The sequence below is a fragment of the Bos indicus genome, chromosome 13 (genome assembly GCF_029378745.1).
Source record: "Bos indicus isolate NIAB-ARS_2022 breed Sahiwal x Tharparkar chromosome 13, NIAB-ARS_B.indTharparkar_mat_pri_1.0, whole genome shotgun sequence".
Lineage (NCBI taxonomy): Eukaryota > Metazoa > Chordata > Mammalia > Artiodactyla > Bovidae > Bos > Bos indicus.
Window position 1 is genome coordinate 58,725,432 of NC_091772.1, and position 142,597 is coordinate 58,868,028.

The 142,597-nt window shown below is 48.9% G+C and overlaps 3 protein-coding genes and 1 long non-coding RNA gene across 16 annotated transcripts; 1 reads left to right on the plus strand and 3 right to left on the minus strand.

Moving 5' to 3' along the window:
* Positions 1–1,050: 1,050 nt before the first annotated feature.
* Positions 1,051–80,085, minus strand: RBM38 (RNA binding motif protein 38). 10 transcript variants are annotated; one of them, XR_011570155.1, is made up of 5 exons: positions 79,659–80,085; positions 78,776–78,905; positions 78,239–78,293; positions 1,725–2,798; positions 1,051–1,418 (listed from the first exon to the last, which is right to left on the minus strand). XR_011570155.1 is itself a non-coding variant. In XM_070801408.1 (4 exons), exons 1-4 carry the CDS (start codon positions 79,893–79,895, stop codon positions 44,750–44,752), a joined length of 486 nt encoding a protein of 161 aa, XP_070657509.1. In that variant the 5' UTR covers positions 79,896–80,085; the 3' UTR covers positions 44,085–44,749. The 10 variants fall into 10 exon arrangements, 7 of the variants coding, with proteins under 7 accessions (XP_070657509.1, XP_070657510.1, XP_070657511.1 ...); XR_011570156.1 differs by having other exon boundaries at positions 78,782–78,905; positions 79,659–80,084; XR_011570157.1 differs by lacking the exons at positions 1,051–1,418; positions 1,725–2,798 and adding exons at positions 44,085–44,813; positions 47,890–48,814 and having other exon boundaries at positions 79,659–80,084.
* A 14,625-nt stretch (positions 80,086–94,710) lies between these two features.
* Positions 94,711–112,417, minus strand: RAE1 (ribonucleic acid export 1). 4 transcript variants are annotated; one of them, XM_070801412.1, is made up of 13 exons: positions 112,207–112,416; positions 111,713–111,789; positions 109,340–109,436; positions 108,655–108,759; positions 107,627–107,719; positions 103,557–103,643; positions 102,527–102,613; positions 102,338–102,409; positions 101,267–101,374; positions 99,065–99,171; positions 98,905–98,980; positions 98,131–98,325; positions 94,711–95,157 (listed from the first exon to the last, which is right to left on the minus strand). In XM_070801412.1, the coding sequence occupies exons 3-13, from the start codon at positions 109,427–109,429 to the stop codon at positions 95,071–95,073; spliced, it is 1,107 nt and encodes a 368-aa protein (XP_070657513.1). In that variant the 5' UTR covers positions 109,430–109,436; positions 111,713–111,789; positions 112,207–112,416; the 3' UTR covers positions 94,711–95,070. The 4 variants fall into 4 exon arrangements, with proteins under 4 accessions (XP_070657513.1, XP_019827706.1, XP_070657514.1 ...); XM_019972147.2 differs by lacking the exon at positions 111,713–111,789; XM_070801413.1 differs by lacking the exons at positions 111,713–111,789; positions 112,207–112,416 and adding an exon at positions 111,864–112,092.
* On the plus strand, positions 99,626–101,273 carry LOC139186542 (uncharacterized). The gene is made up of 3 exons (XR_011570158.1): positions 99,626–99,874; positions 100,240–100,339; positions 100,921–101,273. It is a non-coding gene; the product is annotated as an uncharacterized lncRNA (long non-coding RNA).
* Positions 112,418–120,112: 7,695 nt separating the features above from the next.
* SPO11 (SPO11 initiator of meiotic double strand breaks) lies at positions 120,113–134,767 on the minus strand. The gene is made up of 13 exons (XM_019972819.2): positions 134,515–134,767; positions 132,535–132,648; positions 131,173–131,261; positions 130,692–130,758; positions 130,343–130,451; positions 129,914–129,997; positions 128,722–128,758; positions 128,178–128,287; positions 124,674–124,773; positions 124,350–124,387; positions 123,231–123,307; positions 120,972–121,083; positions 120,113–120,376 (listed from the first exon to the last, which is right to left on the minus strand). Exons 1-13 carry the CDS (start codon positions 134,643–134,645, stop codon positions 120,257–120,259), a joined length of 1,188 nt encoding a protein of 395 aa, XP_019828378.2. The 5' UTR covers positions 134,646–134,767; the 3' UTR covers positions 120,113–120,256.
* Positions 134,768–142,597: the final 7,830 nt, after the last annotated feature.

Here is a 142,597-nt window from a genome sequence, read left to right on the forward strand (position 1 = left end):
TCTCAGTCCTCCAAGGGTCAGAGATGACTGGATAAGAAGGGCTGATGCCAGGGTGGGGCACAGAGTCTGTCCTCAGGATCCTACCCCAGCACCAGGTGACTTTGGACCCCGACTGCCTCTAGTCAATCCATCCTCATAAACTGGCTGTCCGCACTAGATGCTGGTGAAACCAAAGTGTGAATCTTGCTCCAAGGATGACTACAACCCCTCCTTCCTGGTACTCAGGGTCCCCGAAGAGCAGATGGGGCCCCACATGTGTTATCAGGCCTCCTTTCAGCACTATGCTGCAAAAGTTCAACCACAGTTTGGGGTGGGGTAGCCCTATTTGCAGCACTTGCCAATGTCCATGGTGTGAATACTCCCAACCATGATGGGTTTCAAGCTACCAGCCTGACTCCCTATGTGTGGAGCAGGGAGACGCAGAGGCCCGCACAGTCCAAAGCACTGACACTGCACAGAGACAACAGAGATAAATAGCCCCAAGGGCGTGGATTGGTAAAATGTACTGAGGGGCTTTCCTCCTGGCCAGCTGCTAAGACTTCACTTTCCACTGCAGGGCTACAGAGGATGTGGGTTCAGTCCCCACTCGGGGAGACAAGATCCCACATGCCACAGGGCCAAAAAAGCAAAACATAAAACAGAATCAATATTGTAACAAATTCAATAAAGACTTTAAAAATGGTCCAGGGCTTTCCCTGGTGGCTCAGTGGTAAAGAAACCGCCTGCCAATGCAGGACACACAAGTTCCATTCCTGGGCTGGGAAGATCCCACATGCCACACAAAGCAACTAAGCCCACGCACCACAACTATTGAGCCTGTGCTCTAGAGTCTGGGAACCAAGACGGCTGAAGCCCATGCACCCTACAGCCCATGATCCACAGCAAGAGAAGCCACTACAATGAGAAGCCTGTGTACCGCGACTAGAGAGTACCCTCTGCTCGCCACAGCTAGAGAAAAGCCCATGCAGCAATGAGGGCCAAGCACAGCCAATAAATAAATACATTTTTTATAATGGTCCACATCAAAAAACAGAATTCTTAAAAAGATAGTAAAATAGATTACCTTTGTTTTTAATATAACCCATTTAATGATAAGTTCATACAATTCAATTTTAATGTTGCCCATGTTTCACAAACAATACGCAAAATTCCTGCCAATTCAGCAATCATTTTGTGTAGATTCACTGGAGTGCTGACCCAACTGCCACTCAGACAAGCCTCAGACAAGCTCAGCCGACAGAAATGAATTGGTTCATGTGAGAGGTTCCGTAGCAGCTCTTAAGCAGAGTGTCTTGGGTTCTCCAAGCTTAACACATCTGAGAGGCACATCTAAGAGGCATCAGGAGATGGAGAGTGGAGGTCCAGTTGTCCGAAAGAGTGAGGGTCCATCGCACAAAACCATAGAAGCCCTTTGCTAACTGTAAAATCCCATATAAACATTCAGGTTGAGATTTTTCAATCTTGGGATATATTCAAACTTTTTGGTGTTCAAGGTTCTCAAATTTCGGAAGTAATCCATACTTGTTTTAAACAATAAATACAAAGCTTTGCATAAGGACAGAGTTACTCACCTCCCAGGCTCTAACCTCAGCCCCTAACCCACCCTCCCCCTGGCTCCCCAATTCCTTTAGTTAGCAGCCTGCCCCGTGCCCCGCCCAGGCTGAGCAGTCCCAGACACACATACACAGGGGGGTTTTGTTTTGCAGAAGTAGACCCAGACACACCTGTGGCTCTGCAGCTTGCTGTTTCTCACCGTGAGATAAATCTCGGGCGTCTCAGCAGTCGGTAGACAGAGCCTGGCATAGGGTTTGCTGTAGCTGGACTGGCAGGGGCTGGGAATGGGGGCCTTTTCATCCATTCCTCCTACCGAGGGCATGGAAGTGCAAAGACCTCTTGTGATTTCTAAATTTGGTCAGAGTGCAGGAGACAGTGCAGGGTGCCTGTGTGCTAAAAATACCAGCCGGGGTCTGGGGTGGAGGCCACTCATTCAGAGCAGACAGGGAAGCCCAGGGTGGCAGAGCATCGGGGTCCTTGGCAAAGCATCTTCAGGTTTTTCCAAAGAGCCTCAGCCTCTACACTGACACCCACGCCCACGGCCACATGTCCGCGTGACCAAGGTGCATTTGCATGCTAAGTCTTTTCAGTTGCGTCCAACTCCGTGCGACCCTATGAACTATAGCCCACCAGGCTCCTCTGCCCATGGGATTCTCCAGGCAAGAATACTGGAGTAGGTTGCTGTGCCCTCCTCCAGGGGATCTTCCCAGCCCAGGGATCGAACCCAGGTCTCTTATGTCTCCTGCATTAACAGGTAGGTTCTTTACCACTAGCGCCACCTGGGAGACCCAAATGACCAGGGTACAGATTCTAAAATCTGCTTCCAACTGAGTCACCATCACCCTGTGGGTCATGTTAACCTGTTGTTTGATACCACCTCAGGATTTGGACCCTATCTGGCTACCACTGCACAGAAACTTATTTTCAACTTACTTTTTAAATGTATAATTTCATTTATTTATTTTATTTTGGGCTGTGCTGCGTCTTCATTTTCACACGGGCTTTCTCTGGTTGCGGAGAGCAGGGGCTGCTCTTCGCTGCAGTGCTCAGGTTTCTCATTGCGGTGGCTTCTCTTGGTGTGGAGCAAGGGCTCTAGGGCGCACGGGTTTCAGTAGCTGCAGCACGTGGGCTCAGTAGTTGTGGCTCCCTGGCTCTAGAGCACAGCTTCAATAGTTGTGATGCACAGGCCTAGTTGCTCCACCGCATGTGGGATCTTCCCAAACCAGTGATCAAATCCGTGTCTCCTGCATTGGAAGGCGGATTCTTTATCACTGAGCCACCAGGGAAGCCCTCAACTCACTTTAAAAAAATCAAATTCATTTATTTCTAAATAGAACTTCACAACACTACAGTAAATAGAAAACCAGTATCGCTTTCCATAAATAATTATGATACATAGATAAGTAGATCATATACACAGTGATTACACATAATGTTGTTATTAACAGTTCTGAGCACCTGCTCTGTGCCAGTCTGTGTTCTAATCTAAAATATGAACTCGATCCTTATAACAGCCCCCATTCTACTGTCGCCCCATTGTGTAGACAAGAAAATGAGGCTCAGGGTAGCTCCACCTTAAAGTAGACAGGTCACAACCAAAACAAAGTCAGGAACTGTCTTGATCACCAAGGTGCCCATGGGTGGGGAACCTCAGCTGTGCTGGACTTTGAGTTCACTTCCGGCTTTTGATTTGCTCATTCACTCATCTCTTTAACAAGTGTTTGCTGAGCACTTACTGTGGGCCAGGGCTGAGGAGTGGAGGGGGCAGTGGGGGGATTCTGTGTCTGCCCTTGACGAGCTCTGTCTGGTGGTAGGGAAGGCGCATGTGGTGGGTGCTTCAGAGCCGCAGTGCTGGGGATAAGAGAAGGCATTCACCAGCCTAGGCTTAGGCGTGGGGGTGGGGGGTGATGCTGGGCCACGTTTCTAACCTTTTCAGGAAGAACAGGAGCTGAGTGGAATAAAGGAAGCGCAGAGGGGAACGTGGCAATTCAGGTGCATTAAAAAGGTGAATTCAAGTAATTTTCATGTCCTCACTGGAGACCCCTATTATGAGCGGATTGAAAGAAGAAGTTAACCTCAGTTTCTTCATCTGGAAAATGGGAATAATGGTACCAGCATCACAGAGTAATATCCGTGACGAGGATGGATGTGTCACAGTTTATGAAGCATTCTGGCAGTTCTCGCCACAGAATAAATGCTCAAAATGTCACTAATAATAATGATGATAATTATTCTTATTTCTGGCAAGTGATTGTGTTTTCTATGCACCAAAGCAGTACTGTAAAGTTCTTTTTAGGTATTTTTTATTTTTAAAAAATGAATTTAAAAGTGGCATGCTTCACCTAAAACTATCACAAATTTGTAAATCAACCATAATTTTTAAAAAATAAGGAAAGTGGCCCTCTTGCAGGGAGTTTAAGCTAATATTCATATTACCATGTTTGTCTTCATTTGCATATGTCCGACAAGTTTACAAGCACATACGGAAAACTTAACCTGTAACTTCCACCTGTCCTTTTTGTCTTCCCTGGGCTTTATTTTGAAAGAAGTGGAAATCCAAGACTATCCTTTCAAACTAATAGCAATACATTTACTTGACAGGGGATTTAATTCCTTACCAAATGACATGAGCAACCTCATAATGAACAGTATTTCTAAGTAGCACAGCTCACAGCACGGGGCTCCCTAAATCTGACTTAGACAGTGGGTCAGCCATCTTTCATGACAAAGTTTCTCATAGAAAAGGCATGGTTTTGCAAGGACACCTATCAGAGTAGCCAGTAGGAGCTGAATTTTTCCTCATGTCTCCCACCTACAAACATGCTCAGCCACTGTCTGTGAGGAAGGTAGTATTTGGGGGAAAATTAAAAATCTGGAAGTCATTATCAGGAGCCCATGGGCCATGGGCTACTCCTGGTCCAAGGGGTTTACATTCATGATCTCACATCTTCACAGCCATCCCTTGGGAGAAATGCCATCATTATTTACTTTTTACAAAGCAGAAAGCAAGGCACAGTGAAGTTAAGAAGCACGACCCAAGCCAAACAGCTCATAGACAGAGCCAGGATTCAAATCTGGGCAGTGAGATGCCCAAGGCTCAAGGAGAGAATCCGTTTATACTTGCCTTTTCCAGCACCTGGAGCCTGCCAAAATCCCGTGGCTCATGGCCTCTTCCACCTTCAAAGCCAGGAAAGGCTGGCTTATTTTTCTCCCTCTGACACGGACTCTCCTGCCTCCATTTAAAGGATTTTGTGATGGCATTGCCAGGGGGATGGGGGGCTTCCCTGGTGGCTCAGACTGTAAAGAATCTGCCTGACAATGCAGGAGACCCAGGTTCGATCCATAGGTCTGGAAGATCCCCTGGAGAAGCGAACAGCAACCCACTCCAGAATTCTTGCCTGGAGAATCCCATGGACAGAGGAGCCTGATGGGCTGCAGTTCATAGGGTCACACAGAGTCAGACACGACTGAAGCCACTTAGCACGCACACACACTTGCACATGCATAGTGATGACATGGGTCCACCTGGATAGTCCAGGACAATCTCCCTGTTTTAAAGTCAGCTGATTGGCAACATCACTTCCCTCTGCAACTTTAACTTCCCTGCCACGTAAGGGAGTGTCACCAATTATAAGGATTAGAATGGGGACATCTTTGGTCACATCCTGCATTTCTCCACCTGGATGCACCCTTTGGAAGGGATAGCCTGGACTGTCAGGTCTCCATCAGAAGGGGTTAGGGTGAGAAAAAGGGTGGGGAGGGCTGGGAGGGAGAAAGAGAAGGAGAAAGAGACAAAGAGAAGAGACAGGAAAAGAGACAGAGCAGGAGGGAAAGCCACAGCATCTCTCCCCACCACCGAGGGGACTCTGGCTCCTCTCCTGCCCCTGACAGGGAGTCCCTAACTCGGCCCCTTGGAAGGACCCAGGGGCCCCAGTCTCCGCGTCCAAAGCAGGTGGCCGGAATCATGCTGCCCAAAGCCTGGAGAGGCTGAAGGCTCCTTTGCATATGCAAAGAGCCTCCATGTCCAAAGCAGAGGCCAGGCCAGGATCTGGCAGATGTTGGGAGGCTGGTTCAGGGATCTTCAGCCCCCACACCCCCTCCAGAGCTCGCTGTCCCTGAGCTGTTTGTCCTCACACTCAGCCTGGTCCTGAGGAGGCTCTTGACCTTGTAGCCAGGCCTGCCCCGAACAGTCACACTATGTCTCTCCCAAGAACTTCACGGAAGGAGAGAAGGAGGAAAGAAGGCAAGAGTAGGGGAAAGAAGGAATGGAAAGGGGAGGAAGGTTGTGGATGCAGGACCCCACTACAATGTCAGGACAGCAAGGCAACATCACAACAGTCTGAGCAGTGAGTGGGAGGGATGCTGGGCTAAGGGGTCCACCTGAGTGGGGTGGGGCTCCCTGTGTTCAACCCTCTGTGTTCAACCCTCCACGGCAGCATGTCCCTGGTCCATGCAACCACCTGTGAGGTAGCTCTCCATGCCCATTTCACAGATGGGAAAACTGAGGGTTACACTGGGAGAAAGAAGATAGAGAACCCACGACTCAGATACCAATGCTGAGAACCCCTTGGAAAGCAGCCACCACTCATGTGTGCATCTCAGGACAGTGACAGCAGCCGATCAACTGTGTTGACAGGACTAACTATTCGTCCTGGTGTTTTGAGGCCACTTGGCAGCAGCAGGTTGAACTCTGTTAGCACCGCAGGAAAGGGAATACACCACATCAGAGGCAGCTGGGGTGGGGGAGGAGGAGTTACAGCAGCCCCTCTTCATAAAAATGTTCTCAAATTTGCTTTTACTATTTTTTTAACAGAAAAAGAGAGACTTTGAGAGAGTGAGTTAATTTGAAGGGAGAGTTGTTTAAACAGAAGAGAGAACTTTTCTGCTGGGATGCGATGGGATTTCCAAAAGGACCTCACACCTGAGCTGTGAACTTCTACGCAGCCAGAGCCCTCGTGTGTAAAATGGGTGGGATGCAGGGTGGGAGGGAGGGAGGTCCACAAGGGATGGGGTATATGTATGCTTATGACTGGTCCACTTCGTTGTCCAGCAGAAAGTAGCACAATATTATAAACGAACTATATCTGTGTGCTCAGTCACTTCAGTTGTGTCTGACTCTTTGTGACCCCATGGATTATAGCCCACCAGGCTCCACTGTCTGAGGGATTCTCCAGACAAGAATAATGGAGTGGGTTGCCATGCCCTCCTCCAGGGGATTTTTCCTATCCAGGGATTGAACATTTGTCTGTTAAGTCTCCTGCATTGGCAGGCGAGTTCTTTACTACTAGCGCCACCTGGGAAGTCCCATAAAGGAATTATATACGCCACTGAAAATAATTTAAAAAATGTTGAACGAGATGAAACAAATAAATGAGAGGTTTGCCTGAAATCACCCCTGCCCTCAAGCCCAACAGGACCAAGTCAACCCAGGGCCACAATTCAAATGCCCCTTGGGGTGGGCAGGTGAAAAATGGGCAGGTAAGGAGAGTCAGAAACTGCATTTTCACATGAATATTCCTCTTACATCAGTTCAGTTCAGTCGCTCAGTCGTGTCCGACTCTTTGCAACCCCATGAATCACAGCACGCTAGGCCTCCCTGTCCATCACCAACTCCTAGACTCCATCCAAACCCACATCCATTGAGTCGGTGATGCCATCCAACCATCTTATCCTCTGTCATCCCCTTCTCCTCCTGCCCTCAATGTTTCCCAGCATCAGGGTCTTTTCAAATGAGTCATCTCTTCGCATCAGGTGGCCAAAGTATTGGAGTTTCAGCTTCAAAATCAGTCCTTCCAATGAACACCCAGGACTGATCTCCTTTAGAATGGACTGGTTGGATCTCCTTGCAGTCCAACAGACTCTCAAGAGTCTTCTCCAACACCACAGTTCAAAAGCATCAATTCTTCAGCGCTCAGCTTACTTTATAGTCCAACTCTCACATCCATACATGACTACTGAAAAACCATAGCCTTGACTAGATGGACCTTTGTTGACAAAATAATGTCTCTGCTTTTTAATATGCTGTCTGGGTTGGTCATAACTTTCCTTCCAAGGAGCAAGCATCTTTTAATTTCATGGCTGTAATCACCATCTGCAGTGATTTTGGAGCCCCCCAAAATAAAGTCAGCTACTGTTTCCACTGTTTCCCCATCTATTTCCCATGAAGTGATGGGACCGGATGCCATGATCTTAGTTTTCTGAATGTTGAGCTTTAAACCAACTTTTTCACTCTCCTCTTTCACTTTCATCAAGACGTTCTTTAGTTCCTCTTCACTTTCTGCCATAAGGGTGGTGTCATCTGTATATCTGAGGTTATTGATATTTTTCCCCGCAGTCTTGATTCTGGCTTGTGCTTCCTCCAGCCCAGCATATCTCATGATGTACTCTGCATAGAAGTTAAATAAGCAGGGTGACAATATACAGCCTTGACGTACTCCTTTTCCTATTTGGAACCAGTCTGTTGTTCCATGTCCAGTTCTAACTGTTGCTTCCTGACCTGCATGTAGGTTTCTCAAGAGGCAGGTCAGGTGGTCTGGTATTCCCATCTCTTTCAGGATTTTCCACAGTTTATTGTGATCCACATAGTCAAAGGCTTTGGCATAAGGGTGCTAATTTGCAATTTTCAGAAACATTCCCATTTGTTGGAAAAAACCATCTGCGGCTGGATTTCCCTTTTCATCGCCCCTCTCAGCTGCTCTGGGTTCCCTCTTGGTTCTCCTCAGAACTCTGTGTCTCTCTGAGGCTTTCTGGGGCCCAAAATAGCTAGAAGCAGGCATTTTTATGGGACTCTGACAGCACAGGTCGGAGGAGCTGGGGGGCCAGGCCGGTGCTGGGCTTGGAGTCTTTTATCAGCCTTTATCACCCAGCTCTGAGCTGTTGGACTCAGAGTGCCTGGAGGCATTGGAGAAGCCCAGGAATGTTCCCACTGGCGATGTCTGGGGAGAGTCAGGCAGCCTGGGGTAGTTATAAATAGGACATCCGTGCAGGTGGAGCCCAGCCGGCAGGCTGCGGGAAGCTGGTTCCTGCTCCTTGAACCCTTCCATCTCTTCCTCTGCCAGAGCCTCGGGCGCCCATTTCCCTAACATTTGCATGACGGTTGCCTGGGTCTCCAGTCAAAGTGCATGCAAATCCAAGCTCTGTGCCCAAAACTTATCTCTTGAGGAACACTGTTCCCAGTAGAGCCTGGACCCGAGATGCCCAGGGAGAGAGGGAGCAGGTATTCTTCCATCCCTCAAATACATACTAAGCACCTACTGTGTGCTTAGCCTGTGCACCTAGCACAGGCAACATGCTAGGAGCTGGGTACCAGAGTGAGCAGCCAGCCCACACCCATGGGGCTTCCAGTCAATGGGCAGACAGCCAGACAGATCCTTCAAATGCCTAAGGTGATAGCTGGGTGTGTGTGGTGGGGGGATGCGTACATGCTCAGTCACTCAGTCATGTCCGACTCTTTGCAACCCCATGGGCTGTAACCCACCAGGCTCCTCAGTCCATGGAATTTTTCAGGCAAGAATACTGGAGCAGGATGCCATTTCCAACTCCAGAGGATCTTCCCTAACTGGGGATGGGTAATACTTAAAACAGGATTGTGCAAGAATGATCTTAGCAATTTTATTTATAAGAGCCCCAAACTAGGAATAATTCAAATGCCCATCGATGGGATAGAGAAAAAAAAGGGCCATGTATACAGCTGTGGAATATTCCTGATCACTGAGGAAAGATGAGATACCAGACGCAGGGATGCATCTTGATATGAGAAGGAAGCCAGGCCAGGAGAAGACTCTGTGTGCTTCAATGCACAGATCATTCAAAGGCAGGAACTGTCTATGTGTGGAGCTGAAAATAAGGACAGTGGTAACCCTGGGGTGGAACAGGGGGCCCAGAGAGGCACATGGAGAACTTCGAGGGTCAGGTTCTCTTTCTGGATCTGGATGCTAGATACCCATGTGTGCTCCCTTTGTGAAGATTTGTGCATCTGGTCAGTTAACATCTGTGCCCTTTTCTGTTTATATATTTTATGTCTTGATAAAAGTTTACATAAAATAATAAAGGAGGGAAGGGGAGATGTGGGGCCATCCAGGAAGTAGGGCTGCAGAGAAAACACAGGACACTCAGGTAAATTTGAATTTCAGTTAAACAAGGAATCACCTTTTTTAGCGAAAGTATGTCCAGAATATCGCTGGACCTGCCCAGCGTGCTACTGGGAACCACAGTCCCAGGACCTCGGCTCTCTCTACCACCTCTCATGGTCTCCAGGTAGTCTCCCTGGTCTCCAGCTCATCTGCTCCCCAGATGGGTTGCTTTGGGGTGCTGCCAGGCCATGAACCCAGGGCTCTGGGCACCCCCCAGGGCAGCTCAGCTCTGTACCAAGACTTGGAATCAGGAAGTTGAAGACACCAGCAAGTCCCCCTCAAGGCCTTCCCTCTGTCCAGATGAAAATACTAAGTGGGAACATTGGAGCTGGATCCTCTGGAGTCTAATGCGTAATGGCCACGATATAGTTCCTGAGTGCTCAGCAAATGCTATGAGCCTCTGTGATCAGTGGCAGCACTGACTGAATGCTGACTGTGTGTGCACACAGGCGTGTGCAATTCCCGCCTTGAACGGAGAGATGCTTTGTAGAAAGTTGGTTGATCGAATGAATGAGCTCTCCCACTGCTATCACAGCCCCCACCTACCACCTGTGTGGTGACTTTGGAATCCTTCCCTCCTTAAGCCTCAGTTTCCTTCTCTGCAAAACAAAGATGATGACAGTCACTGGCTCACTTGGAAAGGTTTCTCAGCCTCGGCACCACGACCATTCGGCCTGGACCATTCTGTGCAGGGCTATGTCCTGCACTTCCAGGGGCTCAGCAACATCAGGGTCTCTACTCACAAGATGCAGATAGCAGCCGCTCCTGACTGTGATGACCGAAACGTCTCCAGAGGCCGCCAAGTGTCCTCTGGGAGACAGGATCACTGGCTGAGAGCCCCTGGGTTGTTATGAAGATTGATGAGATTATGTCTGCAGAGGACCTAGCAGAAACCCCAGCACGGGATGATCGCTGTCAAGTTGAGGAGCCTAAAAGTGCCAGGATGAGGACTTGAACTCAATGTGTCTGACCGTAAGGCCTGACTGTGCCCACGGATGCCCCAGGGATCTTGTTGGGTGCTGATCTGATGGGACAGGTCTAGGGTGGGCCCAAGATGCAGCCTTTGTATGAAGTACATGAACCCTTGCCCTTGACACTGCCGATGGCCTTGAGGTGCTTATGGTCCAGTGTTAGTCGCTCAGTCGTATCCGACTCTTTGTGACCCCATGGACTGTAGTCTGCCAGGCTCCTCTGTCCATAGAATTCTCCAGGCAAGAATACTGAAGTGGGTTGCCATTCCTTTCTCCAGGGGATCTTCCCAACCCAGGGATTGAACTGAGGTCTCCTGCACTGCAGGCAGACTCTTTACCATCTGAGTCACCAGGGAAGCCCAGTCCAGAGGGGAAGAAAAAAGGACACACACCACAGGACCTGCCATATGACAGGAAGGTGGGGGTTTACATAATAAAAATTAGGTGGCAGTGGGGAAGCAGTACAGTTTGCAAAATTCAGATCAGTAAACTATAGCCACTATAGGCTGCTGTCTGTCTGTGTAAATAATGTTCATTGGCATCAGGGCTGGGTCTAGGGCGAGGCAAGTGAGGCAGGATGGTGCCAGCACAGGGCTGCCACTTGTCTGTGCTAAACTTTTTCTGTATTTTGTACCTCATGGCTTTTTTCAGCAATTGATTTTTTAAAATTATTTATTTATTGGTTTCACTGAGTCTTCATTGCTATCTGCGGGCTTCCTCTAGTTGCAGCGAGCAGGGGCTTCTCTCTAGTTGTGGTGCTCGGGCTTCTCATTGCGGTGGCTTCTCTTGTTGCAGAGCACAGGCTCTAGGCACTCAGACTTCAGTAGCTGCAGCACATGGGCTTAGGTGCTCTGTGGCATGTGGGATCTTCTTGGACCAGGGATCGAACCCGTGTCTCCTGCACTGGCAGGCACATTCTTAACTACTAGACCACCAGGGAAGCCCTGAGCATTGATTTTGATCTTTGAAAAATTTGCTTTGCAGTCATCTCTGTGCATTTTCTGTACACAGGGCCATGCCTCACTTGCCTCATCCTAGTCTCAGCCCTACTGGAAGGGTTCCAGAAGGGCTCTGTGCCTCCAGATGGGACCAGCAGGGGCTCAGATGTGACATTTTCCTGTGTCTGCACCCTGCTCTGCCCCCAGCTGGCTGTGTGGCCTTGGGCAGCAACCTGAGCTCTGGGGCCTCCATTTCCCTCCTGTGAAATGGGGCCAGAAGTGCCCAACTCTCCTACCTGGCAAGGATGTAGAAAGAATTAAATGAGATAATATATGCAGAAGCTTTTGGGAGGCCTGAAGTATACTCACTGTCAGCTAGAACGCAAAGTCAAGTCAAACCTACCTCACGGAAGCCGAAAAGAAGCAGGGAAGCCTTTGAGGGGCTGAGCTGGGTCATCACAGGTGACTCTTGAAATGGGTCTGGAGGAATAAGGAAGGGCTCAGACAATCCAGAAAGACATCGAGGTGAAGGAATCTGCAGAGGGCAAGACTTAGAGGAAGGGGTTCTCCTGGATGGCGGGACCCAGATGGACACGTGCAGAGGGAAAGTCAGAGCTCAGCATGTCCACTCATTGGCAGCGGAGGTACTTCTCTCTGTGGCCAGGAGGAAGGGGAAGTCCCAGCCGGGCATGGATCACCATGGAAGGTAATCACCATACCAGCAGCAACCATCCACATGCCAGGGCCCCAGCAAGCAGCCAAGGACTTCCCCGAACAACCTCCTTTGCCACAGACACCATGTGGGGTTACAGAAGTGAGAATGCGGGCTTCTGATGGTCCAGACCTGGAGGGAGGGAGAGTCAGACCAGGGTGGCCTGGATGCAGGAAACGAAACTGAAAATACAAAGCAGAAGATTTGGCATTGGGCACCAGGGAGACTTGGCTTTCCTGGTGGCTCAGACAGTAAAGAGTCCACCTGCCAATGCAGGAAACCCGGTTCGATCCCCGGGTCAGGAAGATCCACTGGAGAAGGAAATGGCAACCCACTTCAGTATTCTTGCCTGGAGAATTCCATGGACAGAGAAGGCTGGTGGGCTACAGCCCATGATATCGCAAACAGTCAGAGACAAGTGAGCAACTAACACTTTCACTTTTTTTGACTGAGGAGACAAAGAGCCAATGGCGCTCAACCTCGGACATATCAGCTTCAGATGCACTGAGTTTCAAGATACCATGTGGCAGGGAGACAGGCTCTGATAAATTGCTCTCTGGGTTAGAAAGCAGCAGATTCCAGCTGGGGGCCTGGTCTGGGTGATTTCCCCCTAAACTTACCCAGAGATGGCCCCAGGAGGCCTCCCTGAGTCACCCAGAGCTGGCGAGTCTCAAGAGGCACCATCTTGGGATGCCTTTGCTCTGTGTACACGGGGCGAGGTTGCACAACCCCAGGGGCACCGCCACAGGGTGACCTGTAGAACATCAGCTTTATCTCCTTGATCTGTGCTGTCAGGACCATTATTATCCCCTTCTGCTGCTGAACAGAGTAAGGCTCAGAGAGGTGATGTAACTTGCACTTTGGCCAACAGCTAACGCAGGTGGAGAGGGATTCACGGGCAGCTCCTGTCCCTTTCCAGAACAAATGACTTCTACCCCACTGGCTTCTCCCCTGAGGACTCACTTTCCTCCAAACCCACTCAAATGATGCTAAGCATTCTCCCACACCCTCTGGTTTCTTTGCCTAGGAGAGCTGGAGGCCAGCCTTAAGCAAGTTCCCTGGGACTTAGGGTTTATTGGAATCGGAAGAAACCACTTCCTCCCAGGACAACACACCTGAGCCTGCTCTCTGTCCATCCACCTGGGCCTGTGGGGGAGGGGCAGCCTCCCGGAAGTCAGGCTGTTGGGGGGTTCAGTGCTGTGCCAAGGTCTGATTTCATCAAGGAAATTGGCCAAGTCAGATTGCAGGATGTACGAGAAGGTTCCTAAAAATCATGTAGCAAGAGAGGTAGAGAGGCAGGCGTCACACCCTCCGGGGGAAGGCACGGGGGAGGGGACACCATAAGCATAAGATGTTCATCCTTGCACATCTGCAGCAGCGGGAATCAACACACTTGTGGGGATGTAAGCTTTGCTTGAATGACAAGGTGGAAGATTAATTATAATCACAGCCATTTATGACGTCTGTATTCATTTCTCCGTGTCTGATGCAACGATGGACTACAAACCAGGTGGCTTAAGACAACAGAAATTGATTCTGTCCCAGTTCTAGAGGTCAGAGTCCAAAGTCAAATTGTTGGCTGTGCCTCTCTTCCTCTGCAGGCTGTGGGGGACAACCCTTTCCTGGGCTCTTCTGGTGACCCCAGGTGTCCTGGGCTTGTGGCCACATCACTCCAGTCTCTGCCTCCATCATCACATGGCTCCGCCCTGTGCGTCTCCTTCTCTTCTCTTCTAAGGACACTTGTCACTGGACTTGGGGCCCACCCGGATCCAGGATGGCTTCGTTTTGAGATCCTTAACTTGATTGCATCTGTAAAGACTCTTTTCCCAATAAGGTCCACATTAGCAGGCTCCAGGGGGACATAATTTTTGCGGGGGGAGGGGCCACCCTCAACCCACGACTGCGCCATTCCCACATCCCACAGGCTGAGTGGGCAAGGGAGGGTTTTCCAAGCACAATCTCATTTGCACACACTGTTTTGTACATAAAAATATGAGCTCCTTGTGGAACAGTGTGTTGGCTGTGAAGCTGCACCCCTGTCGGCCAAAGTCATTGCCTGGTATTTCCTTCCCCTGCCACCCCCTCGCGGGTACAAGGGAGAAAGAGGGAGGGAGCTTGCAAACAGCACATCCACTACTTGTTAGGGATGTCCTATAGGGGAAGTTAATGGTTGCACAGTCACACACATGCACACACACCTACACACATACAATTCCAAAAGCCAAGCATCTGGTCATTTTACGGATAGGGAATCCGAGGCTGGGATGACTGGAGGGAGGATGATCGGAAGTCAGAGGATCAGAGTGACGGCTTCCATGCCCAGGTGGAGTCGGTTGACCCTCGAGAGTGCATTTCAACCCATCTTGAGACTGGCCTCAAAAGGACATCCGCAAACACCTCCCAGAGCTTTGGTTGAGAGGCTTCTAAGAGAAAATCCGCGCCTGCAGCCTTTTCACTCGCACACCTAGCCATCTGAACAGATCCAGGCCTGCTTCTCAGAGCAGAGCTGGGACAGGTGCTCCGCAGGCAGCATCGGTTTGGAATAAGCTTACCTTGCAGAGATTAAATCCGCTCTCAGGGCTGAATTAAAGTTCAATGAAAGATAGTTCTTAATGCCTTGCTGGCCTCATGGAGCTCTCTGGGAGACAAGTCCTTCAAAATTCCTTCCTATGAGCCCATACCCTCCCCAAATCAAGCAGCAGTGTCATCCGAGGCAGGGCACACCAGAAGCAGGCCGGAGGAAAACATGAGTTTTCTTCTGGTAGGAAGTTTGGCATCTCCGCTGCCAGGATTAAAATTCTGGCCCTGTTTCAGACTAACTGAGAAGCAAAGGCTGTTTTCATCCATTCATTCATTCATTCATTCATCCATCCATTCATCCAGCAAGTATTTTTTGAGGGCCTGCTTAGCCCTGGGGCTTGCATGACCTCACCCTTTAGAGGGAAGGTGGACATGAAACCAATAACACAACAACCACATAATCAAGCCATGGGGGTTTAGAGTCGGAGGTGGGGTGCTACAGGGTGGGTCAGGTAGAGCTGAAGGATCCTGTTGGAAGGAAGACCCTCCCTAGGAGAAATGATGCTTGAAATGAAACTTTAAGGACAACCAGGACAGACCTGGAGGAGGTGGACCTAGGGAAGGGGAGTCATCCCAGCAGAGGAACAGCAGGTGGAAAGGCCCTGTGGTGGGAAGACACCAAGGTGGGAGGGCCTGAAAGCAGGCCAGGGGAGGCGGAGGTGGGAACCCCAGGTAAGAACTCAGGTGTGCCCTGGGGTGGGCGTGGCCAAAGCACAGAAGGGCTTGGATTTAATTCTGTGGGCAATCAGAAGAAGCCTGTGGAGCATTTATTTTCAACTAAGCTTGTAATTTGTAGGTAATTGTAGATTTCCATGCAGGAGGAAGAAATAATGCAAAGAGATCCTATGTAACATCACCTCGCTTCCCCCAGTGGTTTGTTTTGTTGTTTAGTCGCTAAATCGTGTCCGATTCTTTTGTGACCCCATGGACTGTATAGCCCACCAGGCTCCTCTGTCCATGGGATTTCCCAGGCAAGAATACTGGAGTGGGTTGCCATTTCCCTTCTCCAGGGGATCTTCCCAACCTAGGGATTGAACTTGAGTCTCCGGCATTGGCAGGCGGATTCTTTACTGCTGAGTCACCAGGGAAGCTCCTCTCTCCATGATTATATCTTGCAAAACTATACTGTAGGGTCACAACCAGGACACTGACATGGACACAAGCCACCCATTTTATTCAGTCTCCCCCAGTTTGCTCACTCGTGTGTGTATGTGTGTGTACCTGTGAATGTGTATATGTGTGTATTTGTGTCCCTGTGAGTGTTTGTATACATGTGCATACATGTGTATTTAAGTGTATATACACGTGTTTAGTTCAGTGCAGTAAGTAGGCTTGTGGGGCTACTCACATTTATCTACCATTTCACAGTAAAAGAAAAGAGCTTGTAAACATGAAATACGACAGATGGGGTTCAAGTTGCCACTGACCACTCCCATTATGGTCCCTGTTGCCTCTCCCAGAGTGACCCTTAAGAGATCTCTTTGGTGTGGAGACCTCCACAGCTCCGCACTGTAGGTGGGAAGATGTGGCATCATTAATTTTCTAGGATGGCTAGAAAGTAAAAACAATACCACGTGGACTGTATGTGCCTGTGGTAGGATGTGACAAGAAGGGAATTTCACCTCTGTGGTCTTCTTTCCCCAAACCCCAAGCCTGGTCTAACTTTGAGGAAAACATCAGGCAGACCCAGATTGGAAGGTGTGTCACAAAACACTTGAGCTGTACTCCCCCAAACAGCCGAGACCACCAAAAACGAGGCATGATGGAGAAACAGTCACTGAGCAGAGGACCAAGGTAACAGGAGCACTAAATGTCACGCGCACCCTGGCTGTGGGCTGGCGCAGGCACCTGTGGACTCTAAATAAAATCTGGAATCGAGTGAATAATGATACCAGGATTGGTGCAGGACCCAGTCACGCAGAATGACATGATGGGAAATTCAAACCGAGTGAGAGCCATGGGCAAACACTCTGTACTATCTTTGCAACTTTTAGTACTTTTAGGTGCAAAGGTAGCACACAGTGTTCCCATATGTCCCACATGCAGAGTTCAAGGGCACCCCCTTGAAGTTCACAAGGGACTCCAGGGAGCTGATACATTCAAAAGTATGCAAAGTACAAAATTCAAATTTCCCCTCCAGCATCTTCTACCCCGAATTTACTACCCAGTAGCTAGGACACGACATGGATTTTCTGCCACCTTTGGGGGTTCTTTTATAAAAGAAACGTCCAGTACCTGATGACAAGCTCATCTTTGCAGACGAGTCCTAAGTCAGAGGAAAGTCTCTGAAAAGACCCTCACTTGGTCATATTTCAAATAACGTAAAACCCACATAGTCTGAACTTCTTCCGGGCACCAGGCCCTCTGCCTCCTCACCCCAGCCCACCAAAAAGAAACTGTCTTTAGCTCCATTTCCAAGAGGAGGAAACTGAGGCCTGAGTCACAGCCACTTGCAATGGGAGTGGAATTCGGTTCTAGCCTCTGATGGCAACACACAGCGTCAGCCCCACTCCCTGGGGCTTCTCTCCCACAGTTCTTCCTCCCCTGCTTCTTTCCTCCCTTCCTTCCTTCCTCTGTCCCTCCCTCCCTCTTCACCTCTCTCTCTTTCTTTCCCTTCCTACTTTCTTTCCTTCTCTCTCTCTCCAGACCAGCAGCATCAGCACCACCAGAACACACATTGTCAGAAGCCCACAGGGCAGTGGTGGGCACGTACCATCCTAAGGGGTCCTCTTAGAGCATCTCCCCTCATAAGGGATGCTAGTGAAAAGCCTCCAGGCCCATCTGACTCCAGACGCCGTGCTGGGCTGGGATGGAAACTTCAGGAGGCTCCGTGACTAGATTCAAGTATGCTTGGGTCTCACGCTTCAGCCAGGCACTTAACTGGCATATTCCTCTTTCTAGCCTAGGAAATGGCTTTAAAAAGCTCTGCAGAATCTAGTCCTGGGAACCCTGGCTCTGCCGATCCGTCATGTCCCCAGGGAGGCCACTCTGCCAGCCCAGGAGAGGCCTGGGCTGGATCTTGGCACTAACCACAAGGGGCCTACTCTGGTGGGTCCCATGGGTGGCTCACCCCCACCCTAATGATACAGCCACAGACCCCGAGCACCTCAAAGTCTTACACCATCTCCTGCACAGAGCAAGCCCTGGGGAAGGGATACTGTGAAGGGGGAGAACTTGTGGACACAGGACTCTGTCTTGTCTCCTCCGATTCCTGAGGCAGAGACTCTGTCCTTTGAGGCAGGAAGCATCTGTCCAAGTTCCCTGCTCTGCACCCTGGATTCAGCACCGTCTCGGCCTGTTGCTCCTGACTCCCAACCTCGACTTCCCCATCTGTAGAATAGACTGACCATCGTTTCCATCCCATGAGGGTGTCGTGAGGACTAAGCGAGATGCTGCAGCAAGGGAGGCCAGGCTGGCACTGGCTCAGTGAATCTATAACAGGAGAAAGGTCAGAAATTAAAGGAAAAACTGTGTGTGGGCTAAGTCACTTTAGTCGTGTCCAACTCTTTGTGATCCTATGGACTGTAGCCCCCCAGGCTCCTCTGTCCGTGGGATTTCCCAGGCAAGAATGTTGGAGTGGGTTGCCATGCCTCCTCCAGGGGATCTTCCTGACGCAGGATGTGTCTCTTACATCTCCTGCGTTGACAGGTGGGTTCTTTACCACTAGCACCGCCTGGGAGACCCAAATAGAAAGGTGGAGGATCAAAAATGGGGCATGGCAGGGCAGCTCTGATGGGGCCCCTGAACCAGGGATGAATGAACCGTTCCCAGTGGGTACACCTCTCAGGAGGAAGTAGACATTCCAAAATGCTTGTGGAAAACAGGAGCTCTTCCCATGTTGGGGGGAGGCAACCTCAGGGTCCCATCCAGACCCATAATCCTACGCCAGGGCCCAGTGAGAAAGAAAACTTGGGGCCTTTATTCAAAAAGTATCGAGACTTTCTAAACAGTGGCGGCAGAGCATTAAAGTCGGTGTGAGGTGCTTCAGAGAGGGCCTGTGTGACCACCCGAGTCGCACACCCAGAAAGCCAGCCTTGCTCAGGGGTCTCTCTGCCTTCAGAGAGTGAAATCTGGAGACCACTCTTAGCAGATACCTTTACCCAAGCAGTCTAGCCACACACTCCCTCTGCTCCAATAGTTCCCCAAAGTGCAAATCGATCTAAGGGTCAGAGTGGCCCACACCATTAACAAGAGGGGAAGTGGGAGAGGGGGAGGTGACCCTGGGAAAAGTCAAAGTGTCACCACGCAGCTCCAGGAGATAAGCTGATGATAGCCAGCAGCCACCAGGCATTTGCCATGATGCCAGAAATGGCACTTGTCTGCTTCCTGTGATCTAGGAAGGAAGTCAGCTCACACACAAGGGACCCCTGCCCCAGTCCAGGCAGTGGGTAGGCGCTTAAAGCCTTCAAGTGCCCGCAGAGCACGCTGCAGGATGGAGCCAGCCGTCGACGGGACCATGGAGCACAGGGACGAACAACCTTCCCAGAGCATCCAGGTGCCTCTGGCCACTGGGAGCCTGCAGATTCAGGGGCAGGGGGATGCACCTGCCTGAGAACCTCAGTTTCTCTGGAGGTCTTCTGATGGGTGCGCACAGCAGAGGGGAAGGAGTTGGGCCCCTCAAAACAAAACAAAAGGACTCTGGCACTGGGGACACTGCAGAGCAGCCAGGGCCCTGTGGGCCGTGGGGAGTTGGGGGAGGCCATGCGGCAGGAGAAACAGGGGAGTACAGGGTGGGGGGTCAGCTCCTCACCTCATGCCTGAGGCAGTGCCAGCAGAGGTGGCCGCAGACAGAGACCAGGCCCCGTTCTCAGGGAGTCAAGGCTCTAGGGCAATTACAGACAGACAGCACTCCCCGCCCCACCCCCCAACAAATATGCCCCGCACCGTGCAAAAGTTTTCCCAATAGACAAGAAGAAACTAGAGGACCCAGCCGTGCAGTCTCCCCCAATGCTGCTCTGTGTGGCCTCGACTAATCTGCCACCATCAGAACCTCCATCCTACAGAGGAGGAGCCTGAGGGTCAGGGAGGAACTGCATCTCTGGGGTCACACCACTGATCAACGGCAAAAGCAGTATTTAACCCAGATCTGAGTCACCTTCGGGGTTTTCTAGGGCATCCCAGGTGGCACTAGTAGTAAAGAACTCGACTGCCAATGCAGGAGACGTAAGAGGTGCAGATTCGATGCATGGGTCAGAAAGATCCCATGGAGGAGGTCACACCAACCCACTCCAGTATTCTTGTCTGGAGACTCTCATGGCTATAGTCCATGGGGTCACAAAGAATCAGACATTACTGAGGCAACTTAGCACACATGCACGCTTCTTTCCAATCTTAGGAAGTCCTCCTCTCCTCCAGGGATGGCTATATCCCCTTTGCCCACCCAGCCCTGAACTCTGTCCTCCAACCACCCACCTTGGGGAGGGCCCACTGACTCATACACACACACACATACAGATACACACACAGAGACACACAATGGCTTTAGAATTTCCCCACAAGGGATTTTGTTGGTGGTCCAATGGTTAAGAATCTGCCTTCCAATGCAGGAGACATGGGTTCAATCCCTGATCAGGGAACTAAGATCCCACGTGCCTTGGAGTAACTAACCTTGTGTGCTACAATACTGAGCCTGCAAATCACAGTGAAAGATCCCGCATGCCTCAACTAAGACCTGACACAGCCAAGTAAATAAATATTAAAAATAAAAATACTTTATTAAAACAAGAATTTCCCCTCAGTTGGCTTCTTGCCCTGGGTGGTGTGATGGGAGATATTCACACATACACACACACACACACACACACATTTTTGTCTCATGGAATGCAGAGATGACTACATTCCCACTCCCATATCTTTTGGAAATAGCACTTAGAATTTTCTTACAGGACTCTCTACCTCAAGTCAATTCCCTATTGTTTGGGTAGTGAAAAAGTTGGCTTAAAGCTCAACATTCATAAAACTAAGATCATGGCATCCAGTCCCATCACTTCATGGCAAATAGATGGGGAAACAGTGGAAACAGTGGCTGACTTTATTTTTCTGGGCTCCAAAATCACTGCAGATGGTGACTGCAGCCATGAAATTAAAAGATGCTTACTCCTTGGAAGGAAAGTTATGACCAACTCAGACAGCATATTAAAAAGCAGAGACATTACTTTGTCAACAAAGGTCTGTCTAGTCAAGGCTATGGTTTTTTCCAGTGGTCATATATGGATGTGAGAGTTGGACTATGAAGAAAGCTGAGTGCCGAAGAATTGATGCTTTTGAACTGCGTTGTTGGAGAAGACTCTCGAGAGCCCTTTGCAAGGATATCCAACCAGTCCATCCTAAATGAGATCAGTCCTGGATGTTCCTTGGAAGGACTGATTTTGAAGCTGAAACTCCAATACTTTGGCCATCTGATGCGAAGAGCTGACTCATTTGAAAAGATCCTGATGATGGGAAAGATTGGGGGCAGGAGGAGAAGGGGATGACAGAGGATAAGATGGTGGGATGGCATTACCGACTCAATGGACATGAGTTTGGGTAAACTCCAGGAGCTGGTGATGGACAGGGAGGCCTGGCGTGCTGCGGTTCATGGGGTCGCAAAGAGTCGGACACAACTGAGCGACTGAACTGAACTGAACTGAGGGGAATCCCATTTCGAGGGTCCAAGGGTGGACATGTGACTCAGTCCTGGCCCATCAGCTTATTCCATCCTCCAGGCCTCAGAGATTGATTCACAGGCAGGAAGATGACCCAAATCAGTCCAGTCTGTTAATTCTGTGAAACTGTTGGAAAGAAATAACCTGAGTTTCTATTGGAAGAGGAGGTGGGAGGATGTAAATTTTGACCTGCCAGGAGTTCACTCGAAAGGAAGACAGAGCCAGTGATGGAGAGAAATCAAGTCCTGGTGACAGGATTTGATCTCCTGGAGCCAGAACCAGACCATTTCAGTTACATAAAAATTGTTTTTCGTAAGTCTATTCTGTCAGAGTTGGTGTCACTCATGACAGAGCCCTGCGCAGTTTTCTGTCTCTTTCTTTTGTGAAGGATACAGTCACACAGGAGCAGATTCCACACTTGGCTCTCAAACACAGTGCCCAGAACTTGGAGAAATTCCCAAAGCTGGCCCAAGGAGGCTCTGGAATGGAGCCTGTGCCTCTCACTGACTTTTCTTTCTAAGGCAATTTGACCAGGAGTTCTTCCCAAGAGTGCTCTTGTCCCCCTCATGTAGCACAGAGAGCCTCCAATCCTCGTGGGAGGCAGAACCCTGTCTTCTGGTGCAGACACCTGGCATAATATCTTTCCCTTGAATTTGGGCAGGACTGTGAAGAAGATGGAATATCAGTCCTAAGAAGAAGTCACTAATCAGTTGACTTGGAGTTTCTCCAAGGGGAGATTACGTGGGATGGGCCTGGTTTAATCAGGTGAGGTATTAAAAGAGACAAGGCCCTCCTGAAATCAGAGTTTGAAACCGTGAGGACTGAGAGAGAGGGTCACATGGTAAGGGTCTTCAAGTAGCCTGAAGAAGCTGAGAGTAGTTTCCAGCCAACAGCTACAGGACAAAGGCATCTTAGTTCTGAGTCTTTGACAACTTGAGGTAGCTTATTGCTCAGTCGCTCAGCCGTGTCTGACTCTCTGCAATCCCATGGACTGCAGGATGCCAGGCTTCTCTGTCCTTCACTATCTCCTGGAGTTTACTCTGACTCATGTCCATTGAGTCGGTGATGCCATCCAACCATCTCATCCTCTGTCACCCCCTTCTCCTCCTTCCCTCTTTCTCAGTACCAGGGTCTTTTCCAATGTGTCGGCTCTTCGTATCACATGGCCAAAGTACTGGTGCTTCAGCTTTAGCATCAGTCCTTCCAATGAATATTCAGTGTTGATTTTCTTTAGGATTGACTGGTTTGATCTCCTTGCAGTCCAAGAGACTCTTGAGAGTCTTCTCCAGCACCACAATTCAAAAGCACCAATTCTGAAGATAGACTTTCGGTGGGTAAGCCTCCCAATGAGAACCCAGCTCAGCCCACTCCACGGCTGCAGCCTTGTCAGACTCTGAGCAGAGAGCTAGCTACCAACTTCTGACCCATAGGCACCCTGAGTGCTTATTCAGCCACTAAGTTTATGGCTCTTTTTTACACAGTTTTGAAGATGAACAGACCTCTCCTCCGCCTGGCTCACCTTCTCTTTGTTCAGGCCTCAAAGGTCCCCACCTCATAGGTCCTCCTGACCCCTGCTGTAGGCAGAACCCCCACCCCCACCCCATCCCATCAGCCTCCAGTCTCTTACCCACTTTAATGGCCTTCTAGCCCTTCTACCTGCCACAGCATGGACACCACAAGCCTGCTGATTCTTTACCCATCTCCCTGTGGATATGGAACTCCGGGGGAGGCGGTGGGTGGGGGGGGGAGGCGGGGCATGGCCTGACTGTGACTGGCTGCCGTTGCTGCCCTGGGCTAAAAACTTTGCAAATGAGAAGGCTTCTATCAACACTGGTTGAATGAACCAGTGAGTGAATGAATGAACAAGCAATTGAATGAAGAACCAGCCAATTTCAGCTGCTCAGAAGCCCTGACCAGTTGTAGCTCTTGTGGGGAGCAGATAAGCATGTGGTTTCCAAAGTTCCGGTTCCTCTAGAGCAGCTGAAGTGCTCCCCATGATCTCTGCGGCTGGCTGGGCCGAGAATATCTTCCCAAGGCGCGTGCATACTCAGGGTCAGCAAACTTCTTCCCAGAGCCTGGGTGCTCAGGCTGCATCCCCACACTGGCCCTGCTCCTCAGGAGCCTGTGGCCCTGTCAACTGAGCTCTCCATGCCTTGGTCTTCTTATCTACAAAATGGGTACAAGAGGAACTTCCCTGGTGCTCCAGTGGCTAAGACTTCACCTTCAAATGCAGGGGGTACAGGTCTGATCCCTGGTTGGGGAGCTAGGATACCACATGCTTCGTGGCCAAAAAACCAAAACATGAGACAGAAACAATGTTGTAGCAGATTTAATAAAGACTTTGAAAATGGCCCATTAAAAAAAAATCTTTTAAAAAAATGGGTACAAGAGTTTAACTGGCTCCCAAGACTTTTTGAGGATTAGATGAACTCATTTGTACCCAGTTGTACCCAACTCATTTGTCCCTAAAAGGGGCCCAGTTCACTTTAACAAGTATTATAATGGAAATGTATTTGCAGCACTACCAAGAAGGGTGGTTTCCATCAAGAATCACCCCCCCAACTTTCTTGGTGCAAGCTGCAGTGTCTGACTGGCTCCATCTGGGCCATGAGACCAGAGGAGGAGATACAGCAGACCCTTAGCATAGTGACACCCCAGGGCTGTGGGTGGAGGGGCTGTGTGAGCAGTTGAGGATGTCAGTTCAGCACTTGATGTCTTAGCTTGGGGGTTTCCCAGAGAGAAGCCATGGTCCTCCCTCTTCGTGCCCTGAGCAGATCCCGAGTCTCCCCACCCCCACTGCCAACTTCACTGAGCAGGAAACAGAAATGCCTGGGCCCGCAACCAACAGGAGAAAGAAACGCAAGCCTTTGGGGAGGGCAAAGAGGTGCATGCCAAGGGCAGAGGGCCACCGGGCCCAGGGCTGTGAAGCTGTGGGTGACCCTGGAGAAAGCAAAGAACTGCCAAACCCACCTCTGGGCTGGGGTCCCAGCAGGGACCACACCTCCAGTGGTAGGGCACGGCCAAGAGGTCCCAGATTCACAATGGGACCAAGAGGGGGCGTGAGCACTCCTAGCACATGGTGAGATGTGCCAGCCACAATCCCATCTCTTACTGACTCCCACCCTGGGCTTCCCCAGGCTGCCCTTTCCTTCCTCCCTCCCACTGAGTGCCAAGGTTCCCAGTAGAGCAGAAGTGTTCTGGAAACAGGGTGTTGACAGAGTGTTACCCGAACAGCCCTCGATGCCCCATCTCACCCCGTCAGCCAGTGCATTTTGTCACGTGCCCCTAGAAGTGAGCCACCCAGACTCACAAGCTGTGCTCAGTGCCCCCGACTAGCATGCCAGCATGCTAACTGACTGGATACCCCTGCTGGCTCAGATGGTAAAGAATCTGCCCACAGTGAGGGAGACCCAGGTTCGATCCCCGCATTGGGAAACTCCTCTGGTGAAGGGAATGGCTACCCACTCCAGTATTCTTGCCTGGAGAAATTCATGGACAGAGGAGCTGGTGGGCTACAGTCCATGGAGTTGCAGAGTCGGGCACACTGAGACACAAACACTTTCACTTTCAACATGCCAGCAAATTGACAGCTGCTAAGTGAAGTGAAACTTGTTGTCACTGTTCAGTCACTAAGTCGTGTCCAATTCTTTGTGACCCCATGGACTGCAGTATGTCAGGCTCCCCCATCCTCCACTATCTCTTGGAGTTTGCTCAGATTCATGTCCATTGAGTCAGTGATACTGTCTAACCATTTCATCCTCTGTCGTCCCCTTCTCCTCCTGCCTTCAGTCTTTCCCAGCATCAGGGTAGTCTTCAATGAGTCAGCTCTTCGCATTAGGTGGCCAAAGTATTGGAGCTTCAGCTTCAGCATCAGTCCTTCTAATGAATATTCAGGGTCGATAAGTGAAACTTAACATACAGTAACTTTCACATGACACCCAAGCAAGAGACACCCTCACAGGCTCCTTGAGGAAACTACTCTCCCTCCACCCAACCCTTGAGCCTCCTGCCCCTCTCTGCAGCCCGCTGGTCACCCAAGAGACACTTCACCACCCTTGGTGGAGCAGGGCTGATAGACAAGAGCAGCCCATGTCCACCGACAGCCAGATGTTGGCAGATTCGAAATCAGCCTGAGTCCATGAGGGCATCTGTCCTGTGCAGGCCTGCTAATTGGCCGCAAGAGACACAAGAGCCAGGCCACAGCCGCACAGAGTGAGGAAATGGGGCCATGGGAGGGGAAGGCAGCTGCTGAGCCTCACTTATGTGAAGTTAGCTAAGTGGGCATCCCTCCCTCTGTGTTACATAACTCTCTCTCTGACCTGCCAGAAGGAGGCCGTCTCAGCCTGATTTCAGAGTTACCTGGAAAATGCAGATGCCAGAGTCCACTGCAGAGATTTCAAAGCAATTGGTCTGGGGCATGGCCTGAACACCAGGATTTTAAAAGCCCTTTGGATGACTCCAAAGGCAGACAGGGTTGAGAACACAGCTCCAGGTTCAGGAGCAGAGCCATGGCCCATGGAAAAAAAGGCTGGACCCTACCCAACTGCAAGGATCACAGAGTCTTAGATGTAAGCTGAGCCTTAGAGTTGTGCAGTCCACAACCTGTGCAACTGGACACAGAACCCTTTTGGAGGCGGGGGAGAAACTGAGCATTGAACACTCTTTGTTGATATATAACAACATGGTTCAAACCCTGGCCCTGCTGTTTGTTCAGGGAATTTGTACTCCAGATTCCCTCCAACCCTCTAGTGGCCTGGAGAGGGAGACAGAAAACAAAGAATCTCACAAATGAATATATAATGACGGATTTGATAAACACGTGTGATAGAAAAGACGAGTCAGGTAATGCAGGAGGCAAAATAACGGTCCCGCAAAGATGTCCAAACCTCAGTCTCCAGACTCTATGAATATGTTAGGTTATATGACAAAGAGGAGTAAAGGCTGCAGAGAGAACTGAGGTTACTAAACAGCTGTCATTTTTATGCTTAACATGCGACACTAGATTTTTTTTTCTTAATTTTAAACGTTAGGTACAGTTGAAATATGTGACAATTTCATACGCATAGATTGGAAGGTCTTAAAGTTGTGGAATCACTTAGGCAGGAAACAGGATTAAGAAATACATGAGAAATCAGAAGATGAATGAAAACATCTAGACAAATTAGAACAACCCACTTTTAAGTGAACAAGGTAAAGTTTTTTTTTTTTTAATTTCTACTCATTTTATTTAAATTTCAGGTTATATTGAGAAAATCTGTTACATTTTTATTAATTATTTTTATTGAGGTACAATAGACATACAACATTATATTTGTTTCAGGTGTACAACATAAGGATTCAATAATTGTGTACACTGAGAAATGATCACCACAATAGCTACATCCATCCCCATACATGGTTACAAAATATTTTTCTTTTTTTCTGCTGGTGAGAACTTCAAGTTAATCTACTCTCAGGAACTTATGTTTATTTATTTGGCTTCGCTGGGTCTTAGTTGTGGCACAGGGGCTTTGCTGCTCCAGGGCACATGGGATCTTCCCAGCTCAGGGATCGAACCAGGGATCTCTAGTTGTGGCCTGTGAACTTAGTTGCTGTGTGTGGGATCTAGCTCCATGACCAGGGATTGAATCTGGGCACACTGCATTGGGAGCGTGGACTTTTAGCCACTGGACCTCTGGGGAAGTCCCTCTTAGCAACTTTTAAATATGCAATCTGGTATTATGAACTATTGTCCCCATGCTATACGTTACATCCCCATTATTTATGTATCTAAACAGCTGACCTTGAGATGAAGCAATTATCCGGGATGATCCAGGTCCAATGTAATCACAAAGATCCTTCAGAACCGAAGATAGCATATATATAATGTTACATGGCAATGACATCTCAAAAAAAAAAAAAAGTGGAAGAGAACTGGAGAGAGTCAGAGAGATGGCAGACTGAGAAAGACTTGGCCTTGAGCTTGCTGGAGGCAGGGGCCACCAGCCAAGGCTCTGAATTCCGCCAACAAACCAAATAAGCAGGAAACAGGTGCTTCCCAGATCTCTAGGAAGGAGTGTAGCCAACCACCACCTTGGGAGACCCCAAAACCACAAGCAAGTAGAGCCCCCTGCACTTATGACCCATGCACACTCAGCTCATAAAGGCTGTTGTTTACATCCACTCCATTTGTGAGGATTGGGTACAGCAGCAAGTAGAAAAGCTAGTGGGTCAGTGCCCAAAAGGAGGGCGGAGTCTAGTCTGGGGCGGAGTCTAGTCTGGGGGCGGAGTCTAGCCTGAGGGTGGGAGAAGGCTTCCTGAAGAAGCAGCTCTTGAGGGGAAAGGGGAGACATAGGGAACAGAAGGTATGAGGGCCCCTAGGCAGGAGGAAACCTTGTGCAAGTGACTAGAGGGCAGACCCCTGGGGATGTCACCACACTCACTGAGCCTCAGTTTCCTCCTCTGTGAAATGGGACTGTAAGAGCATTTCTTTGTTTGAGGGTGAAGAGGGCCTAGGAGCCCTGCGGTGACAGAGCAGACAGCCTGGGCCCTACAGTCAGACCAGAGCTGGATTCAGTCCGGTCTTCTGGTCACCCCTGGGTGACCCGAGCAGCCCGCAGCCCCTCTCTGAGCCTTGCTTCTCGATCTGTTGGATGAGAGCATGCTGGGAGTGCTTGACAAGTCCTGGTTATTTATCCCCATCATCATCGATGGGAGACTGGGGCTCAGAGATGGGAAGTGACATGCTCAGGGTCACACGGAGACCCCGAGGCTGACCTTCCTCTTCCCAGTGTCCAGGTAGGGACAGAGCTTAGGCCTCAGCCTCACACACCCCCCAAGCCTCCACTCTGATCAGCACCATCCTCGCTCATCTGCAAAGTTCGTTCTATGTTGGCACAACGAACCCAAGGTTTCTACACACACATATCAGCAGCCTCGATGAAAACCAGCTGTGAGGTTTAAAATAACCTCCCCAGGCTTCCAGAGATGCCAGGTCTTGGCTGAGGGAGGAAAATTCAGGCCCAAGGTTGGGACACCATTTTCAGAGAAGAATAACAGCTGCCATGCGTCCAGGCCCAGAGATCACCTGAGAGATGGGTGAGCTGAACTTCCCAGAGAGGCACGGGTGCAGAGGAAACCGGGGGTGGGGGGGGGTTGGTCCAGAAAGTCCCCCAAAGTGGGGCATCATCTTACCCTTGTCAAGTCTTTCTCTCTCCTCTCCTCCCCCCATCTCTCTTCTTTCATCAACTAATAATTCAAAGATCGGGCTGTGGACAGACATTACCTAGCCTCCACCCCCACAGGCTGTGCGATCATAAGCAAGTGACTTCACTCCCTGAGTCTCAGTTTCTTCATCTGTCAGATGGGGTCCCCGTTTCACCAGGTGGCCCTGAAGGTCCACAGGACAGTTCAGTGAAGAGCTGACAGATGAGCCCATCAGCAGGTGCCTGACAGCTGGCTGCTACCCCAGAGGACTGTGACAACGGTGACAACCCCTCTTCCCCAGTCCTTCTCCCCTCCCCCCACCCCCAGTCCTCTCCCTGCTCCCCCTGGGGCTCCTGGCCTGGCCCCTGGCAGGCTGAAGACAGATGATGGAATCTCGGAGCTGGGGGCCTGTTGGGCCAAATTCCACCCTCAGGGCAGCCTGTTGCCCAGATGTGCCCCACCTCTGGCTTGAAGAGGGAACCAGGGCCAGACATGAGGCCCACATTCCCCGTCAACTGTCACAGTAACTCACAGGGGCCGCTTGGTTCACGGTTGCCTCCACACCTAGATTGGTGAGTGGCACATAGTAGGTGCTCAATAAATATCTGCTGCTTGGCTGATGTGGTACTGTTATTGCCCTGTCTTACAGGTGAGAAACAGGCTCCCAAAGGTCAGCCAGCATGTAGCAGAGTGCAGCCCTCAGAGTTTGAGGGAACCCAGGCTTAGAGGGGAAAGGTACAGTCCAAGGTCCCCAGAAGCAGAACGTGAATCCACTCCACTGGCACCAAAGCGTGAGTTTTAATCACCAAATGATACCATTTACCACGGCCTCTAGCCAACTTCTGCACTCAGCTTCCTTGCAGGCCTTCCATGCACATGCTGTGTTGTCTTAGGTAACTCACACAACCTCTCTGAGCCTGTTTCTGCATTTATAAAACAGAAAACCCACCTCCTGCACTCGGGCAGAACCTCCCTCAGCTCAATTTTTCCTCTGGCTTCTCAGCCTCTAGTGGCTGGCTCAGACATGCAGTCCATGCCAAATAAATCTTTGTTGATTAATTGAAGAGACAAGTTTACTTTAGAGCATCGAAGCCTGCCCAGAAGGTCTCTGGGTTGGTTGTCTCCGAGAACATATGCCTTCTCTCTTCACTTTAAAGAAGGAAAAACTGCAAAAAGCAGACGATGGTTTAGGTGTGTGGTTTTTGCAAGAAAGACGTAAGCCGTTGGCAGACCCCTCAGGCCTTTGGAGAAAAGACCTCCTACATCAGAAAATAAGCCAATGAACGTGAATCATCAGGCTTTCCATTAAAATAAAATGTCAAAGGACTAGCTATCATACTGGTGGTGAGGCGGAACCCCAACCTCAGAGGAGGGTTCTGACCAACACCCACTCCTGGTGCTGATGGCATGGGCTGCAAAGGAGCCTCTCTCCTCCCCTCACACTGGAAGGTTGTGCCAGGCTCCAGGACACCCCAGTGAACAAGCCCAACCCAGTCCCCAGCCCAAGGGACCTCAGAGCTCAGCAGGAGGAGACCTGGAAGGTTCTGGGCAGAATCCTGAGGTTCCCAGTGGGCACGTTCAAGCACCATCTGGTGGTTTCTGGAGATCACAAAGAACTTTCCAGAGAGGAGAGGAAACACGCTGTGCCAGCAGAGTGTCACCTTAGGGCCAGTGTCCAGCGGCAGCTGTCAGGGAAGCCCCAAGCCCCTTGCAGGAGCCCCCAGATGGCAGCCTTTGGTTTTCATGCTGAGGGGCTCTGGGGGTCTCAGGGGGCTCTCCCACCTCCATCCCCACATCCTGGCCTTCACCTCCAGAGCTCACCTTCTCTACCCCAGGGGCCCATGCAGCAGAGCCCATCCCAGCCACCTGAGGGGTGTCCCTGTCACAGACAGCCTCACCCGCAGCATCCTGCCAGGCTGACTACAGCAGTAGCTGCAGAAACTTGCTGGCCTCTGGTTCAGGGGAACAAAGCTCCCTTGGCCTTCAGTAGAAGAGTTGGGAGACCGTGTTTATCATGGGCTCCACGTCTTGACCTGGGCTCCTGGCTGTTTCCATGACTGGGAGCCCCGGGAGTGGGGGTCACTTTTACAGACTTTAAAGACCCTTCCAGCTGATCCCATCACCACCACTGCTGCTGGGCTGGAGAGACCACAGTCCAGCTGGGGTCAAACATGCTCATACTTCCAGGGAGAGTGAGGGGACAGGACCAGGGCATTCACATACATGGGGATCAGTGTTCAGAAAGGCCCCACACTTGGTTTAATGCTATGCTGTTGCCATCTTGAAAGTCTTGATACTTTTCAAACAAGGAGTTGCACATTTTTTTTTTTTTTTTTTGCACTGGGTCCCTAATTCCATAGCCCATCCTGGGAGAGGGGCTTTGAGGGTCCAGCCGGGGATCTCCGTCACCTGGAGATTCCCAGATCTCATGAAAGGCTTCAGAAATGGAAATCAGCACAAACCACATCCCCGTGCCCACACCAGGGCTCCAAGTGCCCGCTTGCCTGCATACATTCACAATCACACAGCTGTGTTCATGGGAGTCCAATGGGGCCCCCCACATTCACACACACTCATACATGTTCACACATGAACATCCGTGTCACCCCCAGCCACATGTTTTCTGCTCTGGAAGGGGCTCAGGAGACCTCAAAATGCCACTCCAACTCCCCTAGGCCACTGAGAAAGCAGTGAAAAACTCGGGGAGGGGGGCCATCGGGAGCAGGCCCATGTCTGCCCCTACCCCCAGGAAAGGCAAGATCTCCTCCCTCACCCAGGATCCCACTAAATCCCCAGACAACTCTATGCAGAGCCCTCCACACACCTGAATTCCCACAGTCACTCATGTGGTAGCATTTGCATTATACCCATTTTAAGGATGGCAAAACTGAGACTACAAGAAGTGAAGCTGCTGACTGGAACAACGGCAGGCAGACTAGGGGACTCCATGCCGGACAGTGACTCCTGAGACACAACAAGCCCCCAACCCCAGCTCACAGCAGACTTGCCCCTCCCACCCCCACCTTCAGGTTGCTCCCCCCAAGGCTGCTCAGCCTAGTTCATGGAGGGGGGTTCTCCCAGTTTAGCCAGTGCTCACCCCTCTTGTCACCACAGGCACAGGTGGGGACAGGTCAGTGCCCAGGGGCCCTCAGTTTTCTCTGAAGCCCCTGTCCCCCTCCCCTAGCCCCTTGGCCAGCCTTACCCTTTGACACCACAGACCAGGCAGTGGGAAGGAGCTGCTGGAGTGACTACAGCTGCTGATTACCTACAGATAACACGCAACACCAGGACACCCTGAGGGTGTAGGAGCAGATGTGGGCGTGTGCACTGGAGGTGGGGCAGGCAGGGTCATCCCTTTGGCCGAGTTCAGGGCTCCCTGGGGCCACAGCAGGAGTTCCAGGGACCTTTCTACATCTTGACGCACCTCAGATTCTAAATGGAACTTTCTGAATGTTCCAAGGCGAACATTCCTATGGCCCTAAATAGAGGCTTCTCTCCCAGGGATGCTGAACAGTCCTCCAGGGCTTCTTGGTGGTGGGGGGCACTCCTGAACCTTGGGGACAAGGCTCTGTGGGGCCAGTTGGCTCCACATGCAGGAGGAAGAGGTGACCCGGCAGGCCTGCGGCCGCCCGCCACTCTGCCGGAGCTTGAGCCTGTCCAGGCCCCACGGCCCAGGCCTTATTTGGTAAGAAGAGCCTGTGCTGCCAGCCACTCGGGCTGCGAGCTGATGGGACACAGGAGTCTCTGAGCTGGCCCCATGCCCGCTGGCCTGGCAGCCCAGGTCCGCCCACCTGGCCTCCTCACCCGGCCCCTGGGCCAGAGGCTGGCAGAGTTGGAGGTGCGAGATCCCGGGGGTCACGCCAAGGCTGGGGCCGCCTCCCTCGGATCCCCGTCCAGCCATGGGACAGGGATTCCCCAGCTTTTGCCTTTATATGGCCGAGGAGAGGCGGCGCGCTTGGGATGGGCCCCTGGGCCCCGGAGGTATTGTCTTAAGAGGGTGTTTGGCATCGGGCAGTGATGCTTCGGATTCTTATGAAAACCTGGCAGGGACATTGTTTGACAGCTCTGACAGTATGCTGGAGTCTCCACGGGGAGCCCGCCCCTGGGGGCCAAGGGCATGTGACGCGTCAGCTGCCTGCCCGGTCCTGGCAGGAGGGAGGCCAGGCCAGGCAACCATGTTCATGTTCAGGAGGAGGTGGCTGGCTCAGAGCTGTCCAGCTCAGGGGAACCAAACAGGAGCGACCCCTTCTGGGTCTCGTTTTCCAAACCCATGTGTAGTGTGTGCAGAGGTGCCGCCGTGGACACAGGGAGAAAGGTGCAGTGGAGGAGCAGATGGGGCCCCCGTGGGCAGGGCTGCCCATCTCCGAGTCCCACGACGTGCAGCCTCAGTGGACAGACTGGTGCATCTTTGTCACCCCATCCATGCCTCGCAAACCCAAGGAGCTGGCCGCCCCTATACCCCTGCTGACAGATGAAGAAACCAAGGCTCAAAGACAGTTAAGACCCTGGGCTCTTTCTCCAACCCGCTGGGGACCTTCGCAGGCCAATGTTCATTCATCCATCCTCTTGACGAACACATCCTGAGCTCTGCTGTGGGCCAGGCGTCATTGTAGGGCCTGAGGCGGCAGTGGTGACCCATCTAAGAAACATTCTGTTCCCAAGGAGATAAACATCCCTTCAAATTAGGTAGAAAGGGAAGGTCTGTCTGTGTATATGACTTTTAAATCAAGGGCCAAAGATGAGAAGAAGCCAGTCCCGGGGGAAGAGGGGGGCTGGTTTCTTCAGGCAAAGGAAGCAGCGCATGGAAAAGCCCTGAGGCCGGTAGAGGCGGGTCAGGTCTAGGCCAGCAGGAGACCAGGCTGACAGAGCCGAACGAGCGGACAAGAGCAGAAGATGCAGCCAGACGGCTCAGGGCAGATCAAGGACCCTGGGGTTGGGTTGTATTCTAAGAATGATGGGAAGCTGGCTGTTAAGCAGACATCTGACAACATAATCAGACGTGCTCTGCTGTATCAGATGTTTCATTGTTGCTCGGTCACTAAGTCGTGTGTGACTCTTTGCGACTCCATGGACTGCAGCATGCCAGGCTTCCCTTTTCTTCACTATCTCTCTGAGTTTGCACAAGTTCATGTCCATTAAGTCAGTGATGCTATCTAACCATCTCAGCCTCTGCTGCCCCCTACTCCTTCTGCCTTCAGTCTTTCCCAGCATCAGGGTCTCTTCCAATGAGTCAGCTATTCACGTTAGGTGGCTAAAGTATTGGAGCTTCAGCTTCAGCATCAGTGCTTCCAATGAGTATTCAGGGTTGATTTCCTTTAGGATGGACTGGTTTGATCTCCTTGCTGTCTAAGGGACTCTCAAGAGTCTTCTCCAGCACCACAGTTCAAAAGCATCAATTCTTTGGCACTCAGCTTTCTTTATGCTCCAACTCTCACATCCATACATGACTATTGGAAAAAATATAGCTTTGACTGTATGGACCTTTGTCGGCAAAGTGATGTCTTTGCTTTTTAATACACTGTCTAGGTTTGTCATAGCTTTCCTTCCAAGAAGCAAGCATCTTGTAATTTCACGGCTGCAGTCACCGTCCACAGTGATTTTAGAATGCAAGCCCCTTCGCCACGACAAGGCAGTGATCCATAATGAAAGTGAAAGTGAAAGTGTTAGGTGCTCAGTTGTGTCTGACTCTTTGTGACCCCATGTCCTGTAGCTCACCAGGCTCCTCTGTCCACGTAATTCTCCAGGAAAGAATACTGGAGTGGGTTACCATTTCCTTCTCCAGGGGATCTTCCCAACCCAGGGACTGAACCTGGGTTTCCCGCATTGCAGGCAGATTCTTTACTGTCTGAGCCACCAGGGAAGCTACGATCCATGAAGGGAATCATATATTTGGGCTCTGCTAAATGCTATATGTCTGTTTTCTCATTTGATTCCTGTGCATGCCCGTGAGGAGACCAAAATCTTATTACCGTTTTAGAAACGAGGCAATTGAGGAGCCAAGAGTTGAAATGACAGGCTCATATCAAGTAATCATTACGGGATAGACAGGGATTCTTCAATGAACTCTGCCTGATGTCAAAGCCAGGCCCAGTACAGACCCCCTCAGGCAGCAGGGCTTGAGGGGGACAGAGCAGTGTGCTTGGGGGTGGGGGGACTGACCTGGTTTGGTTCCCCTCTGCTATCCAGCCCACCACCCCACCACACAGGGTAAGTCACCAGGACTTTCCCAGTTTTAACACTGAAAGTCCAGCTTCCCAGAAACCCCTCTGTCCTGGGCATGCACGCATGACCAGTTGCTCAGTCATGTCCAGCTCTTTGGAACCCCATAGACTATATAGCCCACCAGGCTCCTCTGTCCATGGGATTCTCCAGGCAAGAATACTGGAGTGGATTGCCATTTCCTTCTCCAGGGGATCTTCCTGACCCAGGGATAAACCTACGTCTCCTGCATTGGCAGGCAGATTCTTTACCACTGAGCCCCCTGGGAAGCCCATCTGTTCTGGGCAGACCTGTACACTCGGTCATTCACCCTGCAGGTGGCTCAGCCCTGGCCTTTAGGCACCACCAGGAGCTCAGAGAGAGAGGAGTGATCCAAAAATCCTCCCCACCCGCACACCTGGCCCCACGCCCACCTCTGTCCAGGCCAGGAAGCTCTGTGGAGAGGAAAGCAAATAGCAACCTGTGTATGGCTGCCTTAGCCTCCTCCCAGCACCAGGGCAATGCGGCCAACTGGCTCCCAGCCAGCCAGCCAGCCACAGCAGAACAAAGTGAGGGTGGGGCTGCCCACCAGGAGAGTGGATCAGGAGCAGGCCTGGCCGAGTGGGAAGGGCTTATCCCCGAGGCAAAGACTCAGGGTCACACAAGGCCTGCCTTTGACCCTAGAGACTCTGTGACCTCAAGAATTTTGTGGGCCTCAGTTGCCTCTCCTGTAAAATGGGAGAGTGACAATAGCCAGAGGTCTGCTGGATGCCAGGCCCTGTGTTAAGAGCTGTGCCAATTATCACCTCCTGGAAGGCTTAGAGCAGCCTTGGAAGGAAGTGTGCTAACTCTGTGTAGACAAGGAACAAAACCCAGAGAGGATGAAACAGCCACCCCAGGTCACAGAGCTAGTAACAGTAAAGCACAGATGTGAACTGTCTGTTTCAGACCCTCACCTGATGCAGGTAGGCAGCACACCAAAGGGGTGGAGTGCAAGGGGTCTGGGGAGCCCCTTCCTGTTGATCCTGTGACCCTGGGCAAGTGGTTGCATCTCTCTGGGCCCGTTTTCCACCTACAAAGTAGGGATAACAAGGGTCCCCACCTCCTAGGGCTGGTCACTGATACCAGGAAATTTGTATTAGGCCTCTACCCTGGGCCAGGCCCTATCCTAGATGTTGACGATACAACAGAGAACAAAACAAACAAAAACCCCTGCCTAGAGTTTATATTCTGGGTGTGGGGACACAGAATTGTGGACATATAAATACATCTATGTCAGGGATGGGAATAGAGTGAAGGTGGGGCTCCCTTTGATGAGGGGGCTAGGTGGGCTGTTCAGGGCCGTGGCACTTGAGCAGAACCTAAATGAAGGGAAGGAGCAGGCGGTGCAGATATTGGGCAGATCCTGGGGGAAAGGCATCTGGGGCTGAAGGAGCAGCCAGTGCAAAGGCCCTGAGGCAGGCTCGGGGCTGGAGTGGCTGCAGCTGAGCGAGGCCGGAGAAGAGATGCTGAAGGTGAGGTAGCAGAACTCTGGTTGTGCAGGGATGAGGAACCGCTGGAGTGGTTCAAGCAGAGTGAGGACAGAATCACACAATTTTCTTTAAGGATCTGTGGACAATCAGGAGGAGGCAATAATCCAGACAAAATGTGATGGCGCTTGGCCCAGCACAGGAACAGGCCGAGGTGGGGAGATGGTCACATTCTGGAGATACTCTCAAGAGTCAGCTTTTGAAAAACAAATATTGTATATTAATGTATCTATGTGGAATCTAGAAAAGTGGTATAAATGATCTTACTTGCAAAGCAGGAATAGAGACACAGACACAGAGAACAAATCTATGGACGCCAAGGGGGGAGAGGAGAGTGAACTGGGAGATTGAGATGGACATACATACACTATTAATGTGTGTTCTAGTCGCTCAGTCAGGTCCGACTCTTTGCGACCCCGTGGACTATAGCCCACCAGGCTCCTCTGTCCATGGAATTCTCCAGGCAAGAATGCTGGAGTGGGTTGCCATTCCCTTCTCCAGGGGATCTTCCCAACCCAGGAATTGAACCTGGGTCTCCTGCATTGCAGTCAGAGTCTTTACTGTCTGAGCCACCAGGGAAGCCCCACTGATACTATGTATAAAATAGATGACTAATGAGAACCTAATATATAGCTCAGGGAACCTTACCTAGCACTCTGTGGTGACATAAATGTGAAGTAAATCCAAAAAAAGAGGGGATATATGAATATGCATATTCATATACATACTGATTCACTTTGCTGTGCAGAAGAAGCTAACAATATTATAAAGCAACCATACTCCAATAAAAATTAATTAAAAAAAAGAGTCAACAGGGTACAAGGGATGGGGAGTAAGAGGGTGTGGGAATCAAAGGTGACCTCAGGATTAAGGGGAGGAGTGAATGAGTTAATGCCACAGGAGCTCTTAGCACAAAACCCAGTCTGCAGCAACCACTCAGTGACCATGCATTTTTGTCATTATTAAATGTGACGCTTTCTCTCCTAAGCTGCACTTCATCCTGGAAAACCTCTCTAATGAACCGGCCAGCTAAGAACTGATGCATTGGCCTAATGAAGTAGGAGAGGAAGAGTTGGGAAAACAAGAGCCCACAGCCAGGGCAACCCAGCCACCTTCCCCATAAGGAAACCCTCAAACCAACATGGCAACAGCAGGCATCTGCACTGGACCTAAAGATGCTTCCTGACCTTGTCTTGGCAGGAGGGAGAGGAGGTAAGAAGAGAGAGGAGGGAAGACTTAGAGAATGAATTTTTGGTTCCCAGCGGGGAAGAATGGCGGGAGGAATAGTTAGGGAGTTTGAGACAGACATGAACACACAGCTATATTTAAAATGGATAAGCAACAAGAATCTATTGTACAGCACAGAGAACTCTTCTCAATGTTATGGGGCAGCCTGGATGGGAGGGGAGTTTGAGGGAGAATGGATACACATATATGTATGGCTGAGTCCCTTTTCTGTCCACCTGAGACTATCCCAGCACTGTTCATTGGCTATACTCCAATACAAAATAAAAAGTTTGGGAAAAATGAAAAAGAAGAAAGAGAGAGGAGGAAGGGACGAGGAGGCCAAAGTTCCCAGAGACTCAAGAACTGGTCACCTAGACCCAAGGGGAGGGGCGGGCAAGACCCACACAATCCAGGATGATCTCACTGGGGACCAATGAGGGCCCCTAGCTCAGGGGCCACCTCTCTGTCTGACCATCTCCACCTCATCTATCACTGGCTTCATATTTTTATTTAGAATGACTAGCCTGTTTTGCTTTTTTTTTTCACTTAAGTAAGCTTATGGCAACCCACTCCAGTAATCTTGCCTGGAAAATCTCATGGACAGAGGAACCTGGCGCACTACAGTCCATGGAGTCAGAGAGAGTCAGATATGGCTGAGCCACTAAACAACAGCATCTTTTTTTTTAAGTAAGTTTATTTTAAAAGGAAAATCTCTATCATCAAAAGTAAATGGAAAACCAGCATGAAAACTTGCCACTAATAGAGGATAACTCTGAAAGTGAGCATGGTGAAAGCAAATCATGTTGCCTATCCATGGCTTTCAGCCTGGGGCTTGGTCTCTCTTAGCTCAGAAGAGGGACAAGCAGAGAATGACCAGCCATCAAGATACGCGAGCACCAGGCTGAACCAAGGAACAGAAAAATCATTGAAAAGGGATGGCCTTTGCCCCTGTGCCCCACGCCTACCACACACCAAGCACCCCTCAGCCATGGCAGCCTAGGCCCCACATTTTCAACAAATTCATGTGGGCCAACTCTGCTCTCTAGAGATGGAGATGGGGGACCTCAAGAACAGGAGCCACTGCTCCCTGAGAGTCCCCAGTATGTCAGCACTCACACTAGTCTCGGACAGGCCATGGGGATGTGTCCCCTCCTGGGAGGCAGAGAATCCAAGCTCTGCCTTGTGCCAAGAGCAACTTCAAACAGTCACATCCTCCTTGAAGCCACAGGCGCCTAGAGCTGTCACTGTCCTTCCCGCCACGAGGCCACCAGCATTTCCGCTTCCGAGGGAAATACAAGGGTTCTGGGCATCGGTTCAACCGCTCAGCTCCCATCGAGGCAGTATGAAGAGTGTTGGCTTGATTCCTTGGACAAAAACAGAGCGTGTGTACCAGCCAGGTCTGTGGGCTGGGCCTGGCCCACCAACACCGGCCACCAACGGCAGGTCTCTGGGGTGGCAGCTCACCTACATTCCAGAACCACAGGCCAGGGCACGCCTGCTGGGTAGCAGGCGCACATTTACCATCAAGAGGAAGCAGAAAGAAGCTCCTTTGTCTTTTGGTAGCATCCTGGTGACAGTGCGTGCGGGCACACACACAGAGCAGCAGCTGCATCAGGTCACTGCCTCTTTGGCGGACAATTCTGCCTTCATGATACAGAGCAATAATGTGCAGTAGGAACCCCCAGGTTTCCTGTGTGGCAGCTTGGGTTCAAACCTCAGCTCTGCTGCTCACCATCTGATTGACCATGGAGGGAGGGCCGGACTCCAGGGCCCTCTAGGTCCTCATCTCTGAAAAGAAGCCTCAGAAATAACTGCTCTGCCCCTCGCAGAGCGGCTATAAGGTTAAAGAGGTAATACATGTTCAGCATTTCAAGTAGTTGAGTACTCTCCCGAAACTAGCACAGGGCATCTGGGGGTTTTGGCTTTTGTTTTTTTCTATTTTCCACTTTTAAATAAGGCCACATTTTGCCAAAAGCCAAAATGCTGGGTCAGAGGGTATATGCAGTTTCTCCGTGCTTATTTCAGGAAGACAGACTGATCTTAAAACTCTGAATCTGTTTATAGCAAAGCTGATGTGTCACTTTCCCCACATCCCTGCCAGCACTGGGCTTTATCATTTCGTAATTGTTTCCTAATTGAATCAGCATGTAGCAAGGCTTTTGTTTGCATTTCTTTCTTTGCCTACAAGGCTGTGCATTCTTCCAGGTAGCCGCTGTCTACACTTTCGCAAGGATAAATGACTTGTTTACTCCTTTTCAGTGTTTCTTGAGTGGCCTCTGTGACATCCTTTGATGGGTCCACATGGAAAGCACCTTCTGAGCAGGAAGGGAGATGGGAAAGGGTTGTAGCATGGAAACGTGGTGAGAGCCTCTGCCCCGACCCACCCCCATCTCCTGCCTTCACTTCACGGGAGTTTTCCCAGCTGAGGAAATACTTCTCTGGGATGGGGTTGCAGGCACCCTGGCTGGGAGGAAGCAAGGAGGGGCCAGAGGAACTAATTGCATTCTCGGAGCAACAAGCCAGAAACCTAACAGGCTCCATTCCTGCCCCATTGACCACCCGCTTCTCACCCCTAACTCTCCTAGAGCCCCTGAATATCAGGAAACTTTCCTTCCAAACTAATGACATCAGAATGAATTCAGCCAAGTTATGATACTGCAATGATTTTCTCTCTTTGTTCCTTAATCACTCAAACTCCCAGGTGCTGTGTAAGCAAGATACCCGGAATCTCCTTTTTGGGTCCTCCCACACCTTGAATGGTCCAAGGATCCCTAGGTCATCTTCAACCCACAGGTAGGGGTGGGGCCTGTTTCCCCTAAACTTCACTGCTGCCATGGCCTCTTACTACCACATGGGGTCGCTGTTAAAGAGGGCTCTCCAACAGTCCTGTGGACACTTGTCCACTTTGCAATGATGCCTGAGCTGGTTGGACCTTTGCCTGGGTCTTGGAGGTCACCCACACTTGGGACTCGAGTTTATAGCTCTTGTGGGTCACTCTTAAACACTCAGAACAGAATGTTAAGTCACCTCCCCACCTGAGTCCTGATCCCAGCCCCTCACTACACAGGAGGCCCCTGGGAGGACTGGATCGTAGCACTGTCCCTAGGGTGACAGAGAGGGAACTGGAGCCCCAAAGAGTAATTTTTCCAAAATCACTTGGTCAGGGGGCACCCAATTCAAGCTGAAACTCCAATTCAAGCTGAACTCCCCTTCCAGTTCCTCTCAGCACTTTTGTTTTTAGAGGCTGCCAGTGAAACTCCTGGGTTTCCCAGGTGTCTCAGTGGTAAAGAATCTACCTACCAAGCAGGAGACAGGCTCAATCCCAGGTCAGGAAGCTCCCTGGAGAGAAGAATGGCAACCCACTCTAGTATTCTTGCCTGGGAAATTTTATGGACAGAGGAGCCTGGCAGGCTACAGTTAGTGGGATCACAGAAGAGTTGGACACGACTTAACGACTAAACAACAAAAAGTGAAACTCCTGTTTCTCAGCCCGTGAGACTCTGCAGGAAGTGACCACTGCCTTCCTCCCAGGCTTCATCTCACTTCCTCACGCACATTAAAAATCCTTTCCCACCTGCCTTTGCACCTGTCTCCCTCTCCCTAAAGATCCCCCCCCAGATCTCCCCATCACTCAAGTCTCTGCTCAGTGGGCCCCTATCAAGCTCCTCCTCAACAAGGCCCTTGTCATTATCTGTCCTGTCCACTCTGCAGGACACCCCTCTGATCCTGGCCACCTCTTCTCCTCCGCTGTCCCCCCGTCCACTCACTACTATGTTGTCCCCCAGACTCAGCCCCATATACATTCTCTGTTGTGAGACCAGCCTAGGCACTGAGGGCTGTGTGGCAGCCCCCTGGCCTCTTCTGAGATTCCAGGAGCACCCCCTCCCCAGCGATGACAACCAAAGACACCTCCAGACATTGCCTGATATCCCCCGGGGTGGGGGTGCTGCAGGGGGTCCGTCGGGGGAGAAGGGGAGAGCCCATCCAGAAGCCAGAGGAATCCCCATCCTGGGCCTCAGAGCCTGAGCCTCCCCCATACACAACCCCTGCCCTGCAGGCTCCTGGGGTTCTTGAGAAGCAGCGTGGAAACCCCTCTGCAGGGCCAGAAGGGAAGCAGCCGCAGGCCCAGCCACACCCAGCCAGGGAGGGTAGGCCAGGGGCTAATTATAGCAGGCAGGTTGTGAGAGGTCTTCTTCGGGAAGAGGAAGTGGCGCTCTGATTAACCCTGGGGTTGGTTCACCCCAAGTTGAGACAGTCTCCGTGGGGAGAGGAAGTGTGGTGAAATGAATTCAGCCTCGGGGGCCCAGGCATCACCAACAAGCCAGGCGGCTCTGGTGGGGAAGGCCAGAACGCGGCTCTGCAGCGCATGGGCCAAGTCTGTTGCAGAAGCCTTCAACTCTCCAGACCTTGGTTTTAAAAGAAAAGGGGCTGGCCAGATTTGATTTTTGAGGTGGGCCTCTCGTTTCAGGGCAAGGGCTCCTGAGTCAGGAGCTCACTGAGCTTCAGTGTCCTCATCTGCAGAATGGGTCAATGGGAACCATGTCTCTCACAGTCTTTGGAGGATGCATGGAGCTGGTCCGTGCTGCTGGCAGGCCTGAGCCAGAGCCCAGCATGGGATGGGGGCTCAGGTGTTCCATGTCGTCAGAACAGCGACACGATCGGTAGGGCCCAGTCAAAATGAAAATGTGGGCCCCTCGTTCAAAAGTTGCTAAGAACTTCAAGACAGAGAAAGCAGAGCGTTAAGCCTGGTGTGGGGCCCCTCTGAGCCCTGTATGGCTGCCTGGGCCACAGGCCTGTGAACTGGGGCAGCTGTGGGGATGGGAGTGAGGTGAGGGTGGTGAAAGGCTCCTGACCAGGATGGACCCCTCTCCAAGACTGTCATCAGAGGACCTCACCTGGAACACATAAAATCAGAGGGCTGCCTTCTGTATGAGACTCTTCACATACAAGCTATGTAAATGGTGCACACAAAGCAATACTGCAGATTAACTGTCACCATAAATATGGGGGCTTCCCAGGTGGCGCAAGCAGGGAAGAATCCACTGGCCAGTGTGGTAGACAGAAGAGATGTGGCTTCAATCCCTGGGTCAGGAAGATCCCCTGGAGGAGGGCACGGCAGTCCATTCCAGTATCTTGCCTGGAGAATCCGCATGGACAGAGGAGCCTGGCAGGCCACAGTCCATGGGGTCACGTGGAGTCGCACATGACTGAAGCGACTTAGCACGCATGCATAAATATGTAGGTAAAAGCCTAGGCAGGAGTTTCAGCCCCCACTCCCACTGAGGTTGGCTGTGGGTGGAACATGGGAGTCACAGCAGAACTGAGCTGTAACCTGTAACATTTTATTTCTTCAAAATAAAAAGGATTAGTGACAAATGTGATAAAATCTTCACATCTCACTGTGTGTCCTGTTTAATCCTGGGGAGTCCTAGTAGGAGCTTATTCTCTGTATATTTTCATTTTTAAAAAGCAGGCGTCACTGCTTTAAAAACCTTGAAAGCATTCAATGAGGAAAGAACTAGCCTTTGACTAAGGCTCCTGAGAGCAAGGTGCCTGGGAGACACACGAGTGTTAATTGAGAACCTACTACATGCCTGGCCCAAGGCTGGGGTCTCAGGCTGGAGGTCGGGGGATGTCCCTCCAGGAGCCCAGAGACCAGCACAGAAGCAGAAAGCAGGCCTGCATGCCCATCCTTTGCGGGGACTGACATGAAGTGACCCCAGCCTCAGCATGGGGCTGCCACTTGGCTATTTTCACAGGAAAGCTGAATCTTGGGTATTTTTCCCCTCTTGCTGAAGGATGCTCAGAGCCTAGAGGGGGAGAGGGGGTCAGCTGGCAGGCACCGAGGGCTGCCTGTTGGGGTGATAGGGGGCACGCCAAGGTGAGAATGTGGGACAGAGTCATCAACAGGCACGGTCACAGGTGCAAGGGAGCCCCCGGGGCTGCTGCAACCACTGCTGAGACACTTAGATGAATGCCAGGGGATGTCGCCCTGAATTGTCAGCCTCCTCTGCTGGCAGAACTTGGGGTCTGCAAGCTCGGGCATGGAAGTACCTCACTTGGCTGGAACTAGAGCCCTCCCCCCGGGCATTAGCAGCCTCTTTGCCAGTCATGGGCAGAGGACTAGACATCTAGACACCGGGCTCACCCAGCCTAGGGCTTTCTCCCGAAGGGGTCTTGGCCGATGGTCCCTACGAGGCCAGGAACGCAGGCAACTCCTCTGTCCCAGGGCTGCTCTCTGGTCATTTTTGTCTCCTTGGTTTATCTGTTCTAGCTTTTTAATTTTGAAATAATTTTAGACAGAGAAAAGGTGCAAAGACAGTTCCCACATCCCCTTCCCCCAGCTTCCTCTATTACTCTCTTTCGTAACAGTGCAACAATCCAAACTGAGAAATTCACTTTGATCCAACACCATTAACTAACTACAGAATTTATTCAGATTTTCCCCCAGTGTCCTTTCTCTGTTCCGGACCCCACGTGAAATTTGCTCATCTCGTCTCCTTCTCCTGCAGCCTCGGGTATGGTCCTCATTCTTTCCTTGTCCTTCCTGATCTCGCCGGACTTGCAGAGCATGTCAGATGTTTTGTAGACTGTCCTTCAATTTGGGTTTCTCTCATGTCATCTCATGTTTTCAAATGAGATATAATTCCATGTTCCAGAAAATGCAACCTTGTAAAAGCGTACAGTCCTGCAGCTTTTCATATACACAGTTGTGCAACCATCAAAAGGATCTAATTCCAGAATCTTCCCATCACCCCGAAAGGAGGCCCTGGGCCCCCACTTGCTTTTTGTCCACCGTGCGTGGCACTTTCTATTGTCCCCTCCCTCTTGCTTCGTCTCCATTTCTCTGCAGGACCCTAGTCCTGTTTTCTTTCAGTTTCTGTTTGTGGCTCTGCCTCTGAGTTGCTTTGTCTCTCAGATTTGCTTCTATTTCTGCATCTCTCTCTCTCTCTCTCTGCCAGTCTCTCCCTGTCCCTCTATTTTATCCTTTTTCATTCTATTTTGCTCTATGTAGTGTGTGCAGCTCTCTCTCTTTCATTCCAAAGGTCGTTGGTGTTCAGTCGCTCAGTCGTGTCTGACTATTTGTGACCCCATGGACTGCAGCACACCAGACTTCCTTGTCCTTCACCATCTCCTGGAGTTCTAAAGGAGACATAGGCAAAACCCAAGAAAACAAAAAGGAATGATGAGGCATCTGCAGAGCTCTGGAGACAGACAGGGTGAGGGATATGTGAGGGCTCCAGCTAGGCGGGGACCTCTCTGAGGAAGTGACGATGCAGCAGCCCTGGAGGAGCTGCAGGGAGACAGCCAGGCAGAGGGCAGCACAAGCAAAGGCCCTGGGGCAGGAGCGAACTCCAGACTGAGCCAAGGAGAGGCGGGGAAGGCAGTCAGGGGCCTCCCTGTGCCCAGGCTTGCTTAGAATCCCTCCCCAGGTCAGGCCCTCAGCACTGGGCCCCCTGCCTGGGAACCCCAGCCAGCCCAGGGTGAGGCCTGTGGAGAATAAGTCACGGCTGAACCTCTGAGAACTTGCTAGGACCCCCACTGGGGGCCAGGCCATGTGCTCCTTCCTGGGGAACCTGAGCTGGACACAACCCCCGCCTTCCATGGAAGGAATCTGCAGCAGAAGGGCACAACCCAGGCTCAAAGAGAGTCTGTGTGTTGATTTATTCCATTATTTACTCCCAAAACACTGATTAAGCACCTGCTGTATACCAGATCCATAAATGGGCGTGGGCAGTGCCCCGACCTCACGGACTCAGATTCTAGCCCACCTACTCCCATGCTGGGGAGAAAGGGTGAAGCTCAGATGGTAACTTATTCATCCAGTGCCTATGGGCTCTCAATGTGTAGTGAACAAACACAGACGACCCTCAAGGGGTGGCCCATGTTCACAGTACAGTTTCTGAAGCGCAATGAATGGGTTCAAGTCCCAGCTCTGCCAGCTGTCAGCTAAGTGGCCTTGGGCAGGTAACTAACCTACTAACTTTCAGTCTCTGAGCCTCGCTTTCCTCCTCTGTAGAGTGGGCTGCTGTGAGAGCTACAGGGTAGAATGTCATATGCTGAGCCCCCCACTCCGGACATTCAGAGAGCCTTCCTGGATCCAAATTGAGTTTATCAGTCATAATCGTTGTCCTTCTGAGCTGGTGGGGTGGGCTAGTGGGTCAGGATCCCAGGCCTGCTGGGGATGGGGACCTGGGCATCCTTCGCCAGGGATGCAGTCTAGGCAGTCGGGTGGGGTGGGAGGGTAGAGGGGGGGCAGCGTGTGCAGCAGCTGGATGATGGCTTGTGTCCTTAAGTCACCGAGGGCAGCACCAGGCAGGCTAGCCAGGGCCAACAGCCTAACCCAGCCTCATTTGTGATGCAAATGGTTGGCCGTGGCTATGGGCCAGGGCCCCGGAGCCTTTATTTGGAGCAGAGGAGCCTGGGGGGAAGTTGGGGGGTGGGGAGTGGCCAGCCCCAGACAGCCTCGAGGGACCTCTCTGGGTGGGTTAGGGGTGAGTTGGGACTCCTCAACACCAGAAGATGCATTCCTGGAGGCTTACAAGGGCAGAGTTGAGGGGTGGGGGTGGGGTAGGGGGAAGAGCTCTGGCTTGGCCAGTGGAGGGAGCAGAAAAGCCTTGCTGGCAGGGCTCCATCCTGCAGAACCCAGAGATCCTCTCTGGGCTTTCTCCCGGGATCCCGTAGAAATCAAGGCCTCGCATGTTACACCCTATCACTTCCTAGCTGGCTGCCCCCACTGGATCTCCAGCCCCCTCCAGGGTCCCCTGCAAAGCTGCGGCCACACAGACCTTCTCACCTTCTTCCCTGGCTCCTAGCCAGCCTGGGCTTTTTCACAACCATTCCTTCTGCCTGGAATGCCTTTTCCTTTGGCTATGCCAATCTTTGTTAGTTCTCTTGTCCTTACTCAGTACATGTAACCATATATTCTTTTACTTAAAGTCGGTACCCCCAAATTGTATAAACTTCAGGCCCCATGAAAACTGGGTATGTTCCCAGTGGCAGGAAAATGTTCCCTGACACCATCCTTCCTGGTCCCTGAAGAAATGATTAGGTCACATCCCCCTTTAGGTCATTCATTCATTCAACAAACATTTAATGAGAAACATTAAACATTTAGGGCTTCCCAGGTGGCGCTAGTGGTAAAGAACCTGCCTGCCAATGCAGGAGACATAAGAGATGGGGGTTTGATCCCTGAGTTGGGAAGATCCCCTAGAGGAGGGCACGGCAACCCACTCCAATATTCTTGCCTGGAGAATCCCATGGACAGAGGAGCCTGGCGGGCTACAGTCCATAGGGTCACAAAGAGTTGGACACAACTGAAGCAACTTAGCACATACGATTAAACATTTAATGTATCAGGCACTCATATAGGCACAGGGATAGAGCAGTGAACAAGGCAGATAAGAACGCCTGCCTTTATGCACTGACAGTCCACCAGGGGGATAAGCAACAGACAAATGAATAAGTAACAATAAGAGGTACATAAGGTGGTTGTAGGTTTGAGGTGTAATAAGTTCTACAAAGAAAAATGGACAGGAAAGATAGAGGAAGCATGGTCGGGGTCGGGGCTGTGACTTTGAATGCAGCAAGGTAAAATGTGAGTGTGTTGATACCTGGAAGATGAGTGGTCCAGGTAAAGGGAAGAGCATGTGCAAAGGCCCCGTGGCAGAGAAATGCCTAAGAGGGCTTGGCATTTCCCAGTACTGTTTATCAGACTGAAATTCAATAATTCATGCCAGTGATGACTTATGAATTTTCTGTCTTCCCCACTCGGATCTTGTATTTGGTAACTGTTCAATAAGTAAATGGAGAAAGAATGTATTTATTTCTTTGGGAGAAGGGGTTGGTGCTGGTGGAGTTCTAACAGAGCTCCCACCTTAGGGCACTAGGTCAGCGCACAGACCAGAGCTCTGCAGGCAGAGTGCTGGGCCTGGCAATGCTGCCCATTGGACAAGGGCAGTGCCTGGGGACGGGGGCACCAGGCAGCCTTTTCCTGGGATGTGGAGGGGCGGGGGGCGGCAGGCAGCAGGCATGGCAAGAACAAAGCAGGAAAAGAAGAATGAGAAGACCCTGAGATGATCTCCAAGCTCAGTTTGGGGCACATGGAGTCCTCTGGAGATGTCCCAGAAATAACAGTCACACCATTTCAGGGGCCAAGTTCCAACTGGGCCACTGAATTTGGGAAGTGAACTTTAAAATCATGGCCCCATATAGTTACCTCCTCTTATGTGACCTCTGGGCAGGGCTGTGCGAGTGCTGAGAAAGAATCTGCAGGTGAAATCCTGGCGCACAGCCGGTGAGCACGGATTGGATAGGGCAGGTGTGGCAGCAACTCTGTTCAAAGCAATTCTTCTGCCTTTGCTTGAATTAGCAGATGGCTGGACATGACATTTGTCCCCATTCCAGGGGAATGGAGCAATAGAGCACACCCACCCCCACTCCTTGGAGTATTACACAGCTGACAATCAGGTGAGAACAAGCTCCATGTGAAATCAGTGGGGAATCTTCAAGATGTTTTGGAGGGAAAGGAGCCTGACAGAGCGAATGGCATGTGCTGATTTGAAGGGAACAGATAGAAGCTCATGATGTGGTGTTCTGAAGCTGAAGGCCCTGGATGCCTGGAGGGAAGAGAACCAGGTGGGAGATGGGCTGGGAGGGACTTTCCCATCCCACAACCCTCCCCTAATGCCCAGTCAATACATTAGTGAAAAACTGTTGTTGTTGTTCAGCTGCCAAGTTGTGTACGACTCTTTCCGACCCCCTGGACTGCAGCATGCCAGCGTGCCAGAGACAGAGGCCTCCCTGTCTCTTACCATGTCTCACAGTTTGCCCAAGTTCATGTCCATTGAACTGGTGATGCCACTTAGCCATCTCATTCTCTGTCATCCCCTTCTCCTTCTGCCTTCAATCTTTCCCAGCATCAGAGTCTTTTCCAATGAGTTGGATCTTCGTATCAGGTAGCCAAAGTATTGGAGCTTCAGCATCAGTCCTTCCAGTGAATATTCTGGGTTGATTTCCTTTAGGATTGACTGGTTTGATCTCCTTGTTGTCCAAGGGAATCTCAAGAGTCTTCCCCAGCCTCACAGTTCAAAAGCATCAATCCTTCAGTGCTCTGCCTTCTTTACTGAAGATGGGCAATTATCCTGCATAGAAATGCCACCGCTGTTAGGAGCAGTAAGGTGACTGCTGACAGCTGGAGGCGGGAGAAACTACCAGATGGGGGCAGAGAGGGTGGGGTGATGGGCACACCCCTCAGGGACCTGTCTGTTCCCCTTTCTCACAAAGCCAACCACCCGAGGAACAATAGGGCTTCCCCTCCTCTTCGGAGAGAAAGGGCAGGGGAAGACAGCCTGCAGGGCTAGAGGTGGCAGGTGGAAACCTCAATGAGGTGCCAAATGCTATTCTGAGAGGCCAGGCGGAAGCAGGGGCGGAAGTCGTGCCGGGGATGGTCTCCGGCTCGGTTACTGCAAGTGTGTTTGTGCTGGGGGAGGGGTACCCCGGGGAGGGGAGGGAGATGCCAGAGGGTGCTCCCAGTCAGGCCTCATGCTCCCAACCCTCCAAGAAGCTGCTAGTCCAAAGCCAAGCCAGTTTCTGTTTTGCAGGAAGTAGGGGTAGGCTAATGCATTCATCCCCCTCCATTTTCCTATCTACTCTGCCAACCTCAACCGCCTCCCGATCACACTCTCACCCTCCTGACCTGCCGCAGTGCTTCACCCTGGCTGGGTGCATCCAACCTCAGGTTGTTCTCACAGGCTGTGAGTCGCTTGCCTCCTTCCATGACCTTTCTCCAGCGGCTTTTGCTCCACCCTCCTCTCACCTGGGTCCTCCTGGTTCTTCTCCAGTATCTCACCTTGCTTCCTTCATAAAATTGTACCCCATGATTTTTTTTTTAATTATGCTCCTGTCTGGGCAGTAGCCACACCCACCTGTTTTTACTGCTGCAGAGAGAAGGTTGGGCATTTGCAGAAGGAACAAAAGGAGACTCTTTGGGGCCTGTCACTTGGGAGAAAATGAGGCTCATCAAAGAGAGAGCCTGAATCTAACCAAGGTGGGGAATTTCAGAGCAAACAATTAGACTCCCCTTCAAGATAAAGGAGGTTGACTTTGTGATAGGCTGGGCTAAGGTTAGGGCCCAGCAGGAAGGAGACACATTTTCTTTCCTTTGCAGTAACCCAGAGGTTAGGAGCCAAGGGCATTGGATTCTGAGCATGAAACCAACATAGGCTGAGAAATAGAGAAAGTTGGATCCCTATAATAATACTTAAACTGCTGGATCCAGCCATTCCTGAATCCAGAAATTCAGCTGCATGAGTCAATCATGTCCAACTGGTGGCTCAGACGGTAAAGCGTCTGCCTACAATGTGGGATACCCGGGTTCAAGCCCTGGGTCGGGAAGATCTCCCGGAGAAGGGAATGGCAACCCACTCCAGTATTCTTGGACTTCCCTGGTGGCTCAGATGGTAAAGTGTCTGTGTACAATGCGGGAGACCTGGGTTCAATCCCTGGGTCGGGAAGATTCCCTGGAGAAGGAAATAGCAACCCACTACAGTACTCTTGCTTAGAAAATCCCATGGACGGAGGAGCTTGGTGCAGGCTACTGTCCATGGGGTCGCAAAGAGTCAGGCACGACTGAGCGAGTTCAGTTCACTACACTTCACTTCAATCATTCTCCAGAATGTAGGTAAATCAATCAAGATCCTTTCCTTTGCAAATGACAGAAAACCCAAGTCAGATTTCGCGGGTGGGCAGAATAACGCCCCTCCCTCCTAGACAGTGTGTCTGGATCCTGGGAACCTGTGACTATATGAAGTTTGAATATATTTGGTTACACGGCAAAAGGGACTTTGCAGATGTGATTAAGGTTGCTGCTGCTGCTGCTGCTAAGTTGCTTCAGTCGTGTCCGACTCTGTGCGACCCCATAGACGGCAGCTCACCAGGCTCCCCCGTCCCTGGGATTCACCAGGCAAAAACACTGGAGTGAGTTGCCATTTCCTTCTCCAATGCGTGAAAGTGAAAAGTGAAAGTGAAGTCGCTCAGTCATGTCTGACTCTTAGTGACCCATGGACTGTAGCCTACCAGGCTCCTCCGCCCATGGGATTTTCCAGGCGAGAGTACTGGAGTGGGTTTCCATTGCCTTCTCCAGTGATTAAGGTTATGGATCTTCAAAGAGGGAGAGTATCCTAGATTATCCAGGTGGGTTCAGTCTAACATGAGTCTTTAAAAGCAGAGAGCTTTCTCCAGCAGGAGGCAGAGAGGGGCAGCAGAAGAGGAAGTTGAAGAGATTTGAACACCAAAGAGACTTGATCCATGGTTGCACTGTTGCAAAAGGGAGCCACGTGGGAAACAAGAGAAGGAATGTGGGCAGCCTCTAACAAAAAACCCGCCCCCACTGTCTGCCAGCAGGAAATGAGGACCACAGTCCCATAGACACAAGGAACTGAGTTTAGCCAGCTATTTGAATGAGGCTGGAAGAGGATTCTTCCCAGACCCTCCCATAAGGATCAGCTCTGCAGAAACCTTGACTTCGTCATCCTAAGCTGAGGACCTGTCTGGATCATGCTGTATCTGGAGCTCTGAACCACAAAAAGTAGGACATAATGATCTGTTAAGTGTTGTTTTAAGCCAATAAGTTTGTGACGACCTGATAGAAAACTAACCCCCGGTTTAATGAAAAAAAAGAATTGACAGGCTTTCTCACCCTGACTTCAGGAATGACTGGATCCAGCAGTTTAAATACTGTCCTCAAGATTCAATGTCTCTGCTTCCTCCTATGCTGGTTCATGCTACATGGGTCACCCTGGCAGCTCCCACCCCCAGGTTAAATCTACAGGAAAGGAGGCCTGCTTCTCCCAGCTCTCCCATTGTAATTCTCACCATCTCTCATTGCCCATGAGCAGACCATGTGCCCACTCCTGAGTTAGTCTCTAAGGCTAGTGGTATGGTGTTCTTTTTGGCCAGGTCTGGGTCACATACCTACCCTAAGAGGGTCAGGGCTGGGATCTGGAGCCACAGAGACTGAAAGACAGATGTGGGGAAGGGCTGGTTCCCCAAGGGGGAAATCTGGGCATGGGAGGGGGTAAATGACCACAGTGAAGCCCCTGCACAACGGGGCGGCAGGAGGTCAGAGTGCACAGAGAATTTGCTGTTTCACTTTCTGGAGGAAAGTGCACCAGGCACCGTGCAGGGTGGCCTGGGCAGAGGAGCTCCAAGCCGGCCCAGTGAATGTGACTCAGAACCTCCAGATGACTCCTGCCCCGAGGGCGCTGTTTCCAAACTCTCAGGCTAGCCAGCAGGGAAGCCTTGCGTTCCTCAGAAGCATGCTCGACTGGGACACAGAGTAAATAAACTGATATTTATACTCCAGCCCCACAGGGTGGCCACTTGGCTCTGAGGCAAATATGGTCAAAACTGAATTGTGCGGCCCTGGGAGGAGACCGAGGCAGTCCCAGGAGGAGCCCGCGGGAGGCAGCCACATACCACACTCCCACGGGCAATCCCTGCTCCTTCCCCAAAGACTCGGGTCAAGGAGGGAGGGGTCTGGCCCTCGCTCCTGCTCATCCCCTTTCCCCTGCACCCAGACCAGGTGGCCCCTCCTCTCCTAGGACCTGGACCCCTGCTGGCCCTTCCCAGGTCAGATCCTGGCTGGATCTGCAGCCCACAGCCAGGGTACCCATGCCCCCCCATCCATCCTTTCCTAAAGATGGCCTCTGCCTCAGATGGCCTCTCCTTGACTCGGAAGGTCACTTAAATTATTTAGAATTCATATGTCCAGCAAGTATTATAAGCCCCTTCTATGTGCCTGGCACTGGGTGCTGGGGCTGGGTACCATCATGAAGGCTCTGGCCTGCTACTGCCCCTCCCAGCTTATAGTACAGGATGGGAGACAGATATTAAGTGAGCAAACAAAGTGTACTGAGAAGTGCAAACCCTGACAAGTGCTCCTGAGGAGGCAGGCAAGCAGAGTGCAGAGTGAGGGAGGGTGGCAGGAGCTGCCAAGGATGGTCTCTGCATCTGCAGGAACAGCACTCAGGTAGTGCAAACAGCTTGCGCAAAGGCCCTGGGACCACCTGATAACTTCCTCCCCAGCTCCCGCTGATTCTGTAATGATCTTAGTTAATGGTTTCCCTGTGTTTTGTTCATCTCTCCCAGGAAACTGAAAGCCCTAGGACGACCGGGATCTTTCTGCTTTGTTCTGGGCTGTCTCCGCAGGGCCTAGGACCGAGTCTGCACACAGTAGGTGCTAATACATGTTAGCAGAGTTCACTGAATGCAGTAACGATGAGTGGGCTGCGAGCTATGAAGGCGAGTGGACAAGCACATTTAAAAATAGTGAGTGAGGCATCAATTAAAGGTGTTCCCAGGTGGCTCAGTGGTAAAGAATTCGCCTGCCAAGCAAGAGACATGCATTCAATCCCTGGACCAGGAAATGGCAACCCACTCCAGTTATCACTGCAGATGGTGACTGCAGTCATGAAATGAAAAGATGCTTGCTCCCTGGAAGAAAAGCTGTGACAAACCTAGACAAGATATTAAAAGGCAGAGACATCATTTTGCCAACAAAATGTCCATTTAGTCAAAACTATGGTTTTTCCATTTGTTATATACAGATGTGAGAGTTGGACCATAAAGAAGACTGAATGCTGAAGAACTGATGCTTTCAAACTGTGGTGCTGAAGAAGACTCTTGAGAGTTCCTTAAATAGCAAGAAGATGAAACCAGTCAATCCTAAAGGAAATCAACCTTGAATATTCACTGGAAGGACCAATGCTGAAGCTGAAGCCCCAGTACTTTGGCCACATGATGTGAAGAGCCGACCCATTGGGAAAGACTCTGATGCTGGGAAAGACTGAGGGCATAAGGAGAAGGGGATGACAGGGGATGAAATGGTTGAATGGCATCACCGACTCATGGACATGAGTTTGAGCAAACTCTGGGAGATGGTGAAGGACAGGGAAGCCTGGAGTTCTACAGTCCATGGGATCACAAAGAGTCAGACACGACTGAGCACACAAGCTGATAGTCATGGCTATGTCACTGCCTCGTTGCTGAGAAATCTGGAGCAACAGCACAAATATTATCTGGAATTGGAGGGGCTCTCCTTTTGCACTTTTCAGAACTCTGTAACCTTCCAGTGTTTCACTCTGAGGTTGTATTTCTCTCTACTCTTTTTGTTTTTTTTAATCACAGAAGCAATACACCTCTGCAGCATCACATTCAAACAGAAATACGTATAGAGTAAAAAGTCAAATCCGTATTCGCCAGAGAGCACTCCTCAAACTGTGAATTCCATGAATGCCCCTCTCATTGGAGCTCCCCACCCCATGGGTTACACGTGATGCCCCCACGTCCACCACAGACTAAAGTGATGGAGGCCCAGGACCAGACGAGTGTGGGTGAAGGCCTTGGAGAGGTCTGGGTCCCCTCCCCATCTTGGCTAAGCCCAGAGCTTCCCCTCCCCTTGTGACCTGGAGACACAGCCCAGTGCAGGGACTGAGCGCATGGTCGCAGCCTCTACCCGCACGGTTCTAGCCAAGCAGACACCTGGGGAACAAACATCAGGAAGCTTGGGAACCCATCGCATGCGTCACCCAAAACAGAAGTGATGTTCAGCGATAAGTAAGTGTGAGAAGGGCCCAGAGCTCTGCTTTTTCCCATGGTGACTTCCGTGGCTCTTTTGGAATACTCTTTCATCGTCTTTTCTCATTTTTTCAGAGCCACTGCTTTGCTGATTTTGTAAGACCTGCCTGGTGAGGTGAGCCTGGTATGTGGCAGGCCACCCCCTGGCCCCCCAGCCCCTGCAACCACTAAGCTACTATCTCCGTGGATTTGCCTGTTCTGGACATGTCATACGAATGGAATCACGTGAGACGTGGTCTTTCGCGACTGGTTTCTGCCAGCTATCATCCTGTTTTCAAGGTTCACCTGTGCTGTAACATATATCAGAATTTCATGTGTAGAAAACAAACGTGATTACCAAAAGGGGAAAAGGGGGGAGGGATTAACTGGGAGGCTGGGATTTACATATACACACTACTATATATCAAGGAGATAACTAATGAAGACCTACTACGTAGCATGGGGAATGCTACTCAGTACTCTGTAATGAGCTATATGGGAATAGAATCTAAAAAAGAGGGGATATATGTATATGTGTAATTGATTTCTGCTGTACAGCAGAAACTGACATAACATTGTAAATCAACTATACTCCAATAAAAATTTTAAAAAGGAAATTTCATTCCCTTTTATGGAAAATAATATTCTTTGTATAGGATACTATATTTTGTTTATCTGTTTTTCAATGGTGGACAGTGAGTTCATTTCCACTTTGGGGCTATTGTGAATAGGCCTGCTAGAATGTTCATGGACAAGGTTTTGCATGCATGTATGTTTTTTATTTGTCTTGGTATATACCCAGGCGTGCAATTTATGGGTTGTATGGTTGCTGCTGCTGCTGCTGCTTCATCACTAAGTCATGTCCCACTCTTTGCGACCCCATGGATTGTAGCCCGGCCTGCTCCTCTGTCCATGGGATTTTCCAGTTTCCCAGGCAAGAATACTGGAGTGGGTTGCCATTTCCTTCTCCAGGAGATCTTCCTGACCCAGGGATTGAACTCAGGTCTCCTGCTTAGTAGGCAGATTCTTTACCACTGAGCCGCCTGGGAAGCCCCATGGTAACTCTACATTTAATCATTTGAAAACTGCTGGACAATCTTCCGTTCATATTCCCGCCAGCAGGGTGAAAGTGAAAGTCCTTTAGTTGTGTCTGACTCTTTGCGACGCCATGGGCTATACAGTACATGGAATTCTCCAGGCCAAAAATACTGGAGTGGGTGGCCGTTCCCTTCTCCAGGGGATCTTCCCAATCCAGGGATTGTACCCAGGTCTACCTGCATTACAGGCAGATTCTTTACCAGCTAAGCCACAAGAGAAGCCCAGAGAGTTTCATTTCCTCCCACCCCACCAACACGGGTTCTTGCCTGACTTTTCCTTCCAGCCACCATAGGGGCTGTGAAGTGGCATCTCACTCTTTTGCTTTGATTGCATTTAGTGTTATTCTTTTAAACCAGTCTAAACTGTAATAAAAACCCCATGCTATATTCACAGAGGGTCTCAGAGCCACATAAAGGAAGTGGATGGGGGGGCTCCCCTGCTCTCACCAGCTATACTCCAAGGGGATTCACAAAAGATATTTTTTAAACTGAACCATCAAAACCCTAAAAAGGAGACAAATTTGAATTCTTCCTCCAACTACAAGAGGACAGAGTTTTTTGGACCTCTGAAGAAATGAGAGAGGATACACAGGTAAAAATGGACAGGTGAAAACATACAAAACATTAAACAGAACTAAACGTGGTGGTTCTTAGGCCAGGCTTCACTTTAAAATCATCATGATGCTCTTTAAATAATACCCATGCCCAGACCCTTCTCTCAAGAGACCAAGCTTCAGCTGGTCCCGGTGGGGCCCGTGCAGTGCGATTTGGGGAAGTTCCCTGGACCCAGGTTCTGTGGGTGCCACCAGGAACCTGTTCCCTGCAGACTTTTGTGCCTTTGTGGGGGTTATATCTGTCTGGTTAAAGCCAAAGAGCAAGGGGTACTAACAGTATTGGCAGTGGTCCAGCGAAATCCCGAGATCCTCAGAATGGAAGGGGAGAAAATGCTGGGTTTCCCCAGGGACTAACCTGTTTTCCTTGGACTGAGGGCAACAGCACTGACTGTGCTGAAGGGCTGGCACTCCTCAAGCTCCTCCCTCAAACCTGGCCCTCGCTGCTTTTTCCACAGTTATCCCAGGAGGCACAGATGAGGAAACTGAGGATCAAAGAGGGTGAGTGACTCACCCAAGGTCACATGGCTTGTAAGGAAAGAAACTCAAATTCAGACTCATGTCTGTCTAATTCCAAACGTTTGCAGTGGACCCTTGCACTGACTTCACTGGAGTGGCGATGGGGGCTGGCGGTCTATCTAACCTACCATTCATCCTTCCAGCATCCCTCTACCCACCAGTCCTCCCTTCCCTCTCTCTCTCTGTCCATACTTTCTTCCCTTCATTCATCCCTCCCTCCATCCATCCATCCATCCATCAAGGCTTAACTGCATGAACGTCCTCCACTTAGACACTGACATGGATAAAATGGACGTGTATCTGATGTGGCCCCTACCTTTCTCCCCAGCTGACTGCCTCCCATGGCTCCTAGCTGGCAAACTAAAACACCCACCAGAGCTTAGTGAGAAGCACAATCAGGACTGGTGGGGACTGTGGCGAAGGGGAAGAGCGAGTGTTCTATCGTTGCTCTGTAGGACTGTGGGCCAGAGAAGCTTCTGCCTGTGGGTGCTCACCTTCCCACGGTGCTCCATGAACATCTCTCCAAGTCACAAAGGTACCTCTGCCTCATGGCTCTTCGTGGCTGCACCGAATTACACATCACCATTCGTTCCAGTAGAAAAGCCAGCAGCAGGCTGAGGGAGTGACTTTGGCATCAGACCCACTGAGGTTTGGACCCCAGCTCTGCCAGCTTCCTAATTACTTTGAGCCTCAGTTTCTGCATCTGTAAAATGGGGACAATGTACATGCACACTGCATGGGCTTTGTGAGTGACACAGCCAAGCACTCAGCACAGTGCCTGGCAGAAGCTAGGTGCTCAGTAAGTACGGGATTCTCTGTCTGGCCTGCCCCACAAGGAGGAACACGGCAGCCTCACTCACCCCTGCCCCCCATCCCCTGTGACCTTGGAGGCTCCTATTTAAACCTCAGCTCCAGGCTCAGGATTGTGGCCTTTTTTGCAAGTCCCTCCCTCATCCTCCACCCATGGGAGCCAAGCAGACTCTTCACCTGGGCCAGGTGAGCTCATGCAGACCAACCAGGCAGAGGCCGGATCTGCAGCAAACAGGGGCAGGTGTCCTGGATGTGCTGAAGGCTGGTGAGCAGGGATGATGTGAGGCCTTGGGTCAGGCAGGAGCAGGATGCCAGGAGAACACAGCCCAAAGGACCCAGTCAGCTCCAAGGAGGATGCAAGAGGCAGCCTGGACCTGTTCCTACCTAAGATGCTCTGAGGCCACACCCAGGCTCTTGTTCTGGGTGATGGCAACACAAGGAGAGACAGCTGCCCCGAAAGGGAAGAAAAGTCAGAGTGAACAAAGATGGGGGTGGGGTGGGGAAGCAGCTTCGACAAGGAGGTCTAGGAAGGCATCTTTCGGGTGGGGAGCAGGGGAGACATCTGAGCTGAGACTGGTGACTTTTGAACTAAGGCTGAGGGACAGAACACCTGTGGGGAGAGTGGCTTGTGAGAAAGGCATCTGCGAGGTGGTAGGGCCAGTTCAGCCATGGCACAGAACTGAGATTTTATTCCAGGGCAATGGGGAGCCACAGAGGCTCCTATGCCAGGGAACAGCATGTTCTGTGTTACCTTTTTAGAAGATTGAGTGGGTCACCCTAGATAAGAGGTAGGAGGAGGCAAGGACAGCTGGGACCCCACCCAGCTCTGGCTCATCAGAGACACCCAGAAGACCAGTATAAGCAAGCCGACAGGCACTGAAATGACCCCACCCTGGTAGTATTTGGAGTATGTGCACAGAAATGTAGTATCAACCAGACGCCAAACTTCGGTCTCCAATTTTTCTTGCTCAGTTCCAAATTGTACAGAATTGTGTTAAGAAAAAAGTAAAACTTCCCTGTAGTCCTGGTATTATTAACATCTCTGGTGGTTCAAATGGTGAAGAATCTGCCTGCAATTCAAGAGACCCAGGTTCAATCCCTGGGTTGGGAAGATCCCCTGGAAAAAGGAAAGGCTACCCACTCAGGTATTTTTGCCTGGAGAATTCCATGGACAGAGGAGCCTGGCAGGCTACAGTCCATGGGGTCGAAAAGAGTCGACATGACTGAGTGACTATAACACTTACACACTAGTTCCTTCCTCGTTTATTATACACATATGTAAATTATTTGAATAAATTCCCTTTATTTTGGAATTTTCCCCCAACCTTGCTAATGTTATAATTTAGAAATAAAAGACCTTCATTTTTAATTCATGTACAAGTGTCTCCATCATGGGGCCCAGAGAAGCCAGCAGGAGGCACCTTGAACTCTCGAGCTGTCTCTAATGTAGCCAGCTTAGTTGCTGGTGTTCGGGGCTTGGGGCTGGGGGGTGGAGTTGCCCCATCCTTGATCTCCAGGCTGCTGTGTACACAAGGCTTGAGGTGAGCAGACAGTGGAGCAGGGCTGATAAGCACAGCTGGGCACTTATCGGCCCCAGCAGGAGGCCCAGGTGGTATCTGGAGGGCCAGGTACCCACCCCACACCGTGGCCCATGCCCCGTGCAGACATCCAGCCCCAGGGCACGCTGGGCAGCTGCCCTGTGTTTGGACAGCCCCCAATCCCAGGGGGCTCCCAGTTCGGTGTTTACATCTTGGGGACAAGCACAAGTGTGACTCAGCTCTCTAGGCAGGGACGAGCAGGATAGAGGGTGAGGAAGGAGAGAATGGGGCAGGGGTTGGGGAGGCCAGAGCCCAGCCCTTGGGGCAGGGTGGCATGTGTCCTCCAGATTCAGGATTCTCCTATCCAAATCCTGGCAGCCACATCAGTTCTCTAGCCACGGGCAGGCAGCTGACTCTCCCAGCCTTGGTTTTCCTGCCTGTAAGCTGGGCACAGTCAACCACCCGTGGGTTGCCGGAAGGATTCAGGGAGAGAGTAGGTACAGACTATGGAAAGCCATCGGAAGTGTTCACTGATGGTCGGTTGTCATGACCCTGGGGACAGCCTTAAGTTCCAGAGCTGAGGGTAATGAGGGGGAGGGTGTGCCTCATTTGATGGAAACATGGGGTCCTTCATCCACAGGCGGGACCCCTAGAGGCAGTGGGCGGCTTTCACAGGAATTGGGGTGGTTTTCTCACCTCCACCCTCCACTGCTTGCTCAGCTTTCCCACGGGCACGGGGCTGAGGCTTCAGGAGCTGGGTGTCTGCCCCACGGCACTGAGCACTAGTCACCCTCTTTCATTCTAGTGGTGGTCTGGGGAGAGGACTGTGGTGATCACACTGTGTGCAGGTGATCATGACCCAGTTGCTGCCTAGGGAAAGGCAGTGACGAGGAGAGACAGAGCCAGAGGTCCCCAAGTATCTGGTCCTTTGCCCTGCAACATGTTGGCCTAGTGGGGTCTGTCTGCCTGGAGGAGGCTTGTGGGCAGGGTGGTGGGGGAGCCCCGGCCAAGACGTTCCACCTCGAGCTCCCAGGGGCCACAGAGCCAGAGGCCAACACCACAGACAAACCCAAGCCTGGAGCAACCACGTAGCCCCTCTGAGTCTCAGTCTCCTCCTCTGTAAAATGGGACTATTAAGCCATACCTTGTGGGAGGGTTCTGACCAGGAGGAATAGAGCCAGCACACGGGAGAACATCAAATGGTCCGCCCAGGGCAGCACCCCACTCAAGGACCCTAAATGTGAAAGCACCTCGGGCCGCAAGCCCTATATAAGGTTCAGACGCCCCATGACGACTGTTCACCAAACCTGAGCAACACGATGAGGCAGCAACTTCAGCTACCATCTCAGAACTGCCCCTGGGGAGTGACCCTGGGCAAGTTCTGTGCACACTCTGAGCCCCAATTTCTCCATGTGAGAAGTGGGCATGACGATGACAGACCCAGCTGACCTGGCTGGTGTGAAGGTCGAGAGAGGGATTGAGTCAGTAACAATGTGCACAAAGCCCCTGTGAATGGGGTGTTAGTATCCTGGACTCACAGTTAACTGCCAGGAGAGTCTGAGACAGAAACTGCATGATGGACAGTCCCACCTTCCTCCTTAGTAACAAAAGGCTTTCTGTATTCCAGGTAAAAATCCAGCTAAACACCTGTATTACCCACTCGCCCCTCATGGTTGAGTATGGCCACGTGACCAAGTTCTGGTCAGTGAGATGGAAGAGAAACGTGCAATTTCTGTGAAACCTCCTTGGGAACTCCCAGCTTGAGGTATTCCTTTCACTTTCCTCCTCCTTCTTTCTTCTGTCTAGAACTCTGAGGTGATGGCTGGATCTCTGGCAGCCACCTTGTTTCATGTGATGTCTTGAGAAAGTAAACCATGCACTAAAACAGTGCCATTGGAAGTTAGAAGGAGCCTGATTCTGACGACTGGAGCTCTCATTTAAACACTGGACCGTCTGCTTCAGATTTCTTTTATATTAGAAAAACAAAAAAATGAACTTGTAACTTGCTAAGAACCACTGTTACTATTTTTTTTATTGTATATCACTCAGCCTAATTTTAAGTAATGCGGACCCTTTGAGATTGTATATATCCAGAGTCTTGATTGCAAAGGACAGAAAAAAAGAAAATTAAACTGGGGTAAGTGAAAAAGGAAATGTATTAGCCCTTATAATGGGGAAGTCCAGGGTCTAATGCAGGCACAGCTGGATCGAGGGGCCCCATAGATGTCACTAAGACCTTGTTTTGACTCCTCAGCTCTACTTTCCCTAGTGTGGTCTCTTCAAAGGCACACATAGTCCTGCCTCTCCACTCCATGCCTTCGCCCCACCCCACCCCTCCCCCAACCCCAGCAGCTCCAGGCTTATCTGCTCCCAGATTGGCTCCCCAGCAGACAGACAGCTTCCTTCCCTCAAGAGGACCAGTAGGAATCCAGAACTGACTCCCACTGACCCAGACTGGGTCATATGCCTAACGCTGAACCAATCACCGAGGCCCCTCTCACTACACTGCCTGCTGGGGATGCAGCAGAGCAGGGACAGAGCCCTGGTCTCAGGGGGACTGTTGTGGCTCCTTTCTCAGCGAGGCTCAGGGAGGCAGAAACCTGGCTGAGCTCACCCTGCCAGCCTCAGAGGGTACCAGGCCCTGGATCAGGCCCAGGCCCTTCACCTCCATGGCAGAGCACCTCCCACCGCCACGCCTCAGGGGCCCAGGCTGTGGTGACTCCACTTCTGTGTCTCAGTTTCTGCATCTGTGCAAAGGGGCCATCTGAGTGTCCCCTCGTGGGTAACCGACCATCCAGGAAAAGTGCTTGCACACAGCGCCTGAGCCAGGACAGCCCATGGATGTCGGCAGCATTATTTACTGTCCTCATTTATAATCATCGTCGGGGCATCCCACGTGCACAGACCACCACCTGCCGTCCTCAGCTTGCTCCTGCCCTGCACTAAATGCCCTGACTCTGGAAGCTCACTCTCCGCGGTTTACCACTGTCCAGAGCCCTCGGTCCCAGACCCCAGGAGGATGTGTATGAGGCCTCGAGGCCGGTCCCAGAGGCTGCCACCAGCCGATAGCGACAGGAAATGGGCTGGCTGTGAGTGGCCCTCCAGATAACCCTGGCAGCACTCGCCGCCCACCCCCAGCACTTATCAACAGCAGCAAATGTCTTCTTGGAGCTGGGAGCCCCATGGTGACCTTCATGACACCTTGCCAGTGTTTGCAAACTAAGACACAGCCAGAGGGAGAGAGGTAGGGGGCAGGGGCAGGTGTGAGGGAGCATCAGGGGTCCCTGGTGAGACAAGGAAACCCTGCCTGGCAGGATCTCACCTGACTTGACCCTGAGAACCCTGACCCTTCCCTGGGCAGAGGCTGGGGACCTGGACCACAGAAAGGGGGTAAACTCATAAATCTCAGAATCAAAGGGACTGAAACAGACCCAGGGTAATCCCACGGGGACCCCAGGTCAGCACAGGGAAGGTGGCTCCCAGTCTGCCTCAAGCCACCTTCCTGAATCAGGGTGAGTCATCTCGCTTCAAAGCCAAAGGCTGACCACGTGGAGTTGTCGGTGGACCTGGGATCAGACCCAGCCACCCAGCTCTGGGCAGGTGCTACGTTCCCCATGCATCATCTGTCCTGTTCCCTGCAGACACCGTGGCAGTTTTGGCCTCTGGCTGCCCCACCCCTCCCCGGGCCCCAGCTCCTCTCATCTCAGATCTGCCCAGCACACTCCAGCCTGGATGGATGGTTCCAAAACTCCCGCTGGTGTCCTCCACCAGAATCAAGTTCCAAATGCCGGCGGGCCTCAGTTTCCCTGCTGTGCCTGGCACAACACTACATGTGGGGGACATACAGGACACAAAGCAGATGCCCCCCTGGTGTCGGTGTTCCAATGGGGGTGGGACAGGGTCAGGTGAGGTTACACCAGACAGGGGACACAGTCCAGCTGTCTGGACTGAGACTGGGGCCAGAGGAGGCTGCTGGGACAAAGATGCACTGAGAGCTGGAGGAGTCCAGCAGGTGAAAGCTGGAGGATTCGACAGCAAGTGCAAAGGTCCTGTGGCGGGCTCTAGTGTGGGGGCCCTCCCAGACCACAGTGACAGCTTTGGCTTCTTCCTCAAGGATGATGGGGAGCCACAGAGGGTTCTGAGCTGGGGGAGCGGGGAACCCCACTGACGTCAAACAGGGCCCTCTGGCTGCAAGATGCAGCCCATAGACTGCCAGAGGACAGGAGCAGAAGCAGCGAAGGGGCCACTGCAAGGGTCCAGGAGAGAGGAAGGCGATGCTGCACTAGGGCTGGAAACAGAGGAGGGGGCAAGGAGCGGGCAGGCAAGAGACAGGCTTAGCAGGAGTTGCACACGAGGGTGAGGGAGGAGTTCAGAGTGACCAGAGGGAGCCTGGCTCGCCTACTGTGCAGGAGGTGAATGGGGGAGATGGCACAGACGTACAAGCTCTGCAAGGTCCGGGAGGACAAGCAACCTGGTGCCTGGAGAGCGACTGTCCCAAAGTAGGCCAACTCTCAACCTCTGAGCTCTGCTCAGACTGGCTTGCCCACCAGGAGCACCCACCTCATTTCCCCAGATCACCAGGAGGAACCCCTCCGTCCAACTGCCCTTGGTGCCTCCTCCTACCTGTGCAGTCCTCTCCTCCCGTCCCCCAGGGCATCGACCGCACTGTGCCGAGCTCGCCAGGCAGCGGGCGTCTCTGCACTGTCCCCCTCCCCCAACCCAGACTGTGCTCACAGCATGCTCACTGGTCTCTGCTGCCCCCTCAGCCCCGCCACCTCCTACACTCACCTGCCACCCTGCCTCCCCTCATGAACCTCTCCAGCCACCTGGGCCTCTTTGTCCTGGGCCTTGACGCCTGCTGTTCCTCTACCTGGAACCCAGGCCTCCTCCTCCATTACCTGGTAACACATCCTGACCGGTATGTGAAATCTCTGTATTTGCATGTTTCCTGCATCTCCCTCACTGCTTTGCATGCCTGCTGTGTGTCCCTACTAGACTATAACCCCCCCGGGCAGAACTGTATGCTTTGTTTACGACTACTCCCGGTGCTTTGCATGTGACCTGGCATACAACAATTTCTTGAAATGAATGAATGAATGAGGGAGCAATTGAGGGAATGAGCAAATGAACCTCCCTCTCCAGCCTTCACACTCCTTCCAGAAGGCCTCCATGATCTCCCACCACTGACGGAGCTCCAGGTAGGTGGTGGAAGACGTTGGGACTCCCCCAAGATGGGACCCCCTTACTCACACACCCTAGACATCTCTTTTCCACCCTGACTTGTGTCTGGCTGCCAGTGCCCCAAGGGTGGGTGGCCTGGATACCTGCTCCTCAGCTCTCTTAGCAGACGCTGCCCAGGTTCCGCCAGCAGCGCCCAGCTTTCTCTTCCACGGGGATCCAGTGGTGCCGTAAATGACAACACCCTACCCAACCCCCTGACCTCTGCCCCTAGGGCCCTGCTCCCAGCACATCAACAATGCTGAGCCTGGTTGCTGTGGGGGTCAGAGGCGCCCCCTTTGAGGGGAAAAAAACCACAGACCCACTTTTTCTTTAAAGAAAACAAGTTTTATTTTTTATAATCAGAACATTCTAATAAAAATATTATTATAATATTAGCTACCTTAACTTTCTGGGCTTTGACTCTGCACCAGGCGTGCAGCAAAGCCCACATACGTCAGCCCCGAGGCCTCCCGTGTCCCTGAGGTAGGTCTGAATGAGCACCTCAGTGCCCCCAACCTTCCAGCCCGCCCGCCCCTCATCTTTCCCTTGCTCCTCCAGGGCGAGGCCCCATCGTGGTGTGTGTGAACCGCCGCCTCCTCTCCCTGAGCTCTCAAGGCAGGCAGACGTGTCTCAGCTCAAACCCGCAGGTTGTATACAGCAGGCGACACTATGTGGGTGGGGGGTGGGGTGGGGACCACCCTGTGCTCTGAGCCTCTATCCTGCCAGCTGGCCGGGATGTGGTGGTCCAGCCCCTCAGCCAGCACCCACTTCACGGCCTCGGGGAGCGAGCCAAGCTTAAGACAACTCACTGTCAAGATGCCCACCTCTGAGGAGCTCGGGCTGGTAGATACTTATCAGAAGACCACCACCACCATCTCTTCAGGCAGACGAGCCATCGACCAAAGCAAGTCTCAAAGTCAAAAAAACAGGTTTCGGATTCTTGGCGATGGGAGTCTCCATTGAAAAAATAGACTGAAACTCTGAAATCATCTTAGTAGCAAAAGAACAATGATAAGAAAAAGAGCCGCAGTGCTTCGATGGAACGGACCATGGCTGGCTGCCCTAGTCGCCAGTCACCGGAGGCCCTGCCGCACCTGGGAGCCTTGGGTGGGGGGATGCCCCCGGGCCAGCATTTAGATAATGGGAATTTCTGGGGGTGGGAGAGTCCCCTACCTGCGGTTCACAGTCATGCGGATGAAGTGACAACAGTCAATGCACTTCGCAATCCTGGGCTTCCCTGGAGTAATAAGGCTTCTCTGAACAGGACCCAGAGGGCGGTTGGGGTTTACGGAGGGTCCAGAAGACCCTTCCGGGTGCTGGGGGGACCACCTGCGGGCTCCTAGGGTATGGGAGGGTGGGGACGGTGCGTGTGCGACTGATCAGGCTGATCTTCGATTAGCTTTCGGTCATTCAAGTACTCCCTCAAGACGTGACGTCCCAGGTGTAAAGAGCAGTGGTCTCCGGGCCATCCAGGGTGCTGGTGGGGTCCCGCACGGTCCTCCGAGGCCCAGGGGTGGGTGTGCACCCCTGGACCTGGCTGGCGCCCACCCAGCCCACAGTGACGGGGCCGCAGTCGCAGGCGGGGGGCAGCCTCACTGCATCCGGTCAGGCTGCAGCTGTGGAGGCTGGTACTGCAGGAAGGTGGTGCCCGCGGGAGCCGCAGCCGAGAGGGCCTGGGGCACGGCGGCCGGGTAGCTGTAGCCCACGAAGCTGGCGGCTGTGGCGGGCGAGGCGGCGTACGGGTACTGGTCATAGGTGGCCGGTGGGTACTGGGCATAGGCCGGGCTGGCCGGCGTGTACTCGATGTAAGGCGAGGACAGAGGTGGAACCGGGGCGGCTGGGATCACCACGCTGGGCTGGACGATGGCTTGTGGGTAGATGTAGTGGGGGGTCAGCCTGCGGGGCCAAGCAGAGAGGGTCAGGGTCGGGTGACAGCAGGGAAGCACAGCTGGCTCCAGGGTGGAGTGGAGGAGCTGGGACTGCTGGGCGATGCTGTGTCACCCTCCCGTGTCTCCACTTCCTCATGTGTAAAACGGGTGCAGCCTGAGCAATAAGGCTGCTCCCACCGCAGGGCCGTGGCACTGGCCATGCCCACAACCGGCACAGCACTCTCCCCAGCGACCCACAGGGATCCTACTGCCCCTCTTCAAGTCTGCACTCAAAATATCTCCTCAGTGAACCCCTCCAGGAAACCCCCTCAAACCACCCTACACCCCAAACACCATCCATTCCTGACAGGAGCAACAACATGACTTGGGGGCCAGGGGGAGTTTAAAAATGATTAGCAATTTCAGAACCAGCGCATCAAACCCAGCACAGGCCCTTCTGAGCACCAAGTCCCCATGTGATCACCCAGGGCACAGTCCATGAAGCCAGCCCTGTCCCCACCCCCACTTCCCTACTCATCTTCCAGCATCTCGCCACGCCCCCAAGTGACACCTACACAATTTACTTATCTCCCACATCCGTCTCGCCACCAACTAAAACGTCGGCCACCTATGAAATGACAACACAGACCTTGGCCCCCAGCACGGGCTCACTTGCTGAGTGAACGAAGAAAACGATGAAGAGAAGTATAACCAGATGGTGGTACTAAGAGCAAAGGTGATGGCCAAGCCTTAGGGACAGGGCTCAGCAGCCCGGTGGCCACGTCTCACGTAAGACAACTGGTGAACCTTCCCCTAGAGTGGCTCTCATAATTATCTCAGTTTACAACAGAAACACTGGGCTCAGAGGCACCTCGCCCACAGTACCAGCGTGGAGGGAACAGGATGTGGCCCCTGGGCATCAGTCTGAGAGCTGTGACCTGCACCTGGCACTCATCACACCTGGCAGGCTGCCCACTGTGGGTGCTGTGCATGCCGTGCACCCAGCCCTCCACCACAGGGGTGATCCCGCACATCGCCAAAGGGGAAAGTGAGGCTCGGGAAGGCAGTATCGGCAGGTGCCTGCTCTGCCAGCCAGCGCCGAGCCCCACGGCCAGTGTGCAGCAGCGCCCACGGCAGGGGTGGGCACAGAGCCACCAGGGCGGCCATCAGCTCCTCATCCTCCTCTCAGACCTGCTAGAGATATGCAGGACGGGGCCTCTACACCTGTAAGACAGGCCCGGAAACCCTGTCCCGCCGCCCTTCCATTTCAAAGAGAAGCTGCTTGGAAAGCAAAAGGGAAAATGTTCCCTCCTGGGAATCCCGCAGGTGTGGCAGAGCCAGAAACTGGGACAGCTGGGGGACAGCAAAGGGACAGCAAGCAGGGCCCTGGAAGCCAGGTTCCCTCCCCTGCCGGGCCCTCAGCATCCGGGAGCCCTTGCTCCTGAAAAAAGACGGGGCTCAATGGGTCCCGGCCGCCCCCTTGGGAACACAGAAAAAGCAGAGAAACCCCAGTGTCAACAAAGCAGTGCCTGGGGTCCCCCAGACCAACCCACGGGTCAGCGGGACAAAGTCCAATCTCAATCTCAAGCCACTCTCCCTCTCCACATTGCTGGGAGAGAAAACCAGGCCACAGAACAGACGTGCTGTTTATGCAAAACTGTTACATTTATACTGAACGGTGATAATGTTCACTAAAAAAATCAAATGTGTGTTTAAACCAGTGCTAAGGATGGGTGAGGTGGAATCGTATAAAACTCCATTTTTACGGGTCCAAGAAGTTGACTGACAGCAACTTTATGTGGCCCGATGTTTTGAATGCAAAGAAAAGGCTGGGAAGGGGGCTGTGGAGGGGGTAGGGGGGCGAGCAGTTGGTGCATGGGGGTCTGAGTATCTCTGTGAGGCAAACGGACTCAAGGGCACAGTTAAGAGATGATAAGCACTATTCGCACCAGCCACAAAGGAGAAGCAACCCAAGCTCCCGTCCAAGGATGAATGGGTTTCCAGACTGCGGTGTATGCATGCCAAGGAATGTTATTCTGCCATAAAAAGGAGTAACACGCTGATACACACCACCACTGCGCGGATGACCATTGAGGACACGATGCTGGGGAAAGCAGCCAGAAGTGAAAGGCTCTGGACTGCACAATTCCACTCATGGAAACCTCCACAAAAGCGAGTCCAGAGAGAAAGTGGTCATAGGTGCAGGGGCTTCAGGAAGCAGGAGAGGGGAGGGGGTGCTAAGTGGTGTCCTCCTGGGTGACGCAGAAGTTCTGAATCAGATGGTGGTGATGAATACACAACTTTGTGAAAATGCTTAATGCCCTAAAATGGCAGATTTTAGGTTATGTGTACTTTACCACAGGGCTTCCCTCGTGACTCAGCAGTAAAGAACCTGTCTGCCAATGCAGGAGACACAGGAGATGTGGGTTCAATTCCTGGGTCAAGAAGATTCCCCTTGAGGAGAGTATGACAACCCACTGCAGTATTCTTGCCTGAAAAATCCCATGGACAGAGGAGTCTGGTGGGCTCCAGTCCACAAGGCTGCAGAGTTGGACAGGACTGAGTGACTAAGCACTGCCTCACACCTTACCACAATAAAAGCACACACACGTAAGAAGCAATCCTGAGCCAGGGGTGAACCCAGTGAGGGCAGACTTGAGGTGAGGATAGGTACCACAGCCTCGTGGACACAGCAACAAACCCTGCCCTAGGGGTAGGAGCCTGGGCACACCTGGCCAGTCCCAGAGCAGCCCCAGTTGCCCCGGGCCAGGAAGTTCTCACAGTGGATCCCCTCATCCCTGCTATTTGCCCTCCTAGGTGGCAGCACTCCTATGGTTGCCATGGCGACCCACTCCTGCTTGTCAGGAGGTCAGACAGCTTCCTGTAGGAACCTGCACACCGGCCCTAGGCCAAGCCCTCTCTCCCTTATTAGGGGTTTCTGCCGTCCACTCCCTCCTGCTTCTCTGGTGGGAACAAGAGCCCTGAACGGAGTTGGGCCTGGGTTCGAATTCCACCTCCGCCTCCCCAGGCTTCTCTCCTGTCTGTGGGTGTGCTCTGGGCAAGGACACAGTAGCGAGAAGACTACACAGCCCCTGGCCTCTCAGAGCTCGCAATCCAGGAGGAGGAGAGACAAACACATATGCCAACCCACGAACCAGAGTCAGGAGTGGTCAGGGGAGGCTTCTTGGAGGAGGGGGCAGCTGCTCGGAGCCTGAGCTCCTGGTCCATCTCCCCCACTGGACCTCACATGAGTGGGTGGAGGCTCTACCGGCACCTTGCCCAGGCCCATGGATGGGGAAGGGGCTGGGCATTCGGTGCTGACAATAAGACAGAAGAGGGGCCACACCAACAGTTCCATTTCTTGATATCTAGTCTGCCTACAGGAAATTACCTAAGTATTTACACAGAAGTATATGAGGACTTGAGAATCCATAGAAAACACGTCCCTTATTTAAAAGGATATGTGATATGAAGCATATGAGTTGCCTTTTGGGTCTCAGCTTAATAACTTAACAATTTGATAATTTAATAAATTTGTAACAATGGAAACAGTGCCATCTATTTCACAAGATTGTGACAATTTTAAAAGCTATCATATATTTAAAAAACCAGGCAGGAAAAAAATAAAGCAGGACAGGAACTAATACCTGATCAATATTCTGCGTCTATTTCTTGGGTATCCACTATGTGACAGACACTTTGTTTTCACCCTCATGGAGCACTTTTATTTTCAGTCTAATTATAAACAACAACAAAAAAGGAGGAGCCTCAGCTGTCCAGACCCCTCCCTAAAGAGAAGCCAGTGGAAATTCGACAGAGCGGGTCTTGGTGCAGTGCTCCAGAAACCCCAGCACATTCCTGAGGGTGAGGTTCTGGAAGTTTTGAGCGCAGAACTTCTGGGCTCAAACACAGAACACACAGGCAAGGACACCCCTGTTTCAGAGAGCAGACAGCCAAGTCTGATGGGGTCTGGGAACCTGCACTGGACAGGTCCCCGGGGATGCAGGTACACACCGCACTGCAGAAGCACCACCCAGACCAGGCACAAGCTGTCCGTGCAGGAGATGACAGGGCGCAGAAATGACAGGATTCTGGCCATGCCTGCCGCAAGGGTGCCAGCCAGGAAAGCCAGCATGTGCACCAGGTTCCCGACAGTCCGCACCGTGGGGACCACGGAGCTGCCCTGCTGGGGATGCTCAGACATGGTGGGTGAGTAAGCTTCAGGTTGGGAGGAAGGGGGGTTCCCATTTCCTGGCCTGCAGGGACATTCTGAGTCTGCATCTGTTCATCTGTGTCCCTCAAGCACCCTGTCCCACTCTCCACTCTGTGAAAAGCCAAAGATAACATATGAAGCATTTCACAGCCAGAAAATAGGTGCTGATGTTGCCCCATTTCTCAGGAAAACTTAGGCTCCAAGAGGCCAAAGGACTGGCAGTCACACAGCCAGGAGACAAGAGCAGGGCTCTGCTGCTGCACAAGCCCTGCAGAGTCAAGGGGGAGGAAGCTATGGAGCTCCCCCCAACAGGGGGCTGGGCCCTTCAGATCTGCATTCAAGTTACAGAGCTTCCACGAGCCTGTTTTCCCATCTTTAAAACGGGTCTGGCAGAAGCTGACCTCAGGGCTTGAGAGCAGAGATCCTCTACCAGACCAGCATTTCTCAGCCACAGTGACTTCAACCCCAGGGGCCACTCAGCATGAATGTGACATTTCTGGTTGTCACCTGATGGGTACGGAGTGCCACAGGTGGAGGCTGGGGACACTGCTAACATTCCACAGCACACAGGACAGTCCCCCTACAAAGAATTCGCCAGCATCATGCTGGGGTCAAGACCTGATGTAAACTACAAGGCAAAAGGTTGATACAAGGAGTTCTAACCACTGTCCCAACCAGAAACCCACACAGGGGGCTGGGGAGGAGGCCAGGTGGGAACCAAGGAGCCGAGCTGGCACATGAACACACTCAGGAAGGAACACACACACACACATATACGCACCCACCAGAATCTCCAGTGAGAAGGAAAACCCAGCCAAGCCAGCGGCTGGCCCCGTCTAAGCACAGCCCCCTGGATCCCTCCCAGGCCTACACACCACGAAAGGGGGGCGTCTTGGACACCGCACCAGGACACAGGGTGCGTGTGCCCAGTGGGTTCCTCGGCACTCCACCTGCCCCTCAGAAAGGTCAGCTACCACTGGCCTCCACGCACTCCATCTACAGGCTTCTGAAGAGGGCACAGGCTTGGCACGTTCTGTCCCCAGACTGGACATGCTTCTCTGTGCACAGGGCCTTTGCACCTGCTGCTCCCACTGCTGCCAGGCTCCTTCCCACAGCTCAATCACCTCCAAAGAGGCCTTCCCTGACCACCACCCCCTCACCTCCTGCCCACCGCTGGCCATACTTCCCTACAGCCTCAAACCACTTTGTCATCCACCTGTCTTCCTAAGGGCAGGGACATGGCCTGGACTGCTCGATCCCCAGCACCAGCCGAGAGCCAAGGGCCTTGTTGGCACTGGGTGGAAAAGGGGCTTCCTCCAGGGCCCCGCTGCTTTCTGGGCTGGGAGTCTCGGCCCTTGGAAGGCAGTGGAAGCAGCAGCCTGACCTGGAATGGCCACTAGGGCCGGCACAGCTTTGCTCAGCAACTCACAGCCATGAACCCTGGGGAGGCAAGAACCACAGGCTCCGTTCAAGTCTGACTCTGCACCTGTCAGCTTCAGTACTGTGCTGGGGGCTGGGACTGCCCCCTGTCCGCACCCCCAGGGACCTCAGCAGCACCAATGACCCCTCCTCCTCGAGCCTGAGGAAGGGCAAGAACATTCCACCCAGCCAGGACGGACAGAAGGCCCTCCCAGCCAGCCCCATGGAGGGCAGACCAGAGACCTGGGGGGAAAAGCAAACCAGCAAGCAGGACAGTTAGTGGGTCAGAACCTCAAAATCAGGTGACCCAACGCCTAGGCCAGGACCTGGACAAAACAAACTCACAAAACCCCAGACTGTGGGAAGTAGAGGGGGCTACAGCTGGCCAGTTCAAAAGGCCAGACCATCCTGGAGGGGCACATACTCAGGTTGAGCAGCCCCTGCTGAAAGGGCAATGGCAGAGATATCTGCCTGGACCCGCACACCCAGGGTGAGCGGTTCCCAGCCAGGAGTGACCCAGCTGTCTCAGGCCGATGGAGACAGGGGTGTAGGACTGAGAACCCCGAGTCTGATTTCGGCCACAGCTGCCCCAGCCCCTCGGCCCTCTCTGGCCTGTTTCCCTGTCTGTAAACCAAGGGTGGCACAGAGCACAACAGAGCCTCCCCTAGACCCCGGGGGCCAAGGTCTAGGGGTCTGATCGGCAAGGTCTGGGGACTCCTGGACGGGCAGGGGTGGAGGGGGCAGCTGAGGGAGCTGGCGCCAGGAGACAGACGGCCTCACACCCCACACTCAGAGCGAAACTCACAGCGCAAAGGGATGGGTTGCAGTCCTAAGCGCTTACTCTGTGAACGCACGGTCACCCTCGAAAATAAAAATAAAAAAGGCAAATGAGCCCATTTCACTTTTTCTGTTCTCTGGAGGTTTGGCCTGATGGGCTGGAGAAGTCAGCAGCTGCTGGGGTACAATTCAGGATTCTTAGGTCGGGGAGGGCCCCCAGGACTTCCCAGAGCGGGGCCTCCAGGCTCTCTGTCGCCACTGGATCAGAGCAGGTGCAATGCATCTCCTGTGGGGCAGTGCCAGGCCCTGGCTTGGCCTCATCACCAGAACCTGTCCAAGCCCAAACACCGGCTCTTCCCCTTAGATTGCAGCCTCCCCTCACTGCCAAGGCCAATTGAACCACCATGAGCTCAGGCCCAATGTTCTGGAATCCTCTTGGGACTCCCTTCTTTCGCACGTTCTTTAAATGTACTTCTTTAAATGTACACAGAATCCTACAACTCCACACCCCTGTGCTGTTCCAGGCGGCCACCATGCCCCCCGTGGCTCAGGCCCACCCGGCAGCCAGAGAGGCTCTAAAGATGCAAGTGACTCGGCTCTTACATGCTCAGGGCCCACGGTAGCCCCACATGACCCAGAGTAAAATCCAAACACCCCCACTGGACCACTAAGGCCCTACGTGAGCTGAGGCCACCCTGCTGGGTCCGTGACTCCCCTCAATCTCCCACTTCCTCCCACCGGTCATACCAGCCTCCCGTCAGCTGCTCCCTTCCCCCCAGGAGCACCAGTCACCACCTCTGCCAAAGAAAGTCCTGTAATCACAAGCAGGATCAGGGCTCCCTTCATCCCAAGCTGCCACAAACCGGCATACGTCCTTTGAACAAACTGAATGAATGACAGCAGGGCTTCCTCCCCACCCTCGACGTGAGAGGGGTCAGGAGAATGATCCAGGTGCCCCCCCAGCACTCTGCAGAGTGCTCGTCACATCCACGCAGCAGCCGGGGAAATGGAGACTTGAAGAGGAAAAGGTCATCACAAGAACAAAGGGTCACCCAGGCAAGTCATGGGGCTCCCAGGCTCCTCACATGGCCTCCTCCAGCTGCAGCATGAAGGGCCTGGCCCACCTGGGAGTTCCCCTTCCCACACTCCTACCCACCCATGGGGCCAGGATGCCCGTGTCAGCCTGAGCGTGGTCAGGCCTCTGCCCTGCAGCCCTCAGTACAGGGTCCCTCCTGCCAGGGCCAGCGCGGCTGGCGGGGAGCTCGCCCTTGGACGAGAACCCAAGAACCACCCGGAGGCCGGTGTCTGTTACAGCAGACGGCGACAAACAACAGGTGTGCACGGGCGCCCGCGGGGAGGGCCACGCGCCGGCCCACGCCTCGCTCCAGTGAGAGCCAAACAGGAAGCAACGGGGTGGGGAGGGGGAGGACCACCCCAGACACCCTGAAAGTAAAAACAAGCCATGTGATGCCACACGGGGAGGGTACAGGCTTCCTCTCTGCCCTCCTGCAAAGCCTCCATTCTGACCTCACTTCCTGCCACACCTCCAAGGTGCTGGCCCCCCACCCCCTGCCCCCCGCCCAGGTGCTGACCCCTATTCTAGGCACTGCAACTACCCCTGGCTTTATTTATGTCATATCATGAGATAACAAGGCTCTGCAGGTATAGTACAGGAGGCCCCCTGCAGTGTCCCCAGTGGTGATGTTTCATAACACAACATGCCACCAAGCCCAGGAGTCCATAGCAGGCATGCTGCTCTTAGCTGGCTCCAGGCCTTGCTCTGATTTCACCATCTGGGGGTGGCACAGGGTGCAAGTCTATGACTGTCATACTTGCAGATCACCCTCCCTACCCTTACATCACGACACAGGCCTGTCCTGCCCCCACGAGGCCCCCTGCCAGCCAGCTGCTCTGCCCAGCTGCACCCATCACATGTGCAGACGGATTTCTAATGGTCTGGCATCCCTGCCAGAAAGTGAGACAGAGAACCAACCACGTCTTTCAAAGTATCCAGCAGGTGTTTAATAAATACTTAACGAACAAAGCATTCTGGGAACAGCTCATTCCCTTCTGCCCAGTCCCGTGTGCTCCATGCTTTTGAGAAACAGACATCATCCTGTCACCCTGTGGCCCCCCATCCCGTTCTGGGGACCCAGGCACTCCACTCAGACCCCCTGGCTGGGCAGGTACCCACGACCTGATGACAACAAGGGCAGCGGGTCTCAACCTGGGCACTGGGGACCATCACAGAGACAGAGCAGGGGCCCGGAAACCTTCAGCCAAATGGAGTGTGCAGGTGCCGAGGGAGGAGATCCTGGGCCCTGGTCAGTTCTGGGGGTTCTGGCTCTGACTTGTCTGAGAGCTGGCCAGACAGCGGTGCTGGGGCCTCGGGGAAGGAGAGAGGGTGTTGGAGCCCCCAACTCAGGCTCCAGTGCCTATGCCATGCACGTTCAGCTCTGGCAAGTTTCCCCACACCCAGCACCTGCACAGGTGGAAGGGGCAACAGACTGTGGCCAAGCCGCTGTGAGATGAGTCACTGTGCGCCTGTCTTTCCGTGGGCCAGGCCCTCACTGCGCGGCTCTGCACACAGGCACGGGCCCATCTCCCCTCAGCCCTGCAAGGTGGCACTGACACAGTCCCCACCCTGCAGAAGGGGAGAAGGGGGTGGGCCTGACCCCGAGCCTGGTCAGGCTCCCGGGGCCTCGCTCTGGCACGAAGCCTGCCTGACACCCAATGGCCACCAGACCCTGTCCTGTCATCTGGGCCCGAGGGCTTGGCTTGCCCCCAGCACTGAGTGGGGCTCATGGCGGACAGGTATGAAGCCCACAGTGAGGTCCCCTTAAGAAGTTGGGGCGGGGGGAGATAAACCTAGACAAACAGGTAACCCTTCAAAAATACCCCAAGGAGAGGCTCCCAGTGTAGTTGGGCCCAGGACACACCTTAGCTCCTACCGGCCTCAGGCCCAGCCTGAACAGACAGCTGGCTGTCAGACAGCCCTGACACCAGCCAAGAAGCCCCTTCCGAGCCAGACCCAACACTCTGCCTAGACCCGTGCCTGTAGGCTGCTGACTGTCCCACCCAGTGGGACGCTCGGCAGGGTGGTCTCTGGCTGTAGTTGTCTCCCCCTGGGACTGGCCACTTGCCACCTCCCAAAGAAGTCTTCTCCAGACCCAAGCCTCAGCCGTCATGAATGTGACAGAAATGTCCCACTCAAGATAGACCCTGAAAGACCCTGTTCTTGAAGAAAAGATAAACCAGGGAGGAGGAACCCAAGCAGAAAACAGAATGTCAAAGTCCTTTGGCAAATCTTCCCACATCGACGTTTATGACCCGGCCAGGCGAGGATTCCGCAGTGGCTGAGCCTGGGAGTGGGGGTCTGGGGTCTTTGGAGCTGCCCCGGGCACAGGAGTGGGGCTGGAAAGCCTGGGGAAAGTTCCGCTGGGCAGGAGAGGGGTTAACGGGTTCGCAAACCCTGGGCTGCCCAGGCCTCCCTGCCAGCCTGGAGCTGACACAACTGACCGCTGAGTCAGGCCCGACCGGGCTCCCGGGCCCGATTGTTTGTAAAGACAAAAGGGACGCTGACGGCCTAAGTCTCCAGCCAGGCGGGCAGGCGCTGGGAAGAGACAGCTGACTCTGAAAGCCTGGCCGAGGCCCCCCTGCCCCTGGGTCTCAGCGCGGCCTGGTGGGAGGTGACAATCCACCAGCTGCTGGAAAACGCAGAGCTGGACTGTCCCTCCGACTCCTTGTCCCTGTTTGTCGACTGTCCTTCCACCCCTCAGCAACCAACAAATAGAGCCTCTGCGTCGTCATGGGTCTTAAATGGCTGGCCAGCAGATTCAGTTACAAAACATTGTCGCCGGCACTCAGGAGCACGTGGCAGTGAAATCAGAGTGACCCCTGACCACCCTCCCGTGGGCGGCGCTCTGAGGACCATGGGGGAAACCGTCTGGGCACCCTGCCCACCTCCCACCCCAGAGAGCAGGGGCTGAGAGCACGGGGCCAGAGCCAGCTTGTGGAGGTTCAAGTCCCCTCACTTCAGCCCGTTAGCTGTTTTTAACCTCTCTTTGCCTGTTTCCCCACCTACGAGGGAGGGATGATGTCCGTCCCAACCTCAGAGAAGTGCCACGAGGGTGTGGGGCACCTCGCCCCCTGAGCCAGCACGGCCTTGTGTGCTTATTATTCCCATTTTCCAGATGAGGGAACGGAAGGCTCAGGAAGAGGTGACATCACTTATCAAGGAGGACCCCACTGGTAAAGTGACAAAGCCAGGATCTGAACCCAGGTCCGCAGGCTCCAGTCCCAAATATCAGGACTCTGAGACTCAGTCCCAGAAGCAGCTGTAATGGGTCACAACAGAGCCCAGGCCCAAGCAAAAAGCCACAGAGGCATTTTAAGCAGAGGAGAGCTGCGTGTGCTCAAGGCTCACACTTGGATCTCAGTGCTAGCCCCTGTCCCAGCCCCTGCCCCAGGAAACAGAACCAGGACTGTGAAAAGTGAGGAACGCCCTCCCCGTGTGGCCTGAACCCAAACAGGAAGAACTTGGGTGACAGCAGGAAGATGGGGGTGTCCCCAAACACCTTCAAAGACGCCTACAGACACAGATGAAGCAGATCCCAGGGTGGGAAGGAAACCAGAGCCCCCTGCTCCCGGCGGCCCTCCAGGCTTCCTCCCAGGAGGACACACAAGGCACTGGGCTCACACACGGTCTCTGACCCACAAGCGGGGGGGGCCCTGGACAGCCAGAGACTGCCTGTCAGGGCCAGGAGCCTCGAATCATGGCCAACCTGCCCAGGCCGCCCGAGTCCAGCTCCCAACCTGCTCCAAAGCCTGGTCCACACCACCCCAGCGAGCCAGGTGAGCAATCAAATCAAGCCTCTGGGGCAGATACACACACACATATTTGCAACTTTCAACACAAAACACAGGGCCTGGAATCTGATCACTGATAAGCTTAAGAAGTTCTACCATCTTAAAAGGGGCTCCCTGTTCTATAAATGGCCCCCCAACACAAACCCCTCATCGTAATCAGCACATTCCCAACACCAGGGCACAGAGCCGACATCAATCATGGGGCTGAGAAGTCGGCCAGTACGGCAGGCTCCTTTGTGCATCTAAAGTTTGTGTCCTTTCCCAAGCAGCTGCCAGGCCTTATTAGATGCTTTAAAAAAAAAAAAAAAAGGCCCTTTTCGGGTGGAGGAGGGTGGGACACGCTACTCCAAAGCACCTTAGACAAAAGGCCCACAGGCTGGCCCACTTGGGCGGAGACATCTGGCCCTAATCCCAGCTCACCTGCTGCAGCTTCACAAACACCAGACCGGTTGGCAGTGACCTGCTGCCACCATCTGTTGGGCACTGGAGCAGGTCAGAGAGGCGCCCTCAGAAGAGCCTGGCCCCGTTCCTGGTCGGCAAACACTTCCAGCATGCTCACCTACCTGCCTGGCCTCCACCCACAGAACTCAGAGGTGCTATCACTACCCCATTTTACAGGTGAGGAACCCAAGGCACACAACCAATAAGGGGAAGCCAGGACCTGAATTCAAGCCCACAGGCTCCAGAGTGCATGTTCCCCATCTCTCTTCAGTGTGGCCTTTGCCGGGGCAGAGAAATGCAATCTGCCTTCTCTCCCTTCTCCCAGCTGAATCCCTCCCACTCCCACAACACGATCACGCTTCTGAAAGACTGGAGCAAGTGACGGGTCTCAGACAGAGAAAGGGAGCTGCAGACAGTGCCACCAGTGCCGGGGGGTCAGCGGTCCTGGGGTGAGAGGCTCCCTCAGACCGAGGGCCACCTGCACGGGGAGACCCAGGAAGCCCACGGCGCCCTGGCCTAGTCTCCAAGAGCTGTGCGCCCCCCAGCCCCAGCCAGCCGCGTCCACTCACCCGTAAGTCCGCTGGATCAAAGTAGGGGGCACCTGTTGCACGCCGATGGCAAAGCCTAAAATGAGAGACCAGTTAGGGAGGGGCCCAGCCTCACCCAGGGAAGACCCCCACAGCCCTCCACCTCTAATCCAAAAGGGTAAACAGCTTCCTCTCCCCTCCCGGGCACCTCTACCTGAACCCCAGAACTCCCAGCCAAAGGGGGCCCATGGAGCTGAGGGGCAGCAGCCACTGGGCTTGCGCCCTCCGGAGCTCCAGCTCTGGGACCCACTTCCTCCCTCCGGTGAGGACAGCTGACAAGTGGGTGACCTGCCCTCCTTGCCGACCTGCCCTCCTTGCCCTGTCCCACCGGCACACGCAGCCGGAGGAAGGGGTTCAACTTCCGAGCTGGGGGATGACTGCCCTGTGACGGCTCTCTTGGAGCACATGACAGCCAACTGCTACTCCTGGTGCAGGGCGGGGGGGGGGGGGGCCTCCTCCACCCCACAGATACCGAGGCTGAATATAGCAACCAGAAGCACAGCGAAGGAAAGCACGCACTCTCACCCGTCTGGAGGCTGCGCGGCTTGGCACCCAGATAGGCCAAGTTCACGTTTGCCTTGCGACCATCGATGTTGGGGTTAGGGTCTTTGCAAGCCCTCTCTGCGGCTGCCCGGTCGGCCATGGTCACCTGGAGGAGCACAGAGGCATCAGGGGCTTCACCGGAAGGCGAGGGAAGCAGAGTGGGCTCTAGAGCCCAGGCACCCCGGCATTTACTTCCCCTGACCCCAGGTGCCCGCTACCCAAGGCATCCGCCCAGCCCCGTCCAGCCTAAGCCCCCTAACCCCAAAGCCGCCCCTGGACCCCAGCTCCTCCTTCCGAGTTCAAGTGCTAAGAAACGCGGCCTTGAAGGGCAAAAACAATGCCCGGGGACGACAGCGAAACCCGAAGGGAGGGAGGGGTCCTGGCTTGGCCTACCCGGCCCGTGGGGACCACCAGTTTCCTCACGGGAGGGGTTTGGGGACACCCTAGTTAGAAAAGGAGTAAGAGAAGTGTCTTCAGGCCAACTCGGACTTAGGTTGTTTGGGATGTCTGTGGGAGTCGGTGGAAAATAATACACGAGTTGTTCAAAGGCTCCTAGCCCCAGGGTTAAGCCCTGTTCCTCGCTCGCTTGTTGCTCCAGGAAGTGCCGAAAAGTAGCCGGCTGTCCCCAAAACCTCTCCACAAACTTAGAAGAGTCCTAATTGAACACAGCGGCTCTCCCTTTTAAGCCGGCGTGGCGTGGGGGCAGGGAGACGGGGGCAGGACCGGCTGCAGCCCGAGAAGGGTCAGCAGGTGCCGAGCCGGCGGGAGGCGCCCGGGACTGGCGTGCGCCCGCCGCTTGACTCAGCGCCCCGGCCAAGATAAGTGCGGGGCGGGCGCTCCCGGCCGCGGGGCCACTTACGAAGCCGTATCCGCGAGACTTGCCCGTCTGGCGGTCGGTGATGACCACGGCCTCCTCGATGTCCCCGAAGCCCTCGAAGTACTTCCTGAGCGAGGCGTCGGTGGTATGGTAGGGCAGGCCGCCCACGAAAATCTTGGTGAACGTGGTGTCCTTCTGCGAGCCGTGCATGGCGCCGGGGGCGGCCGGGGGCCGCGAGAAGCCCGCGCTCGGGGCGCACGGCGCGGGCTGCAGCAGCATGGGGGGCGCCCCGCCGCCTACGGACCCGGGCCGCGTGGGGCTGCGCTCATTGGGGACGGTGGGGGTGCGAGCGGGGCAGCAGGGGCGCCGGTCTAGCCGCCGGGCCCGTCCACGCGCGGGCCGCTCCCGCCGTACGCTCCTCGCTGCGTTGCGCTGCTCTCCAGCCGGCGTTGCGAGCACTCTGCGCCTCAGCGCCTGCCCCTCGGGCTTTGTAGTCGGCCCCGCCCCCGGCCCGCCCAGGCCCCGCCCTACAACACCGACCCCGCCTCCAGCCTCAGCCCCGCCCCGCCCCGGGCGCGCGAGGAGCGCCGGGAAGCGTAGTCCAGGCCCCACCCCACCGCGCCGCACGTGCGGTGGGGAAGCTCTTGGAGCAAGGGGCGCACTTGCGGCGGGGGCACATCCGGGTTTTCTAGGGCACCTGTTCCGTGCTCGCTGGGTTCCGGGCTCCTCTCCTCGTGGAAAGCAGTCTAGCGAATCAGATGTACACGATTCAGATCGTGTTTAGTGAGTCGGCGTTTCTCCCAGTGCTACCTCCAGTACAACACATATTGAAGGTGAAATGATTTTTGTCTTTACGCAGAGGTGCTAAGTAGCTTCAGTAGTGTCCCACTCTTTGTGACCACCACGGACTATGCCCTGCCAGGTTCCTCTGTCCTTGGAATTCTCTAGGCAAGAATACTGGACCATGCCCTCCTCCAGGAGATCTTTCCAATCCACAGACTGAACCCTCATCTGTTATGTCTTCTGCACTGGCAGGCAGGTTCCTTACCACTAGAGCCACCTGGGAAGCCCCGTTTGTCGAGAGTGTATGTGGGTATGCGTGTGTGTGTGGTCTATATACATGAAAATAATTAGTTCGAGGAATTTTAGAGTGTGGTATGTGATCTATATACACGAATATAATTCATTCGAGGAATATTTATTAGGGTGTGGGGAATGCAGAAATGCACAGAACACACTCTAGCCCCACCAAGCCGCTATGAACAAGACAAATAAACGGGTTCAGTTCAGTTCAGCCGCTCAGTCGTGTCCAACTCTTTGCAACCCCATCGACTGCAGCATGCCAGGCCTCCCTGTCCATCACCAACTCCTGGAGCTTGCTCAAACTCATGTCCCTCGAGTCAGTGATGCCCTCCAACCATCTCCTCTGTTGTCCCCTCCTCCTCCTGCCTTCAATTTTTCCAAGCATCAGGGTCTTTTCCAATGAGTCACTTCTTTGCATCAGATAGCCAAAGTATTGGAGTTTCAGCTTCAGCATCAGTCCTCCCAAGGAATATTCAGGACTGATTTCCTTTAGGCTTGATTGGTTCGATCTCCTTGCAGCCCAAGGGACTCTCAAGAGTCTTCTCCAACACCACAGTTCAAAAGCATCAATTCTTTGGCACTCAGCTTTCTTTATAGTCCAACTCTCTCCCATCCATATGTGACTACTGGAAAAACTATAGCTTTGACTAGACGGGCCTTTGTCGGCAAAGTAATATCTCTGCTTTTTAACTATACGATATATTACCCATTAGGAAATAAATCATGGTGCTACCATCCAGGAGTGGCCAGAGTGGTCCCCAGAGCCCCTATGATAAGGTGACTAGGCAGGGGAAGTAATTCTGGCCTCATCAAAAGTCCATCTCGGTGCTCGGGATTCCTCCCTCTGTCGGCAACCTCTAGGGGAAAGCAAACATAAAGGGCAGTGCTATTCTCTTTGTCCCTTCCCCAACCATAGGGACAGGCCCACCCCTGGGACTCTGTAGCAAGACCTGCTTCAGAATTGTCAAGGCTGCTTGTTCAAAGTTACTAGGAACTTCCTGTCTGACCAGAGCACTGAACCCAAGGCCCCCGCACCAGCATCCCCCACCAGTGGGTCACACGGCTATGCAGAGCCAGGCCCTGAGGGTCTCAAACCCTCCACATGTCCAGGCACCAGCATTGGGGTGTCCTGTGCAGTGGACATTAAGCCATCAGCCACTGTAGCCACCTGACTACACCCTGAGGCGATTCAGGTTGGGGGGGGGCGGGGGGCTGGGACAGGATACTGATCCTAGATGGTTAAGGTGCACATCAAAGGAATAATTTCCATAAGCCCACACTTTTGCATCTTTGCATGCATATGAAAGTGCTAAATTCATTAACTTGTCTGGTTTTTCTTTAATTCACAAGAATCCTTTGATGTTCGACTTTCGGGTTTTTGTTATAAAACTCCCTGTATCCTGGCCCCTCCTTTACCGCTTAGGAACACTCTCTCACGCTTAGGAGCACTCTCTCTGGGCTATCCTAGAAACTGCTTCCAGGGTTTGAGTCTGCATAAAGCCCACTGAATAAAATACAATCCTCAGCTTCTAGTCGTGCACCTTTTTAAAAGTTGACACTGCTCAAAGTGGGGTTGAGGGGCACAGGAAGGCAGGCGAGGTGTTTACTAGTCTTTGCGATTATCCAGTACATTCTCTGTCAGGCTATATTTGACCCCGGGCCCAGACCAGCTGTGCCTGAAGCACCCCCCACTCCTTAATCCCACTCTCCCCCAGGCACCCACTGTTCTGATCCTTGCTTCCCCCAAGACGCCCACCTCAGCCCCTTGACGGCTGAGAATGGAGCCCCGAGTCTTCACGGAGTCCCCTGGGGACACACTTTTCTGACTCCCCTGATTTCTCGTCTTGTCCTCGGTGCTCCCCAGGCCCACTCCTGCCTCAGGGCTGTGTCACACCACTTGCCCTTTAGCCTGCTCTTATCCCTTCATTGCACTTTTCACCTCCCCAAACCCTGGTCCCCTATTCGCGGATTTAAGTTCTCTCTCGCCCCTGCGAGGTGGGGTCTTGGATGTTTTCCTCAAGCTGTATGGTCTGGCAAACAGAAGTCCGCCGAGGAAAAGTTTGTTGAGTGAATGAATGCATGGTGGAAGGAAAGAGCCGAGAAGAGCTCTCCACCAGAGAAAGGATTCTCAGCGCTCCCTTGGAAAACTTTGCTAAAGTGTCATCTACACTTGTTGGGCCAGGGAAGGCGGCCATGTTGCAGCCGCGCGTCACGTTGGATACCTTCAGCCGGCCTCAGTTTCCCCTTCCGTGATTGGGCCTCTAGGGGGCGGGGGCAGGGCGCGGGCGGCTAGGCCTACAAGTCCTACAAGTCCCAGCACCGCCCGGGCTGGCCCGCCCCGCCCACTCCGCGCCCCTCCCTATTGAGCGGCCGCGCGGGGAGGGGCGCCGCAGGGAGTGAGGCTGCGCCCTGGGCGGCCGGCGTCTGCTGAGCACGTGCTGACGCCGCGGGATCAGGAGGGTTCAGACCCCGGGTGGTCGGCCTCCCTGGGCGGGAACACGGGGTTAGAAAGGCAGAGCGCGCAGAACCCGTGCCCGACGTTTTCCGCCCGTGTCCGGCAGGATCGCTGCGGGCCCCTAGCGCTCCCGCCCTGCCCGGAAGAGGGCATGGGGCATCTTTTTTTAAAAAATTCGGATGCCCAGCCATGGTTCATTCAGTTGTTTATCCTCCGGTCCCTAGGTTTCTGCGTCACCAATCTCTCCGCCCGTCGAGTGGCCCCATGTCCCCATGTGTCACCCCCTTCTCCCAACACGTACTTATTGATCTGTTAGGTGCCGGGCAGGGTTCTAGACCCCAGGAAGACTGCAAGCAGGAAACTAATAATGTCCCCCACTCCCTCCACCCGCACACAAGTCCAAGCTTACGTTTTAGAGAGAAAGTGAATGAATGAATACTATATTTACTTTTAGGTAAATTTTTCTAGGCAGGTGCTGAGACAAGGGCAAAGAAGAGTCACAGGTGTTCTCTAGAAGCAAGTTAGGACTCTAGGGGATTGATGAAAGCCAGAGCCATCGGCGCACAGGGCACAGGTGACCGAATGTGAAAAGTCAGAACAGAACAGGAGGAGATCCTGGCGCCATCACTGATGCAGTAACCTCTGAGTGCTGGGCACTTTTATGTGGCTAATCCTCCCACACCACTAATAAAAATAAAGGTCAAGTGTTTTAATGCCTGTTGGGGTTAGGTCCTGAACTGGGTAATTTATATATTAGAAAGTGTGAAAGTGAACGTGTTAATTGCTCAATCATGTCTGACTTTGCAATTCCATGGACCATAGCCCTCCAGGCTCCTCTGCCCATGGGATTTCCCAGGCATTTTGAGGATACTGGAGTGGCTTGCCATTGCCTTCTCCAGGGGATCTTCCCTACCCAATACAGGGTCTCCTGCATTGCAGGCAGAGTTTTTGCCGTGATTTAACCTCCAAACACCCTTTGTCACAGGGAGGGAACTGAGGCACTGAGTGACTTCCTCAACACCACCCAGAGCAGCAAATGGCTGGCCAATCCATGATCCTATTTTTGTCCTCTCACAGCCTTTAGAGAAGGCCTTTCATTTTTGTTTATTTATTTATGCCTTTGCTGGTCTGCGTTGCTGCACAGGCTTTCTTTAGCTGTGGCGAGCAGGAACTACTCTCTAGTTCTGATGTGCTGGCTTCTCATTGCGGCCACCTGGGCTGAGGTGGTGGTCCTAGACTCAGGCCCTTCCTCTGGAAATGTTGGCCCTTGTCTGAGGCCATGCCTGGGTGTGGGTATTTGCTGTGGGTTGGATTGTGTGCCCTAAGAATACATTCAAGTCCCTGGTACTCATGAACGTGCCCTTATTTGGAAATAGGATTTTTGTACTATCGTCCACTTAAGACAAAGTCATATTGGAGTTGTATGGGGACTTATCCAATGACTGTTGTCCTTATAAGAAGGCTATATGAAAACTTAGACAAACAATGAGAAGGCCATGTGACACCAGAGGCAGAGAGGTTGGAGTGATGTGCCTGCAAGGTGAGAACACGGTGATTGGTGGCAACCCCAGAAGCCAGCTCTGAAAAAGGCATACTGGGAACAGAGTTCTCTCTCTGAGTGCCTTAACAGGGAACACGGCCCTACCGACACCTTACCTTTGGACTTCTGATCTCCAGAGCCATGAGAGTACATTTCTGTTGTTCTAAGCCGTCCAGTTCAAGGTCAGACGCTGCAGCAGCCCCGGGAGACCAGCACAGCTGGAGGGGAGAGAAAGCCAGAGCTCCGGGTGGGTGGAATCGTGGCCGTGGGACTCGTGGTTTGGAATAACCGACCTTGAGTCACACAAGGGTACTGGGGCTCCCTAGGGTCATTCCAGGACTGGGAAGCACTCCTGTACCTCCCTGGGCTTCAGCTGCTCAGCTAGGGAAAAGTCCAACTAAGCATCCTTTTACTTAGAACATTGCTGGTTTATATCCTGTTCTGTTCTTCCCTGCCCAACCCACTCTGGGAATGAAACTGATAGCACCCACCTCCCCTGCCCACTCCTGGCTGTCTCCTGAGTCTGGGCCCTTGTACTCAGCAAGCAGTCAGGCTGGGACCCCACCTCCCATCCTCACCTGCATCTTGGAGGCAGCATCTGGCTGCAGCCCCAGGATCCACACAGACCCTCTGTTCCCAGCCTGTCCTAGAGGGCAGCCAGCCTGGTGTTTGGATCTGCTATCGCTGAACTAGATGCTCCCAGGGCCTGGGACTCAGACTCCCTCCAGGCCTCTCCTCCAGCATCCCTCAAAAGCTCCGGTCCCTTCCCAACCCTACTTTATACATCTGTTTGCTTCTGTGTGGACCATCTCCCCACCAGAGGGTGGCTCTGGGAGGACAGGCTACTGGCTACTTTGTTCGGTTCCATGTATTCAGGGCCTGGCATGTGGAAGGCACTCGGTAAAGATGTGCTGAGTGGAGTAACAACTGTGTGACTGAACACATTCCAGAGGACTGAGATTGGGGGCGTGAAGGGATCCCCAAAGCCTGTTTATCTTAACGGAGATGTGAGCCACAGGATGTTCCTGTGGAGTCAAGCCTGGGCAGCCCCATCTCCATCTCAGAGCTGGGCTGCAGCTGAGGGGCAGGGTGCAGCCACCTGCACCCCCTCCCCCACCCAAACTGGGGGCCCAAGGAACCTTGAAACAAAAAACTGAGGCAGGGAACCAAAAGAGGAAGCACAAGAGAGGTTTGTACGTCATTCGGGCATGGATTGGTCCCTGCTGTTTCAACTTCAGAGAGTAACCTGCCCCCTGGGCTCCTCTGGTCGTCCCTGTCAATTAGTGAAAGTCCCTCTCGCTTCTTTTTGGGCAGAGGGCAGGCTGCACTGCACAGAGCATAGCCACCACCTCTCTGGGCCTTAGTTTCCTCAGCTCTAGAATGGGCAGATGACAGTGACATCCTCCTAAGTCTTCAGCGAGGCTGAATTGGGATCATGCACAGAGTGCCGAGCTCGTCCTCATACTGAATGTTGTTGTTAAGCCGCCCAGTCGTGTCCGACTCTTTGTGACCTCATGGACAGCAGCGCGCCAGGCTCCCCTGTCCCCCACTATCTCCTGGAGTTTGCTCAAACTCATGTCCCATACCGACAATTGCAATTTTGACTTTTTCACCGGGCATGCCTCAGTTTCCAGGCTACACACGCCAGGTGAGGAGGTGGGCACCTGGCAATCCTCCCATGTGTGCTCCTTCTGTGGCTCCTCAGTGCCCAGGGACAGTCCCCGATCTCTTTGCTCAAGATGCCTTCCCTGCCTCCCAAAGCAGAGCCGAAGAGCCCAGCCTCCCAGGAAGGCTGTGTCCCCTTCCCAGGAGCCTGCAGCTGTGTGGGCCACAGTGCCCCTGGGTGGTCTGCTGAGCCCAAAGGACCCTCCTCAGACAGATGATCTTAGACACTTAATAAAATGCCTAGAAAGGCAAAGGAAAACCATCATACTAAAACACAGCTATTAAAATAGTTAAAAGCAGAGTGTGACTCATGGCTTCTCAGCTCACCCCTTCCCTCTGCTATCAGTAGGTCAGATGCTTAGTCCCTGCCCTGGCTTTGCCATCTTTCTCTGGGTTTTCTAGGGCAAGCAGTGATTTTTGACAAGATGAAGCCCTCAGCAGCAAGCAGAGGCATCTCTTTCAACTGTCTGCATTTTAGTACCACTTACTAAACATCTGGCTATGGTGGCAACCATATGATATTGTGTTCTGGAGCACACAGCATTTGATGGCAGTCTACCATCCTCAAGGGAGGTGTAGGGATGAGTTTTAATATACCAAGACCATGACTTGGCCTGTGGGAAGGACCATCTGCCAACATCCATATCCTGTTCAGACAGAGGGAGCAGAATGGAAGGCAAGCTTCAGCCACTGTATTTCCTTGCCCTATAGACTGAACTCTAAATTAGGCATCACCCTGTGAACTTCCAAACATATGGATGGTGGCTGTGATATAGGAGTAAGTTTTTTTCTATTTTTCCAGTATTTTACCAAAATATGGATATTTTCCATCAAGTGTATTCCTATAACAAAAACCATTCAGTGACTAAAACAAAGGAAATCAGCCTCCACGGAAATATTATTAAAATTATCTAAAATAAATCTTCAAAGTAAAAAAAAAAAATAGTTAAAAGCAAGGAATGTGTGTGTTCCTTGACTACGCCAAGAAACGATATACCGCAGGGGCGCTGGTGAGTCAGCAGTTTCGAAGGACAAATGAGCAAGTCCCCTGTGTCAAGATGTCAGTGGTGCCCTGGGGTACAGGGCATCCATTGTTGGGTCACAGCTGCTGCTGGGGGGCCCTGGCCCAGGTTGTGACTCATCTGTGCCTCAATGTGACTCTGGTTGCTAAAGATGAATACTTTCCCCTTGCAGTTCACAGACCCTGAATTCTACCTGGGGGGGTTCTGTGAATGCGTGCTAAGTCACTTCAGTCGTGCTAACTCTTGTGATCCCGTGGACTGTAGCCCGCCAGGCTCCTCTGTCCAGGCAAGACTACTGCAGTGGGTTGCCGTGCCCTCCTCTAGGGGATCTTCCCATCCCAGGGTTTGAACCCGCATCTCTTATATCTCCTACATTGGCTGGCGAGTCCTTTACCACTAGCGCCACTTGGGAAGCCCATGGGATCTGTGGGTCCCAGGTAAAGACCACTTTGCTTTAGTTCCAGTTGCTGCTGTCACAGAGGGCCCACACTTTTTGACTTAAAGCAGCAGACATTTCCTCTCTTAGAGTTCTGGAGGGCAGAGCCCAAACATGTCTCACAGGGTTTAAGTCAAGGTGTAGGCAGAGCTAGTCCTTCTGGCGACTCCAGGAAGGAATCTGTTTCCTTGCCTTTTCCAGCTTCTAGAGGTTGCCAGCATTCCCAGCTGCCAGCTTCCTCCCAGTCTTTCTCCCACTGCATCTCCCTGATACTCTCTCCCTTCTACCCATCTCTTCCACAGTTAGAGACCCTTGCGACTCCACTGGCCCCCCGGAAAATCCACCATAAGCTCCCTATCTCAAAGCCCAGCACCTCGGGCACATCTGCAAAGTCCCTTTGCTGTGCGAATGGGCATGGAAAGCAGTAGGAACCTTGGGGACTGATGATGGTATGTCAGTGCATACCTTGGGGCACTGCCTCTGTCAGCCTTCTAAGAGCAGCCGCCACTGGGGTGAGGATGTGGATTAAACAGCCAGTCTCACCGGGAAGGCTACAGGAGTCTTAGTTTTTTTGCATCCCCCAGGCCAGCAGGTGTGCTGGGAAGCCTGTCCTGCCAATGGGAGCCCCCTTTCCCAGGATGGTGTGGCTAATCCCCGAGCTGAGAGCGGTCTGCGAGAATCAGTGCAGGGATGGGGGCCAGACTAACTCTGCAGCTAGAGGGAGGGTGCCCACCTGCCAGCAGGGGTCTTCTCAGTGAGCGCCAGGGTGAGACCCTGTCCCAGGCAAGTGCAGCCCTACTCTGCACCTGCTCTGGGGGCCCGGGAATGTGTGTGAAGGCTCTTGTAGGTGTGGCATGAACATGGGGTGTATTCCAGAGGGGACACCTGGTCATACGGCTGAAAGACACATGGCTACCTGGCAACACTTAGCTGAGGGCGCTGGGACAAAGCACCACAGAAATCTAGTTCCTCACACTTTTGGAGGCCAGGAGTCCAAGATCAAGGTGTGGGCAATGTTGGTTCTGTGAGGCTTCTCTCCTTGCAGATGGCTGGCTGTCTTCTCCTTGTCGTTACATGGTCTTTCCTCTGCGGTGTCTGAGTCCTAATCTCTTCTTTTAAGGACACCAGTCATACTGGATTAGGGCCCATTCTAGTGACCTCATTTAATCCCCTCTTTGAAGACCCTCTCACCAATCCAGTCATAATTGAGGTACTGGGGGTTAGGACTTCGAGATACAACTGGGGGAGTGGGGGACAATTCTGCCCATGACAAATACTTCCTTTGCATCTGCAGGCGACTAAGTTGTTAGCCTTCAGAATCGTGCTCAGGGCCTTCCCTGCTACTCAAGGGCCCTCACTGTGGAGGCCGCAGAGGCCCACAGAGGCAGCCGAGCAGTGGTTCATGTCAGGTGAAGTCCAGAAGCTGAGGAGCCTTGAGGGAGTCTCTGGGCCTTGGCACCAGAAAACACGCACTGATCTGAGGACAGTGGGAAGCAACCTGCTTGAATGCTTCCAGGCATTCTCTCTCAGAAAAAGTCAGCCTCCACCACACTTCTTTAAGGGCAAACCCCAGAGCCAGAAAGATCCATGAGGGAGTGGAAATGATGATAAACACAGTGCCCGAGGTATTCTTGCCTGGAAAATCCCGTGGACAGAGGAGCCTGGTGGACTGCAGTCCATGGGGTCACAAAGAGTCAGACACGACTGAAGCGACTGAGAACCCACACACGGTGCCTGATAAGGTGCCCAGGGTCAGCAGGGGCTGGGGTTTGACTCCACTGCAGGCAGTGAGTCCTGGCCAATGAGTAGCCAGTGAAGGGCCAGGGATAGGCCCCTCCCCATCCCCAGGCAGCCTTGTGAAATCTGGTGTGTGATCAATGGCCCTAAGCTCACCAGGGGCAGTGTTGACGTGGTATGGGGGCCTACCAGCCACATCTAAATTCAAGACTCAAAAGGAAGAGACTCCACTGCTGACCGGTGATGGGGAAGGGATGCTGAAGCCTTGGGGGTGACCCAGCACTGCCAGGGGCCCTGATGACCTAAAGGGTAGTGCTGGTTTGGTCCATGGGAGACAGGGGATTGACAATGTCTTAGTACTGTGTCCATGGCCTCTCCCCATCACCACCCTTGCCCCACACCTGGGAGGAAAAAACCCAAAAGAATGCATACCAGTTGCTTTTCAGGGGCTGAATGACTGTTTAAGCATGTGTGTAACTGGTTTTTCTTATTTGCTTTGGAAATGGCCCTCACCTTAAAGAATATTTCTCAACACATCAATGCAAAATTCACAACAGACTTACATCAGGCTTCCAAGTTATTTACTCTGTTTCTGTTTGCTCTTTGGTGACATAACACCTGTCATGATTAAGAAAACAAAAAAACAAACAAAAAAAACCCTCTCAAAACTGCAGCCACAGGATTTTCCTGCCTTCTCCTGCCTTCTGATGAACAAGATCTGTGAAACCCAGGAGTCCTCACTTAGCAGGAAATTCTGCAGAGCTATGAAACGCTGGGTCTCTGGGTGTCAACCTAGCATCTTTCAAGGAAATAGGACTCTAGTGTTGAAACTGCCTTTGCGAAACACTACAGCCCCAAGAGACTTCCCACCAGGCACTCTGGACCCCAGGACTGGGGCTTATATAGCTTGTTCAAGGGCCTGCAAATGTGTCTGGGGGTGGGGTTGGTAGCAGGAAGGAGAGAATGAAAATTGGCTTCAAAATATAAAAACAACCCCAAACTAATGTAAGTGTCCACAAATATAATACTGTCAAACTCTTCGGTGTTCCAAAGAGTCATCAGAAAACATGTTTTGAGAAACTTCCTGGTATTCTTGGTGATCGTTAAGAAATCATTGCCAAGTGTGAGTTATAGACTGCCAAATAATCTCAGAAGTAAAGCATAAAAAAAAAAAAAATTTTTTTTTTCCAAACACTTGCAGCAGGAATATGTATGTAAGGTGGGATGTGGGTACATTTTAACATATGACGTGATGAGTGGGGAAATCTTCAAAAAGTCAGAGGGCCTGGGGCCCCAGTGTCCTGGGGAAATACACTGTGGTGGATTTACATTTCTAGTAGCTGCAGTTACAAAAGTATGACAGGGTGAAATTGATTTTATCATCCAGAATATTATTTCAATGTGATATTAAAAAGAAGATATTTATATTCTGTTTTTGAAATCTACTGTGCCAAATTTTACATCTCCATTCTGACTAGACACACAGAGGCCTGGAGCACCCAAAGTTACTAAAATGCATCTTAAAATGGGCTGTTTGCCACCAATACCCATGTGGGATGGAGATTTTCTGAATCTTACTTTCCCAAACCAGGGCAGGGATGCTAAGGGTGAGCAAGTGCTCAGAGCCCCCCGCCCCCGACCCCATACAAGAAGGCCTCAATGTCCCAGGAGGAAACCAACAGGGACATTAAATCTTAAGTAGAAATTCAGGAATCTGATCTCTGAAAAACTGTCCCCTTCAGCATTGTGGCTCAGACGATAAAGAATCTGCTTGCAATGCAGGACACCCAGGTTTGATCCCTGGGTCAAGAAGATTCCTTGGAGAAAGGAACAGAAACCACTCCAGTCTTACCTGGGAAATCCCATGGACAGAGGAACCTGGCAGGCTAGTCCATAGGGTTGCAAACAGTCGGACATGACTAACACTTTCACTTTGACTTTCATAATTTCCCACACAGGACATCAATCTTCTAAGATAAAAATGTATTAAAGACTAGTCTTCTAGCAGCATCAATAATCCTTAGACTCTACTTCCCAACTATTTTACAAGCAACAGCAAACGGTGACCCACACCATTTCTTCTAATAAGCTGAAGTCGGTGAAATTGAATACAGAAGCTGGTCCCCAACACTGGCACTGGCATCCTTGGCGCCATCTGCTGGTCACATTGAAACACAGCCTCCCTGAGGCAGAATCCTCTTAGGGGCGTTTTGGTCCCAAAAGGCTCCCTGGGACAGGAAACTTCCCTCGATGCCATCTCCCTGAAGTTAGAGCATAGCAGCTGACATTTATTATGCGCCAGCCACTGAAGCCCTTCACACCCATTAGCTCTTTGAATACTCACACCGACTGTTTGTGGCAGCTACTTTTAGTGTCTCCCATTTTAGACGAAGTCACTGAAGCTCACAGTTTAAGTCACATGCTTAAGGTCCCAGAGTTGGTCATCACTTGACAGCTGAGATGTGGAGGCAGGCAGTCCAACTCTGAGTGCATGTTCTTAACTACATCATACAGGCATTTCATGCAATAAATGCTACTTGAGGTTATTGAACCTCAAGAATCCACCCAAATCAAAAGTCCCCAACACCTGGGTTCTAATGCCTGACAATCTGAGGTGGAGCTGATGTAATAATAATAGAAATAAAGTGCTCAAGAAATGTAATGTGTTTGAATCATCCTGAAACCATGCCCTCCACCTCCTGGTCTGTGGAAAATTCTTCTTCCACAAAACTGGTCCCTCGTGCCAAAAAAGTTGGGGACCACTGCCCTAAACCATGTAAAAGGAGGGACAGAAAAAGAAACCCCAATCCAGTATATTATTAAACATGTAATGGTAGCACAGCATGCAAAACAACATTTACCATTACTGTTAAGCCACGTACTGGAATAGATTCTGTTGTCTGTGGCTTCACTTGACACAATTCGTTCTAATTGTACCACCTACGAGGGGTCATGATTTAATTGGAAAATGCTGGCTTAGATGTTCCTATATGCATTCAACGTTCATTTCTTACTGAGCCTTTCCTTTAAAGGAAACTAAAGTTTTGAATTAAAAAAAAAACTCTCTCTCTCTCTCTCTCTAGGTAGCCCAGAACACATGGAATAGTCACCTTTGTGGAATTTTCACTGTATTTTTTATGGTAACTTTCTAGTTTGGGTAAGACATACTAGTTTTCCATGTAGTAATGAAATTTTTTTCTCTAAATTTATGTCAATGACATTTATTTTTGAGGAGCAAATGTTGTAAGTGAATTGATTTAAAAGAAAAACAAGGAATGGTAGCAAAGTGTTGACTGTAGCATCTGGGTGTAGATAAATGGTCACTATAAAACTCCCAACTGCTTCATGTTTGAAATTTTTCATTAAAAAGTGTTCGGGGAAAAAAATGAACAACAAAACCTGTCTTCTCCATGAGGTTTACATACTCCACCTTCAATGAAAGCAACTCCATCTTAAACTGGGTATAAATTTTTAATGGCAGAATGACTTGACACTAATTAAAGTGGAGTGAAGATTATACTTGGGTCTTCCCAAACTAGATGTCATCAAATTTATGAATACCTATTGAGCACCTGTGGCTTCCAGGTGGCTCAGTGGTAAAGAATCCACCTGCCGATGCAGGTTCAACCTCTGGGTTGGGAAGATCCCCTGGAGAAGGAAATAGCCACCCACTCCAGTATTCTTGCCTGGGAAATTCCATGGACAGAGAAGCCTGGTGGGCTCTAGTCCCTGGGGTCACAGTTGCATTCAACTGAGCAACCGGGCACCTGCTGTAGGGAACACACAGTACTGGTGCCTACAGGGATGTCGAAGATGGAGAGTTCCTAAGAAACCCACATACCTTTTACAAAATGTGAAAACAAGTATCTTACGAAGTTTAATGATTTCAACAAATATTTACAGGTTCACTTTTATGTTTCAGGTTCTAGGCCAACACAGAACTGAACACATCTCCAGGGTTCACATCCTGGGGCCCTTACTTACAACTGGTTTCTACAGCCATAAGTCCAACCAGGGACTTAAATATTTTAAATCTGACAGTTAGAAAAGAACACTCTAAAAGGTCCATGACTTAATATGCACTATTCTATGGTCACTTTCAACCACAGCCAGTCACTAGCTTGTAAAAAAAAGAACAGTGAAACTCTGGCTGAACTAAAAGTGATACATTTCTTCTCATTGCTAACGAACGTGGACTACCGAGACAATCAAGCTTGGCTAGAGCCCAGCTCTCTTCAGAGCCACATCTGCACATACATACAGATGACAGGGCTCAGGGCTGATTCATAAAGGAAAGGAAAAAATGAGCTGTAAACTTTTAACTTGAAAACTAAGAACTTTCTAGTGCACCTGCCTTTCTCTCTCAAAAAATTAAAAAAATCAGAAAAGCCAAAAGAAAACAACAACAAAACTTTTCAGACCAAAAGAATCAGAGTTAATAGTCTGAATTCATGTATGATTTGATAAGCGAAGAATTTAAATCACTGATGCAGGTTATGTCTTTTAGTAGAAAACTTTATTTTGTCTTTTAGGAGTAGGCAAACATGTCTTACAATATTACAATACCTGACTTCCACACTGAGCAAGTTAATTTACAACCGGCCCCAAAGACTAAAGCAGAAGCATTTGGGTTTGCAGGGTAAAAACACAACAGACTCTCATTTCTGATACTTACCAATCAGGAATTTTATTACATGAAATTAAAAAAACACTCCAAAATTATGGCTACTGGGGGCACGAGCTCAGAGCACTTCCCATGCAGTGGACTTGGGTTCTAACTGGGGAGTCCACAAAGGCATCACCCACTTGGGCTTCGCCCACAAAGGGCTGTCCTTCAAAACAGGAAGAACCATGTTCCAGTCACCAGGACACCCAGCAGAGGTGAAAAGCACTAGAATGTCAAAGATGGGAATGAGGGAAGCAAAAGAAAAGCACATCCAAACTCTGTCCAGCAATGCTTGGAGAGGCTGCTGCTGGACATGCCACCAGGCAGAGACAACCCCAGCTCAGGACTGTCTCTCCTGGGGGACAAGATGTCTCATTTCCGAAAGGACATCTGCAATCACAAACCAAAACCCAACGAGGACGCTGAGCAGGACAACCACTTCAGAGCTCACAGGTGGGTGAGGGGAGAGTCGGACAAAGGGAGCTTAGGAGACAATCTTCAAAATGTTTATTACAAAATACAGTACAGGCTCGCCAAATGTTTCCCAATGTTCTCTGATACATACACTGGATGAAGCACTGCAAATACCTGGCAGGCGCCCACGTGAATCTAGGGACGTCTATAATGATTTGAATCTCCTTGGAGGTACAGACGAAACCTGTAGCCGGCAGTGGAATGGAGACGGACAGTCACTGCAACCGCCGGGCTCCTGCCTGCTGAAGAATGACATCGTTTTCTCCAGAGGTTGAAATCCACATCCAGGGCTGACAACCTACTGAAAGCTGGGATCCAAATTCGTACAGAGGCAGAATGGAGAGAAAACTCCGGACAACCCACAGGTCTCCAGCCACTACTTCTTATTCCTTGGTTTTAGCTCTTCAGCTGCATTACGCAGGAAAATGTAATTTTTCTTTTGGGGATTATAAAATTCATGTCCCTAAAGGGGAAAAAAAACAGTATCTTAAAAACTGATGAAAAATCAGGTTAGCATTTTGTGGGCACTTTTAACATGCCAAGTCCCATGCCCTGTGTGTGAAGCATAATCTGTTAGGAGTGAAAGAGGTAAATGGAGAGCAATAAAAGTCAAATCTTAAACAAAAACTTCAGTCCCCAGAGAAAAGGTTAAGGATGTGGGACTTGCAATGTCCCCTTGGAAGGATGATCTTTTACATATTTGCCTCTTCAGCACTGAGACTCCTGTCAACCTTCCACCCACTGCTTTACTGCTGAGACAACTCCCCAGACAGCACAGCCTGGAAAGGGGAGGCTGGTGGAAGATGAGCTGCAGGCTTCTCAGTATAGGAGACGCCTGGTCTGTGACGTCAGAGGGAGCAGACGTGCCGTCCCAGACGCCAAGGGAGGTGAAGTACAGGTGTTGGTGTATCTGCCGGGGAGGGAGGGGGCTACATGACACTGGGGGAGCTGGAAACACCCAGTTCAGGCCAGGTTGTGAACGACGAGGGGAGAAAGGAATGGCAGCCACAAAGGCTGTAAGTGACAATGACAGTGACAGGAAGAGAGCAGAGTGGGGACAAGACAGAGGAGTGGAAACCCACGGTAACCAAAAGGCCTGGAACACAGAGGTGGGCAGGGCCTCTGGGTGTACCCTGCCACCTGCTCTGCAATGGCACACTTTATTCTCATTCCTTGACAGTTATGCCAAGATGGTTCTAGAAATTCTGCTCAACCAATGACCAATCATTCTCATAATATACAAAATATAGCTTTTCTTATTGGTTATGCTAAAGCAGCAACCTAATATTAATCACGTCATCATGACTCCATACCACAGATAACTGTCCTTCAACTAAGAACAATGGAAAACTCCTAAAACAACTTTTTTTAAAATTAAAAGATTATAATTAAGTATTTCACTGTAAATTGACATTAACTGTTCAGATTAAGGGATTCTGAGCAGCATTCAAATCAACAAGCTTTGTTTGTACACTTCTTTCAATCTACAACTATTTTTCCAAGGCTTGAAAACAGAACCCTGAGTGTCATGTGAGTAAAACATGGACTTTTGATGTGGCTGCAGGTCGAGCAGGTGAAGAAGAGGAGTTCCATCACAGGCCCACGGGGACACTGGGGCCTCAGGTCAGAAGCTGGCTCCGACCCCAGACAGGCAGAATCGAAAACAGCATACTCTTTGTAAAACCGAGGGTATGGCTTCCACAGGTGAACGGATAAACAGTGATCCCAGACCACGGGATACTACTCAGTCGTAAAAAGGAACAAACTAGTGACATACTCAACAGCAAAAAAGCGTACCTAGTGTATGACTCCATCTGTATAGTATTCTAGAAAACACAAATTTATCCGTAACAACAGAAAGGAAATCAATGTGTGTGTGAAAGAAAGCATTACAATAATACACAACCTTTTGGGAGATAACTGTTTGTTAATCTTGACTGTGGTGATGGTTTCCTAGGTATATAAAGATACTGAAACTGATCAAAGTATACTTCTTACATATGTTATGTGCAATTTACTGCATTTCCATTACAACCCAGTGAAGTTGCTTAAAAAAGGGGTGGGACGGGGGAGGGGCAGCTGCATGGCTCACAGAAGCAAAGGCTCCGAGAGGCTGAGCCTCCCCAAGGCCAGAGCCGGCAGTACAGGTCAACAGTGTGCTGAGTGGGCAAGATGTACTGCACGGGCCCAGCTCTTCTGAGAGAAAGAGACAGAATCCAAGGCGATTCCAAGACTTCTGCCCCACTGGCCAGGTGGTGTTTAAGTAAAGAGGAACACAGGAGAAGCAGCAAGCCTGGAGGATGAAAGGAGACGGGTCGGAAAATCCACCCGGTTTTTATGTCCTAGGTTAAGGTGCTCAGGGGGTACCCAGGTGCAGACACCCCATTGGGATGGGGACACAGGGAGAACTGGGGTGCAAGGTCAGGAGGCAGGTTAGACACAAGAGCCACTAGCTTATGAGGGAGGTGCTTCATGAATGCAGATGCACCTTGAGGAACCTGACGGAGAACCACAGAAAAAGGCCTGCATGCAAGAGTTGGGAAGAAGAGCAGAAGCCACCAGAGATGGTGAGCAGTCCAGAGCAGGAATACAACAGACAACAGAAATGTCAGAGACCAGGGAGAAGGCTTTGTGAACGGAAGAGGAAGGGGTGGCCCACAGTGCCCAACACAGACAATAAGCAGCTTCTGGACCGGACAGGACAAAGGCAGCGAGATCCCAGCTACAGCTCCAGGAAACTGAGGAGGAGACAGAGGTGGGGAACAAGAGGGCAGGCGGTTACCCCTCTGGGCGAGTTTACCAGGAAGGGGACACTGGGATTCTTAATGCTTGTTTCAGAACAGCTGAAGTGCGTGCTTACAGACCGCAGAAGGAGACAGGGGATAGGAAGAGAAGATGGAATAACAAGAGGCAGAGAAGAATGGAGTTAAGTGTTTTGGGGATGGGAGGGGGGGGGGGGCAGGATGAGTGAAGACAGACACGTGTGGAGGCGAGACTGTGGCTGAAACCTGAGTGTGAGGGTCAGTTCTTTTACTATGGCACTGGGATGACTCAAACACAACCAGGACCCCATCAGTCTGTAACTTCCCTCCCCAAACAGCGAACAAACAAAAAGCCTATGCCTCTGGTGAAGGCTGGGCACCTTGCCGAGCCCTCGTCACTCTCACCCAACAACCCCCGACATCCCTGAATGACTCAGATGCCCCCGAGTGTCGGCTGCCGGGTTTACGCTGACCAAGCAGCTCACGTGGGCATGTTCTCAGGGAAAGGCCGAGAGGGAGGCCCTGCTGCTTCCTGCTGCGGTGAGGTGATGTGACAGGCCACGTGCAAGCCACACAGCATGGCTGGAGAGGCCTCACGACCAAGCTCAGGCCTTCGTACACCAGAGCCTGGCTCTGCTGCCGGACGGCGCCAGTGCAGGCCTGAGGACTCTCACCTTTGACCAGTCGTAGCTGGAAGCATACGCAAATATGTTTCCATTGTGATTGAAGCAGCAGGCCGATATCGGCTGATCTAACTGTTCCGAAGTCTTTAGTTTTGTTCTGGCATCCTTGTCCCAAAAGCTGAATCTACCATCAGATCCCACAGTGGCAAGGGTGCCATGGACAGGATGGAACGCAATTCCATTAACCTATGAAGGACGGATACATACAATGAGGAGCAGAGAAGGGAGGAGAAAGCCGGTTTTTGACAATGCAGACTTCCTGGTTCAATGAGAACATAAAATGAACAACCATAATTTCATTAGAGCTGATGGCCTGCTGATCACATCAGAAACCAGCCCTGCTTCCTGAACCAACTGACAGCCCAGGACTGAATCTTGTCTCTTGTTAAAAACACAAGTCAGCAGAAGTTAATAAGTATGTAAGCTAGTGGCACCAAGGGGCCAACCTCAGGAAAATGCCTTTTTCTTTTTCAGCAAATAGCAATTTCTCAGTTTTAGCTAAGCGTACCAACTGTCTACCAGCACTCATACAGGTGGAAGTTGCTCCCCAAAACTCCTAAGCTTGCATTTCAGAAACAGAGAGAATGAAGAGAGTCAACATGTTCATAAAAACAGAAAACCGAAACCTCCCACGTAAGCCATTTATCCCTGCACATGAACACACACAATGACAGTGATCTTTTCTGATCCCATTATGACTCAGCTATCCACCGCCAAGTCTAGTTTCTAGGCACATTCTCAGGATTAACATTTCTAAAGACGCACCGCATAGATGTCCTGAGGAGCAGAAGTGTTGGTCCCGTTAGATCGATGACATTTAAAGGTGAAGTTATCCTTGGCACTGAAAAGCAAAGGCCCAACTTAGCTTTCCTTCAAAACAAAATGTCTCACACGAACACCTGCAAGCTGGCCAGGCCTCACTTACGGATTTGGGGGGTTGATGTAGTGGATAGCAACTCTCCCCTCGATGCTTCCCAGGGCAAAACCTGTCGGCTTGTTCTGTTTGTCTTTAAAAATAGCCACACATCGATGCTATAGTTGGGGAGAAAAAGTATACCATCATCATGTGAAGTGTAACATTCCATAAATAACGTGAAAGTAAACAACTTTTACTCCATTTTTGGGTTTTGAAAGAACCAGAAACATATTTCTCAAACACGATGAAGACTTTTCCATTCCTCCAGTAGGCATTATTTTTTTATTTAGCCACATGATTTTATGAATAAACCGCAGACCACATGCTTCCGTCCAGGTGCTGCTGCTCCTCTGCCACCCTGCAGGCCTCGCTGTCACTGCAGCAGGGCACGCACCCCTCAGCCCCACCAGCTCCTATTCTGGCACTGACCCCCTGGTGGGTTGGGAGGACACGTCACTTTGATCTGCAGCATACCACTGACTAAGCGAGTGCCCTCTATGAAGTCACCCAGTGTCCCAGGGTCTCTGCGTCCCCAACTGGAAAAGGGAAGTAGTGTTGGCTGGGGGAGGATGTGGGAACAAGGGTCAAGCATACAGTGGATGTGGCCAGAACTTTCTAAACCATGAATAAGCTATGCAAAAGCTAGACACTGCACTTGATCCAACACTGAGCCTAAGGGCCCAAAGGAGGGTCTCCTGGACCCCACAGAAGATCCCAAACAAACAGCCCATGGCCCAGTCTCCAGAGGCAGAGATGCACGGGTCCACACTCCTGTTGTCATTCAACAAGAGCTGCGTTCGAGTTGGAAGGAGAGAAATGGTCAGATTCGAAACCATACACAGGGTGCAAGTGAGGGTGGTGGTTAATGAGATGGGGGAGGAGAAAAGGAAGGGCAGTGAGTAAAGGACAACCCCTGATTTCTGGCCTAGCCAGAAAAGGTGGAGGCCCCATCTAGTGAGATGCAGAGCATATGGGTAGGAGCAGGCTGGGGGCAGTGGGGAGGCCCTGGGCCTGGTATGGGATGCTTCTGGGCTGAGATACGTTGGCGGGGGCAGGAGGACAGGCGGACACGCATAGGAGCCGTCAGACTGCGAGTGCCCTTGTCAGGAGCACAGAGGGTAGGTAGCTAGGGATCCAAGACTCCAGCCCACCACACACGCCTAACCAACAGTCATAAACAGCAGATGGGACCGTGCTGAGGTTCAGAAGGCAGTGACCCAGGGCAGACGCCTGGGGAACCTCAAGATACAGCAAAGAAGACAAAGCAGCAAGCAGAGGCAGGAGGTAAGAGACTGGCATTATAGAGCCCAAGCACAAAGTCTTAAGAATATATAGTAAGAATATCGGTGAGTGCCACGGTTGTGTTAAGATGAGGGTGACAAGTATCCACTGGAGTTACTGACTAGGAAGCCATCAATGGCCATGCCAGAAACAGTTTTGGTGGAGAAACAGGGGCAGAAGTCTCAAAGGAGTGGGTGAGAAATGAGTAGGAGGTAGGGGAACCAAGAAAGCTCGTTTAAGACACTTGACTTACAAGAGGAAAAGGTACCTAGCTGGCTGAGGATGTGGGGGTCAGAAGAGGTTTGTTTCCCAGGATTAGACTTGAGTCTGTCTTATGCCAATGAACAAAAGTTGCGGGGGTGAGAGGGGGTAAGACGAGATACAGGAGGGAGGTGGGTGGCTGATAGCCTGAGGCTCCTGAGAGGTGGGTCGGCACAGAGCCCAAACAAAACTGGCCACTGGAGAGTGTGGCCCACCCCTCAACGGGGGGTGGGAAAGGCAGGGAAGAGGCAGGTATAGCCAGAGTTCTATGTTCAGCAGGAGTAAGATGAGGAAGCTTCCAATTATCAGTTTCTGTGTTCTAGGACTAGAGGCTGCAGATCAGATCTGCAGAGACAAAGACCAAAGGAGTGATGGATCGGAAGAGAGTGAAGAAGATCTAAGAACGTGTGGCAGGCAGGTGGAGACCGAGCTGAAGGCAGAAGCTATGGACTCATGATGGAACCAATTCACTGTGGTGTGTACCCATTCAGCAGCATTCTGCTACCCAGGGGATGTCTGCCAAGGACGGTATTTACCCACTAATACTGTGTTTATATCCTTAAATTCACCTCCTTTTAATATCCGACAGTATAACAATTTCCACATGCAGGCACTTACTCCCTAAGATAGATGCTAAATACAAGCTTCCTGATCTGATTCGTGACTCACCTGATGCTTCAGTGGAGACTCTATCCTCCTGAATTCAGAAGGCTGATTCTCTAACTGATACACAATCAGGCCCCTCTCTGCAGTTGCCACCACAGCCATAGGATATATCTAGGAAAAACAGGAAAGCAGAGACCTACTTAAAGTGGGGTGTGCTCTTTTGTATACCAAAGTATTCTATCAATTTTTTCAAAGTTGCAAAAATAAATAAACTTTTTTAAAATTTAACAATCCAATGGTATTTACATGTTTCAAGGTAATCCAGATAAATCATATTGGAAAGTAGCACGTACCTTTTTAAAAGACTCAGTTTTCAAAACTATGAAATATTATGAAACATTTATTTAGAACATTTACTGAAGAATAGAGAAGAAATGAAAATCATTGTTCTACCACGCCTTTCAAATGATAACAGTTGTCAGCATTATGGTATGTTTTCTCTTGTCTTTTTGAGTGTTTTTTTAATACACGTGTGTATACGTATGTTTCTATATAATTCACATCCTTTACTAAAGCGTGTTCAGTGAGCACCACTCCACACATTTTCCCGAGAACACTAGTGGTGGCCATCTAAGTAACATTCCCTCAAATCAAATGACTGTGTCTATCTAGTTGGCCCAATGGGTCATTTCCAATGTTTCACTCCATTATACAGAACAAAGAACATTTGCATCTCTACTTTTCTCATGATAAACTCCTGAAAGTGGAATTACGGGGCAGTTAGTACACTCTTAAGACTTATTGCTACACCAATAGAGAAAGTTCCTCAGCTTCTATCCCACTGAGACAGACACCAAAGGATCTAGTCCCACATCACAAAGTTATTGCCAGTTTTTGTACTGTACGCATCATACCGGTGCCGGCATGGCCTGTGACTGAATATGTTCACACAACAAGTGACTAAAAAAGTGTGACATCCAGTTTTCTGTAGTTCTGGAACATATGCAGTACAAAAATCTAGGTTTACGACAACTGAGGCAATCCAAATTACATCCCACATCTATAATTAAAGTCTGAAGGGCTTTTACATTGTCCTCTAATTTAAGATATCATAAAAAAGAAGAAATTCCGTACCACGTCAGCACAGTAACACCTTTCAGGGAGCTGTAACACCATCATAGGATTTGATGATCGTGTATCCCAAAACTGAAAGACAAAAAAAAAAAAGAACAAGTGACCAACCATTCAGAACTAACATCCAGATAGTGTAAGAATAATGTCCACCTTGGTCAGGCCAGGAAGCCCCTTGACTATACAGCATACCTTCAAGGTCTTATCCCAGCTCCCAGTCATCACACAGCTGTAGTTTGGTGCTTTGATCCAATGTATTGTTTTGACAGGAGCATCGTGCTTTCAAGACAAAACCAAGACAGATCAAGGTAAATGTAATATAACATGCCACACAGCTTTGGCTCTGGAAGTTCAAAGAGAAGGAATCTTAAATATTGAGGTCATACTCAACAAAAACCAAAGGATAGTTTCGTCCTTCCCCATGACCAAAACATTCTGTGTAACATTCCATACCAACAAAATTTAATTTGATTTGAACCATAATTAACTAGTATGAGAGTGAAGGGGGAGGTACTCAGAAACAACTCACAGGGAGAACTCCACCACAGCTGTGTCACTGAGAAGACAAACATTAGAGATGGAAGAAGTGCTCTAGCACACAGTACTGCCGTCTCAGGGTATGTGACACCTTCCTGAAAATGTCTCAGTGTCAAGAGGCTCTTTCCCACCAGGCCTGACCCTCTGGTTCTAGGCTCTCTCCTCTTCATGGTTTCTACTTTTCTTAGCAGTCTTCACACAAGAACCTGCCTGCCATCCTCAAGCAGGCTGTAAAAGCTCCTGAAATAGGAAGGGCGCCTCTCACTCACTGCTGTGTTTCTACTCCAAGGACAGTGCCTGCGGTATCACTGGCAATTGATACATATTTGTCTAATGAACAAGTGACCAAATGAAGCCTGGGACAAGGCAAGCCACACATGGGTGCTGGAATGCTGAGCATCAGTTTTAACACTGCCTTTTATAGATCTGAACATCACTAGCTCCTTATGATGCAACCTTCAACCACACAAATGCAGAAGACCCTTGATGGAACTTGTGAAACACCAGTAAAAACGAGACTGCTCATAAAACTGGTGTTATTTTGTGCTTAAGAGGTTTCTGGTATATTTAAGTCTAATTGATTTGGTATAGTTGAACTGCACCTTTCCTGTAACAAAGAATAAGAATCATTACAACCCTGCCTTGCCCAGCATCTCTGCAGAGGATAAATTTTATTATTTATTACCTGTGCAATCTGTATCGCCTGGTTACTATTGAGGTCCCACATTTTGGCAGTTTTATCACATGAGGCTGTAAATACTTTGCTCCCATCCTAAAATAAAGTAGAAAAAATTCCGACATTCTAATAAAAATTCTATATGTACATTTAGATATTAGATTGAACATACTGAGGAAGGTTTTATTTTGCAAGTTTTATTTTTCCAATTATTTGGGGGCTTGTGTATTGCAAACTACAATGTCATATACAAAACACATTTCCAGCGCTTTTCAATCATCAATTTTTTTCTAAGAGAGAATGTGTAAACAGGTTAATAAAAAATTTAAACAGCATTTAGAGTTATGTAATGAAAACCGAGTCCCTCCCCGACCCCAGCTCACTGTTGAGAGGCAGTCATGGTCACTGGCAGTCTCTAGGAATAGCCTTTTACATCCTGTATCAATGTGTATGACCTACCAGGAACCACTTACATTTTTTTTTTTCTTATTTTCATCAATTTCAAGCCTCCACAACAGGTACAAGAATAGTACAATGAATACTCACAAACCCATCATCTAGGTTCCCAATTTAAACATCTTGCCACATATACTGCATCTTTCTCCCCGCAATTTCTGCTCTATACCACACATGTTCAATCATTATTACTTGTGTTCAGTTCAACATCTAATAGCATTCTGAAGTGCATGCAATAAAACTACACTAATTTACAATGATCATTGGTCCAATACAGAACAGCTTAAAAAATTGGCAATCACCGTGTTATGGTTTTAAAATATTCACATATAGAATTCATAAAGTACGTCAGTCAATTATGAAGTACAAGACAATTTAAAAACAGTAAGTACCAAGCTGAAAATCTAGACCAATCATCAACAATTCTTTTTCCTAAAGGGTGATATAGTAAATATTTCAGCTTTGCAGGTCAAGTGGTCTCTGTTGCAACTCCTAATTCTGCTGTTGTAGCTAGAACGCAGCCATACACACTGTCAAATGAATGAGTGTGGTTGTGTTTCAAGAAAACTTTATTTACAAAAGTTAGCAATGGGCCAAATTGGGCCCATGGGCCATAATCTGCAGACCCCTCCCACTTCATTTCTGGTTCCACAGCTCAAAGATTTACCATTATCCTTCCCTAGCAAAAACTTATTTGAAGCTCTCCATCTGAAAGAAGAGAGAAAATCTTCTTCTCTATTAATGAGGCTCTAAGGGTAAGTCCACAAATCCTTGGAAAGATGCTAATGCGGGCTGTCCTGAGGCTGAGTGAAACACTGGCCCCTCAATCTCATGAAATGCTGACCCTACCAGCGGCAGGATGCCAGGCCCCAGTGGACACACCAAGACAGACCCAGTCTATCAAAAGGCTGAGGCAGAAGAATGAGATCCCTAAATGCTCCCAAATCAGCTCCTCTAAGCTCCACCTGCTATGTCCACGCAGCAAGCCACGTCCTTGGACTGCTTGGAGAATCACCCTCACCAAGCTGGGCTTTTACAGCTCAAGGGTAACTCTGGCTCTTCTGTGCCTTTCCATACATGCCTTCCTCTTCCAGAAACCAGCTCCTATTTCCTATAAGCCCCTGTGAGAGAGGCTGTCAGTGCATGGGCTCTGGAGCCAGAAGGTCCAGGTCTGGGCTCAGCCTTTCTCTCTGTTCCCTCAAGCAAGTCTCTTAACCACTCCCCAAAGGCGCCATGCTAATCTTTGAGTGACTGGATAACAGACTCAGAGAGATTACGTAACTTGGCAAAGCCAAAAAGTGAAGATAGAGCTGAAATTTGAATCCACACTTGGAATGGATGACAGAGCTCTAAAGCTATAAGCAAATGGTTTGCTTTTTCTTGCCTCATCTGTGAAGATTTCAGTGCACCCTTCCCAAACTTCATAGTTGCCTTCTGGGTTCTGTCCACCCAGGACAGTGCATCCTGCCTCTCTAAGAACTTAGCTCCCTGAATTGGAACTCTTAATGTCTATATTTCTCCTCCACTAGACGGCGCACGGCTCTAATGGAGAGAGAGAATGGAAATGGGCGGTGTACATTTCTGTACAAGGTGACTCACTAACACTTGAGCAACAGAGTTCTGGTGTCAGGTAATTCTATTTCTTACCATACTTGATAAGACACTTACAATTCTGATCTGTTCTCTCATCAGTAAAGAAAGACAGGTAAAATAAATCAGTGGTATTTAAAATCTACTCAAATGGCTGCTTTTCTATGTGTAATTTAAAACTATTATTAATCTCATAATAACCTAATCAGACGAATCAGCAATACATTTACAGATGACAGAAAATGCCTTAGAGAAGACTTTCAGAGATGATTAAAATGGGAGCAACTCAAAATATTCATAAACAGAATATTTATAAATTATAAATTTATAATTTATATAAATTATATAAACGCTATGTGTAAGCTAAATACAATCATATAAATGCATGGTGTGAGTAGTCTGGTGTTTCTCATAAAATTAACATAAATTTTTCATATGACTCGGCAAGCCCACTATTAGATATAAACTCAAGAGGAAAGAAAATTTATATTCACGGAAAATCCAGTATACAAAATGTTTATAGCAGCATTTATTCACTACAATCAAAAATGGAAAACAACCCACATGTCCTTCAGCTTGTGGACGGTGAGCAGACGGTGAACACCCATACAACGCACCACTACTCAGCAACAAGGAGGACTAACTGCTGCCAGATACAAGCTGGATGGGCCACGAGTGCACTGAGCTGAAGGCAGCCAGACTCAAAAGGATTCTGGTGATGGCGTTCTAGTAAAGGCAGAAACACAGGGACCGAAAACACACCAGTGGTCTCCAGGGAGAGCGGCTGAGGGGGATCTGATTACAAAGGGCAAGAGGAAATCTTTGGGCTGATGGATCTCTTCTATATTTTGATCACAACTCTATGAATTTCTCAAAACTCACAGAATCATACACTTACAAGGTTCAATTTTACTGCCTGCAAACTACATCTAATAAAAAAAATTCTATGAGCCCAGGGAGGGACCTTGAGACTTAGCTTCCTCAGAACATCTGCCGACTCTGAGTCAGGCGCTTTTGTTTTCAGCTGCCAGCAGGAGAAGGAGGGGAGGGAGGCTGGGCCCTTCACAGCCAAGGCTCCTGCTGAGCGTGGCTTCACCATCCCTGTTGGCTTCTTTGTAAATGGTATACCTTCATTAAACTCCCCAATCACCCACCTTCTGCCCTCGAACAAAAAAAAAGAGAGCTCAGAATTGAATAAACTCAAACACATTAACTTATAATGCTAACGTTCAGTATTTGGGAGGAAAAAGAATTTCAAAGAAAGGAAATATTTCAAAAGTCTAATAATGGTAAAGGATTAATTTTCCCCATAGGACTTACTTCCTGGGACTGTAAATTTCTAATTTTAAAACAACATAGGCTCCTGGCACATCAAGAGACATAGGAAAAGCTTTAATTGTCTAACCCCTTGCTCAAAAAATGGCAACCTGCTCCAGTATTCTTGCCTGGAGAATTCCATGGACAGAGGAGCCTGACAGGCTACAATCTATGGGGAGTGCAGGGTGCACAAAGAGTCAGACATGATTGAGCAGCTAACACTTTGCTCAAGGAGACAGGTCAATAAATTAATGGAATTTTTAAGCAAGAAGCTTTCAGAGAGACTAACTAAAGCTAATATAACAAAAGTTAACTGACTATATTATGAATATCAATCAATGACTATATTTAAATTCAGAAACAGCATTTCTAAAATGTGCATGGGGCTGCTGCTTCTAAGTCACTTCAGTCATGTCCGACTCTGTGTGACCCCATAGATGGCAGCCCACCAGGCTCCCCCATCCCTCGGATTCTTCAGGCAAGAATACTGGAGTGGGTTGCCATTTCCTTCTCCAATGCATGAAAGCGAAAAGTGAAAGTGAAGTCAGTCGTGTCCCACTCTTAGCGATCCCATGGACTGCAGCCTACCAGGCTCCTCCATCCATGGTATTTTCCAGGCAAGAGTACTGGAGTGGGGTGCCATTGCCTTCTCCGAAAATGTGCATGCATACATGCTATTTGTATTTCAGGTCACATAAAAACATAATGAAACTTACATCACTCCAGCAGACATCTAGGACAGGTCCCGTGTGCATCTGCTGGGCTTTTGGAATAGTCTGTCCACTATCTTGAACTTCCCAGCATCGAACCTACAGTAATAAAACAATGCAGACACAACAATTAATGATAACCCCTATGCTCCCAGCTATAATCAGATAAACACAAATTTACACGACAGACACTTTCCCCTATCAAACTGGCGTAATAAAATGAATAATACTTGGCACCAGCAAGGAGAAGCTGAAATCTGAACCAGTGGTAGCTGTACCCTGTGTCTCAGATACTCCCTTTCTGGGACTTAAGGATTTCCCATGATGTACTTTGTATGTGTTATCTGAATTCATCTCTACAACAGCTAAACCTCTGTGTACTTACTGTCATCTCCATCTTATTTCAGGATACGAAGCTTAGAGAAGATAACTGGCCTAAGTCCCTCACTTAAGTCAGCAGCAAACCACTATGCATCTATCTGATTATGAGTATGGTTAATTGGTTCAAGTTTGCTCCAACAAGCCACCTGCACTTCTTTTGTGAAGTGCTTCTAAACATCCTTTGCCTTTTTTTCTACCAGAATTTTTACCTTTCTTTTTGAATACTACAATTTTTGTTTGGTAAGTATAGTGTTGATGCAGGACTGTTAATATAGCTAAAGGTGAAAAACTTTAACATAGCCTAAAGAACATTTTCAGGATGCCTAGAAGGGAAATTCACACAGAGCATCAGGGACAACATTTATTTTCCATGAATACGACACATGATTAGGGAATATACTTCAAGATACTGAACTAGAGTATAAATTTTTGAATGATGCATATGATTTTGCTTTCTTAAAAAATGGCACAAGAAGTGATCAATGCCTGCCATTCAGAATGGTTCAGACTCTTAAACTCATTTCTTTAAAAAAAGGTAATGAATAAGCCGTAAGTTTGCTTTATTCACTTGGAGCAAAAACAAATAAAAAACCCAGCCCTGCTCATACAGAGAGATACATGACAGAGAGAACATGCATTTAAGAAGCACTTACATCATTAGCCCACGATCCTGCAATAAGAAAGTTTCCCGGCAAGGTTGGGGGGCTAAATGATAGACAACCAATGCTATCATCAGGAGAGGATGTTACTTCAATATCCTGGGGTGGAAAAAGTCCATGTTAAAATGTATACATCATCATGATTTAATTCAAAATTGCTTCCTTTCTCACCAACACATCAAGGTCAAGCGTCCCTGTTCCCAAGAACTAAGTTAATCAGACCTCACTCACTTGGATAAAAAGGCGGACTGTAACCCAGCCAGTGAAGGTACTGGCACTGTTGGACCCAGGCAGCATCTCAAAGCCAGGCCTGCAGCCATGTTTCCCAACAACGGCCCCAGGTTATTCCTGCCCCGCAGTGCTCAACCATCGTCATCACCTGCCTCCCTCTCCCAGAGAAACTCTCATTCCACAGATGTGGGCTGGACCCTGGGCACCTGCAATCTTAACAAGCACCTCGTGTGATTTTGGTGACTAGGAATGTTAGGGGAAATAGGACACCAGTCCAGGGGACACACAGTTCCTCTGCTCCAGTATTTGAGAAAGCAGGCTGAACAAAATTTCAGCGTGTTCACCTCAAAGGAGGCTCCCACACCAACTGGGATTCTCTTGCTATCACGGATGTGGGATTCTCTGGCCTGTGCTGTTTCTAAAAACCCTGTGAAGCTGTATGTGGTACCTTCATAGGGTTGTGATTATCTGTGGTTGTGCTGCCAAACATGCTGGTCCCACCAGATCCAAAACCCGAGGTTGTTCCAAACAGACTCATTTTGGCCCTAAAAAATAATGGAAAAAGGACAAGTCCTCTCTTAAGTAATAAACATCCCTAAGAGGCAATAAAAAGATACAGTTAAGTTATAGAAGGGATATAGAGAGTAAATAAATAAATGACTTGATGTCAGGCTTCTCTCTTCTGAGGAGATTTAAATATGCAATAAGCAGAGTGCCTTTTAACAATAAGCTTTCTATTTTTAGAAGTTTTTAATGGAAAATTACAAAGACAGGAGAGTTCCCATATATCCCACATCCAGTTCCCTTCTTCCATTCATCACAATTAATTAACCAATATTGATACATTACAGCAGAGTATTTTTTAGTCACCAGCTAGAAAATAAATTCATTTTTACACAGTTTGAGACACAGTGCTGAGCAGCAGGAATGCAACAGGAAACCAGCAGAAGGCTGTGTTCTTCCAGGTTCCCACTTAGTGACAGCTCACTTTCCTCGTACAAATTTCTGCACTCTGGTTTAGGTCACTATTTCTGCATGAAGTTACTAAGAAAAGCAACCAATCTTGGCAGCAATCACAGGAGTTTTAGAGTAATCGACCTTTATCTGGTTTGGCATTGTGCTGGACATTTGCCCGCAAGAATTCCCCACTTTGAGTTTTTTAGGGGTGCCATAGTCTAGTAGGCCCACCTAGGTTAGAACCATGCCTCTGCCACTTCCCAGAACTGGGATCCTAATCTGACCAAGCCTCATTTTCCCTATTCTGCAAATACAGAGAATATTAACACCTTCTCCAGGGTTGCTCTGAGTATCAAATCAGATTATCTATGTAGAAAATGTAGTATCTAGTGGACAGTGGGTCATAAGCAAGTTTCTTTTTTTCCTTACAAGGAGAAAGTATATATATTCTCTCTCTGATGATTCACTTACATTGATGTCATATTTTCAATTCTGTAACTGGTTAGTAAATTCTTACATCCAGCTGCCTACCCAAAGGAGCCTTGCATGAGTGACATGAGATAACAAGAGTAGCATCTCTTATCATGACAACAAAGAATATGAGGAATTTTGGAAGATATCTGAGTTTCCTGAGCTTCAAGAAAAATAAGTGTAGACATACTAGGTCTATGAGTACATTAATATCTCAAAAAGTGACTCTCTGCAAGGATGTGGCACTTGCTGACCCCATCTGACTCAAATGATTGAGATGAATTTGGGACATCAGCTAAATGTGTGAGCAAAGGAATGACAAAGGTTCTGCAATCAAGCCCAGGAACTAAATATATGATTTCGGGCAAATTATTTAGCCCCACTGGCTCAGACAGTAAAGAATCTGCCTGCAATGCAGGAGACAGGGTTCAATCCACAGGTCAGGAAGATACCCTGGAGGAGGGCATGGCAACCCATTGAAGTATTCTTGCCTGGAATATCTCACGGACAAAAGAGCCTGTGGGGCTACAGTCCACGGGGTTGCAAAGAGTTGGACACGACTGAGCAACTAACACTTTCTCATCTACAAAAATAGACACTAAGATCCACTTGAAGTGAAGCTGCACACATAGTGCCCGAAACCTCTGTTCCTTCCTTCTCCTCAACCATGGAGCATTAATCAGCCTCTGCGGACCGTATGTTGTGCAGGACACTGGGAACCCACAACAAGTTCAGAAGGCAGGTGTTCATCTCTAGTCTACCCAGTCTCTCACTCCCTCCTTGAGCACCCCAGCTCTGAGGTTTTCCTTTCTGCCTGTGAACACAACAAGCGCCTCCCAGTTTGAAGCATTCCTACCAGCTGTTCCTGCAACCTGGGGTGACGAGGCCTCCCCCGATGGAGGGAGTCGCTTTTTGAGATTATTAATGCGCTCAGACCTAGTATGTCTACATTTCATTATTTTTCTTGAAGCCCAGGAAACTCAGATACGTTCCCAAATCCCCAGCTTTCTCAGTGCCAATTTTCAGGTCCCACTTCAAAAGGCAGCTCCTCTTGTGAACTTTTGGGGGTGATGGAAATGGTCTAAACTGCACCGTGATGATGCTTACACGACTGTATTAAACTTTCCAAACTCATCAAAATGTGCACTTTAAATAGGTTACAGTGTGTAAGTGACGTTCAGTGAAACTCTTGGAGCATCTTTTTTTTAAAGTCACCTTCTCTCCTCAGAGGCTTCCCTGCTTTCCGAAGGTATAACACCTGATCCTCCATCACTAGCCCCTTTTCTTCACAGCACCGATCCCCATCCGGGACTTGTCTGCAACCAGCCCCCTCCCCAGGAGACTGCCAGCTCCTAACGGCCCAGAGCTGTCTGGAAGCTCCCCTAAAACACACCTGGCCCGCAGCACAGAGCCTGGCGTGTCACAGATGCTTGCCTGGGCGGAGTGTGTGCACACGGATATAATAAAACACTTGGCGGAGGAAAGCAGAAACAGAGTTAACTGCAGACAGCGATAAGTGTAACAAAGGAGCTCAAGCACGTTACCCTGGGAGAGACTACCAAGAATGGTCAGGGAAGGTCTCCGAGGCGGCCGCTTGCGTCTGAGGAGAAACCAGACGTGTAACCAGGAAGGGCAGAGGCGATAGGGGCTGCCATCGACTCTGCCCTTTCTCGGTGCCTCAGTTTCCCCACAAAAACGAGGGGGTCAGACTAGCGGTGATCTTAAGGCACCCTTGCAACTCCGACGTCCCTCCCAGGGGCCACTCAGGAAGCTCGCCAACGGTCCGGCTCGCGCTCCAGCATCTCGCGGCGGGACGCACTCCCCCGGGGACCCGGCCTCAGCAGCGCCATGGCGGCGGGGAACAAGGGGAATCCGCACGGGGCCTACCTGAGAGTCGCGCAGCGGAGGGAAGCCGGCAATGGGAAGCGGGAGGAGCTCGAGAGCCTGCGACCCCGCTCGGGCGCGGAGGAGACAAAGGCCAGGTGACAGGAACGCTAACCCCGAGGGACTGGGGTCCCCTCACGCCGGCCGAGGAAATTGCCTTAATTACCGCGGAGACATTACGCATGCGTCCTTGAGCCACTTCCTTTGGCGTCCGGAAGTCAGGGAAGGAAAGAAAAGGCTTCTCCGCCCTCAAGGCAATGGCACATGCGCAGAAGCACTATCGGTCCTAGAAGTCCTTGCGCCAGCAGTTTGCGGATTGGTCGAAAGTTGGTGTCCGTCGCAGTTGCCCAGCGACCGCTCTAATAATTCCGCGGTCCCGGCAGGAGAAAGGTAGTTAGAATCTTCTCTTGTGAATTTACTGTAGCAAAATTCTGATTGCCGCCAATTCACGTTCAAGCCCATCCTTCGAATAGCTGGTGGTTTGCTGCCTGGGTCCCTACCGTGGCCTCCCTATTTACGAGTATGGTATCTTGAGCCATCTGGGCTCTATGACCTCAGTTTATAGCTGTAAAATGAGGACAATGATGCCTAACTTCCAGGACTATTCTTAGCTAGGCTCAAGAGAAGTAACACGAGTGAAGGTCTTCTGTTAAGTGTAAGGTTCCATAGTAATATTAAGGGACTGTTGTGGCGCACATATGCCAATTCTGAATATATCAGCTGGCTTCCCCCTCCCCCTTTATGAATATCTAAAGGAAAAAAAGGGGGGGTTGTGGTACACACACTGAACCTTCTCCTTTTCTACTCAGTGTGGGCTGCGTACCAAAAACCTTGACGTCTGAAGCGGGGAGACTTTCCAGGGGGGTGGGAATCTGGGGGACCTAGTTATAGCATGAAGATTCAGAAGGTCCAGTGTCGGTCTAAGAACCTAGAGTTTTAGCAAACTCCCAGCTGAAGTCGCCAAACGGACCACAGTTGAGCACCAAGAATCTGTATGTTTAGAAATCACTTGGGGAAACTGTTTAAAAAATAACTGATGCCTGGGCCTCACTCTTGAAGATTCTGATTTAGTTGGTTTGGGGTGGAACAGAGGGAATTAATATTTTTTAAAAGCTCTCAGTGATTCTAAAATGCAGCCAGAGTTAAAGAACTCTAGTCTAAATGCTAATACCTCGTTTATTGTCTGGCTGCTGTTTATTATCTGGCTGCTCCATCTCCTGTAATTTCCAGAGCAGCCCTATAGGGTAGCTGTCTCCATTTTATAGAAAAAGAAAAGGAGGCTGAGAGAGGTAATGTGACTCGTCAGACATCAAACAGCAGTTAAGCGACAGAGCCAGTTTAAGTAGGTCCTGTACCTAACTCTCCCAACCAGCAAAACCTTAGAATCATCTCTGACAAGTACTCCCTCCTCAGTGACACCTTTCCTCATTCTTTCCTACATGAATCATCTCATACCATCTCTCCTTTCATCTTTCAAAGTCCTCTCAGTACTTATCATATTCTGTCTCACACGATCATGGGTGTATTTGCCTTGTCTAGCTTCCTAGATTTTAAACTTTGTGTTTTACGCCCACATATATAGCACCGAGCACAGTCTTACATATTTTGAGGTTTAATGTGTGTTGAATTATATTCTCCACGTCCAAGGAATCTTCCAGAAGCCTCTATTATATACAGATTCTTGTATAATACTGGTTATTCAGCATACTTTAAAAAAAACTTTCTGCTGTTTAGGAATATGTAATTGACAAGCTGCTTTTGCATACCCTATCTGTGGGATTTCTTTGGAAGGAATGATGCTAAAGCTGAAACTCCAGTACTTTGGCCACCTCATGCGAAGAGTTGACTCATTGGAAAAGACTCTGATGCTGGGAGGGATTGGGGGCAGGAGGAGAAGGGGACGACAGAGGATGAGATGGCTGGATGGCATCACTGACTTGATGGATGTGAGTCTCAGTGAACTCCAGGAGTTGGTGATGGACAGGGAGGCCTGGCGTGCTGCGATACATGGGGTCACAAAGAGTCGGACATGACTGAGCGACTGATCTGATCTGATCTGATCAGTGGAACAATAGTAGCAGCCTGTGTACCAAATATAGCAATAACATTCCAAGGGTGTTATTCAAACCCACACTTGCCCTAACAGTTACACTACAGAATAGCTATTATTACTGTTATCCCCATTTTACAGTCAATGAAACAAAGGCCAGATTGTAACTTCTCCCAGTTACAAAGGCAGTGAGTAGAAGTGGAACTGGGATGCAAGCATCCTGGCCCTCAAAATATGACTTTACAGATGGAAGACAGGCTGTGGTGTCACCTAACTTTTCCCCTCAGAAACAGGAAGAGGGATCAAAACCATCTATATCAGGCGGTATGATTATTGAGCCATAAAATAAAGGTGAAATTATGAAAAAAAGTAATTAAAATTCAGCTTTGGTCATGGCTATTATTCACATTAGTAAGTCCTTCTGCAGTTTTAACACAAGGGGATATTTATGAATGACTATAGAGCTTCCCAGGTGGTGCTAATGGGAAAGAACCTGCCTGCCAATGTGACATAGAGAGTTGCGGGTTCGGTCCCTGGGTTGAGAAGACCCCCTGGAGGAGGGCATGACAACCCACTTCATTATTCTTGCCTGGAGAATCCCATGGTCAGAGGAGCCTGACAGGCTACAGTCCACGGGGTTGCAAAGAGTTGGAGATGACTGAAGCAACTTAGCACACACACACATACAGTTTATATTCCGTTTTTAGGTAAGTAGAGACTGAATATATTTGTAATTTTAGTATCAATTTCTTTTCATTTGAAGTGATCTTTAATTCTTCTATTTTAAAAGTCCTAATATGTTGTCTTAGGTTTTTGTAAATAGCTTGGTTGCAATGAAGCACACATTAAGTATAGCTTTACAAGGAACTGGGGCATCTAAAAAGCAAGAGAGTTCCAGAAAAACATCTATTTCTGCTTTATTGACTATGCCAAAGCCTTTGTGTGTGTCACAATAAACTCTGGAAAATTCTGAGAGAGATGGGGATACCAGACCACCTGACCTGCCTCTTGAGAAACCTATATGCAGGTCAGGAAGCAATGGTTAGAATGGTATATGGAACAACAGACTGGTTCCAAATAGGAAAAGGAGTATGTCAAGGCTGTATATTGTCACCCTGCTTATTTAACTTCTACGCAGAGTACATCATGAGAAACTCTGGGCTGGAAGAAGCACAAGCTGGAATCAAGACTGCCGGGAGAAATATCAATAACCTCAGATATGCAGATGACACCACCCTTATGGCAGAAAGTGAAGAGGAACTAAAAAGCCTCTTGATGAAAGTGAAAGTGGAGAGTGAAAAAGTTGGCTTGAAGCTCAACATTCAGAACACGAAGATCATGGCATCTGGTCCCATCACTTCATGGGAAATAGATGGGGAAACAGTGGCTGACTTTATTTTTTTGAGCTCCAAAATCACTGCAGATGGTGACTGCAGCCATGAAATTAAAAGATGCTTACTCCTTGGAAGAAAAGTTATGACCAACCTAGTTAGCATATTCAAAAGCAGAGACATTACTTTGCCAACAAAGGTCCGTCTAGTCAAGGCTATGGTTTTTCCAGTGGTCATGTATGGATGTGAGAGTTGGACAGTGAAGAAAGCTGAGTGCCGAAGAATTGATGCTTTTGAACTGTGGTGTTGGAGAAGACTCTTGAGAGTCCCTTGGACTGCAAGGAGATCCAACCAGTCCATCCTAAAGGAGATCAGTCCTGGGTGTTCACTGGAAGCGCTGATGCTGAAGCTGAAACTCCAATACTTGGCCACCTCATGTGAAGAGTTGACTCATTGGAAAAGACTCTGATGCTGGGAGGGATTGGGGGCAGGAGGAGAAGGGAACGACAGAGGATGAGATGGCTGGATGGCATCACCAACCTGATGGACATGAGTTTGAGTGAACTCTGGGAGTTGGTGATGGACAGGGAGGCCTGGTGTGCTGCGATTCATGGGGTTACAAAGAATCAGACGTGACTGAGCGACTGAACTGAACTGAAAGCTGATGATACAAAATTGGTTCCTGTGTAGAAGTACTCGATCTCACAAAGAAAGCCTCACGGTTTTCACAACCTCTTGTGTCTCAGACTCTTTGACCCTATTCCTGAAAACAATGGCTTGAAAATATTACAAAGAAATATCCACCCAAAATAGTGGAAGAATTTGAGATAACTATAGAGCTTCTGCCAGCAGAGGGAGACCTTGACTTCTTTTTACAAGATTGTTTTCTTGATGAACTGAAGTCCAAACAGAAGTAATGTTTCTCAATAGTTTACTACAAAAACATCCCGCTGAAAATATTTTTTAACATCTATGTACTTGTGGCTTAGCTTTGATAGCATCTCTTCTTTTCAGCATCACTGAAGAGGTATTTACATCAAACAGTCCAAATGAGACACTCAGGGAAGTCATGGAAATCCCAGAGTGTTTTTTTGCCTGTTTTGTAGAAAGTGCAAAATGGGTTTATTTTCCCATGAAATCATGACTTCTGAAACCAATTAGCATCATCAATGATGACAGTTAAATTTCCCAGAAACCTGGGGATATTATGAGAGCTTTTATTTTACAAGGGTGATTATGAGCCCTTAAGGAAAAACCAAGATTCTCTGAACATCTTTCTGTTGCACCAGTTTTTATTCACTTTAATTATAAACAGATTCCAACCCAAATGTTTCTTGATTAAAATTATGAAAATATTAAAAATAAATACAGATGTAGAGAGGATGTCTGTTGTCAGTTGCCATTTTAAACAGCTGCCTATTTTACAGTAATCCTTTTTAGAAACAAATCTTAAGACTTAGAATTCTAGCTGAGTCCCAAACAGCTACTAACGTTAACTTTTCATCTGTATCTAATAAAGACAGGGAGCTAAGCCCAACTGCAGTGTATTTTGCTCTCTTCTCTCCTCCCATTTTCGTTTCCCAAAATAAATGAAAATTAGTTTACATAAATTTCTAACATAAACTTGAAAGGAATTTAATTATCCAGAGTGAATGTATCTGCAAACCTTTTTCAAATCTATTTTCAGATTTTAATGACTATGGTAGATTTTATTTCTCCTCATTTTGACAGTATACCCTAATCCAGACTTTCTGTGGCTTAACCACATATTTCTAAGTTGGTATTTTTCTCTTTTACAAACCTTGTCAAAATTCAATGATTATTAGATGTTAAGGGAGGAAGTGTTGTATACATTCAAAGAAAAACTTGCAATTTATAACATGTCTTTTAGAATTTGCAATAGTCTCACAAGTAAGTCACATTAACGATATACCAAAATATACTCAAGAGGAAATATCTGGTTCTGATGTGACTAGAGAACATAACGTAACAGGCTTGATATCAGAGACCCTTACTGGGCAGTGTGCATGCCTGGCCACACATGACACACTTAACAAGCACCAGCACCATGATTAAAGCGTGAACTATGGAGTCAGACTCCCTGGGAGTAAGTCCCAGCTCCACCGCTCTGTAGTTATGTGACCTTGGGAAAGTTACTTAACCTCCCTGCACACTTGATGCCTCATCTGAAAATGGAGATAGGAAAGGTACTTGCTCATAGGGTTTCTGTGAACATGAAATTAGTTAATGCTGGTAAAGCACCTAGAAAAATACCTGGCAACATAATAAGTGCTATACAAGTATTTTCTTTCATTATTGTATTTGACCTTATTTACTCAATCTTGAGTAGGGTTGGCTTAATGGCTGTGCCACCGGTGCAGTCACACAGGGTCTTATGCTGAGAAGGGCCCCGTGCTTGGTTTAAGTCTCTGCTGCTATCATCTTGAAATTCTTAATAACTCTGAAACAAAGGACCCTACACTTACCTTCTTCACTGGACCCCAAATATTTGATACCTGGTCCTGCCCTGGAAGTAGATGGTGTCACTGTCCCCTTCTGCTACATCTGGCTGGGGCTTTAGACAAGCAACAGCCTCCGTGTTCTCACCTGTAAACTGTGAGTCTAACTACTGCCCTGACAAGGCTCTTGGGAGAGTTAAGTAAGATAATATGTAAGCAGTGATTGGCACATGTAAGTTCTCAAAGGTATATTCTGTTCATATTTATCGTGATAAAAATTAACCCAACTTTCTTTACTTCTCCTGTAAATACATATTCTTGCCTACAATTACAAGAAAGTTTTCAGTGCAGTTAAGTTTGTTGAAAATACAGAATAAAATCATAAAACTCATCTCTGGAAAATTAAGATAGGTTTACGAGAGGAAAAGATCACACCTTTACTGTTACCAGTTCAGTTCAGTCGCTCAGTCGTATCCGACTCTTTGTGACCCCATTAATCGCAGCACACCAGGCCTCCCTGTCCATCACCAACTCCCGGAGTTCACTCAGACTCACGTCCATCGAGTCAGTGATGCCATCCAGCCATCTCATCCTCTGTCATCCCCTTCTCCTCCTGCCCCCAATCCCTCCCAGCATCAGAGTCTTTTCCAATGAGTCAACTCTTCACATGAGGTGGCCAAAGTACTGGAGTTTCAGCTTTAGCATCATTCCTTCCAAAGAAATCCCAGGGCTCATCTCCTTCAGAATGGACTGGTTGGATCTCCTTGCAGTCCAAGGGACTCTCAAGAGTCTTCTCCAACACCACAGTTCAAAAGCATCAATTCTTTGGCACCCAGCCTTCTTCACAGTCCAATTCTCACATCCATACATGACCACTGGAAAAACCATAGCCTTGACTAGACAGACCTTTGTTGGCAAAGTAATGTCTCTGCTTTTGAATATGCTAACTAGGTTGGTCATAACTTTCCTTCCAAGGAGTAAGCATCTTTTAACTTCATGGCTGCAGTCACCATCTGCAGTGATTTTGGAGCCCCCAAAAATAAAGTCTGACACTGTTTCCACTGTTTCCCCATCTATTTCCCATGAAGTGATGGGACCAGATGCCATGATCTTTGTGTTCTGAATGTTGAGCTTTAAGCCAACTTTTTCACTCTCCACTTTCACTTTCATCAAGAGGCTTTTTAGTTCCTCTTCACTTTCTGCCATAAGGGTGGTGTCATCTGCATATCTGAGGTTATTGATATTTCTCCCAGCAATCTTGATTCTAGCTTGTGTTTCTTCCAGTCCAGCGTTTCTCATGGATAGGCCTTATTAAATTTGAGGCTTCTGTAAATCTTAAAGCTGAACAAGTTCTTTGTTTATAAACCTAGGCTAGAGAAGAATTCAAGTGACTTGAATTTGGGTGAGAACTGATAAAACCCTGGGGAAATATTTCAAATAAGTATATTATTAATGAGAAGTATGCTCAAAATCAAATCAAAGCACTGAGGACTACATCAACCCAGTATTTATTCATAATGAACATTACCACTACTTTCACAGTGAATGACTGAGGCATGACCCCTACACTATGAAGGCAAAGGAAAATGTAACCAAGAAGAAATTGCTTGATACTTTCATTAATTTGCAACCTTTCAAATTTAGGTTACTATTACTTTTGTTACTGGGGCTTCCCTGGTGGCTCAGATGGTAAGGAAACCTCCTGCCATGCGAGAGACCTGGGGCCGATCCCTGGGTTGGGAAGATCCCATGAAGAAGGGAATGGCTACCCACTCCAGTATTCTGCATAGTCCATGGGGTTGCAGACTCAGACACGACTGAATGACTTTCACTTCACTTCTTCACTTTTGTTACTATAGGATACTTCATGCCTTAACATTACTTGTACTGTAGAAAGTAAATAAAGCATTTCTGCAGACTTTGATGACAGGTGTTAGACATTTTTTTAAACAAAATTTAAAAGTCAAAATAACATACATTCTTCTATGATTTAATTTAGAACATAGGATAGAAATTAATCTCTTAAGAGAATGATAAAGCCTTCTTAAGAAAATTAGAGTATAGCATTTTTTGACAAAAAAATACAATTACGAAAAATTATATTTTACCTCTATAAAATGAAGAACATTTGTTCTTTGCATAACAGTATCTACTGCTGAAAACAAAACTAATGAAAAGCCTTTTGTGATCAGAAGATATATTCTGACATATTTTTATATCCACCCACCAAATTTTAATTTGTTAGGTAAGTACACTCTGGAAAGATAGTCTGATGATAGGAAGGTCAAAGCTTGAATTTCTGCCTTCATTTTAGAGTCTGCCATTATTTCCATCTGTCAATAAAAGTAAACTACAGTCATACTAGAGTCTTTGCTACAGTTCTGTCAACTCAAACTGGTAAATCTAGATTTGTTTTAGGCTCCAAAACCACGGGCAATAAACTTTAGGTCAGCCAGAATATTCTAGAGCTGCTACAGCTAAAAATATTAGTATGGATTCCTTCAGTAGTTAGGAATGGTCTGGCATCTTTATAATTTCCTTCTCTCCTTTTTTTCCTCACAAACTACAACAGAACCGTAGACAATGGGTATTTAACTATGATGAGAATAAATTAGGTCAACTCCACCCAGCTAATCTTACCTATTAGCATTCACAATTCAATGTTTCAGCAACAATTTACTGCCAAACAATGCACATAGCAGTTGCTAGTTATATAAAAATTCAAGAAGAATAGCTTCAAAATATGATGCAAATAACCACTCCAGTGTTCTTGCCTGGAGAATCCCAGGGACGGGGACGCCTGGTGGGCTGCCATCTATGGGGTCGAATAGAGCTGGACACGACTAAAGCAACTTAGCAGCAGCAGCAGCCACTGCTAAAAGTAGAAAGCAATAAAACATGACATTTGCATTTTAAAAAGAAACATACTTCTTTTCTCCAAAATGGCTGGCAAGTAATATAAGGTCTCTTTAGGATGCTGTCAAGTTTCATCTGGTCCCGTTTTGTCAGTGGGATTAAAGTACCTTTGGGTATATTTAATCTGGGGGGAAAAAAATAGGTGAAAAAACAATCAGTAAAAACAAAGTGCTCCTGTAACTTTAAGGTCACATACATTTCATTTTTATTTATCGTGCTATTTCAAAAGACTCAGAAATAACAGATGAAAAAATCAGTACAGGTTCACTTTTAAATGTGGAGTTTGAGGGAATCTGGTTTGTCTTTGACTAGCAAGTATGCAAGATCATAGTGGAAGTCTGTTTCAAGTTGTTTTCTTTCATGCCACGCTCACAGGACGATGACAGGAAGATAGACATGGGTTATAAAACAAACACCGGGAGCACTAACACCATGTGTCTCAACACCAAGGCTGCCCCCAGAGCGCCGCAGTCTTAGAGCGGTGAGTGCCAGCGTGTGTGTGGCCAGCAGCAAGATCCACTGTGGGATTTCAGGTCCCACTGAATCCTTAATTCTTTGTAATTCAAGGGGAATTTTCTGGGCCAAGGAAGTTAGTCTATCAGTTTTCACTTATGCACTCATGCGTGCACACAGACATACGTATACACATCTATCTTGTTTCAAATTTTTAAAAAGTGGATTGTAATTTTATCTTGGTATGTGTTTTAAAAATACAACGTGAGAGGTCCAGGATTTATGCTGTGAATTGCTTTTTGAAGTCACAAATCCTGGATTTCCCAGCAGAGCTCTAGTTTCAAATAGTCTTTCTCAATGTCCCCACAATAATGACTATTTGCCACTGGCAGCTCCTGGATAGGGTGACAATTTGATTGAAAGAGAGACCTAGAGGATTTCCCTTGAAGCCATGTTTGTGTAGCTATCATGCTGTTTTTTCTTTGATTGTACATTTATTTAGAGTACATTTATTTTGAGTGCACTGGTGGAATTTATGAGATACACCTAGAGTTTCTTCGTTTTCCGCCTTAATCAGATTCTCTGTCCTAAACTTGTATTAGAAATGATCTTCATACAAATAGATCACCCCAGACGGATTTTGACCATGATGTATACACTAAACAAAACTTTGATTCACTACAGCATAAACATTCAAAAGTCAAAACCTGAATGTTTTCTCTTGTGCCCTCATTTTGTAAGAAGCAGCGATCATTCCATTTTTAGAAAATAAGCGCCTTTAACCAAGGTTTGCTCACTGCTTGAAGAAATCCAAATATGTTTAATTTCACTCTCACCTCTCACTAGCCAATTAAAACAATAAAATATCTTAAAATATCACATTAGCAGAGATGAATAAAGTGATAATGTCTTATGCTGAGGGGCAGGTGGGCTCTTACTCTCCAGGGAAGACAAAATAATTAACCTATCCAGAGGGCAGCTGAAGCCTTAAAAATGTGCATACCCTTTGACCCAGCAATTCCGGGAATTCAGCCTATGGGACTAATTAAGGATACAGGCAAAGATTCAGTCACAAGAGGGTCAGTCAGAGGACTATCTTTCAAAACAGAGATTTGGAACCCATCCAAATGTCCAATTACAAGGGACTGACCAAATAGACACACTCAGAATTGAAACCAAGTGGAAAAAGACATTCAAATAAGATCATAGGGATGTATTTATTGATAAGGAAGTGCAATTACATTGTGTTGTGGGAGAAAAGATTTCAAAATCAAGCTCTTCCAAATTCTTTTGGAAGAAATTATGGCAACGCACAGCAAATAATCTACAAGGGCAGAACTGTTTATCTATAGGTGACTTTTATATTGTTACTTAATATTTTTTCTATAACGAACACATATATCTTAAAACTGACAAAATGTGGATCCCCCAACTTTAAGTAATCTTAAAATGAGATTTTTAAATGAAATTAAGAACCTATGATAAAATCAATTCAGATGGCAAATGGTGTTGTCAATGATTACTATTTAGATTCAATGTCTTAATACTTTCTAAGTATAAAGAAATTATTAAAGACTTTAACCATAAGGGTAAAACAAAAAAATGTCTTCTAAAGGCTCAATTAACCAAATATATTTAAGTGTTTTAGTAGTTGAAACAGAAACATCGATAAATTTATAATGATATAATTCTGAGTTATCATGAACAACATAAGTAAAAAACAGTAAGCACTTCTCCTGGTAGTGACTCTTCAGGCTGAGTGCTACATGTTACAGTGAGTCATCGTTTTAAATACCCTCATTCTGCTAACTGTCTAACCTTTTGATATCAGAAGGGAGGAGACCAAGCCATCTAATAGCTGGAACTGTGAGATTATGGGCTTCGAAAGACATAGCCTAAAATAAAGAGCAGAAGTATATTAACTAAACCTTTTGCAGAGAACTAGCATACTTGTTTTTGCAGCAATTTTTTTTCAACTTATTAAGGACTCTTACTGAAGACTTCACACTCCCAGAGGCCACAGAAGTAAGAAAATCACCAAGAGCTTAGTTAAACTGGACTTTCAGTGGAGGTTTTAAAACTGCTCTATACTATTTCTGTGTTGATTTTCTATAACGTGAAAGTACAAATGACCCTCTCTGACCCAAATTTATTGTCGTTTGTGATTCCACACCTTAATCCCTTGCTCCACCATCCTTTTCTTCTGCTATAAACATATACATCTGCTACTGCTAAGTCACTGCCCACCAGGCTCCGCCGTCCCTGGGGTTCTCCAGGCAAGAACACTGGAGTGGGTTGCCATTTCCTTCTCCAATGCATAAAAGTGAAAAGTGAAGTCGCTCAGTCGTGTCCGACTCTTCCAGGGACACACAAAGTGTATACCAGTGATTCCCAAACTTCACCATGAGTCAGGATCACTTGGAGGGCCCACCCTTAGAATTCCAGACTCAGGAGGTCTGCATGGGGACTGAGAATTGCATTTCTAACAGCTTCCCAGGACCACGTTTTGAGAACCACTGATGTGTAGCAGTTGCCGTCCCTAGTGGTAAAGTTTGGTGGTCTTTTTATTTCTCCTGATGGTTGGAATTGGAAAAGTCAGAATTCAAGACTATATATGCTTTTCAGGGTATAATTGGTAATCAGTGTTGCTATGCGGAGGGCTTGCCATTACTTCAGCAGGCCAGGAGAGTGGAGGATAATTAAGGCCTCTTGCCCGAAGGTAATCCCACTCTGTCATCTGGAGTCACACTGGTTATGCTGGAAGCTGGAATCACAGACTCCGAAACAGAGCGGCCCTAGACTAGGACAGTAGCTTCCCTGGTACCTTTTGGGGGCCCTCAGCTTACTAGGGGCTGATAAGTAAATGCAGAAATCACTCCAGTGAATAATATAAACTATCTCAATAGTGGAAAAGGAAAAATATTTTTCTATACTTACCATAGATCCATACTTATAGATACACATTATCTCTATGCCTGTTAAAAGAAAGTTAACTTTGAAATTTGTCTCCTTGCATATTATAGTTAGATAATTATATCTAACATCTGCAGTTTTTATTTTTGTGAACAATACCAGTGGAAAATTTATGGTTCAGTTTAATACAGTAAAAAACAATAAATATCCCAAATGATTAGTCATTCATTTAAATCTAATAATCATATTCTTTTAAAGTATTTTATGAAAGTGTTCTATGAGCAGAAAAACACAAGCTATAAATATGATTTGATTATGACTATTTCAAATAGTCTAACAATAAATTACCATGTGGATCAGCATCTACCAGAGTGAAAACAGGAATGTGAAATGTATCCCACAACTTCTTGATTAGAAGTCTTGTGTTCACATCAGGTACCCCCTTTCCCTAAAAGCAAGGATTGAAATCATGCATTTTAATTTCAGTAGAATGAAACTGATGACACTGTATCCTTATTTTATTATTGACATAAATATCTTCATAACTTTGACTTAATTATCCCAGGCCTAGGAAAATATTTTAGCAGAAACAAAAATAATAAAAAATGTGACATACATAAAGATGTCCACTGCAGTGTTACTTAAAAGGACAGAAACCACAGTAAATATCCAAAAGATCTAACAATAGGCAGCATCGCACAGTGGTGACATGCATCGGCTTCAGAGCCGACTGCCTGCAGAGGCGCCTGGCTCTGCCACTTCTTAGCAGCATGGATCTTAACAGTCATGAAAACTCTCTGAGGTCTGGGGCTTTGTAATAACACCTTCTGCTATTATTACAGGAACTAAGTTATTTAATAATTATAAAGCATTTAAAAGTATCTGGTTTAAACTCAGGATTTAATAAAACCAAACAGTAGAATAGTATTATGACATGATTAAAACAATAATTATGTAGAAAAATAATTTGAAGAGCATTACAATACTGTTAAAAGAGAGAACAGGAAACCAAATGAAATGTGGAACAGGGAGGAAGCAAGTAGAGGTGAGAACGGGCTTTTGATGGGATAGCCCTGCGTCTGAATTCCCTCTCCACCAATCACTAGTGGGTTTCCTAGTCTCTTTAGGCTGTGGCTTTATTTATAAAACTGGGCTAAATATGCCTACCACACAGAGTTATGGCACTGTAGCAATGTGGAGTTGAACTATCTTAATCCCAGTACTATGGCTTCCCTGGTGGCTCAAGTTTTTTTTTTTTTTTTTTTTTAATATGTATTTATTTAATTTACTTATTTGGCTATGTCTGGTCTTAGTTGCAGCACACAGGATCTTTTGTTGTGGCACTTAGGCTTTGTTGCCCTGTGGAGTGTGGGATCTTAGTTCCACGACCTGGGATTGAACCCACATCCCCTGCATTGCAGATTCTTAACCACTGGACCACCAGGGGAGTCCCTCTCCAAGTCCTAGTTTTGACCAGCCTTGAGATTGTGGTAAAATACCTTCCTGAGTCCCAGTGTTCTATTGTTAAAATGGGGATGATAATAATACCTATCTCATAAGGCTGGAGAGACTTTACAAGTTGATATGAGGGCATGAAGAGAAGGGGGCAACAGAGGATAAGATGGTTGGATGGCTTCACTGACTCAACGGACATGAGTTTGAATAAGCTCCAAGAGATGGTGAAGGAGAGGGAGCTGGTGTGCTGCAGTTCATGGGATCCGAAAGAGTTAGACACAACTGAGTGACTGAACAAAGTAGAAAACAGCAGTAAATGTGAACCCTTATTACGTAAAGTGCCTAGCAGAGTTCCTGGTGTATCACGAATACATAGTGAATGGTAGTGTATTTTAATTGTTTCCTTTGGGAGAGATAACCCATATACGTGGTAGAGGAGTCAGACAGTACCAAATATTCCTTCCTAGCCCAGCCCTCGACTCTAAGCTCCCCTCTGCAGGGGCAGCTACTACAGGCCAGCTACTAGTGGGTGTTTCACCATAGTAACAACAGCAATTATCAACGGCTGCCATGACAGCACCAACATGTAGGTAGACAAAGACTAGAAGGCAGCATTCAAGAGGAAAGACAAGGTAAAAAGAGAAATGTGACCAAGAGCTGAGCTTTATGTGCATCTCCAGTGCACTAGTACCAGCTGTGATTCAAACTCCAAGGGCTGAAACGGAGGCCTGGGCCACTGCTGGTTTGTCTGTAACAGCTTGTCTTCTGATCGGTCCAGCAAGCATGCACTCTCACCAGGAAGGTGTGGAAGAGCAGGAGGACTCCACCAAAAGTGAACCACAGGACAACGCCATTGAGCGATCACTTCAGGGGTTCAGGTATGGCCTTTGTTACTGGTGAGGTCTCAGTGTACATTTTCTGTCACAACTGTTCTCCCCTCTCTTCAAACTGGGCACATGCCACTAGGATCTCCTGTTAGCATCTCAAATTTTTATTTCTAAGACTACATTCAACATCTTTTTTCTATGAAGAACCAAGCCTCCCTGCCACTTGTTCTATAGCATCCACGGGGACATCGTGGTAAAGCTCCACACACTAGAGTCATTTTGACTCATTCCTCTCACCCCATGGTCATCATGTCCTTTTAAACTTGCCTTGGAAATGTCCTTTGCTTAAGTCCTTTCTCTTTAACCATTTCCCTGGCAACCTGCCACCTGAGAGCCTCCAGACAGGCTTCCTGAATCCAGTTATCTCCCTATCCATCTAACTAATGATGCTACCACACGAATCCTTGTCATTTCCTTTCTCACCAATCCTCCTCACTTTTGTTAACACTTGATATTTTTGCACTAAATCAGGATGCCTCCTGGGGGTGGCCAGGCCTTCCAAGATGCCAACAGCTGCCCAACATCCTGCTCCCTTGGCAGGTCAGCTCTCCTACTGCTTCCACAAACATACCTCACAAACATCATACTTACTATTAATAAGCCAAGAGAACTGTAAGTAGATGAGCTTTTTTTTTTTTCTTCAGAGAACTAGGTCTTTATGCAGATCTGTAAGAGTGGAGGAAGGCTGGTACAGGAGGGGGAACCTGATGTGTCTGTTGCTCTCTCATCATCTCACTGACCCACACCCCTGGCTTCCTGTACTGCCACCTCCTTCTTCCCCAGGCCAGCGGATGTCACTGGTCTCCCCAGTTCTATGAACACCTCCTGCATTACCCTTTGCTAATTATTGCCTGTAGTTCCCTGTGTATTACCTCAACATACGCTTCTGTGTTCTTTGCTGTTCTTTCAACAGCATACTAACTGTGTGAGGAAGAACAAGGAGTGGCTCTTGTTCATTCAACCCTGTCAAAGTTCCCATGTTACCATATTATAGTCAAGACAAGTAGCCCCTGTGGGAATGGTGTTGAGGGTGATACTGAGAGCCTGTGTAAACTTACATTTTTATTAGAAAATCTCTGGTGTTTAAGAATCGGGACCATCACCTTGATTTCAGTCAGATTTGAGGATGGTTAAATAAACACCTTGGAAATTCTTGTTCTATAATCCCAAAGGATGCTTCACAGTGACAAGAGAATGCTGTTCAAACTCATAGATGAAGTTATAAGCCACTCTTGTGTGTATATGTGCTTCAGTTGTGTCTGACCCTGCAATTCTTTGGACTGTAGCCCGCCAGGCTCCTCTGTCCTTGGGATTTCTCAGGCAAGAATACTAGAACAGGTTGCCATTTCCTACTCCAAGGGATCTTCCTGACCCAGGGATAGAACCCATGTCTCCAGCACTGGCAGGCAGACTCTTTACCACTGAGCCATCTGGGAAGCCATAAACCCCTCTTACTGATCACCAAAGTAGTACATTAGTCTGGTAATTGAGGTAAAAGCAGATAATATACCGTAACCATGATGCATGGAGACATTTTGTTGCAAAAGTTGTCATCCAGGAGGCGCTGAAATGTTGCATCTTTTTCTACAATTAGTAGAAATTTCGCATCTGTAATTAAATCTGTGAAGTTAAGGCTGATAAATTTAAGGCATGTGTGTTTCAACTGAACCACTAATTATAAGTAACAATGCCATATCGATCAATTCAAAAGTAGCTACAGATACAGAATTTTTGTTTTTACCTTCATACTTCAGATACCTATTCTCTTCCAGGGCATCTTCCCAAGCCAGGGATCGAACCTGCTTCTCTTGCCTCTCCTGCATTGGCAGTCAGATTCTTTACCACTAGCGCCACCTATTCACACACCGTATTTACATATCTTTCTTACTAGGTAGTGAGCTCCTAAAAATATCCTAGAAAAGGGAGCATGATGTGTTCATCTTGACCAATACAGGGTATGGCTTACTGGTTACACATTATGAAGGCTTGATTTATTAAAGTAAAAATGAATGAACATTCTGTAAATTTAAATAGCTTTCTCACTCAAAGGATACTCTGAATTCCTTGAATATTAGATGGCACAGCAACAGCCTAAGTTAACAAGAGGAGACAGTTTTTATTTTAAATAAACAGCAAGTATAACAATATTTGGGCTTCTCTGGTGGCTCAGATGGTAAAGAATCCACTTGCAATGTGGGAGACCTGGGTTCGATCCCTGGGTTGGGAAGATTTCTTGGAGGAGGGCATGGCAATCCACTTCAGCATTCTTGTCTGGAGAATCGCCATGGACAGAAGAGTCTGGTGGGCTACAGTCCATGGGGTCGCGAAGAGTCAGACATGACTAAGCGACTAAGCAAACAAACACAATAACATTTAAAAATTTATCAAGAACACTTTTTGTTGTTGTTTAGTTGCATCAGTTGCAACCCCTGTGGACTGTAGCCCGCCAGGCTCCTCTGTCCATGGGATTTCCCAGGCAAGAATATTGGAGTAGGTTGCCATTTCCTCCTCCAGGGGATCTTCCCAAGCCAGGGATTGAACCCGTGTCTCTGAGTCTCCTGTATTGCAGGTGGATTCTTTACCACTAAGCCACTGGGGAAGCCCTATATTTTTTTAATTTTCATTTTTAAAAATACACTGTCATCAGAAGTCTATGCTTCAGTAAGAAAACAGTAGGATACAGATTTACTTTTCAATAAGAAAACAGACACACGACCCAAACTACTTCCCAGGAGGTGAAAATTTCTTGGAAACTTTATAGATATGTGACTTAAAAAGCAGAAACTGATGAAGGAAAGACTTCCTTCTCATAGGTGTCATTCTCCTCTTTCCAAAATGGTGAGTTAACCATTTCCAAACTTCTGTGCTAGTTCTGTGACTTTCTATGTACTAAAGCCTAGCAAACACTTTAGTCTCAAACTTACAAATTTCAGAACCAGAAAATTTTATGAACATCACATAAATAGCCATGCTAAAATGGTCAAGTCACACTCTACCTGAAAACAAAAAACAGTGCATTTAAAAAAGGAATGTGTATGTTTGTTTATTTCAATATGACATCTGACAACTGGCATATTTGGAAACTGGGTAATATACAACCCCTAAAGCATATACCTATTCATCCTTTCATTTTATTTTAAAGTCTTAAGCTCTGAACTACATAACAAAGCCAGTCAATAAAGTGCGTTTCAAACACAAATGAGTTTGATATGGCATGGAAGCACATGAACACATTATGATGCTTACTGTTGCACGCGTGCAGTTCACCTTGGTGCCGTCTTCCTCCAGGTACTTTAAATCGCCAGCAATTAAACCTTTTGATGTAGACAGCTGAAAAAAGTAATAGTCATATATGAAACCTTTTTCCCCAGTGCATTTTATGCTTCTAAGTCCCTTCTCATGTTCACCTGCTAAATTATATAGGGGTTTTGGATCAGACTGAAATTTAAGAAATAAAGGAGAAAATACGTAAGTGTTTAGGAATGAAAAGTATTTGACAATTCATCAGTTTTGCTTCCTTTAGCCAAGGGGATACACTGAGACTAGATTATTCAAATTCATAGTGAGAAAAATATAATATCAAAAATATGAAAAGAAGGCACAGATTACATTTATTCTTCTACTATAATTTTCATACTTTTTGTTTTAAAGTATCTTTTATTAAATGCTACTTACAATATGCAGACTCCTCCTTGGCACTTTTAGCATACAGGAAATATCATTAATAATATTGTCCACAACAGTCTGGTTACCAAAGAGTTGGCTGTCAGTGTAATAAATGTCTCTGTGAAAATATTAAAAATATATTTTTTAATTAATCATATTTTCTCTGAATATGATAAATATTGGAATATGAACTGAAAAAAGCTTTGAGTGGATGTAAACAATTTATTACCCACAGACTAGTTTTATGTAACTTTTCAAAACATATAATGAAAGTCAATCCCACACATATAATGAAAGTCAGTCCCACTTAACCTCACAACGCATTTCAAAGAATAATTTATTAGAACAATGTACTTACCTTTTGGTTGCATAAGTATTGCTCTGTACTAATTTATAAATCATGGAAAATATTTTAAGAATTAGTGCTGGAAAATAAGATGCAATAAGTGAGTTACTTATCACTTACAAAAATCAAAACATTCTGTGATCAAGGATTAACTCTCTCTAGTTACTTTGCACAACATTATAAAAATTATCTTTTCAAAAGAGAAGTGTTAAGTACAGAATGATAACTGTCTACAAGTTAGATAAAATTAAGTGTTCTATGTACAGCAAAATTGAAAGAATATTTTCCCACTGAATCATATACTTGAACATTCATTTTGGAATAATACTTTACTTCCACAGTTATTGACAATGCAGAATTCTACAAATTTATTTCAAGTACAGGATGGCCTATTAATGAACAAGTAAAAATTATTTAGCTCAGAACAACTATAACCCAGAGAGTAATCAAAATTATTTATTTTACCACTAAAAGCTAAGAAAGATGAATTTACCAAAATTTTTAACTGATTTTGGTGAATCACTTTTGATTTTTCTTGTGGTACAATGAGATACCATGTGAAGACCCACAGAATCTTCAAACCTGTCATTTTGTTTAAAGCAAGGGAATAGAATAAAAAAAGAGTTAACTTCTGAACACCAAACAACATATGATTAATTTCCTCTTCTGAACATCATTTAAATCCACATTTCTTCCCAATGTAAGCACTGAAGTTTTAGGATAACCTCGTTTATAAGCTTAGAGAATTCCAAGTGGTAATTAGGTAATTATCTTGGCAACATACAGAGGCACTAAAAGAGTGTTTAAAATACATGAATTAAACACCTTTGATTATAGTGTGTGTGCATGTGTGTGTATTTCTTTCCTGGGAAGACAGGGTACGTGACTATTATAAATTATTTCACAATTTTATTAGCATTTTGCTTATTGATTTAATACTTTTATTCAATTTAATAATAAGTTTTGAAATATTTCATTTAATTTACCCCGAAAGTTACAGTAATGAAATAAGTTTATACTAGGTTGTTAAATTGAACTGCCAAGCCTGCCCTAAAGATGGCAGAAGGCACCAGGCAAACAGGCCAGGTAACAGCTGCTTCTAGGTTTGGTGAAATCCACCTTGCAAAATATGATTCAAAAGTTTACAGTTTCACTAATTATATTGATCATAAAAGAATAATGAATGACTAAGAGCCTTAAGATTTCTTTCATTCTTTTCCTGTAACTCTTACTGAGGACTAATTTTGCAGTGTTTTTCATTGTTTAGTGAAAAGGGTCTACAGGTTGAGGACCTGAAAGAATCCAACTATGTAACTAGATTCCAAGATTCTGATAAAGCTGTTTGCTGATTTTCCCCTCTTGGGGACATGACTCCACAGGAAATCTGCTAAGAGAATGAGCCATTGCAATGTGTTCTGTGCTCAGGATACATTTATTTTGGTCTCAATATCAGGGCTGGTTATAGCTCCCCTGAGCAAGTGGTTTGCCTCTGCAGTACAGATAAGAATTCTGATGGTGATATTCTCCCCTTTGAGTGCTAGAAAGCTTAGATCCAAGGCTGGCGCCTATTTTTAGCAGGACTGTAAGACTTTATCATATGCATTTTGAATTCTAACTTCTTTTGGTGCTCCATTTTTTTGTTCCTAGCATTGTTTTCCCTTTGCCTTATCTTTAACACCTACTTCTAGTTTATATAACCTGCCTGTATGGTATGTATTTTATAAACTTCCTTAAATCCTTTTTGGCAGGGTAAAGGCAACAAATAGAATTAAATCCAACTAGAACGCTAACTCACATAAATTCTAATAATGACTTAGATAATGCACTTAAAAATTTAAAAATGCAAAACGCCCACTTTATATTTTCCCAGCTTGATCTGTTGTCTATTGTGAATGCAGGCGCTTCATTTCTTGCCAAGCTTGTGACTATGTCTTGGATAATTTTTTCTATAGATGAAAGAACCTCAGAACTGAAACAATAAACACACAATGATTCAATCTTAATTTTAAATTAGACCTTTACAATAGGTAACATTTCTCCAGAATATTAATTTTTTGTTTCACTGGTTGTTTTTTAAGACTAGATGATACATGTCAATAATACTCTCTCCCACATGAGTAATACATTAACTTTTAATATGAGTAATACATTACAACAATTGTATTGGTAGTGGTGAATTTCAAAGAAATTTCATTTGCTTGTAATTTTACTTCTCAAACAATTACCAACTTAAGTAATATCTCCCTTTTAATGACCAATTTATAAATACATTAATATAAATGTATTGATACAATGTATTGATATAAATACATTGATCTTCAGATCAACCTACTTTAAATACACACTCATTGCCTTGAAATACTACTGATAAATCTTTTAACTGATGTAATACTGGCTTTGAATTTATTTCCCCAAATGCAATGTGAAAATATTTCCAAAAAACAGTTCTTACTGTAGTGTGTTACCCTAATTGATGTCATGTCATAAATCAGCCCTTTTGAATTTTAGTGATACAAAAAGAAAAAAGTTTAATCATCACCATAAAAGGGCTTGGCAACTACTACACCACAGAAAATTATTAAGACTTAGCCCAGTTTTCTGTCAGCTGACTCTTAATTTCACAAGCCATCAGCTTCAAAAAATGTTATTCTGTTATAAACACCATAAAAATATTGCCTAGGAAGGAAAATCACATTAAATCTAGAAAATGCACAAAATGTAGTGTTCTAATTTCCATAGAAACTTCACAGCTTTCATTGAAAATGCATGTATCAGAAAATAACTTTTAAAACATTCAATATTTTCTAATTTGGGGAGCAAAAACTGATTCAAGTATCTTATTCATTTTTCTAGTTTGGAAAAAAAGCTGCAGTAATATTATGACCAACTTTAAAACAATCAGATTTACATCTGAAACCTAAACAGGGACTGCCACCCCCTTCTTTTACCCTCTTCTAGTACTCCCTTAAACTAAAACATTTTGTAAATTTGTTTGAAGGTTTTTTTTGGTAGTTGGTTTGGGCTTAAATGACAGTAATTTGTTTAAGTGAAAAACCTTGCTGATAAACTAGAAAAGCAGATCAAGTAAGCGGAACAACAGAGCATTTTAAGTGAAAGTGGTGAATAATGTAAACATATTTCCTGCAGTTAACTCCAGGTTGGGCAGCTGGAGAACCTCTGTAATTGATTTTATCAGCACCACACTCTAAGCTAAACTCTAACTGCTTTAACTGATTTAAAGAAATGTGTGTTTTCTTCCCTTTCAGGTCCATAAATCCCATTGTCTTACTATAAACCACTTAAAATGTGTTGACTGCCTCATTCATTTTGATAAAACACACTTATTAAGAACTTACAACACTGATTTCCCCCCACCTTTTCGTAAAAAAAAAATGCTTGAAAACTTCTAAATTTCCACAACTTAAAAAAAATAAACACCAAGCCAAACTGTGCCTTAAACTCCTCAAACTGTCCAGATCTCAGGAAACCTGTGACCCCAGCTGTGGGGATGCTCCTGGAACATTCTAGAAGACACGGGGTGGGAGGGGTTACTGTGGGGGTGGGGTGTAAGTGTGGCTGGCACCTGGCTTTTTGAATTGAGAATAAATTAACAGAAGAAATAGGGGGCACTAAACAAGGGCCTTTCTTGGGGTTCAGGGCTGGTGGGCCAAACAGGCCTCTGTGGCCTCAACATTCTGAGGCAGCCTTGCTCTCCAGACTGGGGAGACGGGAAGGGGGCCCAGCATTTCTCCACAGAGCACCTCAAGCCTGGCTGGGCAGAACCTTCTTGCTCCCTAACTCCCAGCCGTCTGTGCCCCAGAAAGAGCCCGTATACCTGGAAGCCAAGCGCATCCCCCCGCCCGCGGGCTCCTCGCCGCCTCTCCTCAAGGCGGCCAGGAGAGAAGCCCTGTGCCGGTCCAAAACCTCGAAAAACGAGGCCTCAGGGCCCCTGGGCGTAAAGGCCATAAGGAGCCGCTGCAACAAAAGCGTCCAACAACAGGAGCTCCACCTGGCCTGAGATCACCCTTCTCTGTACCCACAATGCACTTCCAGGGTGGGGCCTGGAAGGACAGAGCTCCTCTCCCGAAGTGGGGGGGCCGGACTGCGCATGCGCACACCTCACCCCCAGGTGGGGCTGGACTAACGGATGTGCATAGCGCTTGCACTGACTGAGACATCTGTGCGCAGGGCTCTATCAGGTGCAGTCTCACCTGGGCCCCTTCCTGGGTACCTTCTGACAAGCCTCAGGGACCAGCAGGATATATTTGGGGTGTGGTACCAAGATTTGAGACCTTGAAATGGTTTTATATCTCCTTTTTTGGGAATATCTCCCAAATATCTCCTATTTAGGAAAGTCGTATCAGTGATTTTTCACTAAAACAAGTAGTTATGGCTATCCAACTGTGTATCAGACACAGTTCTAGGCACTGGGTGCAGATGAGGATAAAGGCAAACGAAATTTCTGCCTTTGCTAGCATTTATGTAGTAGCCTAGGGCTTAAAAACCTATTTCATTCAGCCGCTCCCTTTAAACTCTCATAACCACACCAGTGGGGATTTTGCAAGAGAGGAGAAAGCAGTCCACAAGCCCAGGCAAGCCTGGGTTAATATCCCAGCTCCATCACTTTGTTGGGCTGCCAGATTTTGCAAATTATAACACAGGACCCTCAGTTAAAATTGAATTGCAGATAAACAGTGAATACTTTTTTTAAGGATAACTTGGTCCCATGCAATCTGTGGGACACTCTTACTAAAAAATGATTTCATTGTTCACCCAAAATTCTTATTTAATTGTTCATCCAGTATTTTTAACCTAGCAATCCTCCCCTTGCAGATTTGAACTGAGCCTTCACTCCTACTCTCTTCTAGAGCAAAAGACAGAAATTCTGAAGCCTCAGGGAAGGAGTGCTGCCCCTGGGGGACAGTTTCCTTGAGGGAGAGGAAACAGGGAGAGGCCTTGGAGCAAGGTGGCACTGAGACCTTCCTAGGGAGTAGGGGGCAGGATGGTGTCCTGGGGTCTTGGCCCCAGAAGAGCCACCTGACAGCAGGCTCTCTCCAGAGAACTGTTTTGTTCCCTCAGTTTCTGGTCATTTGATACTGTTGAAACAAAACCTGCTTCCCACCATAAATAACAAACTCCCTGTGTTGATAATGATGACTGTCTATGCCAAGCCCTGTGCTGAGGGCCTTTATTATTATCAACACTAATAACTTCCTCATTGCCTACCCTACACTAGGCAATTGTAGCCTGCCCTAGGCAATTGTAGTTACTGAGGACACGTCTGTGAGCAAGGCAGACAGAGTCCTTGCCCTTAGGGGACTCACAGTCTAAGGGAAGGGGGAAATTGAGGAGAAATAGGTGAACACTAAAATAATTGAGGGCGAGCTGTGCATTTGAATCAACAACCCTATGCAGTAAAAATTATTCTCCCTATTTCACAGATGAAGAAACTAAGGCTTGGAGAGCCTGAGTGGGTTGTACAAGACTGCATTGTGATCAGCACGATGAAAGGTAAATCTCGACTCCAAAGTGGAGCTCTTACCATTAGGTTATGAGGCACCACTGAGGGTCTGGCTGGAAATGGGTCATAATTTTGCAGGGGTTTCTTTGATGGGTAGAATTGCCCTTCCGGCCTCAGGTTTCTCACCTTTCAGATGAAGGCTTTGCAGCAGCTGGGTTCTCCATGAGAAACAAACAAATAAAAGGTCTTTGAACGGAGAGGCTGAGTGGGGTGCCTCTCTCCCAGGACTGGGACCATCTGACCACTGGTCTCTGTCCCTCAGGAGGGCAGAAACCCTTCTGTATCACATAGCGCTAACACTCAGCCAGAAGCCAATGAATGGCCCCTCTAGACCTGACATGAAATGAAAGGTCCTGAGCTGGGTGGGGGCAGGGGCAGGGGATCTAAACAGTGAAGGGAACAAACCCATAATAAAGCTGGCCTTCCTACAGGCAGAAACTGCAAGGTGCAGACAGGCCTCTCTGGGACTCTCCCTGCATGGACCAGAAGGGGCGGCCTGAGCCCTCCTCCCAGGCAGCACATCCCTGCCCTCAGTTATCTACTTCCACTCAGGTAACCCGCATGCACCTCCTTTACATTAAAGTGAATTGGCCCAGCCCTAGGCTGAGAGGAAACCAAAAAAACAGATTCTACCCTAGCGACAGATTGCAGAGGAAACTCAGGTGCCACTTTGCAGGGCAGTCCCAATACCAAGTTCTTTCCTCCTGCTGGTCCACTGCGCTCAGCACAGGGATGAGGGCCAGGGTCAGGGAGCTCCCCAAACTGCATTCCAACTGCACACACTTGGAACAGTGAAGAGCTTTTCCCCAAACCTTTCTTGGGGGTCTTTCCTCCAAGCTTAGCCTGTCACTGAGAAATGTGTTTGAGGACCAGCGGCTTCACGATGGTTAGAAAGAGCATCATTTAAATTAGGTGCAATGATCGTTTCTGTGTCTAATGCACCAAGAGGTGGGGAAGGATGGGGAGGCCCTTTCAGCAAACCAGACAGGAGAGGATCCTTTGCTTGGTATATTTAAACAAAGGGTTTTTTTCCTTGAAGCAAATGTGAATGAATTTTAACATCTTGTCGAATTCTTGAGAGGAAAAGAGTAGAGAAAATGCTATAATATCTTTACTTCTTGGGGCTTTATAAAGTGTTTTACTTTTGTGTGTATATTTTTAAACTTTTAAAAAATTGTAAGAATGATACACGCTTCCATAAAATATTTACGTAATTCAGAAGATATGAAGTTAAAATGAACGAACTGCAACTCCATTGCCCTTTGTCCTGCTCGGGACTCTGTGATCCTTCTGACCCTGGAATTAGTCCTTCTTGCCCCAAGGGCCTTTGCACTTGCTCTTCCCTTAACAGCCTGGAATGCTTTGTCCTCTTTTCTCTCCGTGCTTTCTGCCCTCCCTCCCTAAATCCAGCCTGGCTCATTTTCCTGTGTCCTTCAGATCTGGTCTGGACCTCTTTCCACACTGCCCCTAAGTCTTGACCCCTGCTTTTTCCTTGTCTTGACATGCCTTCCTTTCTCTTCCCCGGGGAGCAGGCGCTGAGCTCAGCCAGTGGTCCCGGTTCCTCTGTGCCTGACACAGGGAAGATACTCAGCTGTGCTTGTTGAATGACACCCTGAGGGATTTATCTCTGTAATCTCTCTTTAGTATTTCATCCAGTCATCTTTCTACAGATGCCCAAAGAAGCATAATTTTTAAAAGTAATTTTATTTCTTTATTTTTGGCTGTGCTGGGCCTTTGTTATTGGGTGGGCTTTTTTTTCTAACTGTGGCAAGCGGGGGCCACTCTGTAGTTGTGCTGTATGGGCTTCTCATTGTGGTGGCTTCTCTTGTGGAGCATGGGCTCAAGGGCTTCAGCAGTTGCGACTCCTGGGCTCTAGAGCACAGGCTCAGTAGTTGTGGCCCTCGGGTTTAGTTGGTCCAAGGCATGAGGGATCTTCCCAGATCAGGGATCGAACCCATGTCTTCTGCATTGGCCATCGAATTCTTTACCACTGAGCCACCAGGGAAAGTGAAAGTGAATGTCACTCAGTCGTGTTGGACTCTTTGAGACCCCATGGATCATACAGTCCATGGAATTCTCCAGACCAGAATACTGGAGTGGGTAGCCTTTCCGTTCTCCAGGGAATCTTCCCAACCCAGGGATCAAACCCAGGTCTCCCACATTGCAGGCAGATTCCTTACCAGCTGAGCCACAAGGGAAGCCCAAGAATACTGGAGTGGGTAGCCTATCCCTTCTCCAGGGGATCTTCCCGACCCGCGTATTGAACTGGGGTCTCCTGCATAGCAGGCAGATTCTTTACGAACTGAGTTATGAGGGAAGCCCAGCATAATTTTTTAATATGAATAAGCCTCTACTGTGAATTATTCTGGTGTTGCTGCCACTGGTCATAACATCAAACATGCAAAATCTTATTTACTCCTTCTCATTTTAGGAGAGAAAGTTGAGGCTCTGAGAAATATAAGTGAATTTGCTGGGTTTTCTAGAGATGCAGATGACAAAACACAGACAGGAATAGTTTCTCGGCTCTCAGCCACTATATGATATTGCCTCTAAGCCAAGGTAACTTAGGGCTGATGAATAAATTCACACATTTTTCATAGCCAGTGATTGTATACCTGGATTGTAGGTTGTAAGGCAGAGCAATGAAACAAAGTTAAATTGAATTTTAATAAGAGCCCCAAAATATTTGTAATCCTGTAGGTCATTTGATTGATGAAGTCATGCTTGTTTTTAGGGAGGGGCTATGTAATCCACTCCCATAGACCCAACACCAGCTGCCATGATTGGTCAACCAGGAGTTTGTTTGGATTTTCCCATAAAATGGAAAACCCCAAACAAACATTTTGGCCAATCCAGTACATCCTCCCTTTCCCCACCCTCATTCCAGATTATTTAGAAGCAAATCCTGGGTATCGTATTACTTCATCCACAGTATTTGAACAAATATCTCTAAAGCATAAGGATCCTTTAAAAAATAACCATGATCCATTATCATATCAAAACTTGACTTCACAATCATCCTTTCATATCACCAAATATGCTATCACTGTTGAAATTTCCCAGCAATTTCATGAATTGTTTTCAGTTTGTTCTTGTCAAAATGCAAACAAGGTGCATCTGTGCATGGCTGCGGATTGATATTTCTCTCATTGCTATTGTTGCTAAGTCATGTCCGACTCTTCGAGACCCCATGGACTGCAGCACACCAGGCTTCCCTGTTCTTCACTATCTTGCAGAGTTTGCTCAAACTCATATCCATTGAGTCAGTGATGCCATCCAACCATCTCATCCTCTGTTACCCACTTCTACTCTTGCTCTCAATCTTTCCCAACATCAGGATCTTTACCAGTGAGTTGGCTTTTCATATCAGGTGACCAGAGTATTTTAACTTCAGTTCAGCACCAGCCCATCCAGTGAATATTCAGAGTTGATCTCCTTTAGGATGGACTGGTTTGATCTCCTTGCAGTCCAAGGGACTCTCAAGAGTCTTCTCCAACACCACAGTTCAAAAGCATCAATTCTTTGGCACTCAGCCTTCTTCATGGTCCAACACTCACATCCATACGTGACTAGTGGAAAAACTGTAGCTTTGACTGTATGGACCTTTGTTGGCAAAGTGATGTCTCTGCTTTTTAATACACTGTCTAGGTTTGCCATAGCAATCTTCCAAGGAGCAAGCATCTTTTAATTTCATGGATGCAGTAACCATCCACATTGATTTTAGAGACCAAGAGAATGAAATATGACCCTGTTTCCGTATTTTCCCAATATATTTGCCATGAGGTGATCCAACCAGTCCATTCTAAAGGAGATCAGCCCTGGGTGTTCTTTGGAAGGAATGATGCTAAAACTGAAACTCCAGTACTTTGGCCACCTCATGCGAAGAGTTGACTCATTGGAAAAGACTCTGATGCTGGGAGGGATTGGGGGCAGGAGGAGAAGGGGATGACAGAGGATGAAATGGCTGGATGGCATCACCAACTAGATGGATGTGAGTTTGAGTGAACTCCGGGAGTTGGTGATGGACAGGGAGGCCTGGCGTGCTGTGATTCATGGGGTTGCAAAGAGTCGGACACAACTGAGTGACTGAACTGAACTGAACTGAACTGATAGGACCAGATGCCATGATCTTCAGTTTTTGAATGTTGAGTATTAAGCAAGCTTTTTCACTCTCTTCTGTCACCTTCAATCAAAAGACTCTTTAGCTCCTCTTCACTTTCTGCCATTAGAATGGTATTATCTGCATGTCTGAGGTCATTGATATTTCTCCCAGCAATCTTGATTCCAGCTTGTGATTCATCCAACCTGGCATTTTCCATGATGTACTCTGTGTAGAAGCTAAATAAGCAGGGTGACAATATACAGCCTTGACATATTCCTTTCCCCATTTGGAACCAGTCCATTGTTCCATGTCTGGTTCTAACTGTTGCTTCTAGACCTGCATACAGATTTCTCAGGAGGCAGGTAATGTGGTCTGGTATTCTCATCCTTTTAAGAATATTCCACAGTTTGTCGTGATCCATACAGTCAAAGACTTTAGTGTAGTCAATGAAACAGAAGTAGATTATTTTTTTAATTCCCTTGCTTTTTCTATGATCTAGTGTATGTTGGCAATTTGATCTCTGGTTCCTCTGCCTTTTCTAAATCCAGCTTGTACATCTGGAAGTTCTCCATTCATGTACTACTGAATCCTAACTTGAAGGATTTTGAGCATAATCTTTCTGGCATGTGAAATGAGTGATATTTCTCTTAAGACTCTTTCATTCTAGAGGATTCTCTCTTTTCCTTCCTTGCAGTTTACTTGTGGGAGACACCAAGTCGTTTGTTCCAGAGAGTTTTGTGCAGTTAAGAGTTTGTGGGTTATATCCCTGTGGTACCATTTAACATGTTTTTCTGTCCCTGGTAGTTCCTACCAGTAAAAAGTAAAAGTGCCATTTAGGGACTTGACTGTTTCTGGGTTTTGTGATGGTTTTTTTTTTTTTTTTTGGCGGGGTGAGGGGGATAAAAATATTCAGTAGGTGGTTGGAAATGTTTAGGGCCTCCAGTATAACCTTCCAGGGTCTCTGTGGCTGGGACCTCCAGCTCAAGATGCTTCAAGCAAGCCTGAGCCTTTCATTAACAGAAGAAGCCAAGCCTAGAAGGTTTAGTAGTGCACAGCAGAATCCCTGCAGAGTTCAAAATCCATTAGCGGAAGACCACCCGGGAGGAGGAGACCCAGGAGAGCTTTAGAAGCTGCAGGTCCATCCCACTTCATGTGGGTCTGCAGGAAAGTTCCTCAGGCTGGCTCCCTCTCTGCTTGCCAGCACGCAGGGTGGCCCACAGCCTCAGGCTGACTCATCCTCTCTGCCATGTATTTCTTTCTTCCTCATACCCCACGCTCATCGCTCTCCTCCACTCACCCCTGTCGTCGGAACTACTGAAGCTGGGACCTAGAGACACCCCACCATGACTACTTTCCACTCTTGCTCCAAGGTCTAGTCCCACTTTATTTGAAAAATCAGCCGACACCTAGCAGAGACTTGCTTTGATTTTAAAAGACTTTAAAAATTTTAAAGTAATTCTCATCTTCCTCTTCTGCTGTTTCTTTTCCTTCTTTTATTGTTTGTTTTCCATCTTAAAGACTTCTTGGCAACTGGTTTCAGGAGAAAGAGATCTTTTACAAAAGACCAGAAGGCATGCTCCACGCCCGCAGCCAAGGTGATAAAACTCCTCGGGTGTTTTCCCCTTCCACTGCCAGTGTCGACCGAGCCCAGGCACGCGCCAGGAGGGCTTCCCAGTACCTGTGGACGGGTTTGTGATTCATCCAGCACTCAGAGACAAGCTGCTGCCTGGCACCCAGGTTCTTCTTGGCACCAGAGATTCAACGAACTAGAGCACCAGATGTCCACACACACACTGCTGGTGTTTTAGTGAGGAGGACAGATTATAAGGAAGAAAACCCAAGAACACGTCATAAATTCAATAATGGTGTGCTACAAGGAAAATTAATCCAGGTGCTACGGGAGTGAGTGACTGGGTGGGAAACAGCAAAGAAGATGGACAGACAAAACCTGAGTAATGAGGAAGTCGGGTCCAAGTCTTGGCACTGTCCCTTCGTGTCAGTGTGGTCTCCAGCAAGATTCTCAACCTCTCTGGGTTTCAGTGTCTTCTTTTGTGAAATGAGGGTATTAATGATATCTACCTTTTAGGGCTAGCATAAGAAGTAAATTAGTTAATGTGTATAAATGAGTCAGTGTATGTCTGGCCTATTGTGAAAACTCAATAAGTTTCATCTCTTATTAAGACATGTTCCTCTTAGGAGTGTCCTTGTGCATATCTACAAATTGAAGGCTCTGAGAAGTCCTGCATTAAAACCTTACTGAACTTGTTTGGCTTACATTTGCTGAACTTACTTTTT

Bases quoted from the DNA above. Each gene is read 5' to 3' on its own strand.
- RBM38 (XM_019972145.2), bottom strand. From the start codon at position 79,895: ATGCTGCTGCAGCCCGCGCCGTGCGCCCCGAGCGCGGGCTTCTCGCGG. The intron at 78,906-79,658 runs GTAAGTGGCCCC...GTGCTCCTCCAG, and splicing joins AGTCTCGCGGATACGGCTTC to GTGACCATGGCCGACCGGGC. The intron at 65,979-78,238 runs GTGAGTGGACGC...TTGGCCCCGCAG, and splicing joins TTGATCCAGCGGACTTACGG to GCTGACCCCCCACTACATCT.
- SPO11 (XM_019972819.2), bottom strand. From the start codon at position 134,645: ATGGCCTTTACGCCCAGGGGCCCTGAGGCCTCGTTTTTCGAGGTTTTG. The intron at 128,759-129,913 runs GTAAGCATCATA...TTGTTAACTTAG, and splicing joins TGAACTGCACGCGTGCAACA to GCTGTTGCTGTGCCATCTAA. The intron at 128,288-128,721 runs GTATCCTTTGAG...TTAACTTCACAG, and splicing joins TAATATTCAAGGAATTCAGA to ATTTAATTACAGATGCGAAA.
- RAE1 (XM_019972147.2), bottom strand. From the start codon at position 109,429: ATGAGTCTGTTTGGAACAACCTCGGGTTTTGGATCTGGTGGGACCAGC. The intron at 102,410-102,526 runs GTATGCTGTATA...TTTGTCTTTCAG, and splicing joins GCTGGGATAAGACCTTGAAG to TTTTGGGATACACGATCATC. The intron at 101,375-102,337 runs GTACGGAATTTC...TGTTTTTCCTAG, and splicing joins GGTGTTACTGTGCTGACGTG to ATATATCCTATGGCTGTGGT.